General features: G+C 38.6%; 5 protein-coding genes across 9 annotated transcripts; 3 read left to right on the top strand and 2 right to left on the bottom strand.

Annotated features, from left to right (window-relative positions):
• The first annotated feature begins 11,181 nt into the window (after nucleotides 1–11,181).
• On the top strand, nucleotides 11,182–24,268 carry LOC149502450 (4-hydroxyphenylpyruvate dioxygenase). Its single transcript, XM_089729440.1, has 9 exons — nucleotides 11,182–11,300; nucleotides 14,025–14,114; nucleotides 14,229–14,333; nucleotides 15,552–15,767; nucleotides 18,386–18,486; nucleotides 20,490–20,594; nucleotides 21,118–21,325; nucleotides 22,313–22,552; nucleotides 23,476–24,268. The coding sequence occupies exons 1-9, from the start codon at nucleotides 11,298–11,300 to the stop codon at nucleotides 23,548–23,550; spliced, it is 1,143 nt and encodes a 380-aa protein (XP_089585566.1). The 5' UTR covers nucleotides 11,182–11,297; the 3' UTR covers nucleotides 23,551–24,268.
• Nucleotides 24,269–25,057: 789 nt separating this feature from the next.
• Nucleotides 25,058–46,080, bottom strand: Trp1 (translocation protein 1). Of its 2 annotated transcripts, none has more exons than XM_089729441.1 (8): nucleotides 45,755–46,080; nucleotides 36,965–37,091; nucleotides 32,739–32,872; nucleotides 32,457–32,576; nucleotides 31,149–31,351; nucleotides 30,004–30,190; nucleotides 28,636–28,799; nucleotides 25,058–27,650 (listed from the first exon to the last, which is right to left on the bottom strand). In XM_089729441.1, exons 1-8 carry the CDS (start codon nucleotides 45,788–45,790, stop codon nucleotides 27,503–27,505), a joined length of 1,119 nt encoding a protein of 372 aa, XP_089585567.1. In that variant the 5' UTR covers nucleotides 45,791–46,080; the 3' UTR covers nucleotides 25,058–27,502. The 2 variants fall into 2 exon arrangements, with proteins under 2 accessions (XP_089585567.1, XP_089585568.1); XM_089729442.1 differs by lacking the exon at nucleotides 45,755–46,080 and adding an exon at nucleotides 41,700–41,729.
• A 4,816-nt stretch (nucleotides 46,081–50,896) lies between these two features.
• LOC114252105 (uncharacterized) lies at nucleotides 50,897–55,057 on the top strand. Of its 3 annotated transcripts, none has more exons than XM_089729448.1 (6): nucleotides 50,897–53,637; nucleotides 53,725–53,857; nucleotides 53,951–54,133; nucleotides 54,213–54,261; nucleotides 54,335–54,463; nucleotides 54,590–55,057. In XM_089729448.1, exons 1-6 carry the CDS (start codon nucleotides 53,588–53,590, stop codon nucleotides 54,934–54,936), a joined length of 891 nt encoding a protein of 296 aa, XP_089585574.1. In that variant the 5' UTR covers nucleotides 50,897–53,587; the 3' UTR covers nucleotides 54,937–55,057. The 3 variants fall into 3 exon arrangements, with proteins under 3 accessions (XP_089585574.1, XP_089585575.1, XP_089585576.1); XM_089729449.1 differs by having other exon boundaries at nucleotides 50,898–53,637; nucleotides 54,587–55,057; XM_089729450.1 differs by having other exon boundaries at nucleotides 50,900–53,620; nucleotides 54,587–55,057.
• A 4,889-nt stretch (nucleotides 55,058–59,946) lies between these two features.
• kraken (serine hydrolase like 2 kraken) lies at nucleotides 59,947–75,851 on the top strand. 2 transcript variants are annotated; one of them, XM_089729447.1, is made up of 2 exons: nucleotides 59,947–60,155; nucleotides 69,214–75,851. In XM_089729447.1, exon 2 carries the CDS (start codon nucleotides 69,255–69,257, stop codon nucleotides 70,119–70,121), a length of 867 nt encoding a protein of 288 aa, XP_089585573.1. In that variant the 5' UTR covers nucleotides 59,947–60,155; nucleotides 69,214–69,254; the 3' UTR covers nucleotides 70,122–75,851. The 2 variants fall into 2 exon arrangements, with proteins under 2 accessions (XP_089585573.1, XP_089585572.1); XM_089729446.1 differs by lacking the exon at nucleotides 59,947–60,155 and adding an exon at nucleotides 60,488–60,826.
• On the bottom strand, nucleotides 75,756–95,423 carry LOC149502447 (NFX1-type zinc finger-containing protein 1). Its single transcript, XM_089729414.1, has 14 exons — nucleotides 94,614–95,423; nucleotides 93,563–93,779; nucleotides 93,020–93,065; nucleotides 92,686–92,920; nucleotides 91,907–92,071; nucleotides 90,289–91,155; nucleotides 89,717–89,875; nucleotides 88,356–88,503; nucleotides 87,655–87,738; nucleotides 80,626–80,900; nucleotides 79,339–79,485; nucleotides 77,935–78,109; nucleotides 76,608–76,747; nucleotides 75,756–75,933 (listed from the first exon to the last, which is right to left on the bottom strand). The coding sequence occupies exons 1-14, from the start codon at nucleotides 95,301–95,303 to the stop codon at nucleotides 75,865–75,867; spliced, it is 3,417 nt and encodes a 1,138-aa protein (XP_089585540.1). The 5' UTR covers nucleotides 95,304–95,423; the 3' UTR covers nucleotides 75,756–75,864.
• Nucleotides 95,424–113,814: the final 18,391 nt, after the last annotated feature.

Genomic DNA, 113,814 nt, shown 5'->3' with positions numbered 1-113,814 from the left:
GGCTACAAGTGTTCAATGATAGTCATCCCTGTGACTCTAATCTACAGTCATCCCTGTGACTCTAATCTACAGTCATCCCTGTGACTCTAATCTACAGTCCTTTTATGAGAACCATCGCATATAGATTTCTCGACAAGAGAACATTCGGCACCAAAATCCAAATAAAAATAATACGACTCACCAGATTGTTCTCATTTACCAAAAATACTCGATATTACACAGCTACCGGCATGTCGCTCCGCTCGGCCGGTGAATAGTTGACCCATCGAGCGCCGACAGACGGCGCTTGCGTCCCATATCTCGTATTGGCTGCAGCAATCACGTGTTGATTGCGACACGGTCTTCCTGGCTGTACACGTCCTCGTGTGATGGTTAACCTCACAGTCTCCTACGAGGCGGCGCGCCCTAGCGCAAGTGTAGCCGGAGCGCGGGGGCTCCAATCTCGGCAGTCCGTGCTAGAGGCGTGGTCTCGTCGTTTGGCGGACCCGTCGGCCGGCCTCCGTACCATCGAGGCGATCTGCCCGGTTCTCGCGGACTGGGTGGGCCGCGACCGCGGAAGACTCACCTCCGGCTACCTGTGCAGACTCACAAGACATTTTACCATCACGCAAACTTTTTACCACAGCAAATCTTACCAGCCACCACGCAAACTACAATTTTACGGGTTCCACCTCTCCTACACGATGTTACTCCCACACTGCGGAAGCCAACCGCAAACACTTGTCAAGCACGCACAAGCACGCACTTCACCAGAAAAACTTGCATCCGCCAGCGGGACCCGAACACCGCCGCATCGCCAGACACGAACGCACCGGACGTCTTATCTTACAGGTCACGACGACTTCAGATGTGTCAATTTTTCTTCCCCACGGAAACTTGCTTGATTTCTTGTTTGCTTGCTTGCTGGAGCCCGAAGTCATCGAACGTGTAGTGTTATTGGTATTGAATTTAGTAGATTCTAAAGTTTCAGCGACAATTCACAGTCTCATGTCGTGGTTTACTGCACTAGTGCCATGTAACTCTAGCAGTAGTCATTGGCTTAAAAACGATTCGTGTCGGAACTACCCACTCGTCATGACAGATCCATTATTGCGATCGAAGTTTCACTTGAGATTTGCACTTTCCTTAATTTCTTGCAATAGCTTGTTACGTGTTGTATTTCCGCTAGTAAATGCCATGTGATAAAGTCGACAGTCAAACTGGGCAACATGAGCCAGAACGTAAGATGTGACGATTTCTTCGTGGCTCAGATCTTCCATCGAGGTAACAGAGACGTTGTTACACGACTTACGTATGCTGCATTCACGCTCTTGTGGCGTACCACTACTAGTATTCTGATCTGCGTCATGTTTTTCTGCTGTACTTCGAACATGTTCAAACACGTCACACCAGTGAGAGTAGAGTCCTGATCTCACTTCTGATGTCGGGGGCGGGGCGCCAGGGATGGCTAAGCGGTAGTTTCGTCATCACTCGTATTCGATTGAACTCAGTTTAGTCAATAAAACTTTTCAATAATAATTATTGAAACTCAACACACACAACTTTCACAATGACAGGATAAACCGACAGTTTCGTTGCACATACCGACAGACCGACTGACTGACTGACTGACTGACAGAGACTCACTGACTGAGACGGACGGAATGACTGTCTGATACGGAATGCCACGACTCTGTCCACGTACCGCCATTTTATAACTGTGGCGTTACGGAGTCTACCCTTCATTTTGTGATATTTATCAAAACAACATTTCATCATTTAAAATAATAATCAAAACCACCGTCTTAATATTACTAAAAGTCGTCAACCACGACACGGCCATTCTGTCACTTTGACGTTTGTGTATCGTTGATATTCCGAACTATTGACCCGGATGCGACATATATATATATATGTCGGAGGCAGGGCCAGGGATGGCTGAGCGGTAGTTTCGTCATCACTCGTATTCGATTGAACTCAGTTTAGTCAATAAAACTTTTCAATAATAATTATTGAAACTCAACACACACAACTTTCACAATGACAGGATAAACCGACAGTTTCGTTGCACATACCGACAGACCGACTGACTGACTGAAACGGACGGAATCACTGTCTGACACGAATGCCACGACTCTGTCCACGTACCGCCATTTTATAACTGTGGCGTTACGGAGTCTACCCTTCATTTTGTGATATTTATCAAAACAACATTTCATCATTTAAAATAATAATCAAAACCACCGTCTTAATATTACTAAAAGTCGTCAACCACGACACGGCCATTCTGTCACTTTGACGTTTGTGTATCGTTGATATTCCGAACTATTGACCCGGATGCGACACGGCCATCCTGTGTTACACACGTCCTCGTGTGTTAATCTGAAACAAAAGCCAATACCGCACAGTATCATTCACGCTCGGCCATATCTGACCACTCTACTAACATAAAAGTCTTGTGTCATCATAAATTCTATAACGACATTGAAAGATTACACAAACGAAAATAAGTGATTTACTACTGCTGCAAGTTCTCCCCGTACAATTCATGTACACAGTAACTAAGTCATCCCTGTGACTACAAGTGTTCAATGATAGTCATCCCTGTGACTACAAGTGTTCAATGAGAGTCATCCCTGTGACTACAAGTGTTCAATGATAGTCATCCCTGTGACTACAAGTGTTCAATGATAGTCATCCCTGTGACTACAAGTGTTCAATGATAGTCATCCCTGTGACTACAATCAACAGTCATCCCTGTGACTCTAATCGACAGTCATCCCTGTGACTCTAATCGACAGTCATCCCTGTGACTCTAATCGACAGTCATCCCTGTGACTCTAATCGACAGTCATCCCTGTGACTCTAATCGACAGTCATCCCTGTGACTCTAATCGACAGTCATCCCTGTGACTCTAATCGACAGTCATCCCTGTGACTCTAATCGACAGTCATCCCTGTGACTCTAATCGACAGTCATCCCTGTGACTCTAATCGACAGTCATCCCTGTGACTAATCTACAGACCTTTTATGAGAACCATCGCATATAGATTTCTCGACAAGAGAACATTCGGCACCAAAATCCAAATAAAAATAATACGACTCACCAGATTGTTCTCATTTACCAAAAATACTCGATATTACACAGCTACCGGCATGTCGCTCCGCTCGGCCGGTGAATAGTTGACCCATCGAGCGCCGACAGACGGCGCTTGCGTCCCATATCTCGTATTGGCTGCAGCAATCACGTGTTGATTGCGACACGGTCTTCCTGACTGTACACGTCCTCGTGTGATGGTTAACCTACAATCAAAAACATCCACGAGAACACTTGTTCCGCTCGATCACTCCTGACTACACTTTAAGACTTATCGGAAAATTTAAAGTCATCAAAGCTTTTAACTGTTTTAATACCATTTTAACCAAATAAAACAATAGGGTATACAAAGTTCACTATTCAGCAGCCAGAGCACGTATCACAGTCGTTCATCAAACCTCAAATTTACTCTGTACAAATCAGGCATAGCTTACAGGAACTCAAATCAAAGAAAACTTCCGAGTAAAAATATCTAACGCCACGGCTCTCCAGCCGACCAGCAATCGCAATTGCCCTCATGATGCGCATCCACAGCGTGGATCGCCCGTGTGCATCACCCGCTGACTACACACGATGGTCTTTACAGACCCCGACCTCCGCCAGAGCCTCAAGAGACAACCGATTTCTACCGGGCTACGACTACGTAATAGCTACTGGTACGGTCGAACACAATACGACCGATAGACTATCCTTACTCGAGTTTTCACCACAATTTAAGCTTGCTCTTCATTATCATCATTTACATCAACCTCGACTGGTATGTGTCATGCTGGCATTTTTCTTAGCCTATCATGTGGGTATTTGTAAGTACGTTTTGAATTTAAAGCTTTCAATGTGTAACGGTCACCATCCAATACTTCAACTACTTTAAACGGCCCTTTAAACTTTGTATCTAATTTCGTTTGATTACGCTCTTCGTTTTAATGTGTGGACGAGCTCACAGCCCACCTTGTGTTAAGTGGTTACTGGAACCCATAGACGTCCACAGCGTAAACGCACCACACACCTTGAGATAGAAGTTCTAAGGTCTCAGTATAGTTACAACCGCTGCCCCACCCTTCAAACCGAAATACACCACTGCTTCACGGCAGAAATAGGCAGGGTGATGGTACCCGTGCGGTCGATGGCACTATACGGAGCACCCGTCTGGTGCCACGTCCTTACCCACGAGAACGTCGCCGCGCTGCGACGCCGGCAGCGCGCGATCGCAGTCAGAGTTATTCAAGGATACCTCACAGTCTCCTACGAGGCGGCGCGCTCTAGCGCAAGTGTAGCCGGAGCGCGGAGGCTCCAATCTCGGCAGTCCGTGTTGGAGGCGTGGTTTCGTCGTTTGGCGGACCCGTCGGCCGGCCACCGTACCGTCGAGGCGATCTGCCCGGTTCTCGCGGACTGGATGGGCCGCGACCGCGGAAGTCTCACCTCCGGCTACCTGTGCAGACTCACAAGACATTTTACCACCACGCAAACTTTTTACCACAGCAAATCTTACCAGCCACCACGCAAACTACAATTTTGCGGGTTCCACCTCTCCTACACGATGTTACTCCCACACTGCGGAAGCCAACCGCAAACACTTGTCAAGCACGCACAAGAAAAACTTGCATCCGCCAGCGGGATCCGAACACCGCCACGTCGCCAGACACGAACGCACCGGACGTCTTATCTTACAGGTCACGACGACTTCAGATGTGTCAATTTTTCTTCCCCACGGAAACTTGCTTGCTTTCTTGTTTGCTTGCTTGCTGGAGCCCGAAGTCATCGAACGTGTAGTGTTATTGGTATTGAATCTAGTAGATTCTAAAATTTCAGCGACAATTCACAGTCTCATGTCCTGGTTTACTGCACTAGTGCCATGTAACTCTAGCAGTAGTCATTGGCTTAAAAACTATTCGTGTCGGAACTACCCACTCGTCATGACAGATCCATTATTGCGATCGAAGTTTCACTTGAGACTTGCACTTGCCTTAATTTCTTGCAATAGCTTGTTACGTGTCGTATTTCCGCTAGTAAATGCCATGTGATAAATCGAGAGTCAACTGGGCAACATAAGCCAGAACGTAAGATGTGACGATTTCTTCGTGGCTCAGATCTTCCATCGAGGTAGCAGACGTTATGACACGACTTACGTATGCTGCATTCACGCTCTTGTGGCGTACCACTACTAGTATTCTGATCTGCATCATGTTTTTTTTTGCTGTACTTCGAACATGTTCAAACACGTCACGCCAGTGAGAGTAGAGTCCTGATCCCACTTCTGATGTCGGAGGCAGGGCCAGGGATGGCTGAGCGGTAGTTTCGTCATCACTCGTATTCGATTGAACTCAGTTTAGTCAATAAAACTTTTCAATAATAATTATTGAAACTCAACACACACAACTTTCACAATGACAGGATAAACCGACAGTTTCGTTGCACATACCGACAGACCGACTGACTGACTGAAACGGACGGAATCACTGTCTGACACGAATGCCACGACTCTGTCCACGTACCGCCATTTTATAACTGTGGCGTTACGGAGTCTACCCTTCATTTTGTGATATTTATCAAAACAACATTTCATCATTTAAAATAATAATCAAAACCACCGTCTTAATATTACTAAAAGTCGTCAACCACGACACGGCCATTCTGTCACTTTGACGTTTGTGTATCGTTGATATTCCGAACTATTGACCCGGATGCGACATATATATATTTTTTCTTTGTTTATTGTCAAACTTTTGTTATTGCTTAAGGTCTGCGGTCAAATTGACAATACGTTAATATTGTCAATCTTTAATATTATAGGTCTATAGTGTATTCTTGGCGAAATCTGTGATTATAGAAGTATAATAGTATTTGACAACAGAACCATAATAATGTTCAAACTTATAATTTCAATGAATTATAGTCGAATTTCGACTACTGCGGGACCACTAGTATAACATATAAAAAAATCTAGTTTCAAAGCAAAAACATTAGTAACATAATTTTCCTTATTGATGTTGATTTACACGTGGAAAAATAAATGGGAATGCAAATTACGTGATATTGTTGTTTTTGTTTTACTGTTTATGACTTTATGTTGTAAATATTATTTAGCGATGCAGTTTCTTTGACATTGCACGGGTTGTGTTCAAATAGATTATGCTTCGAGACTTCGAGCTCATGTCACTGTGTGGACAGTGATATTTACTACACGATGTCTATGGACTCCGGTTATCACTTAGCACCGAGTGAGTTTCGGGTAAAATTCACTAAACAATGTTAAAAAAGTTTACGTATGAATATCCAGATAAAAAGTCCAAAACGGATTTAAGTAACGCCATTTATGTAATAGTTACCTAAAGTTAATATTAAATTGTGTTTTGAAACGAATATCACAACATTATCGACAAAATATTTATATGTATTTATATATTCTGGGAAAGTTAGGCGTAAATACCGTTTTTCTGGTAGACAGAGGCTTCCCTGTAACCCTGATATCCATGAGCATTGCTGAGGTCCATGAGCGCCGGTGACCACATACCATCAGACCGGTCACAGAGCCGTCATGTAACTAAAATTACTCTATTTTTTTATTTTTAACTGCAATAATGGCTACTCTCCACATTGAACAAGCAATGAAAATAATAAGAACCGAAAAAACCAAAGTAAGCTAGAACAACAATAAAAAACCATGGAAAATTCTCGAAACGCAATAAATAAATGTTGGTTACATAACCTTTTCTAAAGGTTGTTTACGCGACTTGCTCTCGTCGGGTCGGTATCGCGAATGACGCGACGTGGGGAAGAGACGGTCGGTTGGAATGAAACTAAAATTATTGATACAATATATGCAGCAGTTATTGATACAATATATGCAACAGTTATTGATACAATCTATGCAAGGATAGAACACATCACAGGAATGCCCATAGATGGGGATCAAGGATACTAGAGCGGCTCAAAATAGACTTAGGAATGTAGCCAGCCATCAGATTACATGGACGAATAATTTAACCAGAGCCGCCAGAAATAATTAAAAGCGTATACTCCATTATGTAATAGGTACAAATTCATAGACCTACACTCTGCGTTAATTCTTTAAAGCTGAAGAAGGATATATTACTGTAGAGTTGAGCATATCAACTTGCTTATTCCTGCCGCGAAGAAATCATACTTTCTGGTTTGCTATTTATGCTCTGTGTCTTTTTAGAGAAAGTAGAAATCGCGTTGTGCATCTACGGGTAAACACTAACATCAATTAAGCTAAGACGTTGTCAACTAAATTGCGCTAAAACTCCCTTAAAAGCTTTTTCGACTTCGACTTTTTAGTTATAAAAAAGCTCAAGTCAGATACATGTTTACATAGCCCACTGAGTTTCTAGCCGGATCTTCTCAATGGGTCGCGTTTCCGATCCGGTGGTAGATTTTACGAAACACTCCTCTTGCTAGGGCTAGTGTTAGCAAATTTATCTCAGGTTGAGCCCGTGAGCTCACCCACCCGTCCAGGCGTACCTACTTGGAATAGAGAGGGAGAGAGAGAGAGAGTATTCTTTATTGTACACCAAAAAACAAATAAACACTGCGATACATTAAATACAAAAAAGTACAATTGTCGGTCTATCGCTAAGAGCGATCTCTTCCAGACAACCATCAGATGGACAAGAATCATTTGGAAACGAACTACGCGCGGTGTACCAATTCAGTGAAATATATGTACACATACATTTTTTTATTGCTTAGATGGACGGACGAGATCACAGCCCACCTGGTGGTAAGTGGTTACTGGAGCCCATAGACATCTACAACGTAAATGCGCTACACACTTTGAGATATAAGTTCTATGATCTCAGTATAGTAACAACGGCTGCCCCACCGTAACTATACATACAATTAATACACAATGTAATATAATAATAATATTTTCTTTTTTAAAAACAGCCTCTTAGGCGACCAGCGTGTAGATAGAGAAAAAAGTTTAAATGTGTTCTTTAACTTTACAAAATTGAATGTTTATCGATTAAGACAAAAAATGATAATTATATATAGCTTTATTGACGGTGAAGTGCTACGCTACCCCGTTTCTGTGCCGAGTTAATACACCAGGTCCAGTTCTCGATATCGATCTGATTAGCATATTGTTTGTGAGGCGACGTGCACATTGGGACCAATCTTTGATTCGAGATACTTTCGATAGAGCGGATTGGAGAATTAGTTCATTTATGATCTGTGTATTAGCTGCCTAGTGTTCAGTGTTCCCAATAAAGCCTTTACGTATGTATTCCGTAAAGGTCACGGTCCTCAGCACTGAGGAACACGATGCACGGAGGAGTATTAGCTGCCTGATTTCTACTTGAGGAACTATAAAAGCGCTAGACAGACACAGATATAGAATACAATATGCCCACCACCGGTTCCGAAAATATCTAATGTAACTTTTATTCTGTAATTGATTGGTAGGTGACATTAGTTTTGTAGCGGTAGATATATCGCAGATTTACTGGTGGTAGGACCTCTTGTGAGTCCACATGGGTAGGTACCACCACTCTGCCTATTTCTGCCGTGAAGCGGTAATGCGTTTCGTTTTGAAGGGTGGAGCAGCCGTTCTAGCTATACTGAGACCTTATCTATCTCAAGGTGGGTGGCGCATTTACGCTGTAGATGTCTATGAGGAGATCCAGTAACAACTTAACACCAGGTGGGCTGTGAGCTCGTCCACCCATCTAAGCAATAAAAAAAAGAACACCAGATATTTGACAGATGATCGAATCGCGCTAATGACATTTTCAATATAGTTTACATATCGACGCTTGAAAGGCAAACGTGACTAAGCGACAATGCGTGAACTTTACAGTAATTTAAAGTTGAAATACCTGAAAACAAAATTTATTTCAACGAATCCAGCTGTAGTAGAATCTAGCTAGTAGCTGTAGGATTGAAATGATTTTAATAGACCTAGAAATATATATTTTTTGCGCATCGAATATGGTTATTGCCTATCATTTATGTACAAAGCAGTTATTGTCGCTTAGTCACTTTTGCCTTTCAAGCGTCGATATATACAATTTTTTTTATTACCCTTGTATGCAGACGAGCATACGGCCCACCTGAAGGTGAGTGGTTACCATAGCACATGGACGTCAGCGATGCCAGGGGCAGAGCCAAGCCGCTGACTACCGTTAAAATTCCGAAAACAACATTGTTATTGTCGGTCCATTGACCAGTTCCATCCGCTCGGTCTTAGCTTCGTTGTTATCCTCCAAACCATGTAAGTCATTACTCCCGAGATGAAAGTGAATTTTTAAAACTTATTTTCGTCATCTCTTAGTATCAGTAGTTGGATCTCGTATAGGTAGCTTGCTTAATGTTCCGCGCGCTAGAATTACCGCCATAATGACAGCTTGTGCGCAGACCACCGTGCAGTATAAGATCTTGGGCGCCTAAACGCTAAAAGCATCTACAACGTAAATGCGCCACCCACCTTGAGATATAAGTTCTAAGGTCTCAGTATAGTTACAACGGCTGCCCTACCCTACAAACCGAAACGCATTACTGCTTCACGGCAGAAATAGGCAGGGCGGTGGTACCTACCCGCACGGACTCACAAGAGGTCCCACCACCAGTAAGTCGTCTGATCAACATTTCTCAGTTCGTTGACCAAGATTTTTAAACTAAGCTTAGAATTGCGTGTTATATACGCGCCCGTTATATTAACGTACTGAATATACGTTGCGAACGACATTACCTACTTTACAAGATAAAACATGTTAAAAATTTTAGTAAAGTTAACAAGGTTAATTTATTAACAGCGTAGCGATATTGATAAACACTATACTTTTTATTTGAAGGTTTACTGCATATTTCATGTGAATTGTAACTGAAAAACACTGAAAAATAGGCCAATGGTTTTGAATCAACTGTCCCCATTATAAAAAGGAGGTAGAGAAAATTTAAAGTCCACACGAGTAGATTTTTTAATTTTGGCGCCTAACAGTTGCGCGATGCTGCCATAAAATTGTATAGTTTTGGACTATTTTTTATCCAAGCACTTCTCGACTGAGATCAAAGCAAGAGACATCGATTTTATTCCTTAGTTAACGGGATTTATTTACTTTGTAATATCTACTAAATCCAATAATCAAATAACACCGAATGGACTATAACCTCGTCTCTTATAAAGTACTAAAAACTCACACTTACACGAATCTACGAATAAATTGACTAAATTGACAAAATAAAGTGGTACCGGCGGCACTGTCAATCAGTTTCCCTCCATAAACTATTCATATAGTATGTCGAAAGCCAATTGATTTTACACGCTGATGACATAGACATTAATTACTTAATCTTAAAAATATTTGGCGTATTTTACAGCTTAAAACCTTTAATTAATTTCGAAATTGCAGGGGTATTATTACCATAATATATATATATATATATATATATACATATATTTGTCTCAGTTCTGGGAGTAACTTAAGATATTTCAAAATGGCGTCCTCAAAAAATAAAAAAAATCGATTCATCGTATCCCATAATATGGAAAATGCAACTTATTTCTTTCGTTTATAACCCAATAGTTAATAAGTTTGAACTAAAAAAAAACCTGTGTGTACTTTAAACATCTACAGTTAACCACCATCAATTGAACGATTAACTTCTTCCCGCCTGCCTTTTTGAACATATTTTCTTTTACAGTTTGTAATTAGTATTACTGATCGCGATTTGGTTTTGTTTAATATTTGATTAGTAAATTGCAATTATAGGCGAAAAACTTACATTAATACGAAATACAATATAAAACACATAAAATATACAAGACAAATGATCTTAAACATGAATAATCATACAGCATAAATACGAGAATGTACATAATAATATGCAAACTGTTCATACATGTTGTTTCAGGTAGTTATAGCCATAGATAATGCAACACTATAAGATAAATAAAATAAACTAATAATTTATTCGACATTTAGATTAATGTTTTAATCCAATTCAATTTTTTTTTAAATACCTAAAATGGCTTATCGTTACACAAAAAAAAACTTTAATCCACAAACGTCAATAGGCAAGACGTCCTATTGACAACGTTCAAATGTGCACAAGCCTTTATATCTGCCTTGTTTTCTTATTTGTAAACTTTATTGAATTCACTATTCTGGTTTTAATATAAAACCTTACTTGACTACCAACGTTTCAGTGCAGACAAGAGACTCGCACGTGTAACGTTAATCGAATTCTTAATACAAAATGGTGAGTTAATAAAGAAAAATTATTAAATTAAAATAATTAAAAAATATTTGTTTAGGTCTTTGATTTCGTAGATTAGTTAGGCAGATGGGGCTCACGGAAGATTTGGTGTTAAGTAACCATAGATATCACAACATTCCAATATTCACACTGTCGTTGACCTTGAGACTACTTAAAGGTGCCAGTCGCCTGAATGAGTGTTCAGTGTGCTTAGTGCGAGTTTTTCAACGTTCTCGAGAGCGTAAAAGTTAACCCCATTTTGTGTGCAGTTGGAACAGCGCCCCTAGCGGCAAACGTACGCAAACGATCCCGTTGCATATAAATATGAGCTAACTTTTACGCTATCGAGAACGTTAGAAAATTCGCACTAAGCAAGCCCACAGATGAAAAGATGCACCATAGACTTATCTCTTACAGGAGTCAGTCGTGTTCGTCGACTCCTTGCTTACTTTGTTCAATCGCAATTATACTTAGAATCCAAATTCAAATTGTAAATAATAATTTATGTAAATTAATTAGCTTGACCTGTATCTACCTATCTAATAGGATCTTTCAAAATTAGTTTTCGATAACCTACAGACGTTCGATAAACTTGAAAATATACACACGAATCCAAAACCGATGACAGTACCATTTTTTTTTACGCTGACTTCGGAAAAAAATTATGTATTTGAATTTTTCGTTCGAAGGCATATTTCATGCAATCATATTTCAGTTATGCATATTTCAGTTCATGCATATTTCAGTCATATTTTATGTTATATGATTATATCTTATACTAGCGACCCGCCCTCGCTTCGCTTCGGAAACATTAAATTCTATTATTAATAGCAGAGTCCCGCGATGTTTCCCGCGGTTATTTTAGTACCGTGGGTGAAGCCGCGGGGCGAAGTTAGTCTAAAAAAAGTTAACCAAGCCTAAGTTACTCTTTAGATCATCAGCTATCTATCAGTGAAAGTCTCGTCAAAATCGGTCCAGCCGTTCCGGAGGTTAGCCGGAACAAAGAGACAGACAGACAGAAATTTAAAAAATGTTATTTTGGTGTATACAGTACCGTATATATATTCATAAGTACGTAGTAAAGAGTTATTATTTCAATGTTAGAAACAGACACTCCAATTTTTTTATATGTATAGATTTAATAGGTAGGGAGTCTTCTGGGCTCGCACAGGTAAGTACTGGTACCATTACCTCGTAGTTAATACTACAGTTTGTCTATATTTTGTGGATTATGTATAAAGCCTAATACACATTACGTAACTAAATATTTTGTTAGTAATTTTATTGGTCTCATTTAATAGGTCTAATAAGTACTTTTCTTTTTCAAATACTTTATCTTGCATGTGTGTCATTGTGAAATTGCATAAAATTTAAATTATTAATTAATTCATTATGATAGAACATTAATGCTGCGCGGCTTACTCACATGAAACTTTTAATTGAAAGAACTTAGTATTTTCCCGGGACAAAGAGTTGCTTGTGTCACTCTTAAGCCCATAAACTTGATCCGTGCCTAACCCATGAATCAGCCCGCTGAGTTTCTCGACGGATCTTCTCAGCGGGTCGCGATTCCGATCCGGTAGTAGATTCATTCCCGAAACAGCTGCTCTCGAGTTGTTAGGTCTTCTTCGGAGGCGCTCGGGCACCTGTTAGCTAATCCCGCCGCTCCTGGCTGAGCCTTTGCTCGCCCCAGTGCAACTCAAAATGTCTCCGGTCCACCAGTAACCCTTCAATCATAAAAGAATAATGATCCGTAGATCTGTTGGTACATAAAATATGAGTCTACCAACACGATGTCGTACTTACTTAGTATATAGCAAATGTACCCGGCGTTGTCCGGGTCATGAGATTTTCCATAATAAAAATTTTTTTTACAATTTGTTGTATGATCAATAACCGTGCGAAATTTCATCCAAATCCCTTCAGTCATTTTTACGTGATTTTTTAACAAATCGTTTTTTCGCATTAAAAGTGTACAATTTTCTAAAATATTCGAAATTGATTTAATATTCGGAATCATTTGGTATAACCAGTATTTTTCTCATAAATACTGTCAAAAGAGCGTAGTTTTAGTTACTTTTTTTTTTAATTTACCTATATTGATTACTATTAAAAAAAAATACATAATTTTATCTTACTTTAAAAGACAGATAATGTAACTGGTAAAAAAAAAAAATATGTTGCAAAGATGATTAATATTAAAAATATCACATGTTTTAAATCTTTAAAATACTCTCCTGTAAAATTAGTAAGTTTTGAGATTGTACAGTTTAAATGCGAGAAGACGAAATATGTATACAAATTTTCACATTTAAAATATGGTTTATAGTATATGGTTTATAGTAGTGATAGCAGTATAGATTGTTTATCTTATCTTTTTATTGTCCAATTGGTTTTGTTTCCCTACCTATGCTGATAGCCTTGAGAGGCTATTTCAGCTTCACCCTAACCTTTGTAGGTGAGCTCTCGGGGTTCAAACCGGAGAATTGCTAACACTGACCCTAGCAAGAGCAGTGCTTCGCAGAATCTACCACCGGATCGGAACGCGACCCACTGAGAAGATCCGGCGAGAAACTCAGTGGGCTGTGTCTGTGGGTTAATTCGCTCGTCGAGCCCTTCGTCGCAAGCGACGGGTTCGACGAGGACGGTGACCGGTGCTTGTGGTGCCTTAAAGCACCGTTAAGGGATCGATCCAATTGGTGTAAATGTATTTGTGTTGTATTACAGACGAGCTACACGGACAAGGGCAGAAAGCCGGCTGATGGTCGTTTCTTGGCTTTTGACCACGTCACGTTTTGGGTTTCGAACGCCAAACAAGTGAGTACCTACTTTAAGAATTAATTCTTATTTTATGTAAATTATTCGTATTAGTTTAACTTAAGGCCCCTAATGCGAAAAAGTGTTAATTATATGTAAATAAACTGGTTCTAGGCGGCCAGCTACTACGTGACGAGGTTTGGCTTCGAGCCATTGGCTTACAGCGGTCTGGAGACGGGTTCTAGACAGATTTCGTCTCATGCCGTCAGAATGAATAAGGTAACTGTCTAAATTCTTGACTCTTGGAAAAACAAATGAAAAATTAGTGATTTTTAATATTTAATTAATTTTAAATGTGCTCAAATGAATACCGATTTGAATGCTTGGAAGACGCGGAGAAAGTAATACAATTTGCCGTTAGCAGCTCCATACTACTTCGAAGTACAGTGGTCATTTACATTCCAGAGTTTTAGCCACGCCCCATCCAGGTATGACGTTAACTCCTGTGCGCGATGATTCCTAAATGCTATGCTATGTCCCTTTTCAAACGAGATTCTAAAAGAGCCTAAAGTGGCAAGCAGGCGCCCAGCTGGGCCCCTGTCATTGCTATTCGTTAATCTGCATTCAAAGGAAATAAATAAAACAATGTAGTAGTTTAAGCAAATGGGAATGATAATAAAATGTGTTAATTTTGAAAATCTTTGTTGATGATTTTGTACATTCTCTTCTTCAACCTATGTCCACCCAATGCCGAATGTAGGTCTCTTCGAAAGCATCCCATTCTTTTCGGTCTCTTGCCTTTCGCATCCAGCCCCTATCAACCACTTTAACGAGGTCTCCACTACGGTTTTTTTTTATGAACATTTGATGATTGTCAAAGTCATTAGTTTGACAGTTATCAATATTTCTGAGCTCTCCGACCCATGAGTAACTGATTGTTGGAACGTATAAGCCCTTTACCGTAGCCACCACTAAGTACATTCCTGATGAGGCTCACGCAGAAGCCAGTCGCGTCCACACGATGCAGTCTCGGTTCTGTTAGATGGTATTAATGCTATCACAGGTCAAAGCACAAGCCAACTTATACGTCAAAGAGTGATAATCCGCTGAGTCTCCCGCCGAATCTTCTTAGCTATTCGTATCCGGTGGTAGATTCGCAAAGCAGCTTCCCTTAAACCATTGCCAAGTCTCCGTTCTCCCGTCAGAACCCTAAAGCTCGCCCTCTTGTCTCCGTCTGATGAAACGGCAATTTTATTTTTTAAAAAGCATTCTTAATAGGTCTTAATAGGTCAGTTAAGAAAATACAAAAAAAATATTCCATACGGTTTTCTTCCTATATCTTCTGGAATTCATACAATTCAACCGTACATTTTTCAACCAATAGAACAACGAAAATTATCTAAGCGTACGTTTTCACATAACAACTTTAATTCAAAGCTTAGGGTACAGTAATCCGAATAAATAAATAAATCATTAAATTTTTTATCATCTTTGTAGATAATATTTGTGTTTCAAGCGCAATATGAGCCAGTGGAAACCGAATTCGTAAACGAAGTGGCAATTCATGGTGACTTCGTGAAAGACGTAGCCTTCCAAGTGGAAAACTTGGACTACATATTGGAGTATGCAAGGAAACAGGGAGCGAAGGTCGTCAAGGATCTGTGGGAAGAAAAAGATCAATACGGCGTTGTCAGAATGGCTACATTGAAAACGGTAAGATAGATCACTGCTATGTCTTGAGGTACATGTGGCAACAATTTTTTTATTGCTTAGATGGGTGGACGAGCTCTCGGCCTATCTGGTGTTAAGTGGTTATCGGAGCAAATAGACATCTACAACGTAAATGCGCCACACACCTTGAGATATAAGTTCTAAGGTCTCAAGTATAGTTACAGTGGCTGCCCCACCCTTGAAACCGAAACGCATTACTGCTTATATGCAGAAATAGACAGGGCGGTGGTACCTACCCGTGCGGACTCACAAGAGATCCTACCACCAGTAAATTAAGTAAGTTAGTAAGTAATTGGGCTTATGAACGCTTTCTGCAACCAACCTCCTCCCTGAGCCGCATTCCTTATGTCCGAGTGTCGTGATCATCTCCTCCCATTATCCTTCTCTGGATGATAGTTCGCCATCTTCCTTTGCACTAATACCGAATCCAACCTACGTACGAGAAAAACAATTAGCATTTTATGTAAGGTATTTCTTTAAATAATGTACCTTATCAATTATCATACACTATTTTTATCGGGTTCTCGCCACGACTTTCACGTTTAACGAATTCCCGATATTTCGACCTTTTCAAGGGCCCTAATCCCGGGTATAGAATAGAAATTCCTCCATGAAATAATATGTAATATTACATAGGTACGATAAGTTAAGCCGCGAAAGTTTAAAACGATTCGTCAATTTATCCACATTAAAAGAGAGATACATGAATCCGTATCGTCAATATTCCAAGGCCAATACTCTAAACGAGACATTAAAATGTATGTCATTTGAATACTGTGACGGTTTGCTGCCATATCATTTATGTTGGCAATATTATGCAAAACTTTGTTTACTTTAAAACAACTAAGGAATGCTAAGTCGTACGATGTTGACATTTAAAATATTATTTAACATAATGATTAACATGCAATCATTTTGTTTTATATGAATTAATGATTGACTTTACAATTCGTAATAAAAAAAATTATTGCATAGATGAGTGGACGAGCTCACAGCTTACCTGGTGTTAAGTGGTTACTGGAGCCCATAGACATCTACAACGTAAATGCGCCACCCACCTTGAGATATAAGCTCTAAGGTATCAGTATAGTTACGACGACTGCCCCACCCTTCAAACAGAAACGCACCGCTGCTTCACGGCAGAAATAGGCGGGGTGGTGGTACCTACCCATGCGGACTCACAAGAGGTCCTACCACCAGTGGTATATGATGTGGTATTATTGTCTTCGGTTTTCGCTAACCGTAGAAATAGTTAAAATTACTTTTTCAGTGTCAACCGTTCAAAATATAGAATATCTTAAACAGCTCCGAATTCATTAGTTTTCGAAACAATTTCCAACAAGTTAATAATAACCTCAATTTAAAAATCGTCATCCAAATGCTCGCCAACCTCTGACGTGGGTGCCGGAAAGACACACGTCACAAAAAGATAAAAACACTTAATATTTAAGACACATCCTGATCAACTTTGAGAATCTTTATGATACCAAATGAGAATGAAGCCTCCGTATATCGTCGACCAGACTAACCGTCCTAACCAAATAGGTACGTGACAAAATCACCCGAACATTCTTTGGGAAGCCAATTGACCATAAAGCCTCGATGGATTATTGATTGATTGATTGAAATTTCTTTATTGCAAAAAAATATTCTACAAAGGCGAACTTAACGCTTAAGGCATTGTCTTCCAGTCAACCCTCGTTGATGAAATGAAACATTTAAGAAGGGTGTAGCTGTGGTTAAGTTAATATATGGCGATAATTTAAAGAACTATAGTAGACTAGTGGCCCGCTCCGGCTTCGCTTAGGGGGCATTAATAAAAATTTCAAAATAAAAAATTATAATACACACACATTAATCCTTAAATTTGCGTCAGGTTTCTAAAAATAGAAAATTATAAAGGTAGTTTGAATAATTATTATTATTTTAATGAAATTTTATTTTCATTTAAATAATATTTGTTTTTATCTATTTATTTATTTTTTATATATTATTATTTGTCTAATTTTCGTAATATTATTGGAGTTTTCGTAAGGATCCCTAATTTTTTTCAAAAAAGAATATAGCCTATGTCACTCGGGGATAGTGTAGCTTCCAAACAGTGAAAGAATTTTTCAAATCAGTTCAGTAGTTTCGGAGCCTATTCAATAAAACAAACAAACAAATCTTTCCTCCTTATAATATTAATTATAGTATCTCTCTTCTTCTCTTCTTTGTCGTTTCCTCATTACTGAGGGTCGTGACCACCTTGGTCCAGTTTTTGCACCAGCTTCCTCCAATGCTGCCTGCATTCGACCTGCTTAATGGCGCCCGGGACGCTGGTGTTTGTGGCCTCCTTGATAATGTCCGTCCACCTGGTTGGCAATCTTCCTCGACTTCTCTTTCCTTCCACGTGACCTACAACTATTAATTTTTCCAAGTTCTCTGGATTTTGTCGGGCCACGTGTCCGAAGTACTAGTATTAGTATAGAAGCAGTATAGACATGAGTAAAAATAAACACTAGGTTATAATTACATTGCCAAAATAAATACATAGATTCATACATACTATCAGACTTTCGATCTACTAATATAAAACCAACACTGTTTCCAATTTTCAGTACGGCAGTAATACTCACACTCTAGTCGATCGCTCTAAATATACCGGACCATTTTTGCCGGGATACCAACTATTAGAGAAAGATCCGATCAGCAAATATTTGTAAGTTTTGAACTATTTTCTTTTTTATGTAACACTAGCTGACCCGGCAGACTTCGTAGTGCCTCAATCGATAAATAAAATACCTAAACTTTTGTATAAAATAAACTTAAAACAAACAAAAGGAATCCGTCCGATGGGGGATATATCAAAGGAAAAACAAAATTGTTATTTTTATTTAATTCCGAGCATTTTCATATTTATTTACATTTTAAACCTTCTCTGGACTTCCACAAATAATTCAAGACCAAAATTAGCCAAATCGGTTCAGCCGTTCTCGAGTTTTAGCGAGACTAACGAACAGCAATTCATTTTTATATACAGAGATATATAGATAGATAGATAGATTAAAGTTATAAAGTAATATTTGTCGCAGTGACCTCAAGTTTGAAGAGTGATCATATTTTATTAAGCAGGTTAACTGGTTAGGCCACATTTGAAATGTTGTGTATGTACGTCTTAATAAAATCGAATAGTGAGGTCACGTCTTAAAATACTTTTAGGGTTATGTTATTGCGTTTTGCGAAACTCGGATAATATTATATTGATTGTATTTTTTACCAAACAATATTGGTATAATAACCGGCAAACTTCTTGAGCATTTGTCGACGTAGTGGGGGTAAGTTTGCGCATGGTACACTCACGTGCAAAAACATTACTTACTCTGCGTCATAATGCTATTAAATTATTAAAATCAACATATGTATTTATTTATATATTTATTAGAACATCAACAAAACATATAGGTTAATAATTGTAATAATTTAATCTTGGGGTAAAATAGATATTCCTTCTATTAAGTCAAAACTAGAGCTGTTGCCAGGTCTTGGTTCAGTTGAAGCGAAGCTGGTATTTGTAATTTTTTTTTCGTTATCATAATCTTGACCATCATCATCATCACTGTTTTCATCACCCGAGTCGCTATCATCGTGATGAGTCGACATAGGGCTCATCGGCGTAGTTTACAACTCGGTCGATTCGGTCTTCTTTTTTGTCTATAATTAATTATTTTTTGAAGATATTCGATTCGTAGTAATCGAATGTTACTTTTTTCATTTACCAGCTTCCGATTATTTTCTGTCCTTTTTTTCCATCTGAAGCCTAGCTCTTTCATAATCCGTCGTAAGCTTAATTCCGAGCCATTAAAATTTATATCTTCTTTAAATTTTTCGAAGCCTTTCTACGGTACGGAGTTTCGCTGCTTGTTATGTAGTTATTATGATTACATCTTTTTATTACAGATTGAACGAAACTATCCATTCCGGTAACTTTCTTCTTCCCTGATCTTTTCTTACCCGGATTCCGAAACACGGCGAGCAAGCCAGAGCCTTTAGCTTCGTTAATAATGCACCTAACAGTACTCACTAATGTTTTTGTTGCTTCCGAAGTCTGTTTTAATTTTTCCATATCATTCTTCCCATGTTTTATAAAGAAGCAATATACGTCGTACACAAATTTTCTACCCTTTCTTTTAAGTACTACACCAGTTTGTCACGGCATAGTGTATGTTTTATAAAAAATCAACAAACACTCAACAAATAGCAATGGCAACAAAGTCCACAAGCAATTATAACAAATAACTTAACGATTAATAACGATAGACTTTCCACTGTACGCAAGCGTACTTTTGGGAGCAAGCGGAATGAGGGCGCAGTGCGGGACGCAGGGTTCGACTGATCTACCAATAACGCGCTCGATACGATTTCCCCTGCCGTCGCGCCTCACCCTCACCACCAAAGTGATCTAAAATTCGGTTCTGCGCAGTCAAGGTCATTTGCTCACGAAGTTTGCCGATTACTATAGTAACGAAAAAAAAAAGTATTGTAATTTCATAGTTTAAGAAAAGTTGCCTTACGTTGTGTTTGAGTGGGAAACTAGTATAACAGTTTGATCAGTACAATTAAAAAAATGTATGCTAATTATGTAACAGATAATTTAATATATCACATATGGAACTATTTTACCGTAAATACCCAAATTTCAAATACATTTTTTTTCATTTTCAGACCTAAAGTGGAAATAAACTTTATAGATCACATTGTTGGGAACCAGCCAGACAACGAAATGGAGGAAGCCGCTTCGTGGTACGAAAGATGCCTCCAATTCCACAGGTATGACCCTTTCGCCTTAAGATTTGAAGTCATCTTGTGATTATAGCTTTGCGGTAGAAATATACGGGCCGTGACGCCCTTCCGGGAGAACTCATTCGTCACAGCTATTCATTACATTGCAGCTTTTGCTATAAGTTACTTAAGTTAGTACCATTAATACCTTATGATTTTTTTAATGCTTAGATGGGTGGACGAGTTCACAGCCCACCTGGTGTTAAGTGGTTACTGGGGCCCATAGACATTTACAACGCCACCCACCTTGAGATATAAGTTCTAAGGTCTCAGTATAGTTATAACAGCTGCTCCACCCTTCAAGCCGAAAGGTATTACTGCTTCACGGCGGAAAATAGGCAGGGTGGTGGTACCTACCCGTGCGGACTCACAAGAGGTCCTACCACCAGTAAGTAATGTTTCGGTTCAGCTGTTAGTTTGTAAGAAGACTGAAATAAATAAATTAATTAATTACCAATCAGTAAACGTTCGGAGAGTTTTAATTTTATTGCTTAACTATTTACTGTACTAGATTCTGGTCAGTTGACGACAAGCAAGTTTGCACAGAATATTCCGCTCTGCGGTCAGTTGTGATGGCGAACTGGGAGGAAACGGTCAAGGTGCCGATCAACGAGCCAGCCGCCGGGAAGAGGAAGAGTCAGATACAGGAATACGTGGAGTACCACGGCGGAGCTGGAGTTCAGCACATCGCTATCAATACAGAGGACATAATTACTGCTGTAAGAATCTAAGTTAGACTATTATTTCAAACTAAACGACATCAGTGTGCTTAGTGCGAGCTTTTTAACGTTCTCGATAGCGTAAAAGTTAGCCCAATTCTGTATACAGTTGGAACAGCGCCCCTAGCGGCAAACGTAAGCAAACGATCCCGTTCCATACAAATATGAGCTAACTTTTACGCCATCGAGAACGTTAGAATAGTGACGTTTTGCCTCTTGTCTCGAACTTACACATAATAGTATACAAAGCGTATCTAATTTAAATGATTACAGAGATTATATTAGAATTAACTAGAAATTTACAATTGACTGTCGTAAGACCATATTAGCGCGCACCTGTAAACAACATTAGCTTGCTGATTTCTGTCGCGAGGCAAACACGTAATCCGGCTTAAGCGATGGTACAGCTGTTAGGGAATATAACTTTGACCTAATTTCTGTCATCTATACTAATATTATAAAGAGGAAAGATTTGTTTGTTTGTATTGAATAGGCTCCGAAACTACTGAACCGATTTGAAAAATTCTTTCACTGTTTGGAAGCTACACTATTCCCGAGTGAGATAGGCTATAATCTTTTTTGAAATTAGGGATCCTTACTAAAACTCCAATAATGTAACCCAAGGTGTAAAAAAATTACCTAAACTATTATTTACATCGCGTGCCCTGCTAAAACTATTGACGATAGAATAAAATAATGTACTACGACTTTGTAGAACACATTATTATTTACAAAAAATGTCGCCATAGCATATGTCTAACTAATATAGTTATGCCGCAATAAGTGTTCTTTTATTTAAAAAAATAAAACAACGTCAAATATCGTTGAAATTTTTGTTAAAGACCCGAGCGGAGTCGGAGCCGGTCGCTTGTTAGACATATAAGTTGTATCGCTTCGGTAACCGGTGGGATTTCTTTCAGTATTAAAACAGCAAATCGGACTGTTCCCGCCTTTGAATATTCTAAAAACAACCTAAAACGTTTTCAGATCGAAAATCTACGCGAGAGAGGCGTAGAATTCCTCTCGATACCTTCAAAATACTACAACCTAATACGGGAACGTTTGAAGCAAAGTAAAGTCCGCGTGGCGGAAAGTATCGATGTTTTGGAACGCCTGAACATACTCATAGATTATGACGACGACGGTTATCTACTGCAAATCTTCACGAAGAACACTCAGGACAGACCCACGCTCTTCTTAGAGGTCATACAACGGCGGAATCACAATGTGAGATCGTGTTCTTTTTTTGTTATTGCTTAGGTGGATTGACGAACTCACGGCCCTAGTGGTGTTTGGTGGTTACGGGAGACATTAACAACTTAAATGGGTTCTAAGCCTCAGTTTTATAGTACAACGGCTGCCCCACCCCTCGAACCGGAACGCATTACTGATTCACGGCATAAACAGTAAGAAAGGTGGTGGTACCAAGCAGTGAGATCTTACAATATCACCGATAATGGTATGCATCATGCCTTCAGGTTTTTACAAAATAATTGTTATTAAATTTGTATCTGAAGTATCTCTTCTTTGTTTCCACCTTATCCCACTAGGTGGGGTCGGTACAGCGAATTTTTCTAGTCCATTCTCTTCTATTAGCCGTCATCGCAACACTCACTACTCTCTCTCTCTCATATCGTCATTCACACATTCCATCCATATCTTCTTCGGTTGACCTATTCCTTTTTTACCTTGCTCCCTCTACCGTATCCATACATCTCCTAGTTACATGCATCTTCTCTCTATGCATCACATCTCCATACCACACTAACCGTCCGCTCTTTAATTTGTCAATCACCGGGGTATACTTTCACACTTCCTTCAAATTTGCATCTGAAGTAATAGTTCAAATCATAAGCAATATGTTGTAATATTAAATACCAGTTGTCGGGCGGGAGACGACATTCAAAACTGGATGTATTATGAATGACTTGGCTTTACATTGCCGGCTCATAATGGATTTCCTAAAAAGTCAAATATTTATGCTCAGTAAATGAGTTTTCCGTTCATATTCTGATACACCCGTGCGATTAGAACCTTATTCTTCTTTTTCTTACTCTTATCCCCCACCACATAAGTCACCTTACATATTATTCAGTTGTGTGAAAAGCCACAAAATTCAAAGCATAATTTACCTTGTAAACCTTCCACAGGGCTTCGGGGCGGGTAACTTCAAAACTCTATTCGAATCAATAGAGTTGGAACAGGAAAAACGCGGCAACTTGTGACGTACAAAAGCAAATATTTTTTTCTTATGAAATTGTTAAATAAATCCAACAGATTTTTTGTTTCTTTTTTCCTACCTATTTTCTGAAATGTACAATTGTGTCTTTTCTAGAATATTTTTATGAATGTTGAAGTTAACTTTTGACGTGCGTTATTATTTTGAAACATAAAAAAATATATCGAATAATACAAGTAAGGGTGGGTACCTAGCTAACTCAATATAAAATCGAAAAAAATATTATAGAACCTTTTTACTGCGTTAATGGAGTTCTCTGCGCATCTATTTTGAAATTTTTACTAGAGCCCATAATATACACTATGTCCCACGAACTGTTAGAAATGTCTGTATAGGTCACTGAAGTATGAAACATAGGCCCATGCCATAGGTACATGAAAAAATCTGAGTTCAATTTTGACGTTTTGATATTGTCAACCCAGTGAGTTTCACGCCGGATCTTCTCAACGGGTCGCAATTCCGATCCGGTGGTAGATTCTCCTTAAATTACCAGCGAATGGGTAGGGCAAACAAAATAGTAGTTACAGAGTTCTGCTGTCAATATCTATTAACAGGATGACAGCCAAGTCCGCTACTGTCAATGATAAACATCTTCAAAAGGTCAGGTTAAAACATATGAATGTTACTTAAGTATTTGCCTGATACACTTTTTTAAATTAGTTTTTAACTAGGTTTAGTATTCTCAATAAAAGCAATTTAAGCAACTAGTAAGTTTTTTTCCTCATAATCCCAATTTGAAAACGATAAATCTAATGTATTAAAGAAGTATGTGTGTTTTTTATACCCTAATAACTACAATTGGATAAAAATACATTAGGAACATCTTAAACATTAAAAAAAGAAAAGTTCTTGAAGTATTTATATAGAAAATTAACCTCAAAACGAGTTTTTATTTTTATTATATTTTTTATAATAGTGGCGTCGATTTCATTATATTATTTAGATATCTAATACATTTAAGAATTTGAATCAGTCTATTTTTATAGTAATATTTGATGTCCACCTTGGGCCTAGCACACTATGGAGAGTGGGCATTCCCCTTTCGATGGCTGCACGAACACTAGTTCTTACAAAACCGAATTTGGCGCAATATAATTTCGATAATTGACTCATTCATCGTCCGCGACCACGGACATTGTAAATTATTAGAAACATGAGAAATCGTAAGCTGTAAATAATGATTTTTAAATATTATTGTTTGCTCTGCAATGCAATGAAATGATTACATTCTTAATATCCAAAAGGAATTACTTGAACACTCTCTTTGTAAACATCAAATTCGATTTTATTTATTTTTAAAGTGGCGCCATAGGAGCAAGGGGAATTTAAAAAACAGCGCCATAATCTACTACCCTTCAATCCAGCATACTCCACTCTGTTTAAAACCGATTTAATCTTATCATTTCCAAATTCTATACTAGCGCTATTTCAGTTTGTCCCCTATGCAAGATGGTGCTCCTTACTCTATTTCCACGTCTAAAATAAAACAAAAGTAAAATACAATAGTTTTATTAAATAAACATCGATCGATACACTTGTCATTACACAGATTAGTTTTAACACGAAAACGTTCCAGAAAAATAAATTTCGATTTTTTTTTTAAAATGCACAAAATTCGTAGCACACGTTTTCCTAAAATCACTAACATTTGAAATTTCGCTCACTTATTTTTAGCACCAAATAAAAATAGGTCGTTTATGGGTTGCTTTAAAAACCAATCAGAATCATTTTGTATTACTATTCTCAAATATGTATACGAAAAAATATAGTTCAAAATAGAAAAAACACAAATGATACATTTAATACAATGTAAATAAAATGACAAAACAAACTTATTTTTATTATTATGCTTTATTGCATAAATACATTAAATACCTAAATTACGTCACAATACATTGAAAAGGAAACACATTTTTCTTCTAGTTTCAAATGAAGCGAGCACTTCATTAATAACTTATGTGTATAATATTTAAAGAATGTATCCACAGATAACGCAAACAACGGTATTAAAAAAATAGTGTTAGTATTAAAAAAAGTAGGGCTAGTGTTACCATACAAAAACACACAGGAAACTTTTTTGACAAGTAAATATTTTGATTTTTTTACTCAATGTTTGTGATATTTGTGAATATATCAAACATCAAGCCGAACACAATATCGTTACTGTCACACGCAAAGTGAAGTGCTCGCCTGTGAAAAATATAAATAGAAGGAGAAACAAATATGTATAGTGAAATACCATCCACCAAAAATATATGATTTTCAATGCAGACTCTTTAGTTTTTTTTTTAATAAAGTATGGAAAGCAAAGATAAAAGGGCACACGGAAAGTGTCCATCGAAAAGTAACCAATCAGGGTGGCGCCACCATAGCAATGGGTGTAATTTGAAAGATACCTCAAAGTGTTCTTTAATTTTATTTTCTCATACATTTCTTAACATACTGCTTGCTATATACTGCACTATTGTGGTCGTTTTTTTGCGTTATAATTTGCTGATTACCACACTTGGGCACATTTCTTTAATTTGTCTCACATAATAAATGGTTTCCCTTACCTCTACCGTTCACAAGATAAAGTGAAATCCTGTATTAGTATAGTTGTTAGAATTAAAACGAAATTCATTGTTAATACCAATTTTTGAACTTTATGGCTCTAGACGATTTTGAATATTTTTTTTAAATGACATCTTTAAAAAAGTTACAGTTATAGAACAAACATATTTTAACTGCTGAACTGATATATCTAACTACTAGTGTAAGACAAATGATTTCTTGTTAAGCATTTATTCGATTTGTCATGACATAGTATGCAAGATTATGTTTTAAAATTGTTTTGAAATAAATAAAAATAGCAGGTGTATCTCACGATTTTCACAGTTTTCTTTAATAAAGTTATTCTCAGGAGTATAACACAATTTTAATATAATATTTCTAGACTTTTTAAATCTAACATTCATGAAATGACACAATATTTGACATAGATCACACTGATCTAATCAAGGATGACAGCTGTCAAATGTTATCAATGTCAAAAATTTATTGAAATACCCCGTCTTTTATTACATATATTAGTAATTTTTGTAATTAATTTTCAATTCAAACTCAATTGCAAACGTTCACACAAAATCGATAGTAATCCTATCTCATCTCCTTTACCTTATTCTCATAACATAATTAGTTTAGACAAAATATTAAAGAGGCTTTGGATCGACAAAGGATTTCGTGAGGAATACTTTTTAAAATATTATCCTACCGTCAATTAAATCTAAAGGCCAGAGTTGCATCAAAACAACGAATTTTCTGAAAACACAGGAACTTAATATTTTCCAATTCGTACAACTCTTGACTTTGAAATAATCCTAACATTCATTAAAACTAATTATTTTTCAATTAAACATCTTAGTATACGGTCCATCTCAGTCGCTCGCGTTGAAAAACTTGTAAGCGAGAAAGAGAGTGTGGAATAATTTAATTATTAAATTTCAGCGTTTATTAATAAAATCGTATTACAAACTACAGTCTCAAATATTACGGACGCGCTGATTTTGGCAAATTTCATTTCTCACAACAAATCATTTTTGGTTTCAACTAATAAATGCGCTCAATAATATTGATATTAGGACATTTACAAAAATTTTCAATGGTGATATTATGAGAAAGCTAGTTTTGGAATTTAAGTAGTCAAAACGAACAAAATTAAAATTGTGATTTTAATTGCAACTTTCTCGCATAACACCTTCCCAGTTTGCCGTACAAAAACGTATTTCTCTCTTACACAGTATTTGCTCAAACCCAGCGCGTGTTCATACTGAGGTGCGATCAGATACGCGAGATTCGCCGAATACCTACCCTCCTCGACTTAACTTTGTTTACAAACAACCACCACTGCTAGTTTCGGCGGTTCGGGGGATCCCGGGTCTGGTCGCGCCCCGGGGACCCTAAAGGGGTCTATCTCCCACGACGGGTTCCACTTCATCGTGGTCGACGATCTCAAAGTCCCGGTCGGTCGACGACCGCTGACTGTTCTCCGATTCAGACTCGGACAGTTTATCTGTCGTTGCCGATGTTGCGTCTAATTCTGACGATCTGTAAAAAAAAAGGAAAGAAAAACACGTGTGGTACTCGGGGACTCCCGCGGTAAAGCTATTGCATAGCATTTTTAATCAACTTATGCAATTATAATTAGACAATAATAAAATAAGACCACGCTATATTTATAAACATGAACAAAAGCAAAACATTAACAGTAACTGTCCCCTTCACACTCATAAGCTAGACCGCGCTTATTCACAATCACTACACAAACGCAACGTGTGAATGTGTTGAACGCGAGCTACATGGTAGTATGGTACAGCGGAGTGAGGATGTTAGGTTTTATTTTCGTTACGGAATTTCTTGATTCGGTCGCCGCGCTCACAGCCCGCGATAAAAGCTATGCAATAGCTTAGCATTGTTTGCAAAAATGATTAATCGCGAAAAATTTAAATGATATATTAGTAACTTATCTTGTAATTGTTACTTAAGTTCATTGTTCAATCGACTGCTAATTGGTGATACCACATTCTCCTGTTCGTTACAGTGAACTATATAGTCCTATTTTATCTTACTTGATGCCCTCTCACAATGCGGCGGAGCTCTAAGTCAAATCAGATTATTTTATGAATACAGATTCAAGCAATGTCCCTATTGAGATAGGACAAAATGAAAGAAATATAGATTCGCCACTTATAATCTATCTATATATATAAAAATGAATTGCTGTTCGTTAGTCTCGCTAAAACTCGAGAACGGGTGGATCGATTTGGCTAATTTTGGTCTTGAATTATAATTTGTGGAAATCCAGAGAAGGTTTAAAAAGGTAGATAAATATGAAAATGCTCGGAATTAAATAAAAATAACAATTTTGTTTTCCCTTAGATGTGTCCCCCGTCGGACGGATTCCTTTTGTTTGTTTTAAGTTTATTTTATACAAAAGTTTAGGTTTTTATTTATCGATTGAGGCACTACGAAGTCTGCCGGGTCAGCTAGTATTAATTAAATCAAAACAACATGATTGTGAAAATTGGCTTACTTAGCATCCCCGCTACCGACGTCTTCGGCTTGAGCTTCGGCTGTACTTTTGTGATCAATCAGCGGACTCTTTTCGGTTTCGTCATCGGAGAGCTTGTCTTTCTTGCGTTTCTTCTTGTTCTTCGACGCCTTGTCGCTGTCCGAGCCGGGACCGCGGTATTCGTACTGTAACAAATGTACAAATTAACGTTAATGTGACGAAATTACGTCATATTTGTATCGCTAATAGCCACGAGGCTAGCAGTGCTGAAGCAATGGTTGGACCCGCATTGGGTACGTCCTAAACGTACGTGTTATTCGAGCGATCTGTATCACCTGTGACGTCACGCGGAAAATTTTATGCATGATTGTTACGAATTAGCTTTGTTTAAAATCTGCCACTCTTTTAATACTCACACGTGAAATTCAAAAGGAATGTGTGCCTACGGTAAGACAGATGGCCTGTATGTTGCGTCGATACTAAGAAAAAATTGTAATAATGAGTGATGGATAGTATGATTAATTTAACAGTCTAAATTGAACATGTAATGTCACATTACCTAATCTTATTGGCTGAAATGTAATTACGACATTTATATTGTATTGTGAGCACGGGTAGGTACCACCAGTCTGTCTATTTCTGTTGTGCAGCAATAATCCGTTTCGGTTTGAAGAGTAAGGGCAGCCTTTGTACTATAGAACTGACACTTCGAACTCGTTACTCAAGATTGGTGGCGGCATTTGTATTGTTGATGTCCATGGGCACCAACCTCAGCAATGATATCAAAAATCAGTAGTTCGGAAAAACTAGTCACTCAAGAATAACCAGCACTATAAATGCGAATATTTGTGAGTATGACTAAATGTTAGTTACTCTTTGATATAAACCCACTGAGTTTCTCCGGATCTTCTCAGTGGGTCGCGTTTCCGATCCGGTGGTAGATTCTGCGAAGCACTGCTCTTGCTAGGGTTAGTGTTAGCAAATTCTCTCAAGTTGAGCCCGTGAGCTTACCTACCCGTCCGGGCGTAGCCGAAATTGCCTCTTAGGCTACCCAGATAGCTTTTTCTCATACAGTTAGCGATAGTCAGTCTATTGCAGCGGTCGGGGAACTTTTTTAATTATTACCCCAAAATATTTTTGTGTAAGTTGACATTAACCCATGGCGAAGAACAAAAAAAAACGAAAGCGCTTCTTTTTAGTATCTTTCATGTTATAGCCCTCATGATAATTTCGAAAAGAAAACAATAACTAAAAATTTTACGATTCTAAAGAAGTTTCACTTCAATATATATTTTTTACTCACAAAAGTTTCATTTTTATCCCCCCCCCCCCAAATTTCATTTTACCCAATTTGGGATAGACCGCTGGTTTATTGTATATTGTACTTACGTGGTAAAGAGGCCAGAAGGACGCGAAGAACCCGACGTCCTCGGTGAGGTTCGGCAACAGCCAGAGGTGATGCCTGGACAACGTCAGGATCCAGACCAGACAGAAGACGACCACGCGGAGCACGGTCAGCCCTATTATCATCACGAGGAAAGCCGCCGCCGCTATGCTCAGGTAATATACTCCTATTCTGAAATTCAATTTATTTATATATATATATATATATTAACATGTTTACCTCATAAATGAACAAGTGAAAGTAGTGAAAACTCTTTACATAATAATATATTTCTGATTCCTTTTTAGGGTTCTGTTTTTTTTTTTTTTTTTTATTGCTTAGATGAGTGGACGAGCTCACAGCCCACCTGATGTTAAGTGGTTACTGGAGCCCATAGACATCTACAACGTAAATGCGCCACCCACCTTGAGATATAAGTTCTAAGGTCTCATGTTTTAGTTACAACGGCTACCCCACCCTTCGAACCGAAACGCATTACTGCTTCACGGCAGAAATGGCAGGGCGGTGGTACCCACCCGCGCGGACTCACAAGAGGTCCTACCACCAGTAATTACGCAGGTTTTATTAGGTTAGGTTTTATTATTGTTTAGGCGGTTGAGCTCACCGCGCATCTGGTGTTGCCGGAGCCCATGGACATCAACAAAGTAAACCAACCACCTTAAGATGCGAGTTCTAAGTTCCAGATCTATAGTACAACGACTGCCCCACCACCTTTCAAACAGCAAAGGAATACTGCTAAGCGACAGATATATGGAAAATTCCATGCCGTGCGGGTTCACAAGACTTTCCATCACCAGTATTATTAAAGGCTTTCCAAGCTGTGGATTAAGATATTTTTTATTTTCTTGCATAGATGAGTGGACGAGCTCACAGCCCACCTGTTGCTAAGTGGTTACTGGATCCCATAGACATCTACAACGTCAATGCCGCCACCCACATTGAGATATGAGTTCTAAGGTCTCAGTATAGTTACAACGGCTGCCCCACCCTTCAAACCGAAACTCATTACTGCTTCACGGCAGAAATAGGCAGGGCGGTGGTACCTACCCATGCGGACTCACAAGACATCCTACCACCAGTAAACATCACCAGTATCATGTACCTCCAGTAGAAGCTGCTCCATACTAACCTAACAGTGGCCGGCCAGAGTGGGAACATGCAAACCGTGATCGTCCCAAAGACGACCAGAATCCCACAGACCCAGTAGTACCAGGGCTTCGGGTCGTAGATCCAGACGTAAGCATCGACCGTATCCAAAAAAACTTGCTCCATATGCATCTCTAGACGTATCTTCCTTTTCTTCTTCTCTTTCTCTTTACCGTCTTTTGTATCCTAGAAAATTTTATCTTAGAAGAATACCAGACAACTTCAAGTCTTTAACGATTATTAATCTCGAGATCTGAACATGGGTTTTGGGACTTTAACCCTTTGGAGATAAATTACCATCACAATTCCAATCTTGAATACCAATTGTATGCTGAGTTATGCTATTCATCCATCCATTCAATCATAGTGCGTCACGTACCACCAGTGAATACCTATTGGCGACTACAATACGGGTAACCTTCCTATAACACGGTAAATAAGTTCCTACAAAGTCCGGTGTCGTGCGAAACCGTGTTATATGAGACTAGAAGCCAATACAAAAAGGACGAGTAATTTTTCTGAATGAAACTTCTTAAGTACACCTATACAAAAACACAGTAAAATTTCAGTTATCCCAATATATTGTATGCTCATAGTGCATAATGAAGATAGTAAGAGAGTGTTAACTATGAATGTGGAATGATACCTAAGAAGAAATGAATGGATTGCGTGAAAGACGATATGTGTAAGTTTTATTTTCCTACCTATGCTGCTAGCCTTGAGAGGCTATTTCAGCTTCTCCTTGACGTGAAGCTGAGCTCACGGGGCTCACGGGGCTCAAACCGGGAGTGTTGCTAACACGGATCGGGAACGCGACCCACCGAGAAGATCCGGCGAGAAACTCAGTGGGCAATATATGTAAGAGGGGAGTGAGCGAAGAAATGCTATATGATAGAAGAGTATGGAAGGAGAAAACATGTTCCGCCGATCCTAGGTGACTGGGAGAAGGACAGGAGAATGATAGTGCATAATGAAATTCTCTAAATATTTTTAAACAAAGATCTCGTTATCGTGTTGTAAGAAGAACCGTGTTATATAAGACGGTTTTCGGAAAATTACCTAATCGCGTTAAAGTGGAACCGTATTTATAAAATACCGTGTTATAGAAGGGTTACTTGTACTCTGAAAGCGGTGCTACTTATTCTATTTACGACACTTACAACAATCGATTGAGTACCTAAATTAGGGTTGTCTCGTGTGGGAAATTATATTACATTTATTATTATTTTTGTTACAATACCACAATTATTATGTCTGGTGACACTCAGAAAGAAACTGTGCGTTATCATACCTTTCCCTCGCAGGCGCTGGCTTGGCTTTTCTCTCCATCCTTTTCATCGCCGCTCTTACTGATCTTCTCCGATTCCTTCTTTTTTGATTTACCTTTCAATTCTTGCTCGCTCACAGGGACCTAAAACATTTTTTTACTTTATCTAAATTATAATCTCGATTTTTTTGCTGGTGGTGGGTCTATTCTGAACCACACCCTGTATATGCCGTAGCTACTTAATAACCTCGTCCACATTCCTAATACAAGCATATATAAATGAGGTAACTAATAAAATCGTCCTACCTTCTTGGCCCTATGGAAGAGTTTATGCAAAAGCATACGATGCAAGTAATGAGTCACTTCGATTCTTGTGGTGAACGCTGGATTCTTGCCGGTCGCCCATTTTGAAGTCAACAAGGCATCTACAGCCTTTGTACCTGAAACGATCGATCAGAAATTCTTTACGAGAGTTTTAAGTCTTGATCTTGTAGTAATTTAGCCTATGTCTACCCAAAAAAAAACTGTATAGTATTTAAAACGCACATACACGCTATAACAACTGCTGTATGCTTAGTGCAAGTTTTAACGTTCTCGATAGCGTAAAAGTTAAGTCAACGTTTGCCTACGTTTGCCGCTAGGGGCGCTGTTCCAACTGCATACAAAGGACAATGCCCATTTTCTATGGGCGTTTGGGCCCCTAAAAAAAGTTGTCGGGTGATGATGATTTTAACTTAATTTGATAGACAAAGAAATATCGTTTCATATTCAGAAAACGATTTTTATATTCTCACCCAGGTTTAAGAGAAATCTGTTTTTTTCTGCAGCTAAAATTAAGTTGTTAATTGTTTTCTTCGAAATCAATAATCGTTCTCATCATTATTTACAGTATTAAATAAGTTAAGTGTGGTTAATGTTGCTAGAAATAAGCCCTTACGTACATTTTATTATTATTATATCCTCATAATAATAATAAAATGAAATGAAATCCAGAAGCCGGCAACGATATTGTTGTTGTTGTTTTTAAATTCGCCAACAAGCAGGCAAAGAGCGTAGCCTATACAGCCTAGTCTGTCATAGTTATATTTTTTATATATTTTTTATGTTAATAAAAATCCGGTGTATATCTTTTTATTGCTTTTTGGAAGTTTTGACGTCAACTTGATGAATAGCACATTGAGTGAGCGTGAATTTCCGCAACTTTTATCTTGAAAAAAAGAAGTCACTGCTATGTTAGCCACAGTTTTATTCCGATGCCTCAATAATCGTGAACAACGATTATTGACATTTAATACACAAAACAACACCCAATTTGTATATTATACATCACAATAAGCTATTAAAAAAACATAAAATAAAACTTCAAGTGACGCTTCACTCGGGTTGCTGCCAAAACTTTCTGATCATATATAATAAGAATAGAGTAATGGTAAGCCATTGAGATTTTTACTAATGGAATCATTAATATCTAAAAATATTAAATAATTCATGGTTTTAAGTAATAATTATTATTACAATACATAAATATTGAATTGAACAACAATAAACTAAAAAGTCTGTGAATTATAACCATTAGCATTTTTTTTAATTTGTTGTTCAAGTCACAGACAACTCTTTCGTTTGTCAGCATATAAGTTTACTATAAGGCTGTATGGGCTAATTTTCCCTTTGTCTATTGGCGAATTTAAAAACTATGGCACTCAGTTTTGGGATGTTATCAAATAAGTAATTTATTTTTTTGTAATGTTTTACAAAAAAATAAATTACTTATTTGATACATTTTTTCTTTCTTTCTCAACATTTCTTTCTTTGAAAAAAATGTTGATACATAAAATAACATGAAAAAATAAGGCATAGTTTTTCAAGTACAAATAGTTTTGTCATGAAGTTGGCCCACTTTTGGGCATTGTCCATTGCGTTAACTTTTACGCTATCGAAAACGTTAAAAAACTCGCACTAAGCACACAGCATAGCTTCTGCATTAGGCATACGATTGGTTTCTTTGTATTATCGAGGTGATTTTTTTAAATTAATTTTTTTAACACCTGACAGTACCTACTTTATGAGTTGCAAATGTTATAGTATATTACGTAATAATGTTGATTACAATATTTGGAATCGAAAATAATTATCAATTAAACTTTTCCGGCATCTATTCGAATGTTTGTTTTTAAATTTACCATTGAACGCATCTGATGCTAATAAAACAAAAAGGTAACACAGCATCTTTCAATGTTTATCCTAGTTAAACGCTAAAAAGGAGACTGATAATTTGAATTCGTTCAAAATGCGAGCTGGTAGGTTAAAGGTAGGCCATGGCACAAAATAGATACAATCTACCTGCTTATTAATGCCGAAATAGCATCCACGGGTTCGAATTGGAAGGGACGAGATGATCGTCACACAATACAAATGAAGTTTCGACTTTATGAGGAGCCGTAATGTAGACATAGACAACACAACGTAAATATCATAAAGGTTGTGTTGTCTATGAACTTTGGTGTTATTTTTTCCTACCTAATCTAGTAACCTCGAGGAGGTATTCTAAGTTTACTGAACTAGTAGGTAGCTCATGGGGCTCAAACCTGTCGTCATTGCTAACCCTAACTCTTGCTAGGAGCAGTGTTTTGCAGAATCTACCACCGGATCGGAAACGCGACCCACTGAGAAGATCCGGCGAGAAACTCAGTGGGCCGTGTCGGTGGGTTAATTTATTCGCCGAGCCCTTCGTCGCAAGCGAAGGATTCGATTGAGAACGATGACCGGTGCTTGAGGTACCTAAAAGCACCGTTGAAGTGGATCGGGCGGATCCGAAATGACATGCTTTGGGTGACCTCGACTGTTTACAATCCGTCCGCGGGATCAGAAATGCAACTCTGGTAAATAACCATTTGACGGCCCGTGAAGTTGCACACCAATGCAATTAAAATAGGAAATTATTGTTTTCTTTTGTTCTTTTATTTTAATTGTCATCTGTTCCTTTGTATGGATGTGATAACGGCTAAGACGTTAATGAATATTCCTCTAAAATGCGCTTCAAAAGTTTATCTCAAATCCGTTACGGGGTCAAGGTTTGTCAAAAGCTGTACGTCCAAACTTTGCCAAACGTCTGATTATAATAACATACTACGACTGAGGAATGACGCATCTTAAACATTTAAATCTTTAAATCAAAACGTATTGAACCTTTCTAGACTTCGGACACAAAAAGGCGTATGAACACGTTGATGCCACACAAGGATAGCGAACCCCGTCCTGAAGTAGATGGAATAGCCTCTTAGACTACCGTCGAATAAGTAGGGAAAGACAAGGCGAAAAAAAACGGAGACCTTAGAACTCATATCTCAAGGTAGGTGGCGGCATTTACGTTGTAGATGTTTAGGGGCTCCGATAACCACTCAATACCAAGATTCTCTGAGCTCGTCCACCCACTTAATCAATAAATAAATAAAATTAAGACGCCGGCAAGTTCAGTGGCTATGGCATTTACTATGTCTCCGGTAACCTATCACATCAAGTAGGCCGTGCACTCATTATCTGTCTAATTCTTTTTTATGTGTAATTTTTGTTAGTCGCATTAAATTATAAAACTAAATACTACTTGTATAAGATAGACAGCAACAAAACAATACGCGAACGAATATCCAGTGCTACTAATTCTGTGATCAGCGCCTAGTGGTGATATCCTCAATTCAGTTATTTCATTTAACGCTGCACCCATCTTGAGAACCTACCGATGATCCAATTTGAAGACAGCTTCTTCAATATTCTTTTTTTTTATATGGCAATCTATGTCTTGCGATGCTGTTGTTGCCAGCGTTTACACAATCTCCATTATCATTAAATGCTTTTAGGAAATATGTTTGTTTACAAAAAAGTTTCAAAGAGCGAATTTCAAATCACAACCGTTCTAATGCAGTTTTCACATCATAAAGTATCATAATTGATATTGCAATCTGTTTCTTGCGATGCTGTTGTTGCCAGCGTTTACACAATCTTCATTATCATTAAATGCTTTTAGGAAATATGTTTATAAGAAATTTTTAAAGAGCGAGTTTCAAATCACAACGCTTCTAATGCAGTTTTCACATCATAAAGTATCATATAATTATAATATTAATTGTAGACAAAATATAGATGTTACGAACACGATAACCTAAAAAGTGAATCGTGCAAAATTCTAATACAAATCAACCCGAACGCATTCAATAATCGATTCTCAACGCTTTGATGTTAAACATCGATTTTATTGAGCGCAAAAATCTATAGTTTATTTCTCGTCGATACATTGTTTCATAAACAGAAAATCGTTTGCATTAAATGATAAGGAATAATTCGTTGATTACATTACATTTTAAAGTTAATTATTATTCAGAAAGATATCTTAAAACACCACAGTTTTATATATCGGACGTAAATATTTTAAAACAAAAAGATAGTGAGGCGGTTTCTTTTTTACTTTTCTTTCATTGCACTTCGTTCGGATACGAAACAAGTTGTTGCTATGGACGATTTAAAATAAAAATCTCTACCTGTGAAATATTCCACGTGGTGATTTAGAAATTTTGTCTTCTTCGTTGGTACATTCGCTTTGAGCCATTTCGCGACTGCATACTCTTCGCTCGTTGGCTTCTCAGACTCTGGAGGTTCCCCGAAGTCCTGAAAATTTACTAAATTAACATCTAATTTGACATCGACGAGATCATAGCTTGTATGTTTATTTCAAAGCAGGCAGCGGCTTAGCTCTGCCCCTGGCATTGCTGAAGTCCATGGGCGACGGTAACCACTCACCATCAGGTGGGCCGTATGCTAGTTTGCCTATAACGGCAATAAAAAAAAATCACGTCGACTATGTACCGGTTTATCTTTACGACTAAGCGTAAGCACCTGACACGTGCTTATAAACAATTTTCACAATGAATAACATTGTGTAATTTTAAATTGAACCCGCAATCACTTAGCGCACCTAACAGGACCCACACCACACAGGCACGTGACACCATCCTACCCATTTCTGTCGCGATGCAGTAATGGATTTCGACTGTGACGTAGATCACTTAATACGAGGAAGAGATAATTACACACGTGGTGGGTAATTATCTCTTCTACGGTCTAGCGCAGGGATTCCCAAAGGTTTTTCCCCCTACATATTCACTGATAGCCTAAGAGGCTAATACAGCTACGCCCGGAATTTCCAAAAGGCTTGATACCGGCCACTTACACACACGTAACTTAACCATTTAAAGTTTTTAAGATGGGATTTTTCAAGTAATTTGGCTATGGGGGTCTGAGGTGTCAGTTAATTTTAGTCTCGGGTCTAGTGTCCAAAATAATGCGCGAATCCCTGGGTTAGCGCAAAAAATATATATGGTAAGTAATGGAGTTTTTGTCACGACAATATTAGAGAATTGCGATTGGAAACAATTTATAGCTTTTGATTATCTGAACCAAATATTCTGCACTTAATTAAATAATTGTCTCGTAAAATCATCGTTAAATGTATAATTCCCGTACGACATGTTTTTTTATTGCTTTGATGGGTGGACGAGTTCACAGCCCACCTGGTGTTAAGTTGGAGCCCATAGACATCTACAACGTAAATGCGCCACCCACCTTGAGATATAAGTTCTAAAGTCTCAGTACAGTTACAACGACTGCCTCACCCTTCAAACCGAAACGCATTTCTGCTTCACGGGAGAAATAGGCCGAGGTCCTACTGAATACCTTGATGCCACACAAGGATAACGAACCCGTCCTGAAGTAGATGGAATAGCCTCTTAGACTACCGTCGAATAGATGGAATAGCCTAATTACTGTGAGTCACTCACAAGAGGTCCTACCACCAGTAATTACGCAAATATATGTACAACAAATAAAAGCATAGGTGATACGATAGGTCTTAATAAAAATCAATTGCTGCACGTATGTATGACGTGGCATCACATGAGAACCGTCGCGACCGTATTGGCTGATGTTTATTTGTTCTCTTTTTGTAATTTTAAAAATAGGGTTTGTATGATTATTTTTTCATTCATCTAAAGCCACGGAAATATACGTTACTGGTGGTAGGACCTCTTGTGAGTCCGCGCGGGTAGGTACCACCGCCCCGCCAATTTCTGCCGTGAAGCAGTAATGCGTTTCGGTTTGAAGGGTGGGGTAGCCGTTGTGACAATAATGAGACCTTAGAACTATATCTCAAGGTGTGTGGCGCATTTACGTTATAGATGTCTATGGGCTCCAGTAACCACTTAACACCAGGTGGGCTGTGAGCTCGTCCACACATCTCAGCAATAAAAAAAAACGTTTGAATTGTATTGTATACGAAAAAAGGTTTTTTTTTATGCTAAGTTCTGATAAGATCGCGTTTATATGCGCGATCTTATCGGGTCAGTAAACGAATGGTCTTTGTCCAACCCTTGACGAGATACTGAAGGGTGCATCAAAGTATTCAAAATGGAAATTAAGCTACATATATAATAAAGATTTCAATCAGAAACATATTCAACGTTCTTTGTGAGGTAGATTTTTTAAAAAAATCCTTTGGTATACTTTATTATATTTCGGAATAAATGTGTTTGAGAACAGTATTATCGTCTCACAAAGCGCATATTTGTTTTGAGGGCATTTTAGGGTGTTACATCACCGTTAATAAAGATAGGGGTATAAGCACAGATCATAGAAACAACTGTGTTTCTATGATCTGTGGGTATAAGATTCGATATTACTAGTACAGAACTATGATATTGCCAGTGTTGAATGCCCATGTATACCGATTTGTAGTCGAACAGTTATTTATTATTATTAATGTTTTTTTTATTATTATTTTCTTCTATTATTCTTTTATATTGATGGGTGGACGAGCTAATACCCCACCTGGTGTTAAATAGTTACCGTAGCCCATAGAAATCTACAACGTAAATGCCGCCACCCACCTTGAGATATGAGTTCTAAGGTCTCCGTATAGGTACCTAGTTACAACGGCTGCCCCACTCTTAAAACCGAAACGCATTACTGCTTCACGGTTGAAATAGGCAGGATGGTGGTACCTACCCGTGCGGACTCACAAAAAGGTCCTACCACCAGTAATAAGACATTTATAAACATAAATGGATATATCAAAAAATCTCTGGCGTCAACGATTTAGTAAACTGCGCATAAAGCGCAAATACAGAACGGAATCATAATTTTATATTTCTTTAACGAAGATTACGATCTAGGGCCAAGGCACTGACCTTCCTGGATTATTACCGATTTATTTGTTATTTTCGTAATTAGTGCGTTTTCTTTTTGCACATTTGGCAACTGGGTGGTAAACAATGTTGTGAATGAATAAAACGCGACAGCGAAATATGAAAGATCTTTGAACGTGATCGTTATTTGTAGGCTGTTTATTTCTGAAATGAGAACGTCCATTTAAATATCCACATAATATGCCAAAAAGGATATTATACTCTTTTAAGCAAGGAATTTTTGACGGACAATTTATTAAAAAAAAAGAATGCATTTTTTTACTTCTGATGGAAACACAAATTGATCATTACGTTGTATCAACGTTTGAAGCTTCCAACGGCTAATTTTCCCGCCTGTACTCATACGTATATCGACTTATCAGGCTGTAGCGTGTTTCGATCTAAGGCGACTTCCAATTTTACGTAGGTACGTAAAATTGGAAGTAAAATTAAGTAACATAGTAGAAAAAAACCGCCAGGGTTTTTAAAAAAGTAAAAAAAAAAAAATTAAAAATGAATAATTATTAATGTAAATTTGCGAATTTGCAAATGCTTATAATAATAATGATTATTATTAAAACATCTATTAAGAAATTTCGAACGCTTTACATTTTTCTTGATTAAGGTGTAGTTGGTCGACAATCGAACATTTTGCTATCTGAGTTAGAACAATATTAAAATTTAAATGTAGTTTTATTTATGTGTCAGGGTCGGAAAAACAAAACAAAAATGCGTATAATTAGCCAGCCCGGTAGATACATACCAGCATCTTGCCTATATATATATATATATATATATATATACTATATACTATATCCAACGGTATCCTGAGCATGATCGCAAGCAGGCTGGACTGTGTATACATGGGTCGCTGTGGTGCCATCTCCCGTGGGATGTTACGACAGTAATTCATTGTGATGTAAATATAACTACTAACATAGGTCTAAGTCTTATTAACAATTCATATGAGTCATGGTTACTTGCTATAAAAATATTATTATTATTATTATATAACAACCGCGGAGCATTCATGCATTCCGATTTCAACTGAAAACAGCCTTTAATTGAAACTTCAACTGAACTAAGTGCAAAGCGACATTAAAATTGGGATTTTTATAGCAACAAATAAACATTTACACCGTGATTGAGATATTGGTTTGCCGGCATTAAAATCAACACACACTCCCCTTAACGCATTCCTATACGATTTCAATTACAAGTTCAAGGACCAAACGAACGACATGAGTACATTGACCTATACACTTGTGACGTAGCTATGAATCGAATCTTTTTCAATTTAGGAAAATATCTACCTTAAAAACTCCTTTTTAAACACATTCACTAATCAATTAGTTTTTTTTTTTTTTTTCTTTTTCAAAATTATAAACAGACATTTGGCCCTATCATCCTGTTAGAAATAAATACAAGATGCAAGGTTTGTTTATTATGAATTTTTCCTGCTAGGGATGGGAACAAAGAATAGTCATTGTTGAGAAGGACAGAACTGCATTGTACGTTCAAACAATGGAAGGTATAATACGAAAATATATGTACCGGGGGCGTCAAAGACACTTTGTACATTTTCCCTTCAAATAAAAGCAAATGCATTGACGAAAAATGTACAAGCAAACACAATTTCAAATAATGCTATAACAATAATACGCTTTAACAATAATAATAATATATTTTGCTTTATACGCTGCTTGAACAATAATAATCACTACATAGTATAAAACAAAGTCGCTTTCTCTGTCCCTATATCTGTCTGTCCCTATGTATGCTTAAATCTTTAAAACTACGCAACGGATTTTGATGTGTTTTTTTTTAATATATAGTGATTGAAGAGGAAGTTTTATATGTATGATAACATCCATTAAATAGTGGAGAAATCAATAATAAATTACAGTTTCCGAAGCGAAGCGAGGGCGGGTCGCTAGTAATATATAAAAATAATAGCTTTTGTTAGTTTAAAAGCAGAATTGTTTTTAGATTATCTTTTGTATATATATAATAGACAAACATTTTCTTTTCTACTTACAAAATAATCTCTCATTGTTAAGGTCAGGTTCACAATCCGCGTCTACTTATAGAGACCACTGCGACAGTTATGCGCCGCCATTAGTAAGTCGCAGCCGGTGAAAGTATGCCAATGGGCTATAAGGCTGTGGTACAAATTGATGGCGAACACGATTTTTTTGTATTAATCAAATTAAAACATTCTAGCCCGGTGGATAAAGATGCTTTTCGCGAGTGCCGATCTAAGAAATAGAACGTGTACCCTCAACCTTAGAGCAGGAATGGTAAAACCGATATCAGCGGTACCAGTAACTTGAAAAGATTTAGATTACAAAGTTAGAATTCAGAAGTGATTCTTCTTAAGTCAATTGATCGATTAAAATTATTCGTATACGGCTTATATATTTTTTTACGATTACCGTATTATCGCTTAAGCTTAGGCAAATTACGCTTTTCAGTGTCAATCGTAATTGATGCTTTTAAAACTCGTCGTTTTTTGTGAGTTAGGACCTACTTGTAGTATCTTCTATATGGACCGTCTATTTTGAAAGTGGTGTAAGTCCATTTTTGAGAAAAATGAGCTATAACGTAATTCATGCTTAATTTAATGTAATTTTTTTATATATAACTAGTCCGTGTTTAATTTCTCAAAAAAATCCCATGTTTTGTACAACGTAAAATCAGTCGGTAAATGAAATTGCATAATCATCGATTATGAAAGTGGTGAAGTCCAATTGACAGAGGTAGGTGGCATAGCCAGACCTCATGTAATTTGCCTGTATTTTTAAATCAACAAATATAGTAACTTTTAATTTTCTCGAAACAAAAGAAAATGGACTTACACCACTTTCAAAATAAACTGTTCATATATCATTTTTATATATACTATTATATTTTTAATATACTATATGGGTGTTTTTTAATGTTGGTTTCCCAAATAATTAAACTCGCTTGTTTATCTATTACCTATCTCAGTCAAGATAGTCTAAGCCGCAAGTCCCCCACCTTTAGCAATTGAAGCAATTTCAAGGGTACATGTTCCATTAATAAATAATTTCTGACGGGATTGAAAATACGTAAAGTCTACATTAACTGAAGCATATTTTAATAATAATTCTTCAGAACCTATAACATACCGATAATCGTAAAAATTCAAAATTTCGTCCTCACTCTAAGCTCTAAGTTAAGTATATAATTAAAATAACCTCAACTTAACTGTATTACGGTAGTTGTTCGTTTTCGATTGCCAAAATTACCAATAATCATTTCATTGATTTCTAACATCAGATTACTATTCAACTATTCGTAGTATCAGTAGTTAAATTAAACGGCGCATGTGCGAATCTACACATCGGAATTTGTTTTAAACTAGGTTTTAAAATTGTTTGACATAACAAGGAGATGCCCGCGGTTCCGCCCTCATTAAATCTGGTATGTGTATATATATTTGTGAATATACCTATTTAGAGTTCAAAATGACACTGGAAGGTCGTTTTACTAGATACTAGCGAAGCCAACATATATCGTTCTGTCGAATCCACACAAGAACACCAAAAAAAACCATCTAATTCGGTCAAACCATTTAGGAGGAATTCACTTACATACATACGGACTAAATAATTATATTGTATATTAAGATTTTCTTCCTGACTCTTAAGTTATGCAACAAAGCTTCATCAAAATCGATCTAGTAGTCTTTGTGTGAAGAGAGCAGCTATGAAAGACCACAGTATTGTTACGCCAGTAAGAGCAACGCCGTCTGTCGTCGAATTGCGAAAGCGAATTTCAAAGGAATTAGTAAAATCGAGAACGCTTGAGAAGTACAGCGCCACCTATTATCAAATAGCGGAAACACATGTCGAAACAACTCGACCTGTCAGGAATGTTCTCGATAATTCTAGGGATATCATATCGACTATAAAAGCGTTGCAGAGATGACACGAAGGCAATTAGTAATCGGATCTACACGAAGGGAAACAGCGAACGGATCACCTGCAGCGAAGTGGAAGAAGTGAATTGAGAATTTTAAAGTGTTCGTAAGTGTTTTAAGTTAAATAGTTTTAATTTGTACTTCGGTGAAGTTTTATTTATCTCGAACTCCAGCGCGTAACAGTATTAAGAAAACGCAACATTACTCGATAGTGGTAACTTCCATGTACAAATTATGTTATTGGAGACGGGTGAATTATTACACAGCCTACCCGGTGTTAATTGGTCTACAGTGCCCATAAGTATACTGCTGTAGCACGGTGCATAGCAGCTGTGACACAAACAAACAAACATATAAGCAAACAACATTAAAATATCTGTATTATTATCTGGCACATCTATGTAAATACCATATCGTAATTACTTCTACAGTTGTGTAAAAAGAAGCAATATAGTATGAGGCACTTAGGGAAATTACCAATCACAAAATGTTTACAGCGAAATTATAATATAGTTTAGTCACTTGTGTTTTCGTCTTGGCAGTTATTTAGGAGTTCAAAATTGAATCTCGATTCACTTGCGTAAAAAAATTAATAGACCTTCCTAAAAAAAAAAAGATCGAACGTAGTGAGAATATGAATGAGCTAAAATGTTTAATTTGAACTTAAGCATAGGTAATATTTATAAAAAATGAATATTTAAAATGTATATTTGTAGCAAAACTTATGACATTAATCAAATTTAAGAAACAAAATAATGTTGTGTACATGTTATGAGCAACGTCTTATCCTACAGGTTACCACAACAACCAACTTCACCAGCATTAAAATGAGATACCACAAAACTTATAATAGATTTAAGTTAATTTGACTACCCATAGACTTCGGAAAACTATCGAGGAACAGAAAAAACTGAATTTTTCTTTAGTTTTTTCATTTTGCAATTTTCATAATGTGAAATTGTTATTGTACATTTAAAAGAAAAACAAAAGCACAAAACGAGTAATAGTCATAAAATAGACTTGAGTTTATTACTCTGCTTTTTAAGACATGTTTTTTTTAAACCAGTACTAGAAACAACCTGCATAGAAAATTAGCTGATATTTTTTTAATTACTTTTAACTTGATATTAATAATTTGAACAATAGAAATCCCGACCAGTAGTGGTGAAAATGAGAACTCGAAGCACAAGGTTCTGTGAGCTAATTAATTTTAAACTACATCTGTGTAATCAGTTTTATTACTCTTGAAGCAGTTGTGATCCTGATGCAGATAGAGAAGATTTAGAAGTAAATAGTGCAGATTCTTTGATTTACATTAATTACAATTTACTGAAATAAAATGGGTTATATTGCTTGAAAATTAGGGATAACTTATGAAGCATGGCATTTACTTTTGAGAACCAAAATATTTGTTTCACATGAAACTTTTATCAAATATGACTAATTCAGTTGTAGTGGTGCTTGAATAAGGCAGATACAGTATGGTATTGTGTTTAAAAAGGTTCTGTAGATTTTTTTAGTGATAATAGAAATTAATCTTAATTATTATTAAACCTTAATCTCCAACAAAATAGAGACCCACTACTGAAAACACACTGTGCAATAAATTATATGATAAGTCAAACCTTTTTTCGCTGAAAAAAAAAAACAAAATTAAATCATCCATGCATCTATTCATCTTTGGAAAGAAATCTCTATTGCCTTTATTTTTAATTCAAAACTTAAGGGCTTCATAAACTATAAATTCATAAACAAAAGAGACAGAATTAGGCATATTTCTGTTATAATATGTTTAAACTATACACAAAGGATTACCAAAAATAGCTGACATTCCTGATGTCTGAAGAAACCGAAAACTACGCATGAAAAACACGTCAGATGACCACAAGACGCGCATTACATATGTACAAAATCAATCTTATAAATACCTTTTTAACCACGTCCACAAAATTTTAGGCGTAAGCTATTACTTGTACAATATTATTAAATATATTTCACGGTATATTAACCTTCCTTTAAGTAAATGTAAAGAAATTCAAACAAAAATCTTGCAAAACTGTGAATCGGTAAAATAACACGGTACGACAATTTTTAACAAGACAAGCGACTTAAGAAATCTTATCATTGAAATTAAAAGTTTTACTCACATCTTTGCGTTTTTTAGTCTTTCTTTTATCAGCCATTGTATGTTAAATTTGCCCACGTATCACAAAACAACAAAACCCAGTTTTCGTATTTCTGACACCGCGCAGCTGACAAAGCTGCTGTCCTAAATTACTCTCACAGATTATCACTTTACTCTGCCTGACCCTGTTGGCTGCTCTGTACAATTCATAGATTTGATTATTTGATTTTACTATCGGTGCAGCAAAGGGAACAAAATGAAACCTTTGTTTATTATATGAAAAGTGAAATGGAATGAATTTAATGAACTATTTGATTTTGGAATGACAATAAATAAAACGAGGTGAACACTGTATAATAAGTATCAGATGACATAAAGTCATAGGTAATACACTTAGTGATTTTACTTGTCAATTTGGAAATATTTTTATTAAGTAAATAGTAACGTTGTATAGTTGTGGGCTTTCTAAAAATATAAAATAAGGATATAAGATGTTTATATTGTAAATTAAAACAACTATTTATACATAATATATTAATATATGTATATATAAAGTAAATTATAATAATAACATTCAATATTGTTATTATGTGTTAGTCTTTTTTTCGGTCATGGGGCCGAATCTTTTACGAGATATCCGCACCTAGGGGGCACGCGGGGTATGTGGGACTAGACAGTCTATAAATGTTAGTAGACCGTGGGCCCAAGAATATTTTTAGGACCATACCGCACCAAACGACTCCACCTTGCACTATGTCACCAAACGTCCGATCTCCGCCCGGTCAGAGTATGGGGGTTCCCACGGTCAATACTACAACCAGACTTGTAGCGCCAATCCGAGGGTGCCCAACCAACGGGCCGTCGAGGCGATCTTCAATGACCAACGACGCAGAATTCTGTAGCACAGCGATTAGGTGGTGTCACTAATGTTCCGGGATACCCAGCGGGTGAAAACCAAATGGCGTGTTCGTCTGTTCTAAGGTTACGGTATATAGTTTCACCGATGTATAAACAGAAAATAAATCAAGTGATCTGTAGGCTTAGTGCGAGTTTCAAAAATCGAATCGAATGACTCGCATCGAGTGTACGCTCTTCACGGTGAAACGTGCGGAGCTCTGAGTGCGAGTTACTCGATTTGCAGGAGGTTTATTCATCTTTAGAAGCAATAATTTTTTCTTTTATATTGGTAGCATGCAAGTTTTTTTTTAAGGCGTTTAATTGAAATGCCAAGCTTTCTAACGATATTTATAATTAGTCGGGTAATGGGTAATGTACCTGTGCTTAGTGCGAGTTTTTTTAATTACTCAGTCGATGTTAATGTTATGTTTAATTTGTGTGAGTTTGTATCAGTGCCACCTAGTGGTAAGCTTATGAATCTCATTTTGTGGGAGAGAGAAAGTTTGTTTATGTTGCTGTCTCATGTATCGAATAGCTTTACCGAAGTGAGCCTCTCGATTATTGTATGTGCGAGTGCGAGTTACAAATTAATGGATTTTGAGAGTATTTCTTCACTTTCAAGCAAGTTAAGTAGTCACTAAAAATTTTGCCGTGAAACCAATACAATATCAAGATTTTTTCTTTCGTTTTTAATAATAATGTTGTTTTTTAAGGTTTTATCTATTCTAATGGTTTATACACATATATTTTTTCGGTTAGAAAATTTTATAGACGTCTAGCTAGTTGTAAATACATATTAATTCTTTGCTTTTTCATTTAATTCTTATTGAATCATTGCTTTTTTTTAAAGAGTTGTTTGATGAGAGAGAGAGAGCGAGATAGAGTTGTTTTTTTTTTTATTGCTTAGATGGATGGACGAGCTCACAGCCCACCTGATGTTAAGTGGTTACTGGAGCCCATAGACATCTACAACGTAAATGCGCCACCCACCTCGAGATATAAGTTCTAAGGTCTCAGTATAGTTACAACGGCTACCCCACCCTTCGAACCGAAACGCATTATTGCTTCACGGCGGAAATAGGCGGGGTGGTGGTACCTACCCGTGTGGACTCCCAAGAGGTCCTACCACCAGTGAAAGAGTATTCTTTATTGTACACAAAATGAATAAATATTGTGAAACATTTTTTCTTGGTCTTATCGCTAAGAGTGATCTCTTCCAGACAACCATTAGATGGGCAAGAATAATTTCGAAATGAATTGCACACTGTGTATCTATCTATTATAGAAATATATACACACACGCACATACACACGCGCACACACACACACACGCGCGCAATATACATATTTACAGGTACATACGTACAGATTTATATTTATAAATTATATAGAAATTTGAACGATGTAATAATAATTTTGCTTCTTTACACATTTATAAATAAGGATGGATGCTCGTAATAATTTTAGTATATTTGGGCCACCTAATGAAGATCATCAACACTATTACCGTAAATACAATCATTTTATAAACGTTCAACGGGTAAAAGATTAAACCTATGTAAAACATAATTTCTTTAATTAAAAAAAGCTGAAATAATTACCTATTCCAAGATTAATTATGTTAAGTATGTCTAAATATGTAATTACAATTAAATAAATTCTATAATAAACTTCTAATTCTAATACTTCTATTAAAGTTACTAAAAAAATATGTTTATGCTGGGCAGTTTTCGTGTATTTTAAAGGTTACGCCATTACGGCAAAGTTTGTTTACGAAATTGCACCCTTAGAATGGAAGTGGTATAACTAAAAAATTTAAGATTAGTTTTATATTTCAAAACACTTATGTATTATTATTAAGAACCTACATTTTAAGTAGGTAATACGTGCAGCAAAAATGTTGGACTCCTTTTTACGAAAATTGCGCGGACGGAGAAGTATAAAATTTCCCACACTCATAGAGAATATAGAGAAGTAGTGCAGATTGCTAATTTTTTTTTTTTAATTGTGCTTAAACAATAAAAACATAAACTAAATGAATAAAAAAACCTTACACACATTACCATGTATTTGACACACACACACACACACATGCATTTATACTTTTTTTGTTTATAGATTTATCAATCTGTGGTCAAAGTGAGAATAGATTAATATTTTTTGTCTTTAATATTATTTTTCTATAATGTAGCCTTGGCGACATAGAGCAATGATTATTATAGAAATGATGATAATAGAAAGGTGACAATAGAACTATAATAATGTTCAAACTTAAAATTTAAATAAATTATGGTCAAATTTCGACCACTGGACTACCATTAGTAGATAATAATAAAATCATTTATTGCCTTTCACACAGATTTAGATTATTACAGGCAGCCTACAAGGAAACAACAAAAAAACAAAGCACTATTATATCATTTCTGGCAAGCAGCTCAACATTTGCACTTGTATATTATTAATAGGAATTTTATTAAGAATATTGACAATTTATGAGGAATTTGACAAGTACGGATTAGTTATAGATATATGTAGTTACATATTGTAAATTAAATTAGTTTTATAAGTGCAATAAAAAATAATTTAAATGATAAAATGATAAAGCCATACCTTTTTCCAATGTGACGATTAGAGGGTATCCTATTATTCTTTTCTATATTATTCTATCAGCTTATAAAATTAAACAGTCTCTTTTAGTCTAGAAAAGGACAAAGTACTCTTTCTGTCTTTTTCAAATAAAATGGCATGCCTTAAAGTGTTTAAACCGAAAAACTAAAAAAATACAATTATTGTATTACAATATTGAAGTTTACCAGAAACTAAGAATTTTGGGTTGAGCCACTTTAATTCTAAAGGTACAAAATAGTATTGAACACGTGACATTACCCGAATAATTTTGAAAGTAGTGGGTTCCCATTAAAATGCTGTTAAAATGCGTTGTATTTCATTTAGACGGTCTAATGCCAAAACATCACGTGCTACCAATATACGAGAAATAATATTATTGCTGCTCTCGGTGAATAAACGCCCTGCGAAGCGAGTAGCATATCTCAACTCACACTCACAATTCTTCATTTTTCACCGTATAGAACGTAAACTCGATTTGATTTTGATTTATTCATTTACAATTGAACAACTAGGAAAAAAAGGTGAAAAGACATTTTGGAGGGACCGCGAGGAGCTAAATTGTGTGAATTGTTTTATTTTGTCTATTTAATGTTTCTTAGTTAATGCGTATTTAATATTTCTTCGTGTATAAGTGTAATTTTGAGACCGTCCTGGCTTAAAGGTTAAGGCGTCCGGTGTATTCGTATCTTGCAATGCACCGGTGTTCTAATCCCGCCGGCGGGTATCAATTTTTCTAATGAAATATGTACTTATCAAATGTTTACGATTGACTTTCACTGTAAAGGAATAGCATCATGTAATAAAAATCAAACCCGCAAAATTAATTTTTGTAATTACTGGTGGTAGGACGTCTTGTGAGTCCGCACGGGTAGGTATCACCACCCTGCCTATTTTTGCCGTGAAGCAGTAATGCGTTTCGGTTTGAAGGGTGGGACAACCGTTGTAACTATACTGAGACCTTAGAACTAATATCTCAAGGTGGGAGGCGGCATTTGCGTTGTAGATGTCTATGGGCTCCGGTAACCACTTAAGATTAGGTGAGCCGGGAGCTCGTCCACCCATCTGTGCAATAACAAAGTAACGTGGGTTTATTAACTGTTTAGTATCTGTGAAAGTGCGAAAATTTAAAAAAATTAAACAAAACCGCTGGACGTAGCTTCTCGAAGTCTTCGAAAAGGTCCACTGAAAAAAATCTCAGTATATAATCAGCATTTTGCAGAGATTATATTTTATCCCATATTATCTGATCTCATTTCATTTCATTCCATGCCAATTGATTAATGCTTCAAATTAATCAAATCCATTTCACTCCATATTATCATTTTTCATAAAAAAAAATTAGGTTCTATGGCATGATATTTTTGCCTCTCTAGTTGGAAAAATAAAACTACTAAAGAAATACTCGATCGAAACGTTAAAATCCACTAATTTGTAACACGCACTCGCACAAATGTCATTCGTAGTACTCATTTCGGTAAAATTACTCGGTTACGAGATCACAACGTTAATATGAACTCGCACTCACAAAATAACACCCAGTACGTTTGCCGCTAGGGGCGCTGTTCCAATTGCATACAAATTTGAGCAAACTGGCTCGCTAGTGAGAACGTTACAAAACTCGCACTAAGCACACTGTAGGCTTAGTGCGAGTTTCAAAAATCGAATCGAATGACTCGCATCGAGTGTACGCTCTTCACGGTGAAACGTGCGGAGCTCTGAGTGCGAGTTACTCGATTTGCAGGACGTTTATTCATCTTGAGAAGCGATAATTTTTTCTTTTATATTGGTAGCACGCAAGGTTTTTTTTTAAGGCATTTAATTGAAATACCAAGCTTTTTACCGATATTTATAATTAGTCGGGTAATGGGTAATGTACCTGTGCTTAGTGCGAGTTTTTTTAATGACTCAGTCGATGTCAATGTTATGTTTAATTTGTGTGAGGTTGTATCAGTGCCACCTAGTGGTAAACTTATGAATCCCATTTTGTGGGAGAGAGAAGGTTTGTTTATGTTGCTGTCTCATGTACCGAATAGCTTTACCGAAGTGAGCCTCTCGATTATTGTATGTGCGAGTGCGAGTTACAAATTAATGGATTTTGAGAGTATTTCTTCACTTTCAAGCAAGTTAAGTAGTCACTAAATTTTTTTCCGTGAAACCAATACAAAACCAAGATTTTTTCTTTCGTTTTTTAATAATAATGTTGTTTTATATGGTTTTATGTATTCTAATGGTTTATACACATATATTTTTTCGGTTAGAAAATTTTATCGACATCTAGCTAGTTGTAAATATTAATCATTCCTTTTTTTTTTTATAGTTGTTTGATGAGAGAGGGAATGAGATATAGTATTCTTTATTGTACACAATATGAATAAACAATGCGAAACATTAAAAACAAAAAAGTACAAGTGTTGGTCTTATCGCTAAAAGTGATCTCTTCCAGACAACGATCAAGTAAACAGGAATAATTCCGCAATGAATTGCACACGGTGTACCTATCTATTGAAATATATATATATATATATACACACACATGCGTATATACATACGCAAATAACATAGATACAGTTATATATTTATAAATATACAAATTTGAACAATGTAATAATAATTTTGCTTTTTTACACTTACGATAAGGATGCATGTTTGTAATAATTTCAGTATATTTGGGCCACCTAATTAAGATCATCAACGCTTACCGTAAATAGTACAATCATTTTATAACTAACAACTAAAGGGTAAATGATTAAAACTATTTCTCTTTAAAAATAATAATTTCTTTAGGTACCTATTTAAAAAAAGCTGAAATAATTATTCCAAGATTAATTAAAAGTATGTCTAAATAATTACACTCAAAATAAATTCTTAAATCTCTAATTCTAATACTTATATTAAAGTTACTAAAAATCAAATTTATGAGGGGTTGTTTTCGTGTCTTCGTGTATTTTAAAGGTTTGGAAAAACACGCAATTACGGCAAAGTTTCTTTACGAATTAGCACCCTTAGAATTGAAGTGGCATAACTAAAAATTTTAAGATAATTAGTTTTATGCTTCAAAACACTTATGTATTATTATTAAGAATCTATATATTAATACGTGAAGCAAAAACTTCGTATCACTTTTTACGAAAATTGCGCGGACTTAGAAGTTTTCCCACACTTATAGAGAATATAGAGAAGTAGTGCAAAATGCTAATATATTGTTTTTAAATTATGCATAAACATTTTAAAAAAAAACCTTACATACACTACCATGTATTTGACACACACACACGCATTTATACTCTTTATGTTTATTGATTATCAATCTGTGGTCAAATTAAGAATAGATTAATATATTTTTTTCTTTAATACAATTATTAGTCTCTAATAGAAATGATAATAGAAAGGTGACAATAGAGCTATAATAATGTTCAAACTTAAAATTTAAAATAATTATGGTTGAATTTCGACCACTGAACTACCATTAGTAGGTAATAATAAAATAATTTATTGTCTTTCACACAGATTTTGATTATTATAGGCAGCCTACAATAAAACAACAAAAAAAGCACTATTCTGACATTACTGGCAAGCAGCTCAATATTTGCACTTGTACATCATTAATAAGAATTTCATTAAGAATATTGATAATTTAAGAGGATTTTGACAAGTGCGGATTAATATAGTTACATAATATATTGTAAATTAAATAAATTTTATGAGAGCCATGCCTTGTTCAGATGTGAGGATTAGGGGTTTTCCTATTATTCTTTTCTATATTATTCTGTCAACTTATAAAATTAGTTTAGTCTCTTTTAGTCTAGAAAAGGACAAAGTATTCTTTCTGTCTTTTTCAAATAAAATGCATGCCTTAAAGTGCTAAAATCGAAAAACTAAAAAAAATACAATTCTTGAAGTACATTTTTGAAAATTACCAGAAAATAAGAATATTGGGTTGAGCCACTTTAATTCTAAAGGTACAAAATAGTATTGAACACGTGACATTACCCGAGTAATTTTGAAAGTGGTACGTTCCCATTAAAATACTGTTGAAATACTTGTGTTTCATTTAGACGGTCTAATGCCAAAACACCACGTGCTACCAATATACGAGAAAAAATATTATTGCTGCTTTCGGTGAATAAACGTCCTGTGAATCGAGTAGCATAAGTCAACTCACACTCACAATTCTTCATTTTTCACCTTGAAGAACGTACACTCGATTTGCGCAGTTGTTAAATTAATTAAAGACTTGTTAAATTTTGAAAATTAAACATTTTTATCGATTGTGGTGTTTTTGGTGCAGTGTGGTATTTTTGTTGTAGTGGTGTTTTAAAGCAACGTAAAAATGAAAACAAGCCAGCATCAATTTGAATTATTGGTAACTATTATGGAAGAGTACGTAATGAAGATATTTACTAAGCTTAATAAGTTTTTAAAGTAAACTTGTGATATTTGTTGTGCGTTTGTCTTATGATTATATAGACACGGAGATCTCAGCAAGCCGTCATCCAGCGCTAGAGGTCGGATGGCAGGTATTAAGCATTGGGAGGAGTTAACGTCGTTATTAAACAGCGATGGCAGTGGTGATACAAAAACCACAGAGAAGTGGAAAAAGGTACGCGTTTATATTATCACTCCAATGGTATGTTAATTATCATTAAATTGTGAAGTTTGTTCTTTGGTCTATTAAAATTGTTGTATGTTAAAGGTGTGGAGCGATTTTAAAAATAACACCAAAAAGAAAGCGGCACGCATGTATAAATTTGCAAGTAGAACTGGTGGTGGACCTGCATTAAATACTAAACTTACAGAGTTGGAACAAAGAGTTTTGAATATTATTGGTATGCAGACAGCAACAGGTTTAGCGGTGGCTGAGGCAGGAATTTCGCAGGTTATTACTGTTTTTAAGTGCTTGGGTACATTTAAGATAATTGTTAGTTTACATGGGATTTGCATTTAATTAATTTCAGGATATTGTTGTATCACAACCCCGAACTCCAGTACAATCTGGCAATACAGGTAGATCAAATGGCAATTCAATAACTCTTTTATAAACAAATAGGATGGGGCTGACTTTTCTTTTTGATTTTAGGTGTTGAACTATGTAATGAGCCTGGACCTTCTGGTCGAATATATACAGGACCAAGCACATCCAGGGAGACCCAGGTTGAGACAACACCTCATAACCAGGCATTCAATGTAGATATTGAAATTGTAGAAGGTAAACTATTAGTATATTTTATTTACATAAAGTGAAAAGATCAAAAGAACATTCTTGTTTTTTTTACAATCTAACAACATTTGTTATCAGATTCAATCAAGTTTTTTCTATTGTCAAATTTAGCAGATGTGGTACCAACATCATATCTGGAGTCTGCCTTTACTGCACCTCAGTCTCCTGTGCAGTATGGACCAACCACACCACGCCGTCGCGAAAGACCATCACGAGTACGATCCCCGCTTCAAAGACGTGCCAGGCTAACACAGACAGAGCACGCTGCACTTCTTTTTAGAAATTCAGATTCTAATTGGAGAGCATTTAAAATTGACCAACATAAAGATTTCATGGAAATGCGCAAAGATCGGAATAGAGTAAGAGAAATGGAAGTGCAGGCTCAGAGGGAATGGCAAGCCATGGGTTTAAGTGCATTAGACTTATTAACTCAAGTAGTTAATAAGTTTTGTAAAGATTAAATTTGTAAAGTAGATATAATTTTGTTATCTTGTTATTTGTTTTTAATCTCTATAATTGTTATCTTCAATTATTATAGTATATACTTAGATTTAAAAAAATTAAAGACTGATTCTATTCTTATTCTTGTATTTTTATTTAAGCTTTTTTCTTTTAAATATTATTTATCTCCACACTAAACATAGACAGATATAGTAAATATTTTTACAAGATTGTAATTATGACTAAAAGAACAGAAAAAATAAAATCTAAATGAAATGAAGATAGGGATCAATGAACTTATAATCTAAAACAATTATTGCTGATATAATCTTCTAACTAATTGATCCCTTAGTACCCTGCCTCTTATTAAATCGGCTGTAGAACTTGTTTCTCTCATAATCTCATCATGGCCTTGGTCATCATCATTTTCTAGATCTAAAAAAAAGTTTATTAATAGTATACAAACTACTTTTGTTGGATATTAACATCATTGAGTAAAATTACAACTTGTATACATTTATAAATTCATACATACCTATATTATCTGCATCGTCTACAGTATCATAATTAATGCCTATATTGTGCAAAACACAACAGGCTAGTATGATTCTAGCACATTTTACAGGTTTATAGTGAAGAGCCCTGTCTTTGTTAAGGCACCGCCAACGATTTTTTAGTCTTCCAAATGTGTTTTCAATAACAACTCTAGCTCTCATATGCTTCTGATTATAATTGCTTTGAGGTGTATTTGGGGCAGCATTCAAAATTGGAGTCATCAGCCATGGACGTTGCGGATAGCCAGAGTCTCCTTTAAAAAAAATGAATACAGATACAATTTCACATAATCCTATCATATAATGATATATTAATAACCAGCCCAGTCTCACTTTGCTGTGGTTTTAATGAAGCTCTGGCATGACCAACCTCTGTAGTAGAGACAGACTACTTATTGTTACCTTTACTCCAATATCAATCATGCACTTTTCTACCCTTTAATCTTACTCTAATTTAACCAATATTTTGTTTACCTAAAAGCCACATAGTTTCATTATTTTGGTGCAACAACTGCATATACTGATTCAAGTCACTATTATCCCATATAAATGAGTCATGATTTGCACCTCCAAATTTAGAATTAACATTGAGGATTCTATATTCATCATCACATACCTGTAAAAATTATATTAATTTATAATCCAGTAAAGTCATTCTTACAATGATTATATGATAAAGGAAAATTTTACTTATTTACCATTTGGACGTTAATAGAATGATAGTGTTTTCGGCAATAATACTGATGCTCTTCTCTTTTAGGTGGCCCAAATATTCTGAAATGACTACAGTCTATGCATCCAATTACACCTGGTATTTGATGTTTATAAAAAAACCTGAAATTGATAATATTATAAATACCATTGGAACTATACCTTATTAACCACTAAAAAGTATTCTTGTTATGATATCTTTAATACCTGCGACTAACTTCTTGTCTGGCAGTTGAAGTGTCTGGAAACTTAATATATTTGCATAAAAAATCCTTATATATTAGAGCTTCCGTTACTTGTTCAATATACACACTACACATTTTTTGGGACACATTTTTTGCAATTCCCACTGGCCGCTGGTAGGATCCCGTTGCGTAGAAAAATAGGGCAGTTAGTACCTAGAATTTCAAAAGTTTCATAAAAAATTTAATAATGATGTATGTTTACGTATATTTTAATGTTATTAAAAGATCTTACCTTGACTTCCAAGCTGACGCGCTGAGATGATCTTAAATTTGTTAGTTGTCTAAGTTCTTCGCATAAGAACTTAAACGTCTTCTTCGAGAAACGATAGATTCTTCTAAATTCGGTCTCAGTAAGATTTGTAACTGGATTATTTGAATTTCTATACTTTATCCGAATACTAGTCATATAATTTCGCTCATCTTGGGCTGCAGCCATCGATAGCATTTTCCATGCAAAAAAATTACGTGCTGCCATCATTATATTTAATTTAGTAGGTATTACCTGCCTATATACCTAATATTTTGATTTATTTGTATTGTAAAAACATATATTTTGTATATTTTATGGCCCGGTAACGAGACCTTTATGCCAACTTAACACAACAAAATCAATAAAAAGAACAAATTATGTTAGTTTCACTACCAAATTTTTTGCGACAACTTTAATTTGCTGAAGTAAAGTGAAGCGAAGAAATACTGACTTTCAGACTTTTAGGCGGGAACACGTAAAGCGAAGTTGTGTGAATTGTCTTGTTTTGTCTATTTAGTGTTTCTTCAGGTTTAAATGTGTAATAAAGGTGGTTCAAATTTTGGTAATAAATGTGGGAAAATAAAACAAAACCGCTGGAAGTAGCTTCTGGGAATCTGCCAAAAAGTCTACTGAAAAACTTTCACTAAATAACCACCATTTTACTGATATTATATTTCATCCCATATCGTCTGATCTCATTTCATTTCATTTCATGTCAATTCATCAATGTTTCCAATTAATCAGCTTTATTTCATTATACTCCATATCATTTTGCATTAAAAAAATTAATAAAAATTGGGCTGTATGGTATGATATCTTTACCTCTACAGTTAAAAAAATATAACTACTAATTTAAACATACTCGATCGAAATGTCAAAATCCAATTTGTAACTCGCACTCGCACAAATGTCATTCATGGTACTAATTTCGGTAAAATTACTCGGTTACGAGATCACAACGTTAATATGAACTCGCACTCACAAAATAACACCGAGTACGTTTGCCGCTAGGGGCGCTGTTCCAATTGCATACAAATTTGAGCAAACTGGCTCGCTAGTGAGAACGTTACAAAACTCGCACTAAGCACACTGACTATGCTAGGGTTCAAAACGTTTGGAAAACGTATTTCCCTAGCACGTTTTCACGAATTACTTCGACCATGAAGAAATAAATCAAAATAACGTGTAAAAGTCATACATAGATTCCTTTTATGTGAAAAGCGTTTTTATAAGTTACCATAGAATTTACAATAAACACTTAATTTTAAGCAAGCATCGCTTTATACAATAAATGAAATGTTGGCCATGGTGTGAAATTTATATATCACTACTTTAATGTAAAATGTTAGCATTTAAGTAGAGATTTTGACAGGAACACGGGTGCGAAGTTATGTGAATTGTTTTACTTTGTTTATTTAGTATTTCTATAGGTTTAAATGTGTAGTAGCGGTAGTTTACTAACTATCTAGCATCTGTGAAAGTGCATAAACGTGGAAAAATGAAACACAGCCACTAGACGCGGTTTCTAGTGTTCTTCCAAAAAGTCCACATAAAAAGTCTAAGTAAACAAACGCCATTTTATTTATTTTATTTCATCCCGTTTCGTTTAATTTCATCCTAATTGATTAAGGTCTCAAATTAATCAACTTCATCTCAATTTCGTTTCATATCATTTTTTAACTTAAAACAAATTATACGAAGAAAAATAAGACTTGACTTAAAGACCTTTTTACCCGGCCATTTAATCTTCAAAAAAAAAACAGTCTAGTGTAGATACTAAAAAATACACGTGTGGTATTCGTGACTCAATGAATTTGGGCCCCCTTTTTTGATTTTCGGATTCTTTTATTGATGATTTTATTGATATCACTGAAATTTCTATTTGCTTGTTAATATTCAATATCATTAAAAATAACTAAATTTATTAAAACAGCGCTAATCGTACTTTCACGATTAATTGGCCTTCTTCACTGACATATTTTTGTTGAAGTATTGTTGAAGTTTTCAATATTTTTTTGATCTACTAATTACACAGTATGAACGCACTTGTTAACAAAACGCTAGTAAATACGGTCATTGGCAGCTGACTGACAAAACCGGCCATGCGCAATGTAGGCGTGAGGTGATGGTTTGCTTATTAGATATAAAATAATAAAAAATTGGGAATTTACTTGTTTTTATGATCGAACAATCACCAATGGTTGTCGAACAAACGATAATTGATCCAAATTAACTAATCTGACCGATGAAAATAAAGATATCTAGTAAAAGGGTCCGACTTAAGGGTGATCATTTGTTTAATATTTATAAATAAATAAAAGACGAACAAACAATTTTCACATTCGAACATTAACTAACAAACGACGAACAAATAATTAAAAATAAAAAATGAAACTGAAAATCAACAAAAGGAAGGGCCAAATTCACTGAGCCGGCACTCGAGGACTGTCGTGGTAAAGCTATTGCATATCGTTTTTTATCTACTTATGCAATTATAATTAGACAATAATAAATAAATATGAAAACAATAATAAAATAAGTACATGCTATATTTATGAACATTAAATTAACAAAAGCTAAACATTAACTGTGCCCTTCACACTTATAACCTAGATCACGAGAGAGAGAGATGGGCAGACTTTTCATTCATAGTGTGACGTCACGCCGCGCGCTTATTCACAAACACTAGGTTCAACACATTCACACAAGCGCAATGTGTGAATGTGTTGAACGAGAGCTACATGGAAGTAGGAATGGGAGGTGATAGGTTTTATTTTCGTTACAGAATTTCTTGATTCAGTCGCAGCACTCAAAGCCCACGATAAAAGTTATGCAATAGCTTAAAAATTATATAAACCTATGGGGTACTTATGAACTCCATGCCTTGTTTGTCTATTTGCTTATTGTTTTGTTATTTAGTTTGCTTATTGAGCATGCTAGTATCGATCAGTCGTTTGCAACATGTATAATACAAATACATAAATAAATAGCATACTGAAAACAAGCATGACTATTGCTAGCAAATGTAAACTGTTCATAAACATGCTTGTATTGAGCATACTCAATAGCTCGCTTTTTAGCATGTTATTTTAGAGCAAGTGTAGCAGTACCTTAATGACAATAATGCGATGATATTGATTCTCAAATATTATGTGACATGTATATTATCTATGGTCTACAAGGATGGGCTTAGATCAAGGCTATATGGGCTTAGATCCCCTTGCCTTTCCTAACAAGGAAAAATTGTACCAAAAAAAAAATATATCTATGGTCTGGACTTTTTGGCGGGAACGCGAGGAGTGAAGTTGTGTGATTTGTTTTATTTTGTCTATTTAGTGTTTCTTCAGGTTTAAATGTGTAATAACGGTGGTTTATTAACTGTTTAATATCTGTGACAGTGCACAAATGTGGGAAAATGAAACAAAGCCGCTGGACGTAACTTCTCGGGATCCTCCAAAAAGTCCACTGAAAAAATCTCAGTAAATGACCACCATTTTACTGAGATTATATTTCATCCCGTATCATCTCAATTCATTTCATTTAATTTCATCCCAGTTGATTGATGTCTCAAATTAATCATCTTCATTTCATTTCACTTCATATTATCATTTTGCATAAAAGTATCCCATATTATATCATTTCATCTCATTTCAATTCATATCATGTCATGTTTCATATTATTAATCAACTTCATTTCATTTCATAGTATCATATTTCATAAAATAAAAAAAATATATGTATAAAAGATTAGGCTGTATGGTACGACACCTTTGCCTTTCCATTTGGATAAATAAAACTACTACTACTATCTATGGTCTACAATGTTGTTTTATCACATATCGGAAATTTGCGATCATGTCTAGATCTAATGTTATCAACATTGATAAAGTTCTTAGCGAGTCAAAATAAGATTGTCGAACAGTGAATATGCAACTTGACTATAGTATTGCAGTGACAGACAACTCTTGAATTTTTACTTGAAATTAATAAAAAATTAATGCTATTTAAAATTTAAATTAGTTTTAATTTAGTTCAAAGATAGTCGTTGACCGTTGATCGCACTATAGGTCTGTGTTCACTTTTAATTTAAGTGATTTAATTCATAAATAAACAATGGAAGAGAAAACGAATGGATATCAAAACCATGAAGGTAAAAAGTGTTACGTTACATATTTTATCATGAATTTAGTTATATAATGAAGTAATAGATTGGGAATCTCTTTATTTATTGCATTAATAAACTTATCAGAGATAGTTACGGAAAACTAGTGATCCTATAAGGGTTTTGTCCCTCTGAGATACAAAACTATTTGTAGCCTTCAATATGTTAATATCCTTCAAAGCAATTTATCAGTTTACTAAAATAATTTTCCTACCTAATTTAGGCCTTTGTCTATTTCTAATTCTGTTTATTTAGAGACTTGTGTATTAAAAAATTATGAATTAATGAAAAAGAAAATTGCTACACACCAAAGCATACATTATTTGAATTTCTACTTGATAGATTTATGTACCACAGTCAAAAGGGTCCAAGTAGAATGTGTCTTCCTTGAAATTATTTTGTATGACAGCTTATTAAAGTACTTATATATTAAGTGTTTGATAAATGATCCAAATTCTTCTTTAAGCACTGAAACCTCATAATTTAGATTAATTTTTTGTATAAGATTTTAACATTATTAATAACTTTCTGAAAAAACATTGTTTATATTGAAAATATTTTTATTGATACTTAATCCTGATCATACTAGACACAAAACAAAAAAAGGAAAATTAATTTAGAAAAAAATTACACTTCACTGTTTTTGAATATTTATATGATGATGATTATTAGAATAAATTTTATTTAAATCATTGAGAATAGAGTAGAGTTTAAATTATAGTCCTAAATTTGTATATTATATACTTTATATATGTTTATTTATTGTATAAGAGAAAAGTGGGCCACTATATATATATATAAGGTATAAAAGCAATTTTTGTAAAAAAATATCCAACATTTTACTCATAATATTGAAACTATACAATGACCAAGCTTTGCTCGGATTTTTTTTTGTTTGTTGAATAATACGGTCTACTAAATTTTATGAAAATCGTTGGAGCCGTTTCCGAGATTCTGATTATATATATATATAAAAGAATTGCTCGTTTAAAGGTATAAGATACATACATGCATATTCAAATATTACATTTCAGAACTTAATTGTTAGTGATATTAGTGAAATCTGATTATCTATAAAAAAATTTAAATCTTTGAGTGTGAAGATATCTATCAAAGGTTAGTGACTTTACTAACCCAATGTTTGCCAGTTGTTAGCATAAAATTGTCAATACATCAATATTTTGCACTAATCAAATCCTCTATCCAGTTGTTAAGTAATAAACTAATCTAGTAAAGTGTTTTGATAATTTTTATCATTGCCAATAGTTCCTGGTGTGAAGATCTTCATTATCTTATCTCTGCTGAATCAACAAAATAAATCCATGATAATTTTTTGTTATGATATCTATGAAAGGATATGGATTATTTTTGCTGTCGTAATATTCAACCTTTGAACTGTGTGGCATAATTGTTAATGATCGATTCTTCAATATAGGGATAGTTAGTAGCTGTAGTGTATCTGTAGAGAACAATGTAGATATAAGCCCTTTTTAAAATTAATGTTTTCATGAGTCAGCTCAGGGCTTCAAATAGTAAAATCGCCCCCTAGGCGCGGGGACCTCGTAGGAGGTTCGGCCCTCGGCCCGAAAAAAAAAAAAAAAAAGGGCTTCAAATAGTATGACCATTCCATGTAACATCAATCTGCTAGCTAGTTAATACACATACAGACAGACAGTTAATACAACCAGAATAACTCTCAATCGTAATTTAATGAAGGCTTCCGCCTTTTATTTATATAATAAATAATATAAATAAATATTTACTGACAATCACGCCACGTTAACTGGTCCCGTGCTAAGTTCGTAAAGAACTTGTGTTACAGGTACCAGATAATGGATATAAATGTAATATTTTTATTATACACATACATATATTTAATATACATCCATAACCCTGGCAAAGACATTTATATTTATCATACAAATATCTTCCCTTGGCGGGATTCGAACCCGCGACCCCCTTGTGTAGTGACCATGTCACTTACCACTACACCAGACGGCCGTATATTGCATAGATGGGTGGACGAGCTCAGTCCACCTGGTTTGAAGTGGTTACTGGAGCTCGTAGACATCTACAACGTAAATGCTGCCATTCACCTTGGGATATGAGTTCGAAGGTCTCAGTATAGTTACAAGAGGTTCTTTTTTTTTTTTTTTTCGTGCCGAAGGCCGAACCTCCTACGAGGTCCCCGCGCCTAGGGGGCGCACGGGGTATGTGAGACTCAACGATCTGCAGGTGTTGAGAGCAGACCGCGGGCCCAAGGAATTTAGGGCCCACCCACTAAATGACTCCCCTGCACTCTTACACCCGGCGTCCGATCTCGGTCCGGGGTCAAAACCCGGTCAGAGTAGGGGGGTTCCCGCGGTCAACATTACAACCAGACACGCGGCGCCACCCCGAGGACGCCCGACCGACGGGTCGTCGAGGCGATAGTCGACGACCAACGACGTCGGTCTCCGCGGTACGGCGGCCCTACCAGGCCGCCCTGGCGATGCCGCTGGATACCCCGCTGGGCCAGAATCAGCCTGCCGGGTCGGAACGCGATACACCGCCGACCGGGTTGCTCTTCCGCAGTATGTTCGGCGACGACAGCGACGACGAAAATGCGGCCCGCATCGCAGTCCGCAGCCGCCGACGCGTCGTCCCGTCCTCCTGGTGCCAGCGCGCTAGAGTGACGAAGCGTGCGGCGCAGTCTCAACTCCGTTAGGTCGCCCCGTGACCATCACCGGGAGGAGACTGCCTCCTCATAGGGGCCGGAACTGGACAAACGCCCTCCTCCGACCCCCGGCTCGACGGCGGCAGCACGGCGCCGAGAGGGAGGAAGAGTTCTCCCTCTCCCGTTCCGCCGCCTCCTTCTGCGAGATGGTGGACTCGCAAAAGTCGAGCATCGCCTGCCAAGACTCCTCGCTACCGAGCATCGCAGCCACGACGGTCAGAAGCGACAAGTCCGGTCCTATTTTTGCAACAAAGACGCGGCGCTGCTCCGCGAAAGCGGGGCAGTACGCGAGCGTGTGCTCCGCCGTGTCCTCGTTGCAGCCACTGCAGTGGTGGCACTTCGGCGTCGGCTCCCTCCGGGCGACGAGGTGCAGGTAGCGACCGAAACAGCCGTGTCCCGTGAGCACCTGCGTCGCTCGGAATGTGAGACGTCCTCGGTCGCGATTCACCCACGGTCCGTCGCTCGTAGGCGGGGTCCGCCAGGCGGCGAGACCACGCCTCGAGCACGGCACGCCGAGATTGAAGCTTCCGCGCTTGAACTTCCGCCGCGCCGGGACGCGGCTCCCCCCTGGAGAGGAGATCACATCACCACGCGTAATCCGCAGCGAGCGCCTCCGCTTCCAGGTCCCAGGGAGGCGTCCCGGCGAGCACGCACGCCGCATCGAACGAGACGGTGCGGTACCCACGAACCGCCCTGACCGCAATCGCGCGCTGCGGACGTCGCAACGCTGCGACGTTGTCGCGGGTCAGGGCGTGGCACCATACGGGAGCCCCGTACAGTGCCATTGACCGCACCACCCCCGTGTAGAGGCGGCGCACCACCATGTCGGGGACCCAATCTTTCGAAGTGAGCACGGAAGCTCCAACGACCGTCCAGTACGAGACCGAGGTACCGCAACCCGGTCGCCTCGATCTCGACGCGAACGCCTCCACTCACGAGGTGGGCCCCCTGAGGCGGCGCTCTCCGGGCCCCGTGGAACAACAGGGCCTGGGATTTAACGAACGCCACCTCCAGACCCAGCCTTCGGATCCTGCCGACGACGAAGGCCACCCCCGCGCATGAAAGACGGGCAGACTCGCGCAAGTCCCTACCCCGGGCCACTACCAAGGTGTCGTCAGCGTAACAAACTACGCTTAGACCCGGGAGAGGAGCGCTAAGGGCACCCCGCAGGACCCAGTCGTAGCCGATGTTCCACAAGAGAGGACCAAGAACCGACCCCTGTGGGACACCGCGCTCGACGGGGAAGCGGAGCACCGCCCCACCGTGCCCGGTGCACATGACCGACCTGTCCTCGAGGTAGGACCCGATCAGCCGACGGAGATACGCAGGGACGCCGTGATACTCCAGCGCCCCTGCGATCACCGACCAGGGCAGGGTGTTGAACGCATTGGCGATGTCTAGGGACACCGCCAGTGCAACCCCGCCCCGGCCGACAGCCTCATCAGAGAGGGCGCGCACGCGCATCTCCGCGTCGATGGTCGAGCTGCCCTCCCTGAATCCGAACTGCTCCGTTGACAGATAGGGACCCACCCCCGCCAAGTGCTGGACGATGCGGGCGGCCACCACTCGCTCGAGCAGTTTTCCCGCCTCGTCCAGCAACACGATTGGACGGTACCCCGCAGGTGAGTCTGCAGGGCGTCCCTCCTTCCTCAGCAAAACAAGTCTGTCCGTCTTCCACTGTTTCGGAAACCGTCCCGACTCGAGGCAGGCTTCAAAGAGCCGCACGAGCCGGTCCCCAAGGGCACCGAAGGCCAAATCCCAAACCCGACCATGAACACCGTCAGGGCTGGGGGCCGCGTCCTTCCTCCGCATCCTCGACATGGCTGCACGAATCTCCTCCTCCGAGATACTCGGAGGGACCACCTCAGCAGGGGCATCACCGCTCACGTCACCCCGTGGCGGCGCACCCATGGAGGGAGGCTCGAAGTCACCGGGAGCTCTCACGGCCGCAATTTCTTGCGGACCGTTTGGTACGGGCGCCCCCAGGGATCCTGGTCGAGTGTCTCTAGGAGCGTCTTCATGCTCTGAGTAGTTACAACGGCTGCCCCAACCTTCAAACCAAAACGCATTACAGCTTCACGGCAGAAATAGGCTGGGTGGTAGTACCTACCCGTACGTACTCACAAGAGGTCCTTAGTATCACGGAGGCCAGTGATATCATGTTCCTATGTGGAAGCATTCATGCTGTAGTTGCTATGGTCTCTATTGTCAGGCTAGTAGTATGATACCGTGTATGACGTTTCACGCTTACACTATGTACATATTTCTCTGAACTCATTATTCTTATCGTGCATGCACTTTTTTTTTTCGGGCCGTGGACGGAGCCTCCTACGAGGTCCCAAGGCCTAGGGAGCGCGCGGGGTATGTTTGACTGGTCCGCAATTGTGAGACCGTGGGCCCAAGGATGTTTTCAGGGCCCTACCGCACTAAACGATTCCCCTGCACTCTTACATCTGACGTCCGACGTCAGAACCCGGTCGGAGTAAGGGGGTTCCCGCGGTCAACACTACAATCAGACACGCGGCGCCACACCGAACACGCCCGACCGGCGGGTTGTTGAAGCGATAGTCGACGACCAACGATGCCGGTCTACGCGTTACGGCGGCCGCACCAGGTTGTCCGGGCCACGCCGCTGTTCCGGGATATCCCGCTGGGTCAGAACCAGCCTGCCGGGTCGGAACGCGATGCACCGCTGACCGGGTTGCTCTTCCACAGTATGTGCGATGACGACAACGCGGACCGCATCGCAAGCCGTAGCCGTCGATGCGTCGTCCCATCTTCCTGATGCCAACGAGCTAGAGTGACGGTAGGGTACGGCGCAGCCTCAACCCCCTCAGATCGCCTCGTGACCATCACCGGGAGGAGACTGCCTCCTCATATCCAATAAGACATTACCTTAACCCCGGTTTCTCATGAACCTGAAATTTATGTTTGCATACTTACATATCTGTATGTACATATTTGCTTTATAAAGTTATAACCTTTACTGAGATTGCTATAATAGTAAAAAAAAAGCCATGTTTTGCTATGTATTTGTAATCAACATGAAGTATAATTATGCTTCATGTAAAAAATCCTAATTAAATTACAATGAAGTTGGTAATTTAATTGGAATTTTTTACTCAATGTTTTTAGTTTTTTTTTTTTGACGTATTTAAAACTACTCTGTTCTCACAATTCTTATGAAACATGAATTGTTTCATTTAAATTTTTTAACTAAATTATCATGTAACATTTAATGTAAATGTAAATTAATATGTAAAATTGAACAATTATAATGAGTTTCTTATTAACGAAACCAGAAGGTCAAGGGTGTATAACGCGAAGTAACAAATGGTAAATTACTAACATAAATTCTACACTACGTTTGATTTACGTCTATGGATTTTTGATTTTGCTGTCTGGGAAGGAGAGCTTACGATTTACCTTGTATTAAGTGGTTACTGGAGCCTGTATAATAAATAGGTCTAAGCTATCTCAAAAATGAATAGTAGTCAAACTCGTTGAAGAGTTCGACATGACAATTAACATTTGTCCACTCATTTTCCCGCATCATTGTATCCATCCAGCAGTCGCATCGATCCGGTGGTAAATGCGAAGTACCTGCCCTTGACGTCAGCGACTGACGCCACGTTGTTTTTACAAACGATGACGTCAGCGACGTAGGTAGGAAGAAAAAATCTCGTGTATTATAGAATTTTTAAAGTATCTCTCAGGCTATATTTTATCTTTGATAACGATTAGTCGGTATTCGGTTCGGAATGAAATTACTCCAGTCTGGATTTGAGCGTTATAAAAAAGGAGTATCGGAAAGTAGAAAAGGAGTAAAAAAGGAGTATCGAGCAAAATTTCGGTCATTGCTTAATAATGTATAGGGACATATTCTAGTTTAGGCATACTTATTTGACAAACTGATTTGATAAATGAGCAAACCCTGAGTTTTCCTGTCGATGGTAATCAGTGATAAACTGCATCCTAAATCGATGTAAAAGTAAAGTTATGACGATATAAGAGCGCTTTTAAAGGCTTATTTAAGTAGAAATGTTTGATTTTTAATTCTTGAGTAGGTTGTTGTAATAATTTCAAATTTGAAAGGATTTGAAAGTCGTCGTGGCCTAAAGGATAATACGTCCGGTGCATTCGTATCTAGCGATGCACCGGTGTTCGAATCCCGCAGGCCATTACCAATATTTGTAATGAAATACGTACTTAACAAATGTTCACGATTGACTTCCACGGTGAAGGAATAGATCGTGTAATAAAAATCAAATCGCAAAATTATAATTTGCATAACTTCTGGTGGTAGGACGTCTTGTGAGTCCGCATGGGTGGGTAGCACCACTCTGTCTATTTCTACTGTGAACCAGTGATGCGTTTCGGTTTGAAGGATGGGGTAGCCGTTGTTGTAACCACTTAACATTAGGTGAGTCGTGAATTCGTTCACCCAGATAAGCAATAAAAAATAAAAATTCAAAAACGGTACAGAAATACGGACAATGGTAGTGTCTCTTTTGAGGCCTCATATTGCGTATATTATTTAAAAAAACATGAAAAACCTTAGTAATCATTGATGATATTATTATGTTTTATGAGCAAAACTTCTATAAACTGCGTCGTGCCAATTCTTATCGTCGTGACCTTTAAGTTTGGCTTCCGTTTTTTTAAATAATCGCTTGATCAAAGTCTACGTTATTCACTTACTCTATCTTATATCGATTTCGATTATGTATTGCTGTCATATTTCGTAAATCACTTATTTAGACATAAATGTAATTCTGATTAAATTTAATACTTGTTCAAGTAAAGAACTTCTTCTTCTTCTCTGTCGTTTCCTCATTACTGAGGGTCGTGACCACCTTGGTCCAGTTTTTGCACCAGCTTCCTCCAATGCTGCCTGCATTCGGCCTGCTTAATGGCGCCCGGGAAAAAACTAGACATTTTCAAATTGCCAGATGGTTGTACCTAACAATGTTTTCATATATGTACAAGTTCGCACAGTCTTCATTTTAAGGGCAACAATTTTATGTTTAGTTTTAAAACCCTAAATTAGTATTAGTATATAAATAGTGGTCTTTACTAAAGTAGTATTTGCCTCACTATTTGAAGTCGGCGTGGCCTAAGCGATAAGACGTCCGGTGCATTCGTGTTGAGCGATGCAACGGTGTTCAAATCCCAAGCGGGTACCAATTTTTCTAATGACAAATACGTACTCAACAAATGTTCACGATTGACTTCCACGCTGAAGGAATAACATCGTGTAATAAACATCAGACCCGCAAAATTATAATTTGCTTAATTACTGGTGGTAGGACCCCTTGTGAGTCCGCGCGGGTAGGCACCACCACCCTGCCTATTTCTGCCGTGAAGCAGTAATCCATTTCGGTTTGAAGGGTGGGGCAGCCGTTGTAACTATACTTGAGACCTTAGAACTTATATCTCAAGGTGGGTGGCGCATTTACGTCGTAGATGTCTATGGGCTCCAGCAACCATTTAACACCAGGTGGGCTGTGAGCTCGTCCACCTATCTAAGCAATAATATATATACATAACAGGTGTTCTTAAAATATCCTAGAGGTTTTTTCCTTCCTCTATTATTTTACTAGGGGCAATTTTACTAGGCGCAAGTTAAATCCTACACTAAATCCGTTTTATGTTTTAGAACTCCCGCCTGGCTACACAGTCGAGGAAGTCGAAATACCAATGCCCTGGGGTCACGTCGCCGGCCGTTGGTGGGGACCGCGGAACATACAGCCCATGATCGCGATCCACGGCTGGCAGGACAACGCCGGAACTTGGGACAACCTCATTCCCTTGTTACCGGTTAACACCTCGGTCCTCTGCATAGACTTGCCGGGTCACGGCCACTCCTCTCACTACCCCAAAGGTATGATTTACTACATTTTCTGGGACGGAATCGTTTTGATCCGACGAATCGTGAAACACTTCAAATGGGAGAAGGTACAGTTGATGGGACATTCCCTGGGCGGCGCCCTGAGCTTCATGTACGCGGCCTCGTTTCCCGACGATGTCGATAAGATTATATGCATCGATATCGCGAGTCCGGCTGTAAGGGAACCGTCTAATATGGTCAAAACAGCCGGATGGGGTATGGACAAGCTGCTCGATTATGAAACATTGAAGGAAGATAAGATACCGTGTTACGAATACGAGGAAATGATAGATATAGTATGCGATGCGTACAAAGGATCCGTTTCGAAGCCTAACTGCCGCGTGCTGATGAGACGGGGCATGATGCCGACCCCGGCGCATATGAACAAGAAGGGTTACTTCTTCAAAAGGGATCCGCGCTTGAAAGTGGCAGGGTTGGCGATGATGTCGATCGAGACCGCTTTAGAGTTCGCCGGCAAGGTCAAGTGCAAAGTGCTGAATTTGAGGGCGTTGCCCGGCCAGGGCTGGGAGAGGCTAGATTATTACATGAAGGTAGTTGAAAAATTGAAAGAAACCACCGATGTCCAGTACGTCGAGGTGCAGGGAACGCATCACGTTCAATTAGAATCGCCCGAAAACATCGTTGAACTCATAGAGGAGTTCTTAGAGCTTTACTAAATAGTGATTGACTCGCGCTAAATATCTCATTAATGTGATACGAATTGTGATTTTACGTACGCTGTAGTTAACAGTTAATAGCTTATTTTATGCAAGCTGTAAATTAGAGTAATTATTACTCGTTGATAGTTTAGCTTGTTGGCATCCGAATTGGAGCTAAAAGTAATGACATGTGTTTTGATTGTAGTTTTGATATTTATTCAAGAAATAATATATGTCCGTGATATAATATAACATAAATGTTATGCGCATAAATATATAAATAATGCACTTATGTGTAAATATGTAGTACTTTGAGAGTGACTACATGATGATACTAAATAAGGTATTTACAAATAAAATGATTAGTTACTTTTAAACGACAAAAGAAAATATCTTTCGGATGAATTAACATAATTTTAGTAGCACAGCATTAGATTAGTAGACGTTCTGAAGTCGTTATGTTAAGCAACTGTGTAGGGGTTCAAATCCTGGAGAGTGATACAATTTTTTCCAAGGAAGGATATCATTAAGGAATCAAATCGTAGAATAAAAATCACATTGTAGTCGTATTCTGAACTCGTAACTATAGGTACACTATTTACTTCGATTTAATGCATCATGAATCACTCATCAATTATCAACAAAATCGAGAGTGCGATCCCACGAGTAAAGCACGGTGACGGAATGATAATGTCTGATGTCTATGGGCCATAACCACTCGACATCCAAATGGGCAGTGAGTTCTTTAACAGTGTGCTTAGTGCGAGTTTTTTAACGTTCTCCGATAGCGTAAATGCTAATTCAAATTTGTATGCCGTTGGAAACAACGCCCCTAGCGGCAAACGTAGCCAAACGTTCAAATTCCATACAAATTTGAGTTAACTTTTACGCTATCGAGAACGTTAAATAACTCACCCTAAGCACACCGGACACAGATTGGATCAGCGCAGTCCTTTACCCCGCTTCGGTTGTTCGATTCATAAACCAAAGACATTAAGGAGGTTGTTTGAGAATTTATAATGCAACTTTTCATGGGAAAATGTTGTAAGATTCGGAATACTTTTTCACAATCGTGTATGTCAGTCGCTGGTAATTAGCAACGCGTTACAAAGTCTCAAACCCGTTTGTTATCATATCGCACCTTTAGAATTGAAGTAGCTTAATCCAAAATTATTGTTTTTTTGTAAATGTCAAAAATGTAATTGAAGAATTGTAATTTTATAGTTTCGATTTTAAAGCGCGCATACCTTATAGTTTAAGTTATAGGCTTGATTTAAAAGAGACGGAAAGTGAATTATGTCCTTTTGTAGGAAAAAATTAAAATGTTTAACTTGGAATTTTAAAAATTTAATTTTTTTCACTTATAGAACATATGTTTGTTGATAAGTCGTTCGAAGTATAAAACTCATTCTCTTAAAACTTTTAGTTACGCCACTTCAATTCAATATTTTTTTTCGCCCTACCTATGCTGATAGCCTTGAGAGGCTATTTCAGCTTCACCCTAACATGTAGGTGAGCTCACGGGGCTCAAACCGGAAGTGTTGCTAATACTGGCCCAAGCAAGAGCAGCGCTTCGCAGAATCTACCACCGGTACGGCAACGCGCCCCACTGAGAAGATCCGGCGAGAAACTCAGTGGGCTGTGTCTATGGGTTAATTCACTCGTCGAGCCCTTCGTTGTAAGGATTCGACGAGGACGGTGACTGGGCAATTCTAAAAGTGCAGTATTGTTTAGATACCGTGCTAGCGTATAGTGCTCTAGATGTCACTACGGGGTGAGTTAGGTTTGAATAAACCGACGCAGTGAACGTGACCAATGATTTAAAGAAACGACTGTTTTCATTACTTTAAATTGAATCCGCTGAATCACAGCTCATTATGTATGCTTGAAGTGCACTATCATTAATACTGCGTCGTTGAAATTGAAATTTCGGGCCAATGTCACGTAAAGAAAAGTCTTTGTTTAAATATTTTATACAGGTTGATGGTTTAAGAAAACTGTGATCTTGCTCGTAAAGCAGCTTGCTCGAGGCAGTGATTCGAGTGTTAGCCATATTCGGATAATTATTTTTGTATGCTACGTAGAATTTAGCTTTTTTTTTATCCTACCTAAGCTGATAGCCTTGAGAGGCTATATCAGCGTCGCCTTAACTAGTAGGTGAGCTCACGGGGCTCAAACCTGATGACGTTGCTAACACAAACCCTAGCAAGAGCCGTGCTTCGCAGAATCTATCACCGGATCGGAAACGCGACCCACTGAGAAGATCCGGCGAGAAACTCAGTGGGCTGTGTCTGAGGGTTGAGTTTAGTAATTGATCATGCTGCATATAATATCAAAAGTATCCTAAATTCCGCCATTTTAAAATCTTTGTTGGGTAGCAAGTATTAATTCTTAAGTAGTTGCGGTTTGTAATAGGTTAGAATTTTAAGTACGTATTTCAAATTGGAATTGAAAAAGAAAAAGGTGAGTAGTTACTAGTGAATGTAGTGTGTAAGTGCAATATTGATTATCGCACTAACTCTAATTTAATACGTAATTAAATTCAGAGGCCTTGAAGTCTACTGACGTTAGAGTGAGTTGCCATACGTAACGAGTTTACGAAGTGTTAACTATTTATACTCAGCTAAAGGACTGGATTTAAACTTAATATCGCTCCTGGGCAACGGAAAAAAATCCGCATCCAGTGTAAAATAAAAATAACTCATTTATTAGAGAAAATTTATTATATGTTATAAATTCCAAAATCTGAATTTTTCTATCAATTATAAATTAAGCACTAATGGCTTATAATTATATTACATAAAAAAAAACTAATAAAATTTCTTTAATTCCAGAAAATAGGAAAATCAACTGATATTTTAAATCTCCAAGGAATTAAATTGATTATTAATTTTTACCAAAAGTGCCAAAATTATAATTCACAAAAATAATGAATGAATTCAATTTCTTGTATTCTCAATTAAGCAAAAAATTATTGATTAATAGAATTAATTAATTATATTGAGCAATGTTGAAAAGACTAAAAAAAATATATTTCCTTTCAATTTTTTTTTGTATATTTGCCACCCTGGGCACTTGCTCCGACTGCCCTTAGTGTAAATTCACCACTGCTCAGCTAATAAAATTAAAATTAAATAAAAAAGAAGTCGTATGTGAACATAGAATCCTTGGAGATATTATTAAAATTGCCATTTAACTATGATCAATGAAGAAATGATTGACATCCACGGTGAAGGAATAACATCGTGTAATAAAAATCAAACCCGCAAAATTATAATTTGCGTAATTACTAGTGGTAGGACCTCTTGTGAGTGAGAATAAAACTTATCATAAATCTTTTGTTTCAAAAATTAAACCGTTACTGTAATGATTTTTTTTATTTGTAAATTTATTAACAACTGAATATATAAATTATATTGAATTTTCACAGGTAATTATGAAAATAAATATAAGTTTACGGTCATTAACATGATTATACATTACTTTATTACGATTTTATGCAATGAAAATATTTTAATGATAATTTTTTTCATTGAACGATAATTTTTTTTTACCCTATCTTATTGTGAGAGCCTTGAGGCTATATCAGCGTAACCTTAACTAGTAGGTGAGTTCACGGGGCTCAAACCTGACGACGTTGCTAACACGAACCCTAGCTGGAGCCGTGCTTCGCAGAATCTACCGCCGGATCGGAAACGCGACCCACTGATAAGATTCGGCAGGAAACTCAGTGGGCTGTGTCGGAGGGTTAATTTACTCGTCGAGCCCTTCGTCGCAAGCGACGGGTTCGACGAGGACGATGCCTGCCCTTCAAACCGAAGCGTATTACTGCTTCACCGTCGAAAATGACAGGATGGCGGTACTTCCCCGAGCGGGCTCACGAAACGCCCTATAATCTTTTTTTTATTGCATAGATGGGTGGACGAGTTCACAGCCCACCTAGTGTTAAGTGGTTACCGGAGCCCATAGAGATCTACGACGTAAATGCTGCCACCCACCTTGACCATCACTTTTACTGGTGGTAGGACCTCTTGTGAGTCCGCACGGGTAGGTACCACCACCCTGCCTATTTCTGCCGTGAAGCAGTAATGCGTTTCGGTTTGAACTTTGAAGGGTGGGGCAGCCGTTGTAACTATACTTGAGACCTTAGAACTTTTATCTCAAGGTGGATGGCGCATTTACGTTTTAGATATCTATAGGCTTCAGCAACCACTTCACACCAGGTGGGCTGTGAGCTCGCCCACCCATCTAAGCATTAAAAAAAAAAAGATATGAGTTCTAAGGTCTCAGTATAGTTATCGCCATTCCTCTATCGTTAGTCATTCGTCAACATGTGTTAGTATTCGTATTTCACTAGAAAAATGGCTGTAAGATTCGAACATTGTCATTGTCGCGTCATTCGATACGCGTATATAAGGTGTCTTAACCTTTAGGCTACGACGGAGAAAGCGTTAATATAGCACGCAATGTAACATTTGAAAATAAGCAGGAACGCATTACATTACGGGTGTACGAAATAAGAAATGAATTAAAATAATGTTATGTAGGCATAAACAGCTCTCTCTCTCATGTTTATAGAACTCAATTTCATTTGAACAACCGTTGACATCAGAGCTATAGTTTTCTACTTCGACAAAGGTCTCTACGACTATTGATGTTCACCTGTTAAAACTAGTGTAGCCATTTTGTTTATATATATAATTTACTAACTCCTTCGTAAAAGGCTTCGCCCGCCTAACAGCTAACTTTCCCAAGTTAAATTTTTATTCGAATTCGTTGAACGAATTATCATTGAATACTTTGATTGATAAATTTTGACGTTGAGAGGACGATTTTTTTTTCTTGTGATAAAAAAGTCGGTGTGGATTTTTTTTTTTTTTTTCGGGATAAAAATTTGCCATGATCATCACTCTTATGACATAAAACTATCGCTTTAAAAAAGCGCATTAAGCCTCGTTACGACGTGAAAAAAAGACGAAATCAAATATTATTTTCCGGTTTCCCGTGGGCATTGAATGTTTTTTCGGAATAAAAAGTAGGCTATGTATGTCGCTTTCCTGACCTAATACTGTCACTTTAAAAACCAATATTGATTTGTTTCGAAGTGAAAGAAGGACGAACACACTTTCACATTTACAATATAAATATGGATTATTCATTGTTTTTTTTTTTAAATATAATTTTAATATACATAATTGTTCCCGAATGCTTCAAGAATAAGGCCCGAAAATTGTATCTTTTTTTTTCCTATGGACAACTTATGGCTATCGTCTCGTGTACATATGCATATGTATTTATGCACGTGTTGAATTCCCTAAGACACAGCACTTAAATATAATTTGTGTATTTTTTTCATGTTCATACGGGTTGTAATTTAATGTATGACCAAGAATCCATTATTATTTGTCTTGTGAAACTTGTATTATGTTCTCTTGTCATCACGTATTAAAGTATCAAATTGAACGTTTCATGCAAACATATGCGAGCCAACGTGATGCTTCTTAAATTATCTTTGGTAGATTTTTTTCTTCTTTTTGTTATTTCTTTGTAAGATACAAGCTACAATATGATCGTCACCTAAATAAAAATATTTGTTGTAAGCGTTAAATGTTGTGATAGAATTAAAACGAATACAATAAGTAAACAATACCGTTTTAGTTACACTATTTATTATTTGTAATTAATTTATTTTTTTCATTAATTTATTTGTAAAATTTCACAAAAATAAACATATGATGTTACAACAGACTTGAAGGCGTTTTTATTTCACTCCACAATTCGTCGGACACGCTCCAGAAATATATTTTTCAAATTCGTTCACGGTCCTCACCTGAAATTATTTGTAAGGATTATTAATAGTTTAAACAATAAAATAGTACCTGCTTAATGTTATTTCAAACGGGCCGACTAGTTTAGGGTCCACTTTAAATGGTCACCAGAGAAACTGAGACTTTAAGTCGAAGATTCAATTTTATATTGGCTCAAAGGACTGACATCGAGCGCCGTGCAGATTCACACCAGTTAAGTGGTTCACGTGTCTTTTTGTTTGAACGCACTCACGCGGTCTTCGCGGACAAGCTCACGGCTCACTTGATGTTAATCGGGAGCATAGACATCACAAAAAAAAAATTGGGGTACAACACGGGTAGGTACCACCACCCCGCCTATTTCAGCCGCGAAGCAGAAATGCGTTTCGGTTTGAAGGGTGGGGCAGCCGTTGTAACTATACTGGACCTTAGAACTCATATCTCAAGGTGGGCGGCGCATTTACATTGTAGATGTCTCTGTGCTCCGGTAACCACTTAACACGAGGTGGGCTGTGAGCTCGTCCATCCAGCTAAGCAATAACAAAAACATAATATATTTAGCTCTTTTGGATGAAAATGTTCGTCGACTACCGCTCTGAGGGGTATGGAAGTATCAATTTTAATATACAAAATTTTTTGTTTGTTAAAATTTTGAATTATCATAACATTATTTATACAAATAAAATTAGAACCTTACTTCCAAACGTTTCGCATGATGTTTACACACCAATGTTAATTTATTGCCGATAGCGTTTTGTTTTATCAGCTTTTCATTGATAGAGCTCCACACGTTATTCGCAGTCATCAATAAATTCATATTGCCAAATATGTAGAAACCTGCAATAATATTGTATTTAAAACAGTTTTAATTATTTAGAGAATACCAACTTTTCTAATGAATATTTATTTATTTATTTATTTACTCAACTTCATGCACAAAGTTACAATGGCGGATTTAATGCCTGATGCATTCTCTACCAACCAAGCCACCAAGCTACCAACCAACAATACATTTGTAAAAAATAAAATTTAAAAAAATTAAAACAAAAAAAAGGAATCCGTCCGACGGGGGACACATCAAAGGAAAAACAAAATTGTTATTTTTATTTAATTCCTTTATTATAAGCATTTTCATATTTATCAACCTTTTAAACCTTCTCTGGACTTCCACAAATAATTCAAGACCAAAATTAGCCAAATCGGTCCAGCCGTTCTCGAGTATTAGCGAGACTAACGACTAACTACTTAACACCAGGTGGGCTGTGAGATCGTCCAACCATCTAAGCAATAATAAAAAAAAAACAGCAATTCATTTATATATATATATATAGATTAATCCTATATCCTAAGCATTAACTACATTTAAGACGACGCCCGGTCAACGCAAGTCTCCACAGTACCACAGGTCACCACATATCTTTCGAATTGTCTAACGCAGCTGTTTTGCGTACGACAACTCTGAAGGATCACTTAAATTGGTTTATACACGGACAAAAGCAAGGTTGTACGTCATAGGCAGGTTAACTCACTACAGTTTTTTTTTATTGCTTAGATGTGTGGACGATCTCACAGCCCACCTGGTGTTAAGTGGTTACTGGAGCCCATAGACATCTACAACGTAAATGCGCCACACACCTTGAGATATAGGTTCTAAGGTCTCAGTATAGCTACAACGGCTGCCCCACCCTTCAAACGTATGGAGGATAGAAGTAAGGAGCACCGACTCAGTGTATTAAAAAGTGTCCGCTGAAAGAAAGACAACTAAGATGGCGCCACTGTAGCAAATGGAAAGATTTTAAAAAAGTCGCCATAAACTACCACACTTCACTTCAACCCAGCACACTTCACTCTGTTCAAAGCTGCTATATTCACATCATTTCCACTTCTTACACTAGCGCTATTTTGGCGAGTCTTCGAACAATAACTTGCTGTTTACAGGTGGACATTTTTTGAACTTATTCTTTATACAAAATGGTGCTCCTTACCTCTACCCTCCATAACATATATATTACAACATATTTTACCTTCTCTAGCTCTAGATAGAGCCACGCAGATCCTATTGGTGGCATTCAGGAAGCCAATTTTGCCATCCTTGTTACTCCTCACCAGAGACAATATCACTATCCTGCTCTCTTCGCCTTGGTAATTATCGACGGCAGTTATCTTTATATCGCGTAGCGAATTGTACTTTAAGCTCAACTGAAAAAAAAGTAAACATGTCTTGAGTCGAGTTCGTTGTTACGAAAATGTTGGTCAAACTTGATATCTAGGGAAGTTACGTTGGTCAAACTTGGTATCTAGGGAAGTTACGTTGGTCAAACCTGATGTCTAGGGAAGTTACGTTGGTCAAACTTGATATCTAGGGAAGTTACGTTGGTCAAACTTGGTATCTAGGGAAGTTACGTTGGTCAAACCTGATGTCTAGGGAAGTTACGTTGGTCAAACTTGATATCTAGGGAAGTTACGTTGGTCAAACTTGGTATCTAGGGAAGTTACGTTGGTCAAACCTGATGTCTAGGGAAGTTACGTTGGTCAAACCTGATGTCTAGGGAAGTTACGTTGGTCAAACTTGATATCTAGGGAAGTTACGTTGGTCGAACTTGATGTCTAAAGAAGTTACGTTGGTCAAACATGATATCTAGGGAAGTTACATTGGTCAAACTTGATATCTAGGGAAGTTACGTTGGTCAAACTTGATATCTAGGGAAGTTAAGTTGGTTAAACTCAATGTCTAGGGGAGTTTTACAAACATACGTTTAGCATATTAAGTAGTTTTATTTTCAAGTAATTCATAATAATGCGGGTGTAGGACTTTAATGTGAATTTTATTTTCTTTCCATGCTTATGGACATCAGCCATACCAGGGTTGGTGCTGTTCACGATTCTCATCAAACCTCAAATCGTTTGAAGACTCATAGCGCTCAGGAAACAACGAGCGTAGCTGAAATGACTCTATAAAGGAGATAGTGGAAAGGTCTCCAACATATTCTTGCGTACGAATTTGGCGATTATCAATTTTTGTAGTTCGACCGATTAACTCAATGCCTTAACCGATTAAAATATTTTGAATCAATTTTTTCTGAATCGCAAACATAATATTATGCCATACATCTGACGTACTAGAGTCTAGACTCTAGAGTGTTGGTACGTAAATATACGTATTTAATAAATAGAGGCAAGGTTCGAGTATTCATAATTAATTCATCATTATATTTAAAAATAAAAGGGTCGTCTGTATAGGATTATCTGTACTATGAGAACCAGAGACTGATATACGTGGTCATATATAAATATAGATATAAAGCACACCCAGACAAAGTACAAAGAGCAAGGATTGAACCCACTACCCTCAGCTCAGCTGTTAAGAGCGCTCACTTAGCATCGCCGGGTCAGTCACATAAAGTAAGATAATAAACAAAAACACACACCTGTTTTATTAATGACACTTGGTCCACATAAGTAGACAGTATAGTCACTTCGTGAGCCAAATATTTCATTTTTCGTAAATAATTCGCCAAAACCACGCACCATCTGGCTTCGAACGTATTTCGGTGACTCCAGCTCCCTTCCAAACCCTGAATGGAAGGAATATGGACGCTTAACATTGCGCCTTATACGCTTTCTAATACATATTAAAATGAAAAGGCTTCCCGAAAGAAATAATTAATTAACACGTTGACTGCCGTGGAGGTCACCGGTGCCCTACGTGGTGCACTGAAGTAATTACATCGATTCTTCTTACTAAGGCGCCGGAACATCTAAAAGATTCTAGGAAAAACGAATGCGAAGATACCGAGAATGAATCTATTTCTAAGATACCTTTAAGACTAAAACATACATTAACAAACAAAAGAAGGTAAAGTTTGCCTAACTATTATCCAGGCTATTAGTAAGAGAAATCAAGATAATTACTTCAGTGCGCCACGTAGGGCAACGGTGACCTATATGGTAGTCAAAGGGTTTTTTTTTTGTCAGGAGGTAATCGCCGGACTTCCGCCCTTCACTGGGGATGGAGGGCGGGGCATGTCGGAGTCGAACCGACTAAAACCTCCTGTCTCTCAACAACCAACGTCCAAACCTCGCATGAGACCAAAACTCATGAAAAGGCAAAGGGGGGAAAGTGAAGCGTTTAGTGCGGAGCACATCTCTCCCATCACCTCGGGATGCCGGACTGGCGGTCGTCGGCGCCACGACCACCAGCCCTCTTGGTAGTCAAAGGGTTAAGGGTATCATTTGTATAATAATAACAAAAAAAAATTGCGTGGCAGCCCTGACGGGCGACCGGAGTTCATTATTTAAAAATCTGTCAGTTACAGTATGTTTTTTTATTATTATATTACGAAGATATTTAATTTTAAAATCTTATCATTTAGAGAACGCATTAAATGTTATAAATTAAACACAGCTAAACTAGATGACTAAAATTTTTTTTTAAACTATGTTTTTGTTGATTGGTGGACGAGCTCACGGCCCATCTGGTGTTAAGTGGTTACCGGAGCCTATAGATATCTACAACGTAAATGCCGCCAACCTCAAGACGTGAGTTGTAATATGTCAGTTTTAACAGTACAACGGCTGCCCTACCCTTCAAACCGAAACGCATTACTGCTTTACGGCAGAAATAAGCAGGGCGGTGGTGCCTACCCGCGCGGACTCACAAGAGGTCCTACCACCAGTAAAGTTACGCTCAAAAGCTAGTACAGTATATACCGGACCTCGGTATCTTCTAGGACTTCATGGGTGAAGAAGTATAGATTATCGGCCATCCCCCTGACGTCCGGGTAGTTGTACACGTCCGGGTGCGAGTCTAGGGCAGTGTACACGGTCGGCACCAGCAGCTCGGCGACACGCGGCCTCATGCGGCGCTGCACTGTGAGCACTCGAGCGTGTACACCGTTCCTAATCATTCGTTCGAACAGAGATACCTCCAGGTTGTATCGCTTCGCTAGTATATAGTTGGCGGCTGTAGGACGAAGTTGCTTGTGGTCACCTGAGATAAAAAAAAAACAACATGTTATAAAGACCAAGAAACGTCACACGATCGCCGCCATACCCTTTGAGACATGAGGTCAGTCTCAATTGTGTTCATAGCGATTGTCCCACACTTCAAGCTGGCACGTATGACCTTCACGTGGCAGTAATAGAAGGATTTCGCTAAAAAGTATATAAATAATATAACAGACGGTCGTCTGGTGTAGTGGTAAGTGACATGGTCACTACACAAGGGGGTCGCGGGTTCGAATCCCGCCAAGGGAAGATATTTATATGATAAATATAAATGTCTTTTCCAGGTTTATGGATGTATATTAAATATATGTATGTGTATAATAAAAATCTTACATTTATTTCCGTTATCTGGTACCTGTAACACAAGTTCTTTACGAATTTAGCACGGGACCAGTTAACGTGGCGTGATTGTTATTAAATATTATAACGAATTATTAAAATAATACCAGTTTAAGGTGTATTTTATAATTAAGTATAACGATGTAAAAATATATTTCATTGGTGCTATATCGACTGACAGCTTTCTGAAAAACTATGTGGTTGCCCGGCGACGTCTCTGCCGCTCCGCCCGCATGCATTCCCCTTCAAGACCGACTAGTAGAGTAAATAGGGATGTGTGATGTGTGCGTTATACACTCCCCCTTTTGATCAGGTGAGGACCTATCACCTGGTCAAACAACACAAATAACGCGGACTGACACCTAAGCAATAACTTTACGCGGGCGACCTCTACCACGTTTAGGTACGACCGGCTCAGGACATTCACCTTCTCTAGCATGATAACGCCTTAAATCCGATACGTGGTACTTACCAAAAACCTCACCGGATCTATGAGCCAAAAGGTAAGTAGTAGGACTCACCTTTCTAGAGATGACGTAAGGTCCATCCCGTTTCGGGTTGAACTTGGAGGTAACACCCTTCGCAGCGTTACTAAGAACATGGGTCTTCATTAACACCAAGTCACCTTCTAAATATTCTTCGGGAGAGGAACGACCTTGATCAGCATAGATGCGGAGGGACTTCGGTTCCCTCTGTATTTTGTACCGTATGTTCCATGGGGAGTGCTCTGAGGAATTGTTCGAGATGATACCAGCATCTCGTTTTTACCATCGCACCGCCCGCCACCGGAGTAGAGTTCATCCATACTACCTGGAGCCACTGCGGTCATCCACAGTGCGTTTCCAGAGATCTTTTTTGCCACGTACCATCCGGCTATGGAATGAGCTCCCCTCCACGGTGTTTCCCGAGCGCTATGACATGTCCTTCTTCAAACGAGGCTTATGGAGAGTATTAAGCGGTAGGCAGCGGCTTGGCTCTGCCCCTGGCATTGCTGAAGTCCATGGGCGACGGTAACCACTCACCATCAGGTGGGCCGTATGCCCGTCTGCCTACAAAGGCAATAAAAAAAAAAAAAAAAAATATGCCTTGCGAGAGTCCTGATGACGTTCAAGGTTCTCCATTGCTGTCGAGATGGTATCGGCAAGCTTGAGCAAGTACGGTGTAATCTGGGGTACAAAATTTTCAGATGCAACGACCGCTCTTAGGTCCGACTGGACCGTCAAAGGGGACCGCAACTCACGACCGAAAGTCAGGTAAGCAGGGGTATGCTCAGTAGACCTAGTGAGAGAACTATTAAACGCAAATCGTACGAACGGCAATACCTCTGGCCAGTTTTGGTGACGACCCTCAACCAATATGGCGATGTGAGCTTTCAGATCCCGATTCTTTCGTTCAACTGGATTCGCCTCCGGGTGATAAAGAGGGACTATGCTTTGCTTTACACCTAGAACAAACATAGCCTTCTGCATGACATCAGCTACAAACTGCACTCCGTTGTCAGAAATCAAGCGCCGAGGTAGACCAAATCTCATAAATACCTCATTGACCAGCGTCTTGGCACAGATCTCTGCTGTAGCTTCCGTGAGAGCGAAGACTTCTACCCACTTACTGGCAGTGTCCTCTACAATAAGGATCCACCTTTCACCTTGCGGTCCTCTAGGCAAAGGACCAAAGAGGTCAATCGCAAGAGTTTCAAACCTCTGAGCGGGAACAGGAGTCTGTAACAGTCCAACTGGCTTAAGGTTAGATGGCTTGTACCGCTGACATTCAACACAAGTCTTAAGATATTGAGTTACAAACCGTCTCATACCAGGGAAATAGAACCTTTGCGAGATACGGTGCAATGTTCTATCGATACCACTATGACCGGCAGTAGGCGAGTCATGGCACTCGAACATGACTTTACTCCGCAGACTTTCTGGTATGACGAGTTGAGGCTCTTCGGAATCAGTATCAGGCACATACCTATACAAAACCGCTTGATTCAAAAGATAACCTCTCTCAGTCCAGCGATTAACAGCAAGTTCATCCTTACCTTCGAGGTCCTGGATAATCTTGGCAACCTCTGCATCAGCCAACTGAGCTTCCCGGGTCGAAGTCGCATCCCAGTGTGGTACGTCTATGACAACCGGGCAAATGTCGCATGCCGGTGTTCCCCCATCACTGGTCGCGGGTCGACTAAGAGTATCGGCTAATACATTGGCCTTACCTGGGGTATACTCGATACGCAGATCAAAAGCCTGCAGCTTCATTGCCCAGCGAACCAACCTACCGCTTGGTGACTTCAAGGAAAATAGCCACTTCAGAGGTTGGTGGTCAGTCATCACACGGACTGGATGACCATCAATGTAACCACGGAATCGCTCGACAGCCCAAACTACCGCGAGAGCCTCTCTCTCAGTAGTAGAATAATTTTGTTCGGCTGTGGTAAGCAAACGACTAGCATACTCTATTGGATGTTCATCATGGGGCGACTCCCCCTGCAGTAGAGCAGCACCCAAAGCATAGTTACTAGAGTCTGTCCTCAGTAAAAACGGCTTAGTGTAATCCGCTTGTACTAAAATAGGAGACGCGGTCAACAACTTCTTAAGAGATTCAAACGCCTTACTTTGCTCCAAACTCCATTCCCAAACATACGATTTCTTAGTCAAGCGTGTGAGTGGTTCAGCTACCTTTGCAAAGTCCGGTATAAATTTGCGAAACCAGGAACACGTTTGAAGAAAAGTGCGTAAGTGCTGAAGACACTTAGGCTCCTTCATATCTAATACCGCGCGTACCTTGTCTTCATCCGGAGATATACCCTCCTGAGAGATCACGTGACCCAAATACTTGACCTTTTCTCTAGCAAAGACGCACTTGTCTCGATTAGCTCGAAGCTTAAACAAGCGGAGACGGTCGAATACTGCACGGAGATCTGAAAGGTGGCGTTGGTATGAATCTGAGATTACCAATATATCATCAAAATAGGCTAATACGGTAATGTCCTTAAGCGAGGATCCCGATCGAAATCTATCTATAAGTCTCTGGAACGTAGCTGGCGCATTCTTTAGTCCAAATGGCATACGCTTGAAACGATACATACCGAACGGTGTGATAAAGGCCGTTTTATCCTGATCCTTGATACTGCACTGCCAGTAACCACTTCGAAGGTCACAGGAACTCATCACGCAGCCTTTTTTAGTTGACTGCAGCAGCTCGTCAATGCGTGGCATAGGATACGCATCACCCTTTGTGACAGCATTAAGCCGACGATAGTCTACACAAAACCTATACCCACCATTAGCCTTTGGTACCAGAACGGTTGGTGCAGACCAGGCAGACTCGCACTCTTCGATGATTCCGTCTTTTAACATCTGATCGAGTTCTGCGCGAATAATCTCCTTCTTCGCGGGCGTGACTCGGTAGGGTGGTACAGCAATAGGGGCGTGGTCACCCGTATCGATATGATGTTCAGCAAAGGGCGTTGGCTCTCCGACTTTGTCAAAAATATCAGAATACTCACCAAGAAGATTTTCTAAGCTGGAGCGTTCCTCTTGTGTCAACAAAGTGCCCTCATCCTGCCTCAATAGGTTGACAGAGGCGCACTGAACCATCCCGCGTGTACTTTCTGTTAGCAGAGGGTGAATGACCCGAGGTCGATCAGCTGTCCACCATGTCATAGTAGAAAAATTCAAGACCAGCTCAAATTTTGTAATAAAATCGATGCCTAAGAGTGTCTCGTTATTTGACGCGTTAGGGAATACAACAAATTCTACAGGTATACACCTAGACATACAATTTACATTTACACACGTTAACTTAACAATATCAGTACGTATGCTACCATCAGCAAGCTTCACTGACATTTCTTGTGAATTAAATTTAATACCTAAACGTAACAAAAGTGAGTACAAGGTTGAACCCGCGATACTACGCCGAGCGGCAGTATCAATAAGCGCTGTACCGGGATACCCACAAATCTCGATATTTAAAATAGGTCTACCCTGAGCAACAATAACATTAGTATCATTACATTGAACATTACAAATGGTATCAAGTGAATGGAATACATTATGTTGTGATTGTGACGTATTTTGATAAATAACATCGCATGTCGAAACACTTTCTTTACATTTTGGACAATTTGCTCGAATATAACCCTTTTCACCACAACCATAGCAAAACAAGCTAGACTTATTACTATCATTTGACTTTCTAGAGTTCTTAGGACACGTATCACGTGTATGACCACGACACTTACAATAAACACAAAATAACTTTTTATCATTTATCTCACTTTTCACTTTAACCGCGGAATTATTTTTATCGGCACTGATTGGAGTCGAAGACGACGATGAACGCTGCGGAGACTGCACCCATGACCGCTGAGCTACCGCGGTACTCTGTGGCAGTAATCCAGGATGCGCCGGAGACGCAGGCCCGATGCTCCCCGCTAAAGTCGCACCATCCGATGTGACGACGCGTGAACTTCGCGAGCCGGCCGCCGGATAGCATGTCGATTGCACACGCGACGACGACGTTGACTTTATGCTCATAGTAGCATTTTCCATGAGCGATTCTTCAATAGCTCGCGCTTTATCTATCAGGGATTCAATACTGGACACCGCATCTCGTGACAAACGTTTTCGAATACGCCTATCCAATAAGCCGTATATCATGTTCAACTTCACTTGTTCGGGTAATACGTATGGTAATGTCGACATCATAGCCCTTATTTTAATAATAAACGAATCCGCGAGCTCTTCGTTTTGCTCGACAGCGAATATGTTACGGAAAATCTTGTAGGCTGGACGTGGAATACCATACATACATCGTAGTCTCTTGACAGCTTCGGGCCATGAAGACACTTCGGTCCGGACCCCTCGCCACCATACTGCAGCTTCACCGTGCAGCAGCATAGGCAGTCCTCGCAATGCAAGATCATCGCTGATCGACGCACACTCTTTAAAAATCTCCACTGAGTCGATGAATGCTTCTATAACTTCAGGGTCACGGCTCTGACCATCGAAGCGCGACGTACACTTAGCCATGTTGCCGGACTTACTGGTTAAAGACGTGGGTGTCGGTGAGGATGCTATCGCAGCGTCGGAAACTTCAGGGAGTGCACCTGAGCTACCTCTCGCGTACGATGTCATGAGGGATTCGACGAGTTGCCGATTCACTTCCGCCTGAGTTTTCGCGAAGGCGGCAAGGAATGAGGTCAACTGGTCCCCAGACATAAGTACTGACGAAGGTCTTGCGGCTTCATCTTCCGAGCTGGACTGATTATCACTCACTGCATCTGTACGTACTTTGCGTGGCGGCATCTTCTAGAACATTCTTTCTAGCACACACAATGAACTATGATTTTAATACCTACGGTACGAAATCCAGTTTAAGCTGGGTTCGCGGCCACTAGTTGGGACGCCACTTATAACGAATTATTAAAATAATACCAGTTTAAGGTGTATTTTATAATTAAGTATAACGATGTAAAAATATATTTCATTGGTGCTATATCGACTGACAGCTTTCTGAAAAACTATGTGGTTGCCCGGCGACGTCTCTGCCGCTCCGCCCGCATGCATTCCCCTTCAAGACCGACTAGTAGAGTAAATAGGGATGTGTGATGTGTGCGTTATAATATTTATTTAATTTATTTATTTAACTACTCGTGAAGATGTCGTGAGCGAGATTCAGACATCTGTTAAATATCTTCCGTTTTTGTGATGGCTACCCGCCACAGATCACAATTTCGTCTGCCTTAACTCTACCAATGCTCTATCAATATTAAATGCTGACATACTGTTGACGGAAGCATAACAAACAGTCATCCATGTACAGTGTCGACTCTTGTAGAGCCAAACACATTTTGTGGACAGAACTACATTCCCGATCCTGCGGTCCGTATAGTAAGCAGTCGTCGTCACCCAAAACACGTCCTTTCGGATCCTCCCGATCCAATAACGGTACTTTTAGGTATCTCAAGCACCGGTCACAGGGCTCGACGAGTAAATTAGCCCTCAGACATAGCCTACTGAGTTTCTCGCCGGATCTTCTCATTGGGTCGCGTTACCGATCCGGTGGTAGATTCTGTGAAGCACTGCTCTTGCTAGGGTCTGTGTTAGCATCACTCTCTGTTTGAGCCCCGTGAGCTTACATACTAGTTTGGCGAATCTAGAATAACCCCTCAAGGTTACTAGAATAGGTAGATAAAAAAAAAAGTGGGCAGAAAGTACATTTCGCGGGACATCCTTGCCGCCCATGCTTCATGTCTTAAGATTTGTTAAATATATTTTCATAACGACATTGTTAGGGAATTACTCGCTTAAGTTTCTGCAAACTCTGGCTGTAAGCTCTAGGTTACCGGGGCCGTGAACAAATTGACAAAAATGAGAACAGTATTATATGTACGATACCTATCAGTATCAGGTGCTGACAGTCGTTGGTCAGAGAAGCGACGATGTGAGCCTCTAAGACTTCGGCTGCTTCTTCAATTATCACTGGAAATAAAGAAATTAGTTTAAAAAGATTAGGCCACAACTCCACTATTAGGGCTATTCCACCAGTACTATAAACCAATGATTTAAAGCGATTTCCTTGAGCAGGATATAAGATTTTAAAGTTGATTAACAAACGTCTTCACATCTCTCACTCTTTACCTCCCAGTTATCCAGCGTTGTTCGTCACTGGAATTCACATTCAGATTAGCTGATGTGGTACATTACCATTTTTTTTTATTGCTTAGATGGATGGACGAGCTCACGGCCCACCTGGTGTTAAGTGGTTTCGGGAGCCCGTAGACATCTACAACGTAAATGCCGCCACCCACCTTGAGATATGAGTTCTAAAGGTCTCAGTATAGTTACAACACTGCTTCAAGGCAGAAATAGGCGGGGTGGTGGTGCACCTACGCACAACGTGATTGACCCAGGTATTTTATTTTAGGCATCGTGTGCCGCGATTGGCTTGCATTTATGTATTACTAGATATTACATTGATAAATTGAATAAATGATGTTTAAATTAAATTTTTATTTATTGTTTTCTTTTCAAAATGATTATGGGGCTCTAATATGACAGATGCTGCCGCTGGTTTAAGGCGACGTCCGCCCACTGACCTACGGACTGACGCAGCGTGGTCAGCAGGTCGCGTCTCCGGGCCGCCGCGCTGGTGGTCGCGCCCACCACCCGGACCTTCTCCATTACGGCGGCATCAGTCAACGTCGTCACCTGTTCCAACTCCTGATTCAACGTCTTGTGCTTTTCCTGGAATAAATAGTCTATTTATACTTTAAACGAGTGGTAATTTGATTAGGATCTGCAAGAGAAGGGCATGAAAGTATATCGATGCTTGAAAGGCAAACGTGACTAAGCGACAATAACTGCTTTATACATAAATGATAGGCAATAACCATATTCGATGCGCAAAAAAAATATATTTCTAGGTCTATTAAAATCATTTCAATCCTACAGCTAGATTCGTTAAAATATTTTTTTTTTCAGGTATTTAAACTTTAAATTAGTCTACTGTAAAGTTCACGCATTGTCGCTTAGTCACGTTTGCTTTTCAACCGTCGATATATAATGTATGATAGACATGAATGAAGATTCATTCGCGAAGCAATTGCTCTTGAGCTATTAGGTCTCTTTCGGAGGCGCTCGGGAAGGTGTTAGCAAATCCCACCCCTCCTGGCTGAGCCTTTGCTCGCCCACCTGTCCTGGTGAAACTGGAAAGGCCTCCGGGCCACCAGTATCCTTTCAATAATAATAAAAAATGAGGACATACGGTACTGCACCGACTCAACATAGTGGGATAAGAACAAGAAGCATTAAATTTTCATTGATTCACGTCTAAGTATAAAAATTGTTTACAGGTTGTCATGGCAACGGAGCATGAGTGAGTCTCAGCGCCATCTATGTCATAGCGCGTTTATCGATAGTGTTCTCGTTCAATTTGTTCGGATTGTATCGAAAATGACTATAAGTCGTATCTTCGTCTCGGGTTCAATTAATTTATTAATAGAATAATAATAATAATAAAATTCGATTTGGAAACAAAATCTTCGGAGAAAGTACTAAATTGTTAGAAATATTCCGTCAGGTACTGGATAGGACTGTTTTGTGTCGGAGCATCGTAAAAAACTGAGTTTAGAATAAATTCAAATCAAAATCAACGGGACCGGATGAACAATTAAAATCAACAACAACAAAAATACGGATGTGGCTAACTAAAACTTTGTGTAGAGGTTTTTTAATTGTCTATTAAGTATTTTAATTTTTCGATAATTAATTAATTAATTAACTAATAAATAAATAAATTATCAATGAAATTAATATTCATCACGCAGGGATTCATAAAAATATAATAGAATTGTATATTTAAACTAAAATGGTCAGTACATATAGTAAAATGACATTGTATCTATATTAAAGCACATGCAATTGTTTTTTTGTCCATTTATTTACAGTTATTACTCACCAAAAGCGTATTCATTTTCGATAGTAAGTTACTTTTAACACATCCAACTGTTTTGTAATAAAGTTGCCATCTTTGTTCTAATTTTAAACAATATAGATCCTCAACTTTGTCTATGGTTAATTTTGGTTCATTGTAACTCTGGTATAGAGTACGGTATTTCTGCAAAAAAAATAACAGCAATATTTTTTTACTCATGAACAATCATTAAAAATAATAAAATATATTTTACATTTATTTAATTCTAATTCGAAAACCTTTAACTTTAAATTAAATTGTTAATTAACCATTACATTTATTATTTGCCAATATCAGAAACATTAAAATGTAATATATTTTTTAAATGCCTATTCTTGGAGTCTCCACTCCCAGGCTAATTAGAGTACAGACAATATGGCGTATTCTGATCCCGCATGGATCGGTACTACCATCTCTCCTATTTATTCCGTGAAGCAATTCAGGTAATTTATAAAAGAGATAGTTATCTGTGTTGATCTCATTGAGATTTGTTACCACAGATTATATTTGAATATATTTGTGAACAAACATTTTGTAACTTCATATGATACCTTTACCTTAAAACAATCCAATCGACTTTTAACTTTATCAATCTGCGTTTTAAACTTATCCACCATTTGCTTTCTTTCCACTGCATCATCAGTTATATCTTGAACATATTTTATGCTGTTTAACATTGAATCTATTTCCTTTAAAGCATAATGTTCTGAAAATACACTTTCTAGTATATCTGTGCTAGATTCGTCAAAATTTTCCCAATCGTCACTCGTGTTCGGTTCAAAATCTTCATCGTCACAACCAAACAGCCAATCCAATACGGAATCACCTTTTGAACTCTTCAATTCATAACTCTTACCATCAATCTTCAGGAATGGTCTAATACATTTATATGAGAGCACCTCTCTTTCGCATAACTCAATCTCGCTCTGAACTTCACACATTTCTTTAAAAACCCTTTCTATTTCCGCCCTCTTAGTCCCATACAAATATGAATACTTAGATTTGACCCCCATCCTGGCGTTGTGTAAGCTATACCGCTCCAAAACCTTACTTTTACTTTGGCTTCCTAATCTGACTATACTTTGGGTCACAGAGAGCAATCCCTCCAAGAATTTATCAAGGGCGTGATTTGTGTAGCAAATAATCAACATCGGTGTGCCTTCTAGGGATAAATTTCTGAGTAGCGTTGAAGCAATTTTGACCCCTAAAAACGTTTTTCCGGTACCAGGGGGACCTTGGATGACGGCGAACTCTTTGGTCAAAGCGAATTTGTATGCATTTAACTGAGATTCGTCTAGGCCTATTGATTCATCTGGCCATAGGTCTGGTCGCAACACTGGGAATTGTATTTCTTCAGTACACCCTGGTTCGGTTATGGCGTATCGCGTGTCAGAGTTCAAATATCTTGGTGGTTGAGTTTCATTCTGTAAATGATCGACAAGTGATTCAATCGAACTAATTGAGCCTCCTCTTTATTTCATCTGTTTCCTTTAAATATATAAATAAGTTGCGTTTTCTCGATATAAACACTAACCTATGTGGCTCACTAAGCAATTTGTAACATGCATAGAATTTTCTATTTCTGCATGGAAAAAGGACAATCTAACCTCACTACAAGCGAAGTCAACTGCTCGACGAGCTACTAGACGGGCATATGGTACAGCTAGGGGTTAGCTACTTAATGTCGCCCATAGGTGTCAGCAATGCCAAAGATACAGCCAAGCTGTTATTTACTATTGAGAACTCTCTTCAAAGATTCTTTGAACAATAAGATGCGATAGCAAGGCCAAAGTATATGATAAAAATATATCTGGACGTTCTCAGATCATATGGATGAACTTTGCTTCAACGGCTAGTGATGCGATTGTGAAAAGGAGATGGCGGATCATCTAGAATCATTAGAGCACTCCCGTGGAATACATGGTGCTAGCCTTTGAGAGAATCGAAATCACTCTAAAGATCCAGAGGATTCAAATGGTCTTGTGCTCCTAGTATTGCTGAGGTTCATATCCAACAAGCATATCTACAAAATATAACAGAGATATGAGGTCTCAATTACATTAGCAGTCTATACTTCAAGCTAAAAAACATTACTGCTTCTCGAAATAAATGTTTCGTGTATCTCTTTTATTATAAATTATTTTTTTCTCAAAATATTAAATTCTGATTACATACGTCCACATCTACAATGTATTTCTTCATGGGAAGCTCGTCAGATTTTGAATTTTGTAAAACTTTAAGCACTCTATGGTAAGGCTCAAAAAATACTTCGCTTTCAACAATTAAATATGTTTCTGAGAATATTTTATTGGATACTGGATTTTGAAAGGCTACAGCAATCTGTAAATGAAAGTGTTTTATAAGTAGGCAATAAATTCTAATGTAATTTATGTCTTATTTTGGAGCCTGCCACTACTATTTTTTCCCATATGTATTAAATGCTTAATGTCAAATAGGCCGGCCGTAAGCTACGCGAGCCAAAAACAGAATAGAGATAGATATAAGGCATCTTGGCATCGTCTGACGGTCGTCTGGTGTAGTGGTAAGTGACATGGTCACTACATAAGGGGGTCGCGGGTTCGAATCTCGCCAAGGGAAGATATTTGTATTATAAATATAAATGTCTTTTCCAGGGTTATGGATGTATATTAAAATATATGTATGTGTATAATAAAAATCTTACATTTATATCCGTTATCTGGTACCCGTAACACTAGTTCTTTACGAACTTATAACGGGACCAGTTGACGTGGCGTGATTGTTAGTAAATATTTATTTATTTATTATCTTATAAAGGCAAACAAAAAACGTAGTTTTCAAACAAAATTATCTTAAATGTTCATAATTAATTAAGCATTATAATAAACCAAAGTCCCATTAAGAATCAGATTATAAAGCTATTGTACAAACGATTTTTTAATTTATTAAAAACTTTCTGTTAACTAAATACTCACATAGCCTTCAGCCAATAAACTATAACTAGAGTCCAGTACAGTTGCACACAATATGGTTTCAAAATTATCATTTGTGAATAGTAAAAGTGACCCAAACATCAGTTGCTTGGTGTACTTTAGTGTTGTGTTGTTGATTGTACTTTGGTTGTATCGCTCATTCCATGCTATATCGACTAGGTACCCTATTTTGTTGTTTGTCACATAGTTACGGATTATACGAACTTTTGGGTGTATTCTGAAAAGAAACAGTACTATAATAACTTTTTATTTGTTTTACATGGATGAACATAAGATTTAACAAGAAGATTATGAATGAGAATGAGAAATTTCTGACCTGATATTTTCGTGTTTTCTTCTTGAAGGATTTTCCATATATTTACCTGAAAATTAGACGTATTCTACAAAGTTGTATATAGTATATATTTCTATATTTAACAAGATTGTCCCTTGTGTTCTTTTATTAATATCTTTAGTAATATTATAATGTGTACATACCTTCACAATAGTACTTTTTTCCCTACCTAAACTGATAGCCTTGAGAGGCTAAATCAGCATAACCCAAGAAAATCAGTGGGCTGTATCTATGGGTTAGTTTACTCACCGAAACCTTCGTGATAAGCGACGGGTTCGACAAGAATTGTATTGGTGCTTGAGGTATATATGAGGTGCGTGAGGTATAAAAGCATTTAGTGGATTGGGAGGAACCGAAATGACATATTTAGGGCGAAGTCGACTGTTTACCATTCAGTCTGCAGATATTTACAAGTATTCATTATTACGTAGCATTTGTATGGAAGTGTCTCAAACAGAAATTTATAAAACATGGAAATCTGAGTACAATTAAAGTAACATTAACATTAGTAGTATTTTTACCAACTTATTCCATCTCTTAAAGGTCCAAAGTAATCTTCCCTTAACAATTTGAACTGAACATCCAGATAATGCTCTACATTCGGGTACGCTCCGTTGATTATGTTAGGTTTTAAAATAATATTATGAGTGCTCAGCAGGTCTCCATGAGTCGGGAATATGTTTAGATTTCTAAAGCTGTTCGGGTCTTCATTTATCTTTGTCTCATTTGTCATAGTCTGACCCTGGAAAAAATCAAGTAAAATATAATGTCAGTTTCTTTGCATTTCAGTATTTTTAGAACATACATAAATAAAATATTATAACTTTTTTAGTGTTAGATTTTTCTAAGACTTTTTTTAAACATATCTATTCTTTTCAAATCAATCTTTGAAATCAAATGAAATTTTTTTAAGTGTAAATTTTTTTTAATATAGCAGGTAGCCAGTATTTTCTATATAAATTTATTTTGTGCAAGTTGGTCGGTTGCCTGATATCAAAACATGTCAATTTGGATCCACTCAACGCTTTAGGTCCTAGGTGCTTTTGGGCATTCCAAGCACCAGTCACCATTTTCGCCACGTAACTTAATCCACCAATACAACTCAGTGAGTTTGTGGAGAGTATTAAGCGGTAGGCAGCGGCTTGGTTCTGCCCCTGGCATTGCTGAAGTCCATGGGCGACGGTAACCACTCACCATCAGGTGGGCCGTATGCTCATCAGCCTACAAGGGCAATAAAAAAAAAAAGTTTCTGCTCTGATTTTCTTGATGGATTGCACTGCTCTTGCAAAAGCAGATAATAGTAAAGCTCTTTGATAATAGAGCTCACCCCACCTCACCTACACATTCAGTAAAGCCAGAATAGCCCCTTGTGCTACAGGCAGTAAGAAGGCAAAAAAGTTATAAAAATTACAATCAATTCTTAATGTATTTAACTGCTTGAAATATGCTGATGCATTGTTATAAATTTTATTAGCTATCCTTACAACAAATTAATAAATAAATAAATTCATTTATAAGTAATATTTTGTTTACTTAAATGATATTTTGACTTTTTAACCATTTTTTTAAATAATACCTTTGAACTAAGTTCTTCAGCAAACCTTATCTTAATTTTTTCGATTCTGTCAAACAGTTCATTACTAAACCTTTCAGAATGCTCTTCAATAACTCCTAAAGCACTAATTTCAGTAGCTTCTAACAACTCAAAAATGTTTTGTAAATATTCTTCACTGTTCCCACCAAAATTAAGGATTCCTTCACACAATTCAACCATTTCAATAAAAAATCCCTCGGCATCATCCCACATGTGTGTATTCAATCTTTTTTCTACTATACGAACAGCTGGTAGATCAGTGATGTAGTTTTTCAAATTCAATAAAAACTTCGAATTTCTCAATCGTGTCCTGAGCATTGTAACAATTTTACTATTCTCGCCGTTTCTCAAAGATTTGTAAATAGAAGCCAATATTTTTACGATTAAAACTATAAAATCGCCCTTTAGCTCTTCCTCGTCTAGAAGATTCCAAAAACCAGGTCTATGAGAGACTTCTAATGTTAAAATGGGTGGTTTCAATAATGATATATCGAGTAGCCTTTTGAAGCCAATTGGTTTCTTTTCTGTGTTTGTTTGTTTATGTGTAGGTTTTTTTGCAACATCTGATATGTCTTCTTCCTCGTCAGCAAATTGCGACGTTGTTGCTATTGATCTTGAATCTTCTACTACGGTACCATCAAACCAATCTATCCGCATTGTTGGTTTATCCATTATTAAGAAATTATTAATTTTATTTCAGAAATTGTAATACTAAATGTAGTTTGTCGTAAGTTTCTTTACTACAATCAAACAAACAACAGCTGGTGTTCATTGACAACTACGAATTGTGTTGTTGTCAGTGTTCTTGTAGTTGTCAATGTCATTTTGAAATGTCTAGTTATACAGGCAAAGAAAACATACGATATAAAATTTATTTTTTGTATGAAAACGCAAATGCCATGTTAGACGATAAGTGAAATGGATTATTTAATAAAGAATGCAATTGAATGTACATGAGTATGAAATAAAAAGAGGATAATCTTTAAGTAGTATGGTGGGAATTTACTGATTTTTCAATAGACTATTTGGGTAAGAACTCAAAAGGTCAGTGCGACTGTGTTTGTTAAATTTTCTAGTATTGTTCATAAATACATGACATAGTTCTTAAGCAAATGTCACGGTTTTAATGTTATAACTTACTCACCTTTTATTTTAATTTATGCATGACGACATAATATTATTATGTATTTAATTATTATCATTTAGTTTGTATTTAGAATCGTTTTTATTAGATGAGACAACGCTGTGTGAAAGGCTGATTGAAAACTTAGTTTAGGTAGTACAGTAACTGTCATATCCTTTAAACCAAAACGCATAACGTCTTCGCATTTAATAGTAGGCGAAACGAAAGTATTGACACATGAGACTCGCAACAAACTGAACCGTTATTAAAAGTTTGCTGGCTCTTTGATATTTCCTTTAGGTCCGGTATTGGTTAGATTCTAAATTTATTGAATACCTTAAAATAAACAATCTTCAGTTGATGTTTACTGTCATTACCTACTATCTATGCAGTTTCGCAGTCAACTTTGGTAAGCTGATATACGAAAATTTGTATGTGAACCTTAAAATAATCAGGGTGCTTAGTGCGAGTTTTTTAAAAAAAGTTAAATCAAAATTGTATGGAGTTAGAACGCTTGCCTACGTTTGCCCTTAGGGGCCCGTTTCCAACTGCATACAAATTTGATTTCTTTTACGCTATCGAGAGCGCTAATAAAACTCGCACTAAGCACACAGACATTTATTATTATTTTTGTATTACACAGATATGTGAACGAGCTCCCAGCCTACCTGGTGTTAAGTGGCTACCATAGCCCATAGACATTTACAACGTAAATGCCGCCACCCACCCTGAGATATGAATTCTAAGGTCTCAATACAGTTACAACGGCAGCCCCATCCTTCAAACCGGAACGCGTTACTGCTTCACGGCAGAAATAGGCTGGGTGGTGGTACCTACCCGTGCGGACTCACAAGAGGTCCTACCACCAGTAATTACGCAAATTATAATTTTGCGGGTTTGATTTTTATTACACGATGTTATTCCTTCACCGTGGAAGTCAATCGTGAACGTTTGCTAAGTACGTATTTTATTAGAAAAATTTGTACCCGCCAGCGGGATTCGAACACCTGTGCATCGCTATACACGAATACACCGGAGTCTTATCCTCGAGGCCACGACGACTTCAAATATTATATAGGTACCTACACCATGCATTGTAATTTTGTTATAAATTCAGACAGGTAATTTTGGTTTTTATTAGTATTTACTGATATCATACCTACCTTTGTTTCTTGCCAATAAAACTACGACCTGTGGTAACAACCGTGAACCGTTCTGTTACTGAAATCGTTCTTGTTCTCTTGTTGTTCTGAAGTAACTTTGTTTTTGACTAGGTACAACTTTAACAGCCTAACACAACAACAAGCTGAACACGTATCCTGCAAGTTAATGTTTAAGGTTATGTGTGGCTGAAATTAAAATTTTCAATACAGTGATCTCCTGTCTTGAATACTTTAAGGTAGCTTAAGACAGAGAGGGCGGTTCCATGGTGTTTTTAAAATACTATTTTTTTCGGGCCGGGGGGCCGAAAAAACCTCCTACGAGGTCCCCGCGCCTCGGGTTATGTGGGACTTCACGATCTGCAAAGTGTTGGAAGCAGACCGCGGGTCCAAGGAATTTTAGGGTCCTACCGCACTAAACGACTCCACTGCATTCTTACACCCCGACGTCCGATCTCCGTCCGGGGTCAGAACCCGGTAGCGTGCGGCGCAGCCTCAACCCCCTCAGGTCGCCCCGTGACTATCACAGGGAGGAGACGTTGCGGTGAGATATACTCGCATATTATTGTAATTTGCATATAATTATCGTGCATATAAATATCGCATATAATTTGAAAATAAATAAAATAAATAGTAATATAGCTTTTTTATTATTATTTAGGATTTTCGTAATTTTCTAATTGCAAAAATGTGTTGTATTTTGTTGTCAACAGAAAAAAATATTTATAGCTACATAAACATTATTGAGCATAAGCAGCTTTGTACTTTTACATGTATGTAACAAGTGTACAATTTGTGTTGTGTTATTTTGTAAGTTGTTGTTTAAATTATAACAACAAAACAAAGAACCGAGTGTCGTAATTTGTGATAGTAAGTCATTTTCGCTGAAGTTTTGTCGATGTTCGTTATAAAGGATAAAATTAAAAATGCTAATGTTATTATGTATGTTTACGCCAAAGAAATAGCTTTTTGGGGAGATATGCGACGAAAGGAAGATCTTCCACCGAGCGGGTGATATTGCTCGGTAGACCGACGGTCCGAATGTTGTTGTTCGGAACTTGTACATATGCGCTTTATCTTGAAAATGTCGTAAGCGAGATTCAGGCATCGGTCAATTATCTTGCGTTGTATGATGGCTACCCGCCACAGCTTCAAATCATAAATGAGATCATCAAATGGAAAATCCTCCTCTAAAAAGATATTAGATAATAAAAAGAGCCCAATCAGAAAAAAATACAAATATTTTGGTTGTTCGTTATAATAGTGCATGCATATCTTTGTCACGTCAGATGTAAATACTGTACAATTTAAAAGTAAAAACAGGTATTAACCTTCTTCTTTTTTTAAGTATGGCAATTAACTTCTTGCGATTGCAATTTAACGAGATGAAATAAAAGTTCAGTAAAGTGGTGGTTATATACAGAGACTTCAGTGGACTTTTTTATTGCCCTGGTCGGCAGACGAGCGTAGGGCCCAGCTGATGGTGAGTGGTTGCCGTCGCCCATGGACTTCAGCAATGCCAGGGGCATAGCCAAACAGCTGGCTACCGTTAAGTACTCTCGACAAGGCTTTTTGGAAAAACCAGAGATGAGAAGTCCTCCGCTAAAATTTTGCTCCTGCGTTCCCGCCATAATAATGATTAATGATTAATTTTGGCGTTACGTTTTGGTTACTGTATTAGAAACGCAAAGTAATTGCCTGTTATGTTACGATCTCGCAAATACAACGTTTTAAGTAAACGAAATTCAATTCAAATTCAATACGCTTAGAACTTTGCTAATTAGATTATTGAAGTCTCTTTATCTTCCCATCTAAGTCGTCAACTATTACTGATCCGCAGCCCGTATTGTAGCGGTACTGGTGGTAGGACCTCTTGTGAGTCCGCGCGGGTAGGTACCACCACCCTGCCTATTTCTGCCGTGAAGCAGTAATGCGTTTCGGTCTGAAGGGTAGGGCAGCCGTTGTAACTATACTGAGATCTTAGAACTTATATCTCAAGGTGGGTGGCGCATTTGTGTCGTAGATGGGCTCCAGTAACCACTTAACACCAGGTGGGCTGTGAGCTCGTCCATACATCTAAGCAATAAAAAATAAATTCGGCTAACGATATAAAACTGCAGCAGCTAAAAGGGAATACGCATAACTATTTCAGTGAAATCGCTACGACATAACAACGCTGCAGTTGGCGAAGCGCCAGAGATGTTGAAAACGATATAGGACGACATGTTCATTGAAAAAAAAACGAACAACCGATGTATCAAACCGAAAAACTACGTTCTTATTTAGTTTCGAACGTATATTGCCTTTCCCACTATAATTGTTTTCCAGTTAATGATGATTATATCTTACATGGCCAGATGATCCGATAAGTTTTTCGGTAATAATCTTTTAATATAGAGTGCTCCAACTACTACTATTTTAAGTCATACCGTTAGCATTACCGTTACTATTATCTCTATCTGACGGATAGCAAAATACTGCGAACTTATCGATATTTAGCCTACACTAAGCACTTCTGAAAAACCTTCCTTTCCTAGCCCTAATTTTTTTTTTTTTTTTTTTTTTTTTTTTTTTTTTTTTTTTTTTTTTTTTTTTTTTTTTTTTTTTTTATTGCTTAGATGTGTGGACGAGCCCACAGCCCACCTGGTGTTAAGTGGTTACTGGAGCCCATAGACATCTACAACGTAAATGCGCCACCCACCTTGAGATATAAGTTCTAAGGATCTCAGTATAGTTACAACGGCTGCCCCACCCTTCAAACCGAAACGCATTACTGCTTCACGGCAGAAATAGGCAGGGTGGTGGTAAAATTATAATTAATTTATATTATAATATTAATTTATATTATAATCGCAAACTGGTTACTTGTGCAAGCTGGATTGAGATGTTGCTGTACCATCATGTTTATTTCTGCCGAAAACAAGCAAGCGCGGTAATAACGAGTTACCTTTTGAAAGATGGCAAAGCCGTGAAGCCAATTCTATTGGGACTTCGGAATTTCTAACGACTTCCAGAAGTAAGATGGTGTGTAATATGCAGTTTCATTCATTGTTAATTTTAAGTACCGCAGACAACACTTAGATTATTATTCTTTTAACATTTTCAGATGGCATCGAAATTGTTTAAATATTCGACATTTATCGTTCAATATAATTATCATCATATTAATCAGCCGGGAATTATCCTATCAGAAAATTAATTTCGATCCTAAGATGTAGTTAATAGCCACAAATAGTAATTAAACTCTACTGAGCCCATTCAAGGTTTTAATGTCCCAAAAGACCAAGTTTCAGGGCTTAATCAGCTCTGTCAGGGTATTAATAAGAGCAGAGGTTGTCAGTTAATTGGGTGCCAAGAGTTCGGTCCGGTTAATCCCGGGTCTATTTGTACGGGGCGTAACCAATATGTGCCTTCTCACGGGAATAAAGATAGGTCTGATAATTCCTTTGTAGTAAAATTGATTTTGAGCTGAGAGCAATGTTTTGTGTTTTTAGGTTCGTTTTGTTAATCTTTGTGCCGTAGTGTCGCTGATAATTAATTTTCAATACTTTATGTAACGATCGTTCACGAAAGTGGAATAAACTATTACCCCCCTGTTTTTTATTAAGGAAGACTTTTTTTCAGTTCACCAGTGTTCGCTCGGTGGTCAAAATTATCATAATCAATGATGCCTCCAGATTTAAAATCATTGTTTGCATTACATTACTTTGTATTGCTATTAATTGACATGAAATTTCACGAAACAGCAATGTACGCAGCATACGAGACTAAATTTCTTAACTTTAAGATACATAGCGTGTAGTGTAGAACACATTAGAAAATAATAATGAAGAATAACAATAGTTATTGAAGAAATATGAAGAAATTGAAAATATTCTGAAAATACTTTTTAGTGATATCGTGATAAGAATTATATTTTCATTCATCCTATTTTAAGAAGCGATTCTAAGACACCTTGTATAATAATATGTTTTTACGGGGAATTGTCGTCACTTACACTTTGACAGAAACTACGTTTAATAAAAAAAATATTCACAATTTTTTTTTTTTTTTATAATTCTTTATTGTACACGCAGTTAATACAATATAATAATTGCGAAAAGTTATAAAATGGCGAGCTTAACTCAACAATTGAGTTATATACCAGCTAACCGTTCTTAAAGAGGGTGAGCTTTACATAGGCGGGTAGAAAAGTACAATCTAATCAATTCACTTATTTGTACAGAACACAATAACAATAATAGTAACAATAATAAATAAAAACACTAATACATCATATATCAGACTATATACATACTTATTCATAGTCGGATGTGCTAAAACCCACAAGTGTTTTGCATCTGGACTTTATGTTTTAAGAAGTGAAGCGGAACTCACCGCGAGTTGTTTATGTGCTATGGATTTTTTTAAGCACCAATCACAAAAACTTTTTTACTGGTGGCAGGATGTCTCGTGAGTCCGAGGGCTGGGTACCACCACTCTACCTATTTCTGCCGAGAAGCAGTAATGCGTTTCGATTTGAAGGGTGGGGTAAAAACTGAGATCTTAGAATTTATGTCTCTTGATGGGTAACGGCATTTACGTTGTGCTATGGGCTCCGGTAACCACATAACATCAGGTGGGCCATGAGCTCGTCCACTCACCTAAGCAATAAGAAATAAAAAAATACTATTTTCAATCTTCTTTGTAGAAAGAAGATTGAAAATAGTATTTATTTAGATAGAAAATAGTAATAGTAAATTAAATAGTAATAGTAAAAAAAAAACAGAAAATCCTTAGCGACTACTCGCTAAGGATTTTCTGTTCTAAAAACGCCATGTTATTAATATCTTAATTTCGTTGTCTTTACATATTTTCATCCAATATACATATAAAATGCAGCAGAGATGCGAATTTTGCGATGGATGTGTGGAGTAACGAGAATGGATAGAATACGGACTGAATATGTTAGGGGAAGTCTAAAAGTGGCAGAGACCTGTGACAGAGAAGCTGAGAAGTGCGCGTTTGGGATGGTACGGACATCTGAAGAGACGAAATGAAAATGAGGTTGGTAAGAGAATGTTAACTATGAATATGGAAGGATATAAAGGAAGAGGTAGACCTAAGAAGAAATGGATGGATTGCGTGAAAGATTATATGTGTAAGAGGGGAGTGAGCGAAGAGATGGTATATGATAGAGGAGTATGGAAGGAGAAAACATGTTGCGCCGACCCCAGGTGACTGGGAGAAGGGCAGGAGAATGAAAATGATACACATATAAAACAAAGTATTACGTACTCTCACGAAAATTGTCTAGATAATGGACCTATCTATTTGCATTTAAAAAACAAGATGTACAAATTGCATTCACTAAATTTTTTTATTTTTTTTATCGCCCTTGTAGGAGACGAGCATACGGCCCACCTGATGGTGAGTGGTTACCGTTGCCCATGCAATGGACTTCAGCATGCCAGGGGCAGAGCCAAGCCGCTGCCTACCGCTTAATACTCTCCACAAGCCTCGTTTGAAGAAGGAGATGTCATAGCGCTCGGGAAACACCGTGGAGGGGAGCTCATACCATAGCCGGATGGTACGTGGCAAAAAAGACCTCTGGAAACGCACTGTGGATGACCGCAGTGGCTCCAGGTAGTACGGATGAACTCTACTCCGGTGGCGGGCGGTGCGATGGTAAAAACGAGATGCCGGTAACATCTCGAACAATTCCTAAATGTGACAGTTATGTATAATAGTTTTTATTATTATTACAATATAATCTTACCTAACTGCCGATAGCATCAACGGGCTATTTTGGCTTCAGTTAACAGTTAGGTGAGTTCACGGGGCTCAGCCTGAGAGAATTTGCTATTATCTGCTCTAGCAATAGCAGTGCTTCACTGAATCTACAACCGGATCGTGAACCACTGGAAATATTCGGCGAAAATCTCAATGAGTTGTGTCAGTAAGTTATGTTGCAAGCCGAGCTTTCTTCGCTTACGACCAGTTCCACCTGTAACCGGTGCTTAGAATGCCTGAAAGGACCGAGAGTCGATCGAAAGGATCCGAAACGACATGATACTTACTCGAACAGAAGTTTGCAAAACCTTTGTAGGGTGAAAAAATGTTAAAACGTGTTTTCCATATAAAGTGGGATTTAGACGCCACACATTTATCTATTACTCAATCATTTTTAGAAAGCTTAAATAAATTTTTGAACTTTGTATAAAATCCGCGGTTGATTAAATTATTTTGATCGACAATTGAATTAATTAATTAATTGACAATTAACTCGCCATCATCAGTCAACGTCGACCGCCTGTCAGCTTAAAATTTTTGAATATTCTTTTTTTCTGTGTTTACCTTATACTGCTTTGAATGTATTTTTTCTTTTTATAGAAATCACAGAGATAGATTATACTACTGACAGATTCACTAAATGACATTGTCGTTTGAATTTAATTTGGTTTGAAGAACTGATCTTTTTTTTTATTACTCTTGTAGGCATACGCACATACTTGATGGTTAGTGATTACCGTCGCCCATGGACTTCAGCAATGCCAGGGGCAGAGCCAAGCCGCTGCCTACCGTTAAGTACTCTCCACAAGCTTCGTTTGAAGAAGAGCTTGTAACTATACTGAGACCTTAGAACTTATATCTCAAGGTGGGTGGCGCATTTACGTTTTAGATGTCTATGGGCTCCAGTAATCACTTAACATCAGGTGGCTGTGACATCCGTCTAAGCAATAAAAACAAGGACATGTCATAGCGCGCGGGAGATATCGTGAAGAGAGTTCATTCTAAAACCGGATGGAATGTGGCAAAAAAGACCTCTCTGGAAATCCACTGATGAACTCTACTCCGGTGGCGGGCGGTACGATGGTAAAAATGAGGTGATGGGATCATCTCAAATTGGGCTGGGATCTGTATCTGTTATGTAAGACAAGTTTGCTTGGGCCTCTTTTTCTACTTTTTTTTTGTATAGGTATAATAAATGTTTTATAGCAGCAAAAACCGGTTTCCTTTTGACAAAATAGACACAAATAAATTTAATTAAAAAAATACGATTTTTACACCTAGTCTATTTGCGTATTTTGTTGTTTTGTACAATCTATATATTTATACGTGAAGCAAAAACTTTGTATTCCTTTTTACGAAAATTGCGCGGATGGAGGAGTATGAAATTTCCCACACTTATAGAGAATATAGAGAAGAAGTGCACAATGCTAATATTTTTTTAAAATAATGCATAAAAGATATTTTTTTTTTTTTTTTTTTTTATGATTGAAGGATTACTGGTGGCCCGGAGGCCTTTCCAGTTTCACCAGGACAGGTGGGCGAGCAAAGGCTCAGCCAGGAGGGGTGGGATTTGCTAACAGCTACCCGAGCGCCTCCGAAGGAGACCTAACAGCTCAAGAGCAGCTGCTTCGCGAATGAATCTACTACCGGATCGGAATCGCGACCCGCTGAGAAGATCCGGCGAGAAACTCAGCGAGCTGATTCATGGGTTAGGTTGCACGGCGAACTCTTTGTCGAGTTCGACGAGTACGGTTACCGAGGTCCCTAAGCCTGCTCCTAGAGCTGAAGGCGTCTAGTGCAAAGGTTATTGGATCTGAGGGATCCGTAAGGACGTGTCTAGGGCGTCGACGGTGACTGGCTCCTACATGATCAGGATTCGGGGAGTAGTCAGCGGCGGCTACGATAAAGCGATTATCATGACGCATAGCCTTATCGAAGTACCGTTCCGACGCTGACTTCATGTATTTCTGGATAGATTCGAGGCCCAGGTCGTCGTGTAGGTCAACGTTCCTCACGAACCACGGAGCTCCGACGGCTAACCTGCAAAAGCGGGATTGTAGAGATTGAAGGGTGTCTATGTGTGTGCGGGCCGCGTGAGCGAACACCACACTCGCGTAAGTCATGACGGGCCTTATGCAAGTTTTGTAAAGTGTCACTTTGTTCCGAAGGGACATTTTACTCCGCTTACAGATTATGGGGTAGAGTCTACCGAGAATAAACGCGGCACGGTCACGGACTGATTTTATATGCGGGCGGAATGTTATCGATGCATCCAGGGTAACGCCCAGGTACTTGACCTTCCTGGCCCAGGGTATGGATTGACTAAAGAGAGTAATCGGGGGTGTGAGATTCCTCCTCCTAATACGGGAGGAAATCCGTGTGGAGCTTCCCCTCTGAAATAGCACCGCAGTACTTTTCGCAGGGTTGATGTCTATGCGCCATTTTCGGAACCACTGTCCTAGGGCTAGGGCTGCGCTCTGAAGCTTCTTCGCGATTAGGGACTTGTTTCTACTGGAATAGTAAACAGTCGTGTCGTCGGCGAATAAAGATAAATGGGTCGGCGGCGACCGGGGAATATCGTTAACGAATAAGCTAAATAGGAGGGGTGAGAGGACAGAGCCTTGCGGGACTCCAGCTGTGAGAGGTCGTGGGGAGGAGCGGGTTCCCTCAACTCGATATCGAAAAGAGCGGTTCGACAAGAAGTCCCGTATGATGAGCACGAGACTATCCGGCACGCCCATGTTGAATAGTTTGAAAATCAAACCGTTGTGCCAGACTTTGTCGAACGCTTTTGCGACGTCGAAGAAGAGAGCTCCCGTGTATAACGGTTTTGGTCGATTAAGCCCCACAAGAATGTGCTCCGTGAGGCGGTGCACCTGTTGAACGCATGAGTGATTTGTACGGAATCCGAATTGTTCATCGATGAGAATGCCCTTGGATGAGACGAAGTCTCTGAGGCGTTTGTAGAGCAGACGCTCATACAGTTTGCCTAGAGACATGAGGAGGCTAATCGGGCGGTAGCTCGTCGGATGATTTTTTGGTTTACCGGGTTTATGTATGCCGATAACGTCCGCTTCTTTCCACACCGCGGGAAAGATACAGTTCGCCATAGCGGCATTGAAAATAGATGCCAACATCACGATGAGTTGGACGGGTAGAAGTTTAATAACGCGGTTGGATATACCGTCGGAACCGGGAGCCTTGCGAGGACGTAGGTCTTTGATCAAGTCTTTAACTTCCATCGGGGTGACGGGTGGTAACGCGTCCGAGGGTGGCAAGGAGACTCTGCGTTCTACCTCACTGTCTACAAATTCTACATGAACAGGGTCCACGGATTGAGTGCTGGGCGTGCACTGGGTTTGCAATGTATCGGCCAGCAGCTCTGCTTTTTCATCATCATCGAACGCCGCGAGTCGGCCTGAGGGGCCTACGAGGGGGGGCATAGTTACTACCGTATCCGATTTGAGAGTACGAGCTAAGCGGTAGTAAGACCTTTGAGAGGGCGCGAGTCTTTCTAAGAAATCAGACCATCTGGCATCTCGGACTTCGGCGATGCGAGACTTTACGTCGCGTTGTAGGGCACGCATTCGAATACGATTTTCCGCGGTAGGATACCTGTCGTAGGCGCGTATCGAGGCGTTCTTAGCTCTAAGGAGTTCCCTAATATCGTCGGACAATTTGAAGCGGTGAAGGAAGTCCTCCGCTACAACTTGTTTCGATGACCTATCTAATGTCGAGGTGATGTGTGACGTTAAGATGTCTATGGCTTCAGCGGTATCCTGAGGAGACGGGGTAGAGTCTGGGTTAAACGGGAGCGATGGTGGATCAGATTCAGCCAGGCTGATGCCCAGCGTGTGCCAATCCACCACAGTCCTCGTGACGGGAACGGAATCGGGAGCGCGACCGAGCTTCATAACGACGGGACGGTGGTCTGAATCTAACTCTGAAACTACTTCGATCGAGTGTAAGCGCAGAGTTACGTTTTTTAATAACGCTATGTCGAGTATATCCGGGCGATGCGCGATATTTAGCGGGTAGTGAGTCGGGGTTAGCGGTGCGACGATATCGAAGGCGAGATCATCGACTAACGCGTCAAGCCGCCTGCCATTCGGGGTTGTAGTGTGTGAGTTCCACCTGATGTGTTTACAATTTAGGTCGCCCGCCAGAATGGCAGAGCTCCCCATGCCGAGCAGCGCCTCGATATCACTGCTTAGAACGATCTTATCCGGTGGAAGATAAACGGACGCGATAACAATCGGCGCGTGTCCCGTCAGTGAGATTCGGCACACTGATGCTTCGATATTAGCGAGCGCGGGAGGATCGAGCGGGACGCAATGCAGGGCTCTTCTATAGTAAATGACGGTACCACCACCACGAGCAGAGAGCCTGTCGTTCCTGACCATGTTATAGTTCGCGATTTTAGGGTCACGGCGCGCGGGCTTAAGTAGGGTCTCCTGCACTAAAAAGATATCAATTTGATGGTCACGCAAAAAGTCAGAAACCTGATCACGTTGATTTGCGAGACCGTAAGCGTTAAAAAATCCTATCGTTACGGATAGGGGCTTTATTCTACTTATATACGCCATTGATTACCGGCGGAGTGAGGGGAGGACGTACGTATTTAATGACGCGTATACGTCGGCGTATTCTTGCACAACGGCGATAAAGTGTTGTGCAGTGGAGGCAGCGCGAATGGCGTCGCCCAAAGCGTTAACGCGCTCAAAGTTGATCGACTGAAAGAAGTCGATCGCTAAAGCGAGATTGTCGGACGCGGTCGGAGGGCAAGTCGCGGGAGAGGGACGAGTCGCGGGGGCGGGACGAGTCGCGGGGGCGGGACGAATCGCGGAGGAGGGAGTTGTAGCCGTGTTCGTGTACGGCAGCGGTTTCGCCCAGGCTGAGACACTGGGCACCGGCGCCGGAACGAACGCTGGCTTAGCCTGCGACACAGAGGGTGCCGAGGCTTTGATGTCTGGGCCGGAAGCTCGGAGGCGGTTTTGGCGGGCGACGCGTCGATTTATTTTAGGGGCTCGGGGGCATCCGCGGTAATTTGCGGGGTGACCCTGTGTTCGACACAGGACGCAGCTAGGCGGTTCCGTCGCGGTTTTTTGATCGCGAGTGCATAGGGCCGTGGCGTGATCGCCTAAGCACTTGACGCATCGGGGGCGCGCGTGACAGTTACGGGAAGAATGCCCGTATAATTAATTGGCAGTTATGGCACTGGCTAGGTGTGCCTTTCTTGTGTGGGGTTTCGACTGCGATTCCGGAAAGGCTACATACCGTTCGGATGTTGAATATTTGCTTACCCTCGGGGGTAGGCTGGAGGGCGACGAGAACCATATTATATGGCTCCCTTCCGCGGCCTGTATGCATGCGGTGTACGGAGTTAACCGGTAGGCCTTGTTCGAGAAGGTCGGCCTTAACGAGCTCGGCATCCAACTCTTTAGGGATGCCACGTATAACGGCACGGAGTTCGCGCTCCTCCTGGAGCGTATACGTGTGGAAACTTATACGCTCCTTACGGAGGTAAGAAGAGAGGGTCCTATGGTCGTCGGGTGTTCGAACCTTAATTTGAATGCCGTTCGCGAGGTTACGGGCATTCGTGAAATTGATATTTTTGGCCTTAAGGGCCAGGGAAACTCGTTCCCAAGCTGCCTTCTCTTGAAGGATTACCGGGGGAGGGGTCTGGGTTTTATTTTGTGCCACCGGACGCGGCGACGGAGTGGCACGGGCTGGAGGCGCAACGGGAGTCTGAGGGCGGGGGCGCGACGCGTTCGCGGCTTTGCTAATTTTAGCGGCCGCGGGAGCTCGAGACTCCGCGGCACGCTTCTTACCCTTTTGCACCAGGGTGAATCCATCCGTCGATGAGGCGGGGGCGAGGTCGACCTCCATCTCCGAGTCAGAGTCGGAGGACGAGGAGGCGGGCGCAGGTGACCTACGAGTAGGTGTTTTGGAGGGTGCGACGGAGGCCGCGGATGATCGCGCTGCTGGAACGGTGACCACGGCGGACGACGCAGCAGTTTTACTCGCCAGTATAGGCGACGCGGGAACGGCAGGCACGACGGAGGCTGCGGTGCTCGATGCAGAAGCTTTGCACGCAGGTACAGGCGACGCAGGAGCAGCGAGCTCGGCGGAGTCCACGAGAGGGCTCGCGGTGTGATCGGCCTTGAAGGCCTGAAACTCGGAAGTGAGCTTTGGGTAGCGAAGCCGGAGAAATTCCGCAAATACAGCGTCCATGATGGCTACGTGCCCAGGTGGGGCTACCCTGGGTCTTAGAAAACACTCGCCTTGCGGCGAGGCCCCAACTTCTCGGACCTGAGCGGTTCTATTGAACACAGGTGGCGATGCGGCACGATTACTACAGGACAAAGAAAAAAACACAACAAAACGGAAATAACAAAAAGAAACAAAACAATTAAACACTTCCAGGAAGACAGTTTGTCGGCAGATGTACCACGAACACAGAAATAACAAAAGGAAACAAAACAATTAAAAACTTCCAGAAAAAAAACACTTGGTCGGCAGATGTACCACGAACACAGGCCGCGCGAACAATGGCCGGGCTAACAAAAGCCGGGCGAGCAAAGGCCGGGCAATCGAGTGGTCGATGAGCACGTCCGCACGTGACGGGTGCCTCTATCGGAATGACCACAAGTTTATTCATTATGTAACCATTTATATACCAAAATGAACTTAACAAAACATAGATTCTTATGACACTAAAGTTTATTCAAAATGAATTATTGAAGTCGTCATGGCCTAAAGGATAAGACGTCGGTGCATTCGTATGACGCGATGCACCGGTGTTCGAATCCGGCAGGCGGGTACCAATTTTTCTAATGAAATATGTACTTAACAAATGTTCACGATTGACTTCCACGGTGAAGGAATAACATCGTGTAATAAAAACCAAACCCGCAAAATTATAATTTGCGTAATCACTGGTGGTAGGACCTCTTGGGAGTCCGCACGGGTAGGTACCACCACCCCGCCTATTTCCGCCGTGAAGCAGTAATGTGTTTCGGTTCGAAGGGTGGGGTAGCCGTTGTAACTATAGTGAGACCTTAGAACTTATATCTCGAGGTGGGTGGCGCATTTACGTTGTAGATGTCTATGGGCTCCAGTAACCACTTAAAATCAGGTGGGCTGTGAGCTCGTCCATCCATCTAAGCAATAAAAAAAAAAAAAAAAAAACCTCCGTGATTTTGAATACAGGCCTTCAATCTGCGCGGCCAGTCGTCTATCGCAGCACGAACGAGGTCCATGGCAATATCGGCGGCTGCCTTAATCAAGGATGTCTTGAGTGACTTCAAATTGGGATGAGGCTTTGAGCACGCCTTTTCCTCCAAGTGTTACCATATCTTGTAATCTAACGGATTCAAATCTGGACTGGAGGAGGGCCAGTCTTCGTGCCGGATGAAGTCGATTTCACGCGCTGCCAGCCAGTCTTGTGTGCTCTTCGCTCTATGAGCTGGCGCCGAATCTTGTTGGAATACCCAGTGCCTGTTATTGAACATGGTATGAGAAACAGGTTCCACAAGGTTCGTCAGGACTGTATTTTGATACACAACTGCATTCGTTTTTACACCTTTCTCACAAAAATGTACCTCTGTTAAGCCCCAATAAGAAACTCCCAACCATACCATGAGCGAGGATGGAAAATGACCTCGTTGGACACGCGGAAAACGGTTGCTCGCTTCTTCACTACTGTATGCGTACACCTTATCATTTTATTTGTTGTAGCTCTCTTCTACGGTAAAAATTTTTTCATCCGAAAAAAGAATTTCCCGATATTTTTATCCCGCGTACCGCTTCAACAAAGCGCGGCATCTCTTCAGTCTCAGGTCCATTAGACGAGCATTCAAACGATGTCCTGTTTTTCTTCGATATGCCCGAAGCCCTAAGTCTTCATTTAACACCCTTTTCACCGTGGTTCTGCTTAACCCCATCTGAAGGGCCAACAGTTTCTTCATTGTATCGTTTGATGGTACGATAAACGAATCTTTTGGTTACATTCAAATTTTTCAGTATGTTAAAAATTTGAATTGGCGCGTAACCGCAACGATGCAACGCAATAACTGCAACACGGTCTTCTTTAAGCGTCCACTCCATATTTAAAAATGAGTAAAATTCTATAAAGTATACATTTTTATTTTCATGAACAATTCGAAATTCGAATTCAATAAACTTTTTTGTGGCCACCATTCTAAAACAAAAGTTTTTACTGTGTGACAATACTTATGACCTGACTAGGTATTTGACGCACACACGCATGCATACTATTTATTGTCAAACTTTTGTTCTTGACGTCTGTGGTCAAATTGAGAATAGATTAAATATTGTTTGTCTTTATTAATATTTTTTTATAGTGTAGCCTTGGCGAAATTTGTGATTATAGAAGTATAAAATACAATCATAATAGTGTACAAACTTACAATTCCAATTAATTATAGTCGAATTTCGACTACTGCGGGACCTCTAGTATAAAATAAATGATCATGTCACGGATCCAGCTCTAAAGAACATATTAGACGGTATATGTATAAACAAAGGTTTAAAAAGGTTTACGGTTTAAATAACAGAATGAAACATCATCCTTATATGAAGTTTCTTTTTCATTACAATCGTTAAAATGTACCTAATAAGTATTTGGTAGGTCATATCATACATTCATAAAATTAAATAGGTCGGGTGAGAGTACCTTATACCCAGGTCGTAATAACAACCATAAAATGAATCTTTGTGATACTTTGTATCCATAAGCAATTTGAGATGTTTTACTTTTAGTATCACATTAAAATGTTTTTTTCTTCAGCAAGTATTTTTGATATGTGTAGGTGCTATTTGATATTAATGGTGGTGATGATGACATAGCCTATTATTAAAAATTAAGTTAATGCTTTCACTCCAACTATCGCATTTTCCAATGCTCGTAGAAAGTTCACATTCATGTAAATTTTGTGTGTTTCTAGTTCTTTAAATACGGGATTAACTTGAGAAATGTTAAAAGTAAATTTATTTATTTCTCTTTAGATCGAGCCTTAGGGATGAATAATGCGCAAAGTTCCCAACAGTCTGGAGATGTACTACGCAACGTTATTATTTGCGTAAAGATGCTTTCCATGCGTACTATTAGAATAGCTATTAGCTAGGGTAAATATTAGAATTGACATATAGCTTTTTCTATACCCAACCTTGATGAAAAATCGCCGTGATAAGCCAGGGTTGTGACTTCTGACCGGGCGGTTATAGTTGAGACCGGCGTCGTTGTTGACGAAGTTCGCCTCGACGATCCGTATGTCGGGTGTTCTAGGGGTATCGCCTTGAATCTGGTTGTAGTGTTGACAGCGGGAACCCACCTACTCTGCTCCGGTTCTGACCCCGGACGGAAACTTAGAACTTATATCTCAAGGTGTGTGGCGCATTGTAGATTGCGTTGTAGATGTCTATGGGTTCCAGTAACCACTTAACACCAGGTGGGCTGTGAGCTCGTCCACATGTAGGCAATAAAAAAAAATACAAAAAAAATTGATCGTCGGGTCAGAAAGAGCAAGGGGAGTCGTTTGGTGGGTAGGGCCCTAAAGTATCCTTGGGCCCGCGGTTTGCTCCCAACGGTTGCAGACTGCTAAGTCCCACATACCCCAAATGCTCCCCAGGCGTGATCACTTGTTATGAGTTTTCGCCCTCTACTGAAAAAAAAAGGTTATGATCGGAACCTTATCTATCGAACTACATTAATATCTTTCTTCTTATTGCTTCAATACACTAGGTGGCGTCGGCATAAAGAGTGTCCATGATGTTTGATTTCAGTCCGCGCTCTGTGGGAATAAAATAAGGAGCCAGGTCATCATCATCATCATCATCTCAGCCTGTCTCCTGTCTACTGTCCAACTGATGTCCAGTGCGGTCGGTCCGGTGCCACCTGCATCCAACGTGATCCAGCGATTTTCACCAGGTCGTCGGTCCAACTGGTCCACCACAAGTCGTCGTGGCCTAAAGGATAAGACGTTCGGTGCATTCGTATGAAGCGATGCACCGGTGTTCGACTCCCAGGCAGGCGGGTACCAATTTTTCTAATGAAATACGTACTCAACAAATGTTCACGATTGACTTCCACGGCGAAGGAATAACAACGTGTAATAAAAATCAAACCCGCAAAATTATAATTTGCGTAATCACTGGTGGTAGGACCTCTTGGGAGTCCGCATGGGTAGGTACCACCACTCCGCCTATTTCCGCCGTGAAGCAGTAATGCGTTTCGGTTCGAAGGGTGGGGTAGCCGTTGTAACTATACTGAGACCTTAGAACTTATATCTCGAGGTGGGTGGCGCATTTACGTTGTAGATGTCTATGGGCTCCAGTAACCACTTAACATCAGGTGGGCTGTGAGCTCATCCATCCATCTAAGCAATAAATAAAAAAAAACACTGCGCTTGCCAGGAACCGGGTAACACATATTTTTCAAAATGACAGCTTAAGCTACTAATTACAGGAAACGCAAATTTCGCAAATTTCATAGCGAATGTTGCCTTTTGTAGCTAATAACAAACAAGAGCTAAGATATTTATTACGAGCGAGCTGTTGGATCACCTGATGTTAAGCTGTTACTGGAGTCCATAGACTTGGATGCCGCCATCTACCTTGACACTTGAGATCAAATTTACAATTGTTTACTCGTAGTGATTACGCAATTTTGTAATTTTGTCGGATGTGATTTTCAATATATGACTCCTTCGTCGTGGAAGTATGTAGCTCGTGAACGTAAATAAAATGCTTCAAAAATAGGTTATTTTGGGCATTTGAAAACCGACTGAATCGCTATGCTTGATACGATTACACCGGTCGTCTTATCTTTTAAGCCACGACGCCTTCGTAACGATTGCAATTATTAGAATATATTTTAATAACATTTTTTACCTTTTTACTGATCATGTCAGAGATCATTTTTAGTTTTAAGTTGGAGAATGCTTTAAGGACAAATATGATAGTTTTGGGCCGACAATGATTGACGATCCGGCTTACGGAAAACCTTAAAAGTTTATGTCACTAAATTCTGATGTAAAATATCTCTCCTAAACTTTGAGTCTTTAAGGTTTCGTTTCGATTGCATCGACCGCGGACATACAGTTGT

This window comes from Bombyx mandarina, chromosome 08 (genome assembly GCF_030267445.1).
Source record: "Bombyx mandarina strain Sakado chromosome 08, ASM3026744v2".
In the NCBI taxonomy this organism is placed as follows: Eukaryota; Metazoa; Arthropoda; class Insecta; order Lepidoptera; family Bombycidae; genus Bombyx; species Bombyx mandarina.
This window is presented reverse-complemented; position numbering and strand designations above follow the sequence as displayed.

Coding starts and splice junctions, on each gene's coding strand:
- LOC149502450 (XM_089729440.1), top strand. Junction 14,115..14,228: donor GGGTTTCGAACGCCAAACAA/GTGAGTACCTAC, acceptor AACTGGTTCTAG/GCGGCCAGCTACTACGTGAC. Junction 18,487..20,489: donor GATCCGATCAGCAAATATTT/GTAAGTTTTGAA, acceptor TTTCATTTTCAG/ACCTAAAGTGGAAATAAACT.
- Trp1 (XM_089729441.1), bottom strand. CDS start 45,790: ATGGCTGATAAAAGAAAGACTAAAAAACGCAAAGAT. Junction 32,873..36,964: donor CCACGTGGAATATTTCACAG/GTAGAGATTTTT, acceptor CGATCGTTTCAG/GTACAAAGGCTGTAGATGCC. Junction 32,577..32,738: donor TCTTCCATAGGGCCAAGAAG/GTAGGACGATTT, acceptor AAAATGTTTTAG/GTCCCTGTGAGCGAGCAAGA.
- LOC114252105 (XM_089729449.1), top strand. CDS start 53,588: ATGAAAACAAGCCAGCATCAATTTGAATTATTGGTAACTATTATGGAA. Junction 53,858..53,950: donor CCACAGAGAAGTGGAAAAAG/GTACGCGTTTAT, acceptor TGTATGTTAAAG/GTGTGGAGCGATTTTAAAAA. Junction 54,464..54,586: donor AGATATTGAAATTGTAGAAG/GTAAACTATTAG, acceptor TGTCAAATTTAG/CAGATGTGGTACCAACATCA.
- kraken (XM_089729446.1), top strand. CDS start 60,790: ATGGAAGAGAAAACGAATGGATATCAAAACCATGAAG. Junction 60,827..69,213: donor TGGATATCAAAACCATGAAG/GTAAAAAGTGTT, acceptor TTTATGTTTTAG/AACTCCCGCCTGGCTACACA.
- LOC149502447 (XM_089729414.1), bottom strand. CDS start 95,303: ATGGATAAACCAACAATGCGGATAGATTGGTTTGATGGTACCGTAGTA. Junction 93,780..94,613: donor CTGAAGAACTTAGTTCAAAG/GTATTATTTAAA, acceptor GATTTTTTCCAG/GGTCAGACTATGACAAATGA. Junction 89,876..90,288: donor GTCGATTGGATTGTTTTAAG/GTAAAGGTATCA, acceptor TTTTTTTTGCAG/AAATACCGTACTCTATACCA.